The sequence below is a fragment of the Hydra vulgaris genome, chromosome 12, assembly GCF_038396675.1.
Source record: "Hydra vulgaris chromosome 12, alternate assembly HydraT2T_AEP".
Taxonomy (NCBI): Eukaryota; Metazoa; Cnidaria; class Hydrozoa; order Anthoathecata; family Hydridae; genus Hydra; species Hydra vulgaris.
In genome coordinates, this window is record NC_088931.1 from 5,339,225 (window position 1) to 5,483,403 (window position 144,179).

The window sequence follows — 144,179 nt, forward strand, 5'->3', positions numbered from 1 at the left end:
GGCTTACTAAATCAGTAGTTGAGTCTAAACCTACATTCAACATGGTAGTCGTGAAAGCACTTAAGACTTGTCTAATGGAAAAATTCCAGTTTTGCGAAAACCAGCTCTAAGGTTATCATTCACATGTTCATTTAAGTTGGTAATTAAACGGTCTAAAAGTCTAGGAAATTCGTCTTTAGGAAGAGAAGCAACTCTCCTTCCTTTTCCTTTCTCCTTCCATTCACATAATATTTTGCGCCAGTTAATCTTCATAGGTCTAAAGTAGGCAACATCTAATGGCTGCGTGAGATGTGTAGAGTTTGCTAGTAATACCACAAATCCTATGTTATTGCTTTGACATGCATCCAGTACTGCAATGCTCAAATGTGAAGATAAGTTATCACCTATAATGACACTTCTTCCTTGAGCCTTCTTAAGTCTTGGAAAAAGTAAAGAGAAAAACCAGTCCTCAAAACATGTTGAGTCAAACCAACCACTTTTTGATGTTATAACGTGCTTTTGGCGGCCCATGTTCCATCCATGTATTCCATAACGACTTAGCTTTGTAAACAACATAAGGTGGTAGCAATTCACCATTAGCATTGCCACAAAACATTACAGAGAACGAGGTCTTTTTAGAATTAATTATGCGTTCAGGATACTAACATCCACGCTTTGTTAATATTTTTTTTTACCTGGATCATAACTGAGATTGGTTTCATTATAATTTCATATATTATCAGGTGATATATTACTTATTTCGTTTGATAGATTTATAAAGTAGTTATCAATCACAGTCGTTCCTATTTCTGCTCTCTTTTGCTTTAGGTTGCTTGCAAATCTTACCGTGAGTTCTGGATTTCTTTTTAAAAAAGATCGAATCCAATTGCCACCTGGAAAATTATTTTTGAACTGAGGTATAACGACGCCTTTTTTTTCTAAATACCCTTTTACTATGCATCTTAAATCATATTTATCAACAGGAAAACCAAACTCAGATGATTTTATTGCATATGCCTTAAACATGTCTTCTTCTTTTGATGTAAATATTTGCTGACAACCATACTTTTTAGGATGTGTGTTTTATTTTATTTTTTAATGTTGATCTTGGTATATCGTATTTCAAAGCTGCTTGTCGTTGAGTAATTAAACCATTCTTTAAATCTTTTAATGCATTGTCTAACTGTTCTAAAGTATAAGTAACATATTTTCTTTTTCCACGATTTGGCTTGTAATTTTTTGGCATATTTAAACTAAGAACTAAACAAATTTCGCTATTTACTAATACAAACTGTTATACTGATTTTCTATTGCATTACTACTACAAAATTTTTCATTCCAACATAGTAAATACCATAATATCTATAAATGATCACTAAAACAGGTTTACTCTAATACATGGGGTGACTTTAGCCCGGGGCAATGTCACCCCATGTAGTGAGCAAAAGACAACCTATTTTTTTTTTAATCTCAATTGCAAAAAAGTAAAAACTGTTAAGCTTTCAAAACAAGATAGAATCAAACACTAATGGTTTAAAATTAATTCAGTGTATATTCCAATAAAAAACCATCTCCAGGTACTGCTATCGATGTAAAAGTTTACACACCTAAAAAAATTCGGATTTTAGGTGCTTCTTCTAACGTGCAACTTACAATAATATCACAAAGACTCGAGTTTAGTAAACTAAGTTAGGCTAAATAAATAATAAATTTCCTACAATTTGCTACTAAACATTAACCGGCATACCTTGAGTTATCGATTTTAAACCATTTTTAAACAAAAATTTTGCTTGGGCTAAAGTCATCCTGTAGGGCCAAAGCCACCCAATCTTACGGTATGTTGTTTTTGTCTTTTTGTTGACACGACCATTCAAGTTGGCATTTAGTTAGCGACTAGATCTAGTAGGGGTATTTATTATGTTTTTTCTTTATTATAAATTGCAGAATCATCAGAATATGTAAATAATGTAATGGTTTGTGTAAAAATCTTTATTATTCTTTACTTTATTATTTTATTTAAATTACCAAATTATAAGCCGGTAGGTTTGACTGGCGATGTAAATAATGTTGTTCATTATTTATATCATTTATAAAATAGTCAGTTTTTATATGCATTTAGCATTTTTCTAAATAGTTCAAAAGCTATCTAAATAAAATGGTGAACTGAGTTTGAATTAACCAGAGAAGATATAAGCGTAATCTTTGGGATTCAACTTTTAATGCTCCAAGAACAACTTAGTTGGAGAAGGAAAACTACAGTAATGTTTTAAAAATATCAGAAACAGAAGTTAGTTAATGCACAAGATTTTACTTCACAGTTAAATATAAGCATCTAAGAGCAATTTTTTATAAATAATACACTATTATTTATTATAATACAATTATTTTTATCTATTTATATTCAACTAATGTGAAGTGCTCGTCTAAGTAGGTAAAAATAAATTAATTTATGCACACACTAATTATTAATTTTATTACATTTTTACATTACTATACTTAATAAATTACATATTAATTATACTTGTTATGTTTTAAATAGCAAAGAAAAAATATAATAAATTTTTGAATTTAATAGTGTGTGCATAAGTTGACTGGCAATATAAATTTTTAATTCATTCATTTGGCCATACATTTACAAGTCTGTGTTTTATAATATATATAAAGATGGCAAGGACGTGAAGGAAACAGGTTTGTAAATGATGTTGTACATCATGCAGATAGCTCAGACGAAGAAGTAAGTTTTTTTTTTTTTAATTGCAGTTTATAAGTAATTCAATGTTTGTTGCTGCCTTGCTCTATATAAATGTTACTAACATGCAGGTAACATTTATATATGTGCATAAATCTTTTCATTTTAACATTATCATTTTTTTAAATTATTACATTATCAGCAGGCAGGTTTGATTGGCAATGTAAATGATGTTGAACATCATGCAGATAGCTCAGATGAAGAAGTAAGTTTTTTTTTTTTAATTACAATTTATAAGTAGTTCAATATTTGTTGCTGCCTTGCTCTATATAAATGTTACTAACATGCAGGTAACAGTTATATATGTATTAGCTTGCATAAATCTTTTTATTTCAACTTTATCATTTTGTTTAAATTACATTATAGGCAGGTATATTTGACTGGGAATATAAATGATGTTGTACATCATGCAGACAGCTTGGGCAAAAAAGAGGTAGTAATCTTATAACTATTATTTATAATTAATAATATATTCATTGCTACTTTTTTTTAAATAAATGTTACCCAACATTGGGCAACATTTATACAAAACGTTCAAAAAGTTGTGAGTTAATGCGTAATTATAAAGTTATAACAGATATATTTGTAAGTATAAATGAATTAGTAAATAAAGAAAGTTAGTATGCATATATTAATTGTATGATGTATTGTCTAGATTGGTGAAATAGACGATGATACTAACTGTGGTGAAAACAATAATGAATATCAAAATGTGAATGGTACTTTGTTTGACGTTTACCTGATTCTACAAATACAGTTGGCGGTGTAATCACACTTATAAATGGTCTTGATGTTTTTTTGGATTGAATATGTTGCAATGATGATTTTTTTTTAATTTGTTGAAACTTGAAGTTATTAATTATCAAATTTTTATATACTATTTTAATCAAATAGTTAATATAAAATAATAAACATGTAAATTGTTATATTTTCTGTAAAAAAAAATTTCTTAATCTATTTCAATTGTTTATCACTGTATTTATATCACTTATAGTATGATATTGCTTGTAATTTTTTGTTTTATTTATTTTCAGTATGTTTATACATATGCATGCGTTAAGTATTGTGAAGTCAACTTTTAATGTTTAGGCGCATTATAGCTATTATTTTTCAATGATTTGAAGGATTCAACAAAATTTAAATTTTTTTATTGATTTTATTCGACGAAAGCGATCCCATAGATTAAAAGAGCTCAATAGTATTAGCAACTTGTGTGATAAAATATGCTTTTTATGGTTTAATATGACAATTCAAATAACATTAGATGGAATTTCCGTGGGTATTTGTAACACTTTTTCATGGGAAACTCATAAGTTTGGAAATAAGTATGGAAAACCCGTGATTTTTTTTTAAAAAAACCCATGGTTTTTCCATGAAAACGTGTTCCAAATACCCGTGGAAATTCTATGGAAATTTTTCGTAAGGTTCATGCCCAATGAATTATACATCTTTTCATACGTAATGTTGGACAAGCAAATTAATTGGCTAAACCAGGACCAACGTTTTATGCTTAAGAAAATGGCGGATTTGATTGCACTGTTCTGAGCAAAAGCTATTTTGCAAAGTCGAATTTTCATCATTGCACCAAATGCTGATCGGCACTACATCACTCACACGCCGTGTTATCGCGAATTTGACAGTACAGCAGCGGATGCCGCCCTTCAGTCGTGTTACAAGCATCTTTGTTATTTAACTCAAAAGTTATTTGTCTTCATTTTGTTTGATGAATCTATTCCTGCAATCGAACGTTCTGCCGCAGCTATGAAGTTGTTGAACATTAAAAAAACGTACAAATCAAAACTGGAAACCAATATTTATACATTATTATACAACCCTTAAATATTTTTCTTTCCGCCCAGTTTTTTTTACCATTAATAATTTACTTAATAAAAAGTAACATACTAAGTTCTTGAATGAATTTTGAAAAACTGACAGTAAAATCTCAAAAAATGTTGAAAAAAAAGCGCGAAAACTATAATTCACTCAAATTAGGTAACTCTGCTACCCCTAAATAATGTTTGATTGTCCCAAAATTTTACAATAATTATTTTTTAATTATTATGCAACTCACATAAAAAGTTTAACTCGAAATATAAAAAAAAATGCAGAAACAGGACAACCTAATGTCCTTGATGTCATTTTTTACACCATTACTTAAAACATCATAAGGTATTTTGTTGTCTTAGTTCAGTAAAAATTGTAATGGCCCTAAATTAAAACCCTCGAAAATCCCCTCAAGTTATTGAGTAATTAACTATTTTTTTGAACCATATGAATTTTAGGTTTTTTCTAGTTAGATGTGCTACTGACTAGTCAAACTATTGCGTGTATATGCTATGCGGTTATCAGCAAAGCATACATGTCAAACACAAGATTGCTATTATTTATTTATCTTGTTAAAATTTTTATTGAAAAAAAAAATTGAACTCCAAGGCAAATATATTTATATATATATATATATATATATATATATATATATATATATATATATATATATATATATATATATATAAATATATATATTTGGCAAATATATTTATATATATATATATATATATTTATATATATATATATATATATATTTATATATATATATATATATATATATATATATATATATATATATATATATATATATATAGAGATACAGAGAGAGAGAGAGAGAGAGTGAGAGAGAGAGAGAGAGAGAGAGAGAGAGAGAGAGAGAGAGAGAGAGAGAGAGAGAGAGAGAGAGAGAGAGAGAGAGAGGTAAAGAACAAAATTAGTAGTAAGATAGTGTTTAGCAAAATTTAGATTTCATCTAATGTACGACAGAACCTTTTCGTACAAACGGTTAACAAGTCAGCAGTAGAATGATAGGATCAAAATCTGTATGTCAGGATTATTAACAGGAAGTTAGCTATTTCAAAAACCAAAAAATGCTGCATCCGCAGCATTTTTCGGTCTTTGAAGTAGCCAACTTCCAGACATGGAGCAAACTCCAAACATTTATATGTTTCTACTTGAAAATGCCCCTCAATTTAAGAAGGTTACAAATTTTATATAGTCATAATTTTTGAACGCTGAGAGATTTTACTATAAAACCTAAAATTTATTAATGAAATAATTTATGAATAGAAGTCTTGTGAGAATAGTAAAAATAGTATTTTATCAACTTATTGCTCTCACGTTTAGGAAATGGGAATAAAAGCTTTGAGGCTTTTTTATTTCCAAACTCTAATATTGCAGTTTTTTGCAAAGCATGCTTATTTAGATAAGTATAAGCATATAAATGTTTGGAGCTCATAGAGAGCTTTTTCTCTCAAGATTTTAAAAGCTTGTTAGTTAAATATTATAACACTTTGCTAATAAAAATAATAAATTTGGGCAACAGTTTGAGAGTTCAAAGCAATCTAAGTCTTAAAACTATTTTGCAGCAGAAAAAATAGTTGTTAAATAGTTTAGAGAAAAATGGAGGCAATTCTGGAAAACACATTTTTTTTAGTTATTAAAGTGCTCCTTACGTTCTTGTCACAAAGCACTACAAAAAAACATTTAACAAGGAAGTTCACACCTCCTTCCTTACCAATGTCGCTAATTAGGCTAGAGCCGGCGTCAAACCTGGGATTTCTAAGTTTCGAGCCAAAACTCTAACCGCTGTGCCATGGCTGCTAGTATTATTGAAACTATGTTTTTTGGATAACAAGCTGTATAAAAGTTTAAGTAAGAAATAACTTTAGCAACAGAATCAGAATAGTATGATCAAAATCTTTAGGCTAAATACACCTTTCTATTTTTTAAATAACGGGTGACAACTAAAAAACGAGACTGGATTTAAAGACATGTATCTCTTTAAAGAAGTAAGATAAAACAAAAAGGAAAAGTGTTCTAGAAAGTATTTTTATTCTAGTTTTTAAATATTTTATGTGTTTTTATTTTTATAGAAAAATGAATAAAAAAACAAATTCAAAACAAGAAGAGATTAGAAAACGTGTGTATGAATTTTATTTAAATTACAAAAATGCTGGTAAAAAGTTCACTTATGATCACTTTAAAGTTGAGAATATACCTAAAAGTACTATTTACAAGATAATTAAACGTGCTGAAAGTAAATCTGGGTACCAAAGAGTTCAAGGAAGTGGAGTGAAAGCTAAAAAAATGACCAGGACAAACATTGAAAGGCTCAAACTCATGTTTGACCATAAAGACGGAGTTTCTCAACGACAGGCAGCTAAAAAATTCAACTGTACTTAGCAACACATTAGTAAAACATTAAAAAAAAGAACAAATATTAAATCAAAAAAAAAAATGACGATTCGAAAACGCTCTGACCAGCAAAAAGCAGCAGCTAAAACTAAGTGTAGTCGATTGTGTCAGAAAATCAAAAATCGTAAACCAATTATTGACGATGAGTCTTATTTCACGTTAAATCATTCCAGTATCAATGGAAATGATATATTTTATACTAGTGATGTAAAATCTACTCCATCTACAGTTAAATACCAAACAAAACAACAGTTTCAAAAGAAATTACTTCTATGGATTACTTTTTCTGAAAATGGAATTTCTCAACCTTATTTTGTACGAAGTGGACTGGCTGTAAATCAAAAAATCTATTTAAACAAATGTATTAAGAAGAGACTTATTCCATTTATCAATAAGTATCATTCAGATGGTGCATATGTATTCTGGCCAGATTTAGCATCATCTCACTATGCAAAAACAGTAATCATGTACCTAAACAAGGAAAACGTGCATTATGTTGAGAAAGCGGATAACCCTGCAAACTTGCCAGAATGTCGTCCTATCAAAATTTTTTGGAGTATTTTGAAAGGCCTTGTCTACAAGAATAATTGGCATGCAGAAAATCTTTAAAAATTACGTTCTAGAATCAATTATTGCCTTTATAAAATTGATATTGAGCTCATACGGAGCCTAGCTCAGTCTATACCAGGCCTAGTTGATAAAGTCAGAAGAAATGGTTTAATTGAGAACAACTGATTACTTATTTAAAAACTAGAATAAAAATACTTTCTACAACATTTTTTCTTTTTGTTTTATCTTACTTCTTTAAAGAGATACGTGTCTTTAAATCCAGTCTCGTTTTTTAGTTGTCACCCGTTATTAGTAAAAAAGAGCAAAAAAAGATTGGCGAAACTCGCCTAATCAAACTCTTATACCAGAATTAACATTCTGCATATTATTGTTCTGCATTATATTCTGCATATACATTCACATTCTGCATATATTGCCACAAATCAATATCCAATATTAGAATTGTTATTAAATTTTTGAAAAACTTATATAAAGATTACGCTATTAGTTTTTAGGATAAAACTATTAATACAAGACAAACTTAGCTCTCTCTTCTGCTCTTTACAAATAACATTTTAAAATATCAATATCATTAAAAACGTATATCAAATGAGTCACTAATCAAGACCACATCATGAAATTTGCATTATAACATGACATTATAATGCAAATTTACAAAATATTTTACTATCATCGAAGACCCAAAGATTACTTTATAGAGGAGCAATGTTGTGAAGTAAAGCATGTTTAAATAATGTCTATGAAATTTTTTGTTTTATTTGTAAAGTGGTACTAGGGTAAGCAAATCTTTTAATAAAATTTCAAAATAACATTCAATTGATAAAATAGGCCGCTGTCCCCTACAACATGGGTGTGCTGATTAGCTTCTAAAACCTGCTTAATGGGTGAGTTGGTAAAAACTCGTGATCCTTGAACACATCTAGGCCATTGAATACAAGCAGACAAATTTTTTTTTATCTTTAATTACTAGCTTTCAATATAATTCTGCATTTTCTGTCCCTGGACTTATTTTAAGATATGTTTCATCTATTGTTCTAATATATCTAGAAAATCTTCGAAGTTCGTAAAATCTAAAAGATTAAAAGAAATACTGTTTATATATGAAGGATACTTCGATTTCATAGAAAGAAGCAACTGGTAAATGTATGAATCGCTGTTTTATAAAAAGACGGATTGCTCAAAACCCTTTTTTCGGAAAACTAAATATACAGGATTTTTGTAGAATATTTCTAAAGTATTAAAGAAAGATTAACGTCTTAGTGTACTTTGATAATTTATATAACTTTCCGTAAGTTATAATTGTTTGAAGTTTCAAAAAACTTGCTCTTTTGAAAAAAATAGAATTTTTAAGAAAGGAAAATAAATTAAATCTCCTAAAGAACAACAACTTTGAAACTTTAAACAATGTTTAAAACATGAAAGAAATCAGTATAGTACATAAATATAAGTTAATGACTAAAATTTCTATCAGTAAGTATTAAGTCCAAGAATTTTAATCCGATTCTTCTTCGAAGTCATTAATATTATCATTATATTAATATTATTATCATTAGTAAGCTTTTGTTATATGGATTTTGATAATAATTTTTTTTATAATTTATCTTAATTTTTATATTTGAGTTTAACTTTATTTAAAAGAAAGATTTAAAATCAACCATAGTGTAGTCAATAAATAAGAAGAACCGTTTAGATTCGTTTTTAAATAGATCTAGAGAGGTTATCTTTTTATTAGCTATGCCTGAGAATGTTTTCCATAGATAGGGTCCACGATACTTAATTGAGTATGAGCTCAATTTCAAACTACATTTTGGAGCAACGAAGTTGTTTTTCGACAATCTTGCCCAAAAACATGCATGCTTTTGTTTACTGAAAAGCTTTTTCAGTTTTGTATGATTGGTACTTGCTCAAGTGATGCTACGGTACGTTTATTAACTATAAATAAAAGCAAAGTATAAACCTTTTAGTGATTTAAAAATAGTGATTTAATAAATAAATCTTTAATTGCTGAAACACTTAATCAATATTTTGTCAGTGTAGGTTCCACTTTAGCGTCGAAAATAAAAACTACTAAAGTAAACTTTGAGTCAATTTTACTCCTAATAAGACCTCTAAGATGGATAGTTATGAAATTACTGAAAAGGAACTCTTAGATGCAGTATTTCTTTTAAAACTAAACAAAAGTGTGGGGTATGATAATATTATTAGTAATGTAATTAAAAAATCGATAAAATACTTAACAATCCCTCTTTTGCATATTTTTAATCTATCTTTAAAACAAGTTATTTATCCGGAGAAACTTTAAATTGCTAGAGTCATACCTATTTTAAAATCAGGAGACATTTTTAATCCTGAAGATTACAGACCAATTTCAATTCTTCCTTGCTTCTCGAAAATCTTAGAGCGAATTATGCATAACCAAATTTTAACTTTTCTCAATATAAATAATATTCTATATAATAAACAGTTTGGATTTCAGCCAGGGTATTTAACTGACCATGCCAATATTAATATTATTCACGATATATTTAAAGCATTTGACGAAAGTAAGTTTACCCTCGGATTTTTTATAGCTCTTAGCAAAGCTTTTGATACAGTAGACCATAGCATTCTTATTAAAAAACTTGAAAGTCATGGAGTTAAAAGCACATATTTAGAATGGCTCAAAAGTTATCTAAGCAATAGAAAACAATATAAAGCACACGAAGAAAGAAAAACTGATTACTTGACTATAACTTGCGGTGTTCGCCAAGGCTCAATTCTGGGTCCACTTTTATTTCTTATTTATGCAAATGATTTCCATAAGTTTTCAAACATTTAAAATCAGTTTTTTGTGCAGATGACACAAATATTTTATTCTAATGGGGATGTCAACCTTTTATTTAAAATAGTAAACAAGGAATTTTTAAATCTAGTGGAATGATTTAAGGCAAACAAATTGTCCTAAAATTTAAATAAAACTAAGTATACTTTTTTCATCGAATTTACAATAAAGAAAATATTCCATTAAAACTTCCTGATCTTTATATTGGTAACTCTAAAATAATTAGAGAGTCATCATTAAAGTTTTTAGGAGTGATACTTGACGAAAACTTGACATGGAGTGAACACATAAGAACGTTAGAAGATAAAATTTCAAAAAATATTAGCATTCTATACAAAGCTAAGCAATTATTAAACCAAAACTGCTTTAAAATTTTATTTCTCTCTCATACATTATTACATAAACTATGCAAATATTGCACGGTGCAGCTCTAATGTAAGTAAAGTTAAAAAATTGCTTAGTAGACAAAAACACGCTGTCAGAATTATTTCAGGTGCAGGTCTATTCACACATTAAAAAGAAGTATTTAAAAATCATCACATATGTTTTTCAGTTGAACCTTTAACCAGCTGAAAAATTGTTCTTCACTTTCTCTGTTCAAACAAAAACTCAAACAAAAACTTCTTAACGATGTTAATGAATTAAATTCTTTTTAAGATTCTTTTTTTCTTTTTTTTTCTTTTTAATTTTATTTTTAATTTTAAACACTTATCTTATTAACTGGTCTTTAATTTAAATTTTTCTTAAATTCTCCTTTTACCTTTATTCATTTTAATGATTGTACACGCTTGCTGATGAAAGTACGTCGGGGCGTAGTGATAAGGCAAATATTGTCTTCTTTTAGCCCCGGTCATGTAAATTTTATTCATATAAAACGGCATTTTATTCTTTTTTTAATGACGAAATAAAATAAAATAAATAAAATAAGTGTAAAATTAAGAAATGGTTAAAAAAGCTCTATATATCATTTCAATAGTTTTTGAAATTTTTTTTCTAGACTGTTTATATGAAAATTCCATCGTGAATTTTCATCCAACTCCACGCCTAAAAAGTTTACTGGAGATTTCCTTTTAATAATAGCTTTTTTATAATAAGATGTGGTAATTTCAATGGGATATTAACAGTTTTATTTGATATATGGAATAATATAAATTTAGTTTTGTCATCATTCAGAGAAAGTTTTTTATTTAAATTCCACTTATTAACTTTTTTTAATCGTTCATTAACGTGTTCAGTAACGTTTAGAAACGTTTGTAACGTTTTCTAATTGCTCATTAACGTGTGATATTGGAATCGTCAGAAAATAGAATAAAATTTATAAGATATAATAATAAATATAGATCATTTATATACAGTAGAAACAATAATGCCCCTAAAATAAAATCCTGAGGAACCCAAAAAGTTATTAGGTGTTTACCTGTTACTTTTGAATTATAGCATAAGAGTTGTTTTCTGTTTGTTAGGTAGTCTTTGAATCAAAGTAAATTTTTTTTTCTAATACCATAGTTTTCAAGTTTAGTTAACAGAATATTATGATTTACTCTATCAAAAGCTTTGGACAGATCAACAAAAACTCCTAATGTAAAACAAACGTTGTTTAGAACATTAGATATCTTGTTGAATAGCTCGATTACGGCATGTTCATTTGAATACACTTTTTTTTGAAAACAAACCGTTTTCAAAAAAAAGTGCAGTTTTTAAATTATCAGGACCAATCCCCAATTTAAAAAAAAGTTTTAAGATATGAAATAACAATGGATCAATGACATCAAATTCCAGAATTTACAACATTGACGCTAATTTTTTCAAAATCTGCGCTTTTATTTTTTTTAAGGCTGTTAAAAACATCTCGCAATTTGCAACTCTTAAGATCAGTTTTGTCTATTTGAAATCTGATCCTTTTTAAATAAGAATTAAAACTTGATGAGCTCAGCGGAATTGTTTCAGCTAAGTTTCGCCCAATAATAACAAAGAAACTGACAAGTTTCTCAGCAATAGAAGATTTTTCATAGACTAATTTTCCATTTATCAGAAGTTTTTTTAGTAGAATATTTTTTATACTTTTGTTTCTTTCAATTATTTCATTAATAACATGCCATGTTTTTTGAATGTTTTTTTGTTTGTTTTTTTCAATTTTATTTTAGGTGCCCCAAGAAGTCCTCACGGTCTTATCACAGAGCACCGCGGAAGAACATTTAATAGCAAGTTCACGCCTCCTTCCTAACTAATGTCGCAAAACTTGTTGAGAGATTTAAACCACGGATCCTTTGTTTCTGAAGCATCCACTACGCCACGGCTGCTTTAGTTTGTTTTCGTTAGTTTTCTTTGTTCGTTTTAGTTTTAGTTCGTTTTATATATATATATATATATATATATATATATATATATATATATATATATATATATATATATATATATATATATATATATATATATATATATATATATGTATATATAAGTATGTAAAAAATCTGATTTTTTCTCGTGGAAAAATAATTCTGTTCAAGAAAAAATGCGTTAGAAAAATCTAATCTTTTGGTTTGCGGTTGCCCAGCAAAAGTTTGTTCTCGTGGCGACACTTGGATTTTAGTTCGCTTTTTTTGTTTAATAATTCTTTTGGATTTTTATACAATAAAATTATTAGTTTTTTGTATAAGCATATTGGGAATTTTTTAGTTATGTTATTATAGGCGGGGCGCTTTTCGTGATAGACCATGTTAAATTGGGTGTTGTTTCTAACTTATCCTTTGAATACCATAGGTATTTTGAAAGCGTGGTTGAGTTTTCAAGTTTTTTGTTTTTGAACGATTGCTTGTGGTTCTAATTTTCCACTCGCCCTTTGTTGAACCTATATATGTTTTGCCAGATGTGTTTGGGAATGATGCAGTGCACTTATAAATTACATTTGAAACAATATGAAATTATCACAGAACATGAAATTATCACAGAGCATTATTAAACTCATGCCTTTTTCCTTACCAACACCGCTAATCTAGCCAGAGCTGGCATTGAATCTTCAGTTGTGAATCTAGAACTCTGTGCCACAGCTGCTGAAGTATTGTGTTTTTTAAATGTATTACATGCGACTGTTTTTAGCTTGTGGCAACAACCTCAAAAGAAGTACGGATAAAATTCGGTCAGGAGTCAGCATTATATTGTAAAAGGCTATCATAATTAAAAAATAATTAACTCCACAGTTTTATAGGAAATTGGTTACAACAAGCTGGCGTGTTGAGTATCAGTCTTGTTAAAAAAGATAACGGTAACCACAATAATACGTAATAAAATTATTTGTAGTTATAGTTTATTTTTCGTTTCATGTATTTGCTTGTCTTTTGATCCATTTTAAAAAAAATGTAACTCGTTTGTTTAAAATATTTTGGAAATAAAATTTCAGAAATGTAACTGTAGTTTTTTAAAATCAAGCTAAGGATTTTTGATAATTGTTGAAAAATATGTTAATTATTGCAGTACCTGCAGTCCACAGTGGGCCAGATTGTGGACAAAATTAAAAAAAAACATTCACAAAAATGACATTTTTATATACCATTTTGTAGTTTAAACATCCATCTTTTATAAAATGTATATACTATGGTATAATTATCATGTGGTATGCATTTTAAATTTTTAATAAGAAAGTAACTTTTTTTTTAATTTTTATAGTTAATAAATTTTTTGTGTTTCTATAAGCATTAAACAGTTAATATTTTTAAAACCTCTTTTTAATTTTTTGCAAAGGTAAATAAAATCAAGAATTATCTTTCAAATAAACTATTGCAACACTATTTTGCACCTAAGTTATGTCAAATAAAATGATTTCTAATGACTGCGTATTTAAAGAATTTTTTTTCAGTTAAAACTTCACTAACATAGTCGAATACTTTTGCGGTCCGAGGTGGTCCGGTAATTTAAGACATAAAATACGTTGTCCAAGGTATACATATTATCCATATGAATTTGATTTATACTCCGCGGATGTCCGCCTAGTCTCTATTAATGGTTTTTACAAGTTAAATGACGTATCAGAGTTTATGTGGCAAAAACATTATATATATAATGTTTTTGCCACATAAAATCTGATACGTCGTTAAACTTGTAAAAATCATTAATAAAGATTAAGCGGGCAGCTGTGGAGTATAAATCAAATTTATAACAATAATGTACATATTGGACATATTGGACATAAAGGGTACATATTGGACATAAATTGGAATAAAATACCTATGTATTTTTTTATCTAAATGGTTATGTAATAATTGGGTCTCAGCGAGACTGTTACAAACTTGTTTTTTAATTTATGCATCTTAAAATACCTATTTATAATATTTTGTAAAGGAGTACATCTATATTTTTAGATAATGTTTTAAATTTTATGTTTTAATTTAGCTTAAAAATAAAATACATTGAAATTTATTCATATTTAATACAAAATAACTTGAAGCTAGCTGGTCCTAATATTTTGGATGCAGTTGTCCTAATATTTTGGATGCAGTTGTAAATGGCATGAACTTGACTGCAGATAATGACTTGTCAACTTTCATGAACTTGTCAACTTTCATCTTCGACAAAGCTGGCATATGTGCAAAAGCTCAAAAGTTCGATTTAAAGAGAATAACAAAGAATGGCTACAAAATGAACTGAACCTTCCTACTGCCTTCATTAATCAGGAAAACTCTGCTCTTATTCTAACTGTAAAATCTGGCAGACCCAAGGTGAAATTTGATAAATTAAGTACAAAAATAAAGAAAAGAAGATTGGCACCGTTAGTTGCATCTTTTTCATCCTCAGAACTATTGTTCGCATTAGGTTGTAGTTTGCGCGAAGATAGTAAAGAAAAACAAGGTAAAGCTGTTTTACAGTTAGAATATAATGAGCAAATTTAAGCAGAATATGATGAGCCAAATTTTACTATAGTGCCTTATACATCAGAAAAAGCTCTAGCTCTGATACTTGATTGTGGAATATCTGAGGCTTCATATCAGCATTTGAAGCAGGCTGCAAACTGGATCCTCCTTACAATGCTGTTTGAGATGCAAAAGAGCAATGTTTGCCAAATAATAGAGACAGTATAACTGTAACTGATTACTTAGCTTCTGTTGATCTACAAAGTTTGCTAGACCATACTGCTGCTCAACTAATTAATCAGAAAAAGACTGGTTAGTTTTTACACTTCACCATAAATTGGTTTTGATGGATCAACAGGTTAATTAATTTACAAGCAATCATCGAATAATAATAACCCAAAGAATCTTCAACATAAAGGGAGTTTATTTTTTACTTGTACTGTTCCTTTAAAATTGATTGGATTTGATGGGTCACGAAAGAATGTTGTGTGGCTTAATCCAAAACCATCATCCACTATGTACTGTTGGCCTGTACGGTTTGGTTTTAAAAGGAAACAGTCGCAGTTATAAAGGAAGAAGAATGGTACGGCACTCTAGATATTTATAATTTCAATTGTAGCTATATGTCATTTAACCAAGCAACTGTTTATATTAATAGGTACATTAATGAGTGTCAACAAAGTTTGCAGCCAACTATTTTAATGGATAATATTACGATTAATCATGTAAATGAGTTGACGATTGTGGATGGAAAGGTTTCCACTGCTTTGTCTGATGTAACAATTTCAATTCAATGTTGTTCAGTGTGTGGTGCCATGCCTACTCAAATGAATAACATTCAACTTTTTATTAAGATGCATTTACTACCTGGCGATTGTTTAAAGTATAGTCTATCAACATTAAATGCTTGAATACGTAGCATGGAATGTGTCCTACACATATCATACAAACTGTGTATTAGGAAACATCAAGCTAGGTAGGAGAGGACAAGATTAAATTAAAAAAGAACAATCAAAGAGCAAATAAAAGAATAACTTAGACTTATTATTGATGTCCCTAAGTCGGGTGGTTCAGGTACATCGAACGACGGAAATATTGGGAGACTGTTTTTTGAAAATGCTCAAATAGTATGTAGCATTACTGGATTTGAATTATGCTTAATGAAAATGGTTTATGTTGTATTACAAACATTATCCTCAGGATTTCAAATTAATCCAGATGCTTTTTAACTGTATTGTATAAATGTTGCAAACAGATATGTAGAACTGTATTCATGGCATTATATACCACAAAGTTTACATCGTATTTAATTACATGGACATAAAGTTGTACGATAATTTTCATTACCTATTGGAATGCAACAAGGATTTTAAGAAATTTCGAGAGCGTTTTTCACGCAAATGTTCACGAAAAAAAAAACTAGTATATGTTGTAAGAAAACTTCTTTGTTCCTCAGATTCACTTATTAGTAGTTATGGAAAAATAAGTTAAGCAAAAAAAAAAACCCATTCGATCTAGAAGTGATGCAGCTTTCAAAATCGCCTTCGTTTCCTGTTACAGTAGCAACTTAATCAATAAAAATCTTTTAAATACTTAAATTTTTTGTATGTATATTTAAATTTAGTTTTTGTAAAAATTGAAAAAAAACTGTTTTCAACCTGAACTGTTGCTAGACATTTCAGGTGTCCCTATTAACAAAATTAAATAAATGAATAGTGCCACTACATTTGAGTTATAAAAAATGCTCAATCTGGTAATTATGGGGGTAATCAAATAAATAATTTAGTAGTTAGTTTGTCCTGTTAATATTGATTTTGGTTAATAAAATAAATGGTTGTTAAGAAATTTAATATCCATAGCAACTCAAAAATAAAACTAATGTCACCATTGAAAAAGCATTTCTTAAATTGGTTAACTGTGCAAAAATGGTTTTTAAATCTTTATTATATGACGAGTTATTAGTTTTGTCCAGTAAAATTGAATTCTAACCCACTGTGCAGCCACTGAAATTTGGCGTTCAAATAATTATCTATCAATATTACTTAAAAATATCACTGTAAATAGTTACTATATTAGTACTAATAATAAGTATTAAATCGCAACTAAATCCCTAGTGCATTGCTGTTAAACCAGCGGTGTTTATCACAACTTATTCACTGTGATAAATCACCATTTAATCACTGTAATACAAAGTTTACAAAAATTACATAACCACCTATATATAAGTATATACATAAATACATAATTACTTATATATACATATATATAGTACCACTTACAGTTAGTATTGAATCACTACTAAACCAATATCTGCGTTAAATTAGCGGTCACTACTTATTCATTAGTAACAAATCACCACTCAAACCCTAGTGATAAAAATCACCACTCAAACTCTAGTGATAAAAATCACCACTCAAACCCTAGTGATAAAAATCACCACTCAAACCCTAGTGATAAAAATCACCACTCAAACCCTAGTGATAAAAATCACCACTCAAACCCTAGTGATAAAAATCACCACTCAAACCCTAGTGATAAAAATCACCACTCAAACCCTAGTGATAAAAATACACCACTCAAACCCTAGTGAAAAAAAATTTAAAAAATCGCCGTTTTTTAAGTAGGTATACTTAATCTTACTTAATATATACTAAATCCTATACTTAATCCTACTTAATCACCACTTATGATAAGTATTGAATCGCTTCTAAATCACCAGTGATGCGCGCTTCGGGAATATCGTTTGGGCATGCATATACTCTTCAGTACTAAAGAAAATATACGTAAAACAAAAGCAAGCGTGACGAATAGTATGCAATGTTTATAGATATACCCGAGCTAAACCATTATTCAGGGAAATTGGAGCTCCTAATATTTATGAGCTGAACCTCTTTCAAAATTTAGTATTTATGTTTTAATCTCAAAACAACTTGCTATCAAAATACTTTGAAAATCTATTTTTCATCATTGATCATAAATATCCAACAAAGTACTCTTTTCCCAACGTTAAAATCCTAAAAGTGGAATTCAAAAACATGATGTCATTAAATTCCTTTAAAGCAGTGCTGCTTTAAAGGAATTTATTGACTGCTCAGTCAAACAGCTTCTACTTGATTTAAATGACGTCAACATGTTCTTTAATTTTTAAAGATTAAATTGAAAATAATTAACAAAAAATAATTTATCCCTTTTAAATGACTTCAAATGATGATTATATTATAATGCAAATAACTCTCTGCGTATGAGTCAAGAGAAGAAAAATAAAAGCATTGTTAGAAACTAGATGCTCCAAATCAATTTTAAGTCGTGATATTGTAAACAAAAAATGTCAAACCATCAAGAGAAAAAATTGTCATGATGAATGGGAATTCAATTGAAGTAAAACACCAGATTGTTGCTAATCTTTTTATAAATGATACCACCGTTGGTTTGAAATACCACATGCTTCCTGGAATGGACACAATACGACTGCTTAGAGGTGTCCAAGTCGAGAGAAACCATAAACTTCAATGCTGAAAAACTAACTATTGGCGCTACTGCAGTCTCTCAAGAAAAAATGAATGAAGTATCCTTGCCTACGATTCAAAAACTGATCGATAAAGTCTTCGTAGCAGAATTCAAAAATGGCAGTTGGAGCGTGTCTCGGAAATAACTGGTGGAAGCACCAACTTTAATAAAACAAAATTTCTAACTATCATACTTCTGAAGACATTAAAAGTGAGTACGCAATCAAAATTAGAGAATCGATGGCACAGGGATGGCTGAAACCATTTGAATAGAAATGTAGTGGTATCATTCCGTTGATGGTAGTAATTAAACAAAACAAATTAGAAGTACATCCGGTGATGGACTACCGTAAGCTGAATCAATTTGTATTCAGTCATACTGCAGATGGCGATGTTTGCAGTACCAAACTTCGCAGCTGGAAAAAGTTAGGAGAAAGTCTTGAAATAATTAATTTAAAGAAAGCATACCTGCAGATTCGTGTTGACGAAGCATTATAAAATATCAAGTAGTGGAATTTGAAGGGCAGCGTTAGTGTCAAACAAGATTGGGTTTTGGTTTGAACGTAGCGCCCAGAATAATGACTAAAATCTTAAGAAAGGTATTGTCTTTCGACGAAGTTGTCGAGTCTGGGATGGATTCATTTATTGATGACATCATTGTCAAAAATAATATAGTGTCAAGTTGCAGGGTTCCAGAGATCTTGAAAAAATATGGCTTGGATTCAAAGTTGCCGGAAAAACTTGTCGGTGGTTGTGTGCTTCGATTGCGAGTGTACAAACAAGGCAAACAAGTCCGTTGGAAACGTGACAACATATCCAAAGTTTCTGAAGGAAAAATGACTCGTCGGCAATCTTACAATAGCACTTTTTACAATAGCAACTTGGTTGCGCCCCTTGTGCAGCTATCTGTAAAGGGTGTTGAGTAGTTGTGGATGGGACTCTTTGGTGAATGAACATATTGTCAAATTAGTTAGCAGCTTAAAAGAAAGACTTACAAAGGAAGATTCCGTTCATGGGTCATGGAACGTCAAAAACACTGCTAAAGCAACAGTGTGATGCAATGCAAGCAGTTTAGCTGTTAGCATAGTTTTGAAATTGGCTGGGCTAATAGTAGAAGACTGGCTGAGGAAATAAGACAATACGACTTGCATAGTTAGAAGCCGTGGTAAAAGGAATTATTCTAGCAAAGGGATTCGAATGAATTACCATAAAGTGTGGTTTGGCAACTGTTGTCAGCTGGTTGAACTACTTACTAATCGGCGAGTTCACGGTCTTGGAGAATCTCTTATCAGTCGCCGGTTGTCATTAATTGAAGACCTTGTGAAGGAGTGTGGTATACAAATAAAACTTTTACTGGTAAAGTCAGCAGAAAACAAAGCCGACACTTTTACGAGGGTACCACAGAACTGATTGCATTCAAACCATCCAGCAATGACAGCAAATATCGTACCGTCTGATGTGAAATTGTATTATAATCTTCATCACTTTGGAGTCAATCGAACCCTTCATCTGATAAAACAGACATACTCGAAGGAGAAACTTTGTAGAAAAGACTTTGAGTCTGTCGTAAAAAGTTGTGAAAGATGTTTATCGGTGGATCCTGCGCCAATTAGATGGGAAGAAAGAAATCTTGAAGTTGGAAAGAGCTGGTACCGTTCAGTTATTGAAATAACCCACTATAAATCAGAGATATATTTATCTATTCTTGACTGTGGCAAAAGCAGCAAGCATGCAATTTGGAGAAAGCTACTGAACTAGAAAAAAACAACAGTGTGCTTCCATTTAGAAGAAATGTTCCGAGAAAGAGGATCTCCGTAGAAGTTTCTACTTGGCAACAGCAAAAATTTTTTCTCAAAACTTGTTGGCGAACTATGCGCAGAATGGGAAATGTCCATCCTGTTTCGTTGCTGGTACAGGCCAACTGGAAATGGAATTGTTGAAGGTCATCATCGCACAATCAACCCTATGGCAGCCAGAAGTGGCAACGATCCGTTAAAAATGATATATTGGTATAACGTGACTCCCAGAAAAAATAGCAAGAAAACGTCGCTCCTCTACAAAGCTATATACTCCTATGAGTGTAAATCACACACAATTTCTGCTAAAACTCTACAACTATTAACCCTACAACTACTAACCCTAACACAAGAAAAGGAAGGAAGCTCTCTACAACTATACACAAGGACAAGAAGTATTTGTGAACCAATTGACTCAAAACCCACGAGCGATTGGAATAAAGGAAGAATCTCAGATGTAGGACGAGAAGTTTCGGTAGAAATCAATGGATTGCCGTGACACATGTAGACGTCCGTCCTGCTCCCATTGCAGCTGAGTTGTGAACAAGAGAATCGGAAGAACCCATTGCAGATTGAATCTCAGAATATCGACGCGGAAGTTTCCGAATATATATGCAGACTTAGTGATCTAGAGATTAAGGGGTGTTGTAATTAGTGTAAATATTTTATTATATATAAACTATTATTGTGCTGCGTTAGAAGGAACATTGTGAGAGTGTCATATATTATATTGTATATAACGTTTATAATGTTTATAACATCTTTGAGGGTATTTGCAAATGTATATATACTGAGTAAAGATGTTCACGAAGACAGAAAGAAAAAATAAATATAGACTTATTATTACAAACACATTTCAAGTGGGTATTTTTAATACTATTTAGAATATCCGCTTCGAGTACCGAACTAATAATTAATAACCCATACGTCACACTTTGGGGAGGAGAGGGGAATGTGTTAGTGGTTTTGTGACAACTTATACGGACCTTGTTACTAAAGAGTTACAATGTCGTGATGAGGAAGGAGGGGGAGGGAGGGGGGTTGGACTCCCAAAAACGGTCAAAAATTGCGTGACGTAATTTGTCGACGACCTCAACATTATTAATTGTAATAATTGAAAACGTTTTTATATAATTTTGAACTTTTTTGTTCGTTTCTTGTTTCCTTTTGTGTCATTTATTATTAAAAATCAGTTTTAGAGTTTATAGTCTTTTTTTTTCCAATTTGCTTGTAATATGTTTTATGGAATTGATTGTGATGTTTAATGACTTGTGAATTTATATTATTTACAAATATTTAGGGCTTGGGAATGAGAATATTTTGTTTTCTTGCACAGGCGATTTGTAAATTTTACAAATACGAAAGTGGTATTTATTTTTAACGATAAATTAGAAAAAAATTTTTTTTTTTTTAGTATACCCCTATATAGTTTAAGCAACTATATAGGGGCAAGCTGAACAATAAACTAATGGATATGCATGATATGCAATTTAAATAAATTTAATTGAAAATTGATTTAAATTTCATATCATGCATATCCATTAGTTTATTGTTCAGCTTGCCCCTATATAGTTACTTAAACTAAGTTAAGCAGCTTGGTAAATTCAAAATATTACCTTTTGAAACCAATTTGATATAGACTTTTTTTTTAATAATTAATTAGCAAGTTGAATCTTTTTCATATTGAAAAAATAATGTGAAGCCAACGTACCCAAAGTACTAAAAAATGATCAAATTATATTTAGTAAAAATTGTTTACATAAGCCTACCTTAACTTAAAGTTTCTCTCTTAATTTATAGTTTTACAATAAATAAAAGTTTTGATAAACAAGAGATTATGCATCGAGTTTGAGAAAGTGATTGGTCAAGAGCTAAGTAGTAAAACCATATTGAGCTGATTTTTCCGCTAGAAATAAAAACCTAGTGCTGAATTATTTGAGTCCAAAAAGATCTCTTTTCGGTCCAATAGAAAGATCTAAAACTATTTGATTACCGGTGTAACTATTTTGGGAATTTTGTTTAAATATTTAAAAATGTTTTCACAAAAAATATTATAAAAATTGTCAAAAACTGTATCATAGTAACACATATTTTATAACTTCATTCTAATTCAAGATAATAATAATAATAAAAAATTAATAAATGAAATCACGCAATATAAATAAATCACGTCATTTCTTTATTGATTTCGCTGATGTAGTTATCCCATTGTAAATCTATGGGTTGGGTGTGATTTCTAGAAGTAAAAATATATAAAAATTAGATATTTGTTAGACTACTAATTATAGGCCGATATATAGACGTCAGCATTATTTTTACTTTTTTTTAACTTTTTATTTAAACTATTACTTAAAGAGTGAATTTTCAAAAGGTGCTAAGTTTCAAAAAAAAAAAAATTTGAGTTAGTTTAATTTCCAATTTTATATATTGAAATTTATTTAAATATTGAAATCTAATTAAATATCACATCTAACAATATACTCTTAATAGATTGAGAAAGTATCAACTTTTGTAGATGTGCGCCTATATGTTTTTCTTCGTCGATTTCTCAAAATCAATTTCCTCAGACTCTGCAACTTTTGAAAATTTCACATTTACTTTCTAGTTTCACTGTATAAATTTTGTAGAAACGTTATTAGGTCTTTTTTTTCGCAAATAAAGTAAAAAATAAATAATAAAAAAAACCCACCATTATCTTTTAAAATGCAAAATAACAATTACCGGCTCGATTGAATGCTATCAAGTCTGAGTCTTTCTATTTCACGATTTAATGCTTTTTGTGAATCAACTAACTGTTTTTCGCGAACTAAAAACGATGAAACCTGCACACACAAAAAAATTCAATTAATCTTATTGAAATTTTCCTATATTTTAGAACATTCAAGTATTAATATTCGCGCTTCATTTAGGTATTGTGGTTTATTTTCCTCCGGCTAATTGCCATATAGAGGCCATATTACCAAGGACCGCAAAGCCAAGTTCGGCTCCATAAGGAGCATTATAACCCGCTCTACGGACCAAGAGTAAAGTGATTTTAGGAAGAACGACTTTATGTTAGAGTGAAAGATAGAAGTAGTCGATTTAGAAAGATAGCATAAAGATAGCGGACAGGATATCACGCGATGTTAGAAGGTGCAATAGGTGAGAATATTTAAAAAAAATTAAATGTAATTAATTTTTTTTATATTCGCGCTTCATTTAGGGTTCAATACACTCGTTGCATCTTTTTTAAACGGTTATAATGCCTATTAACTTTTAGTTGATCTAATATAGCTTGTGGTATGATTTAAATATTTAAAGATAACTTCCACTTGTTTGTAATCTCAATCTCCTCCTTGTAAAGATTTTTTGCAAACGAACTGTACGATATGGAACTGTGTGATTAAATTTCATAAGCTTGTATCTGTTTGCTTATTTCTGAATTAGATTGTTTAAATATTGTTTAAATATTTAAATGTTTAAATATTGTTTAAATATTGTTAAAATTGTTTAAAAATCTGAATTAGATTGTTTAGATTTTTTGAAATCTAATTATTCTTTAAACCAGTTTAAAACAAAACTTAAGCAATTACTGATGATACATGAAAATGAATTAAAGTTCTTCTAAAAAGCTTTTTAAACTAGCAAACAAAAACAAAAATTAACCTACTAATTACTCTTTAATATTATATTTAATATTCTAAACAATAGTCTGCTATTGTAAATGTATTTCTTATCTTATAAGTTTTGAATTTACAAACGATTTTTTTAAGTTTTATTATTTGAAATACTAATTACTAAAAATATTGTAAAATTTTATAATTTCAATTTTTATTAAAAAGAGTTATTGTAAATTCTTTTTGTAATATTAATACTTATATATCATCTTATTTTACTAATCAGTTCTTAAATATAAATACTCTTTGAATTACTAAATATTTTAAACGTTATATATTTTATTTTTTGCATTTTGTTAAAACATTTTATTTGATGAATATGCATTTTTTTAGGGGGGGCTTAATGATAAGATGAATTTTGTCTTCTTCAAGCCCCAGTCATGTAAATATTTGTTTTTATAAATTACGAGTGTAAATTATTTTCAATCGGCAAATACAATACTAAAAAAAAAAAAAAAAAAAAAAAATAAAGCATTTGCCGTTGAATATAAAAAATAAACTTGTTACGCGCTTAAATGAGAAAGTTACAAAAAAACTTTCTCATTTAAACTTAAGGCTTTTTCTTTTGAATACATTTATCTTCCCATTACCCAGAATGCCAATTTAGTAAGTAGAATACTTGTTTATTTTGTAATACCGTTTATGAAGCAAGCAGTCTACCAGTGCACAACTACTGCGACACCAAAGTATCTATAAGGTATGGTTTCCGAAATATCTTGTAAGCATGGTTACTGTGATAAAATATTTAAATATTATACAATTCATTTTAAACGTTGACATCTTCGATAGAGTTTAATTTATTTTTAAGAAATTAAACTTCTTTTTAAGGATTTTATATATATATATATATATATAAAATAAATAAATATATATATATATATATATATATATATATATATATATATATATATATATATATATATATATATATATATATATATATATATATATATAAATTATGTTAGTGTATTCTGAAAATAGAGTGCTCAATCGTCTTAAAGAATTTAGTAAAAACACTTGTCTGTATAATAAATTAGTAAAAACACTTGCCTATTTTTTTTCTTCTACAAATTGTTTCACCATCAGTAGGTTCATCAGGAGGCATTTTCCTGATGAACCTACTAATGGTGAAGCAGTTTGTAGAAAAAAAAAATTAAATATGTGTTTTTACAAATTTTTTAATTTGTAAAACCATTTTATTAATAAAAAACAATACATGTTTTGACTAACACTAGTCATCTTTAGTTATAATTAAATATTTAAAGTTTGTTAAAATACCTATAAATGTGTTAAAAAAACAAATAATACAAAATATAATTATTCTTGTACAAACTAAAAATAATATAATTACAAAATTATAATAAAATCAATTAAAAAGTTTATCATGTCATACTAAAGAAATAGGAAATAACAAAAGAATAGGTTAAAAAGATAAGCATGAGTGTATGTATAAAAATATGTATAGGAATACATATGTATACAAATAGTAGCTAAGCAGAAAACCCAATTGAATATATATGTATGTATACCCAATTTAATATATATGTATATATATACATATATATATATATATATATATAGATATATATATATATATATATATATATATATATATATATATATATATATATATATATATAGAGAGAGAGAGATCTATAGTTTGTTGGCTTTGGGAAGAGCGGAAGGAAAAAAGTGATTCTTACGCCAACATATACGTCACTTTTAATTACTTTTAACTTTCGTCCAACATTTCCGTGTTGGACGAAAGTAAAAACCATTAATTTAATTACAAATTAATCGTTTTTTAAAAAAACCACAAAAACGCAAATTTAATTGACCAGAATGTTTTAAAAACATTGTGAATGTTTTTAACAATATAAACAATGTTTTTTTTTTATTTTTTTTAATAAAATGTTTTTATTTTTATTTTTTTTAATAAAATGTTTTTATTTTTATTTTTTTTACTGTAAATCATGCGCGGAGTGTTGCTACATCGACTATCTTATAGCCTGACTCGCAAGGGAGTGCTGCTACATCGACTGACAAATAGCCTGACTCGCAAGGGAGTGCTGCTACATCGACTGACAAATAGCCTGACTCGCAAGGGAGTGCTGCTATATCGACTGACAAATAGCCTGACCCGCAAGGGAGTGCTGCTACATCGACTAAGGGTTTGGTTGGGGCAGGCAGTCTATCATTATTAAAAAAAAAAAAATTCCGGTCTTGCATTTTAATTTTTACTTTTTGTCAACAAAATATCGAAAAAACTTTCGGACAACATCTAAGGGTTGTATATATATATATATATATATATATATATATATATATATAGGGTCATTTCGGATAAAGTGAGCCAATAAAACTAAAATTTACTTAGTTATATCAAGTCTTAACTATAATTCGGTAAGGTAACTATTTATGTAATTGAAAATGTACACATGTATCAAACATTAAACTGTGTAGCGTAGTGGATAGCTCGAACCCAGATACTCTGGGTTCGAGCCCTAATGAATAGGGTCAGTGAAAATTCACAAAGTCACTGTTGCCGTTAATCCCGCAACTTTTACTAAATGTCGTGCCTTACCATAATTCCGTGATATTTGTTCGATAATTCATCACGCTACACGGATTTTTCCGCTATTAAGTGCATCAATTCACTAATTAAAAGTCAATAAAGAAATTTTTAGTTATAATAATTGTTAATAAATCAATCACACATTTATATCATATGATATCTATACCACAAATTGCGTGACGTCATAACTTGATAATCATAAATTATTATCAAGTATTATTAAGTTATGATGTTACGCAATGTGTGGCATGATTCAGATTAAATTTGTTGCATGAATATGATTCATAATAAATGTGAAACTAATATGAATTAGTAATAAATGGTGGATGTCATCATCGTATTATTTGGTACTGATTAACTGACGATATAACATACAGATATAGACGATATATTAGTTATTTTCGTCCCTTTGCAATGACATCGCAAATGGTGGACCCTTTTTTCTAACGGCTAGAAATAACTTAGCAAAAAAGAAAATGATAAACAATATGACGAAATAACTGTTAAAGGGTACTGTTTGCTTCGCGTGAAATTAAAGTAATTTCGCCACAAATTTAATAAACATGCCGTGATTCTGCAATTTTTTGCCGTTAATTTCCACTGACCCTACCAATGAATGACGATTTTTACTTAAAAAACATGTTGCTTTTACATCGAAATAACAAGTTGAATTTACGAAATTAAGAAATTGCGAAATGAATCTTTTTCATTTCAAAAAAACGTTATGAATCTTTTTCATTTCAAACGTTAGTCCCACGTTATTATAACCTAAATAACAAGGTTATTTAACGTCGTTCCAACGTTGGTATGCCCATTGGGATATATATATGTATATATATGGATATATATATATATATATATATATATACATACATATATACATATATATATATATATATATATATATATATATATATATATATATATATATATATATATATATATATATATATATATATATATATATATTATATATATTCAGGTAAAAGAATTAGCATATAACAAATGTTTATAATGACATAGATAATAGAGTTTTGCAACTAAGAGTTTCATGTGTTTCCACAATCATCAAGCAAGTTAGATGTCAGGTCGCAATCAACAAGCAAGTTACATGTCACGTCAGGTTATCCTGCTACTGGTAACATGCAACCCAGTACAATCTGCTTCATGTCCTGCTGCCTTGTAGGATACGCCTTTTTAAGCAAAGGCTAGGAGATACCAACTCTGACTTTAAACACCCCTTGCCTTGGGGCTCATGGTTGAGTAAAGGCTAGAGATGGTGTCTAGATAAAAATACTCATCTTAGACAGATGTTAAATGCATACGGCTACCGTCTTGTAGAAGGCCTCCTAGGCAAAGACATAAGGGGTAAACAGATTCTATCTGTTGACCAGCCTCGCACCCCTTCTTCATCTATTAGGCTGGCGCAGATATAATTTTAATACATTGTTTCCAGTTTAGGATATTGAATGCTAGATCTGCTTGACTCAATGCATGGGTTTTGCTTGTGTCTCTGTTTTTATGACTAGGCAACTCATTCTATTTTCTCCTAATGAAAGTACAGCTCTAAAACTCAGATTTATGGTTCTTAGGCCGGCTGGTAGTAAGGTTTCCCAAACTCTATGATAGCTCTCAGAGAGGCTGATTCCATCAACAGCTAAAAAATAATAAAGTACTATTCGTATCACTCCAGCTTCTGTATCTAAAGTGATTTTCTGCTTAGACTCTTCTACAGCTTGTAACCCGGACAACATACTTGTTATTTTCTTGAAGAAGTGTTCTCTGAAGCTATCGTCTATACTTTCAAAATTGTTTAACAAGTGCTTATCAGAGTCTTATTTTCCAGCCTGCTGGAAAGCGACATCTGCTATCCCTATTTTCAAAAATTTTGGAGAGCGATCTGATTCGTCTAACTACTGTCCCATTAGTCTTCTTCCTATCATAAGCAAAGGTTTTTAAATCTTTAATTAACAAATACTTAATCTCTTATCTTGAATCTAATAACTTACTTACTGTCCATCAATATGGATTTCGATCTTCTCGTTCTAAAGCTGATATGCTAACAGTAATAACCAATAGGTTTTATCGTGCATTAGATAAAAGTGGAGAGGTTAAGGCCATCGCTCTTGACATTTCTAAAGCTTTTAATAAAGTTTGGCATGCTGGTCTTCTTCATAAGTTTTTTTTGTTACGGTGTATCTGGTAACATCTTTAAGATTATTGAATCCTTCCTTTTCAATTGTAGTATAAAAGTTGTGCTTGATGGATAGCACTCTTCTTATTCTGTAACTTCAGCGGTTCCTCAAGGTTCAATCCTTGGCCCTATACTCTTTTTAATTTACATTAACGATCTTCCAGATATTCTCACATCTAAGGTGGCATTGTTCGCTGATGATACTACCGTTTATTCTTGTCATAATAAGAAGCCATCACTCTCTGATGGCTTGGAGGGGGCATTTGAGCTTGAAAAGGATCTCACTTCTGGTTAAGGTTGCATCTCTTTATCGAGTTCGACACTTTCTTTCTTCGGATTCTATTCTCTATCTCTATAAATCTCAAATCCGGCCGTGTATGGAATACTGATGCCATATCTGGGGCGGATCTTCCAATGATACTCTTTCTCTTTTAAATAAGGTGTAAAAACGTATTGTAAACATAGTTGGACCTGCTTTAGCAGCCAACCTCCAACCATTATCACATCGTCGTAATATTGTTTCTCTTTCTCTTTTCTACAAATACTATAATGGGCACTGCTCTAAAGAGCTAGCGTCTCTTGTGCTATCTACTAAAATTCGTTCTCGCGTTACTCGTCATTCAATTAAGTCTCATCATTTTTATGTGACTGTACCTAAGTGCTCCAAAAACTCTTATTCGTCTAGTTTTTTTTCCTCAAACATTAGTTCTTTGGAATTCGCTTCCTTCTTATTGCTTTCCTGATTCATATAATTTGCAATCCTTTAAGTCGTCTGTCAATCGTTATCTCGCTCTACAATCTTCATCTTTTCTCTTCTAGTAACTTCCAACTTTAATTAGTGGTTGCTTTCAGCGTTGTTGGAAGCGAGGATGTTTAAATATATATATATATATATATATATATATATATATATATATATATATATATATATATATATATATATATATATATATATATATATATATATATATATACACACGTTGTAATTTTAAATAGTATATAATAGCAATTAATGAGCGAATCTTAAAAAAGCGCAACATAGTCTTTTGTGTTATACTCCACAAGAATATTTTTTGCACGCCACATATGATAACTACACTTGATTTAACCCATAATTGAGAATGGCTTACATATAATGACACACGTGGCCTACATCGAATGTTTTAGTCAGGTAGGTGATAAACAAGTAAATCAACATCAGATATAAAAAGAAAAGGACTGTTTACTGAGCAATAATGCAATTGCTAATGATGAATGACCATATCTTTTAAAGCTAACAGAAAAATAGCTAATTCTCTATATAGTATATTTAGAACAACAATCATCATTTTTATAGAAATTATAAAGGAATGAAATAAAAAATTGTTTAGCTCAAAAGATCTGAGCTCAAGACAACTTTTGTTCAAAAAACTTATTTCAAAAAATTTATTATTAAGTTGAAAATAAAATATGTAAGACATGATATAATATATAAGATATTTTTATAACAAATTACTTATGCAATTAAATTAAATTCATTCAAAGAAAAAAAAATTTAATTTTTTATATATACCTTTGTATATAGGAAGGTGAAAAATATATACGGCATCACAAGCAATGAGCTTGTTTTTTTTAAACCTTGCTGCTAAATTACCCTTTCCTCAAAAAAATTTGCAAGATGATCGTCATATAGGTGCTGGAAAATCTTCCAAATATAAGAGCTTTAAAAAGCTACGAAAATTACATTTGACCTACTATAGACAAGTAAACTTGCAAAAAAAAAAGTTAGTTCTATGATTTGTTTCAATTACTTTTATTGAAATGAAGATCCAAGAAGATTTCGGTTAACTCAAACTTTTGTTATCTTGAACGGTTTCATTCGGTCCCATAAAACCGTCTAATTGATTAATATGAAATTTCTTGGATTAAGTCGAACCTCAGATAACTCGAACTTTATCAAGTCGAACCATTTCTTCGGATAACTCGAACTTTTCGTATGGAAAATAAAGAATAACTTGATTAAATTATTTTTTCAGAAGTCGTTGCACATAAAACATAAATAACAGTAGCCTAATATTTTATATATTTTTCGCTGTATTTAAATCTGAATAGAATAGATCGTTATCAGACGTAAAATAATGCTAAAATAAAACTTTTAAAAAACTTTGAAACTATAGCTTTCTTTTCAGATAGTAAACATTGTGTACAATCCACAGACTTTATAAATTATGAACACCAAAATTTCTTATTAAATATGATAGTTATTTAAAGTTTAAATCATATTTCAATGGTGTGAAAAGAAAAGTGCATACTGTGCCTTATGTAGGGGTGTACCGGAATGGAAATTTTAAATTACGGATGGAACTGGATTTGCCGGAGAGTCAATAAGAATCCGGAAACAAGAATCATATTTATATTATCTTTTACCTTCAAGATTAAGTGAAAGCCTGCACCTTAGCATTGTGACTATATAATATATATTTATAACCTATAATATATATATATATATATATATATATATATATATATATATATATATATATATATATATATATATATATATATATATATATATATATATACTATTTCATAAATATGATTCTTATTTCATTTAAACATAATATGTTGTTTTTATTTGTTTCTATAATTTTATGTATTGAAAGTTTTAAACTGCAAAATATCTATATTTAAAAATTGAAATATTTTCTGTAATAACTCCAATATTTTATAACTATTTAAAATTTAAGTAACATTTAAAATGAGACTGTTCTTAGAGGCAGGTAACATTTTTGATGAAAAAAAGATTGTTTGTTGCGTAAAATTGGAGAGCAACTCTTTTTGCACCACAATATTTCTAAACTTCCTTACATAATTGATTATTGCAAATAGAATTACATTGTTTGTTTAGAGATTTGTATTTTTTACTTAGGTTTACCTATAGTTCTTCATAGCCCTGTAGGACAATGATTTTTTTATTTAAATTACAGTCTTAATGTCGCATATCTTAAAAAAATTCCAGCCAGAACCGGAATGAACTAAAAGTCACAAATTACGGCCGGAACGGAATTCCAGTACATCCCTAGATTGTAACACGTGGTCTAAATTTGAAGAAATCTTGCAATATTTGAATCTTTTGATATGAATGAGCAAATTGATTCCATGAACACAAAAAAATACTATCTTAGTGTAATCATCAAAGCATTTGAATATTTTGCCATCTCTCATACACATCTCTCAAACACTTTATAAAAAATTGCGTGATGATTTTAAACTACCTTCTATTCGAATGCTCAATTCAAGTGATGGTCAAAAAGCTTGTATTATTCTCCACGATAAGGTATATGCTAAAAAAACGTTATTTATCATAGAGGTGCTGTTTTTTTGGAAATTAGATGATTCAGACTTTCTTGTAAAAGCTGTTTAAAAACAAAAAAAAAGACATATGTGCCTCGGGCATCAAAAGACGAAGAAAAATTATTTAAAGGGCTACCATATATTAAAAAAAAAATATTTTGTGGGTAATTTTTTGTGTGTTTATACTCTATACTAGTGTTAAAATTTAATGAGCCTTGTTGCCAGTCAGCAATAAAATATTAAATCCAATCATTCGCTTTGAAAATTTGTTATTTTCCGTGATTTTTACATATTTTATTGTAACTTTAAAAAGCTTGAAACCAATAAACTTTTGGTGTTACCCCTCTAGACATTCACTAACAGGGTTGATGATACAGGCTAGTAGAAGTGGAGATGCACAATCGCCAATTTCTAGAAAAAGTTCTTAATATCTAGAAACTTCTAAAATAAAAAAAAAGGTACACGAGCAGTTTTGTGATATTTGCATTTTTTTATTTTGGTGTCACCCCTCTGTATCAGGTTGTTTTTACTTTTATTTATTCTTAAATATTACAACATTTTAAATAATGCAATATTTTTTTGATAGACAAGTGGTTATTACAATGTTAAAATAAAAGACAAATTTATGGAAGAAATTATCCATCTAAATCATTTCAAGTTTTACTCCTGGAAACTTCTTGATCCTTATTAACTAAATACATTCAAAGGGTCTACAGCTTACTTTCTCATCTGTATGCATTATGCAAATTAAATCATTTTAAAAACGTATGCAATCATACATGTGCATGATAGCATACCCTTTTTAAAATCGTGCATGATTAAAGGGGCGCCCACTAGATGCTCTGCCCCGGGCGCCGTGAAAGCTCTCGGTGGCCCTGTTGAGAGTTATTCATTTACACTTTTGTTGTTATTTTTTATCTAATTTTTTAAGTTTCTGTTTTATGATTTTAAAAGTATTCCTTATTTCTTTAAAGCATTAAATATAAAGGTGTAGTTACACTAATATTTCATTTATTACTTGTTTTTATTTCATTTTTTAGGCAATTTTATGAATGAGACAACAAAATAAAGTTCATTAATAAATTAAAAAAAAAAAGTAAATTGTTATTATAAATTAGTACAAATTTTTACATTGTCTAATGTATTTTATAACGAGAGACGTTAAATAAAACATATTGCGTTTTAAAACAAATAGTATTCATCGTATTGACTTTTGTGATATTGGCCCCCACATTTTTTTCTATATTTTGCATTTCACGGTCTGTTAAAGAGTATACTTATTTTTTATAATTTATACTTTTTTAAATTATTATTTTTCATACTTTATATATTTTAAAATATCATATTTATAAACATTTCACAACATTTAAAAAATATTATCTTTAAATCAAACCGAAACTTAGGGGTTACATTTAGAAATCAATAACAAATATAGAATTTGTCATGACCAATGTTTAAAATAGTTTTTCTATATTGGCAATATAACCAATCTTTTTTTTTTTTTTGAAGTTGGTAAACCCTATTCAAACTACAACAACCCACGTTAAAGTTTCTCAAGTCTTTTCTAAATAGTTAGTTAAAAAAAGTTTTATTTAAGTAACTTAAAACAGAGCGATTAAGAGTTTTTTCTTTTTTTATCATTAACGTACTATTTTTCGGTACTTCTTCCCAAATCCTACGTAACGTTAAATTTTGTTAACTAGGTTTAGATTCGTAAAAATACAAGTCTTTTTTATTGGATGCACAAAATTTTAAATTAACTCTGATGGAATTATATTTCGTGAAATCTGTTTAAAATATTTAATTTTGTATAATTCTTTTTAATTCAAAATATTTAATTTTGTGTTTCTTTTATACACTATTACCTCAAACTAACAAGCAACAACAAAGCGTTTATGCTTACTAAATACTTAGGCAGTTTCAGAACTTTGGAACGAGTCTGTAAAAGGTTTTCAATCAAATAAAGACTTTTTTTTTTAAAAAAAAAAATATTTGTTGATGCTAAAAAATTTATAAATAAAACTATTTTTCTATTATAATATTATAGATATTTTTCTGTAAGTCTACTAAAAAAATTTGTTTCATTTGTCATTTTAGCACACCGCTTAAATGAACAATTGATTTTTTTTTTATTAAATCAAAGAGATGGCACTAGGCGAAATTTTGCCGGGAATTTAAGAAAAGTATTAACAAGTAAATTAAAGTTTTCTCGTCTAATACATCCAAAACTGCGCCTATTAAAGTCAGACAATGTATCTTTTAAGTTCGACTCTATGGTTGCAAATCCATTCAAATTTCTATTACTATTAGTTAGTTTTGAAAACTAATTTTTAATGAGATGCGAAAAATCAGACCTCAAAAGATCTGAGATGCGGAAGATCGGATATTTTCGCTGAAAAAGTCAAAATACTTAGATTTACTGTAGATAAAGATTCTTAGAAAAAAGGTTCTGCTGAACGAATTGTTGTAACGTAATAAAATGTAAATGAAAAAAATCTTTAATTTGTGAAAAAAGTAATTTAAAATGCTTTTGATTTGGATGTTTTGTCCATTGAATGACTCATAAGCAATGTTCGTAAATAAGCTCTCCACATAGTTCATAAAAACTGAGATTTGTTTTTATAGATTTATTGAAATTGGATACCCTTTAAGAATCTAGAATAAGCTTACAGATTTTGGGCGGTTTTTTATGATCGAAGTTTTTATGAATAATTTGAACCTAGTTTTTATGAGGAATCTACTCATGATAAAATCACAAACTTTGTTGCAATAAATTAATGCTACTATAGGATAATAATAATATTGTATATAGGCACCTTGGTTTGGAACGCTCTAAATAAAAAAAACAGTGTCTTGTAAAAAAATAGCTAATTTCAAAATCGTAACGAAATGTTTGAGAAAAAAAATTTTTGGTTACGCTAAATTTGTCATTTAAAAGATTTAATGCTTTTCTTAGTCAACTTTTTGAGTTTTAAATCTCAAGTGTTTACCCAAAAACACATGACGTCTGAAAAATATATTTTAGATGCATTTTCGTTAACAAGACGTCTAAAAGAAACTTCGTTTTTTTTGTTTGATTTCATGTTTTAGTTTTTTTTTGATGCTCAAAAAGCTGAGTATTTTGGTATCGAAATTCGTCAATGTTTTGAAACCAAAAATCAAATGGGGTTACGAGTATTGCAATATATAGCAATACCAAAAAAAAAACCTGACTTGATTGTTTGAAGTTTCAATTCTTTCTTCACACGTAGAGTGTAAACGTTGCATTTTATCTATTGTCAATTGCTGCAAATAAAAAGACTTCTCAAGCTGAAAACAAAAATTTCAAAATATAATTTATAACCTTGTTAATGCAGCAGGTAAAAAAAAAAAAAAAAAAAACAGAAAAAAGTTCAAACCTCGCTTGCTTTTTGCAAACTCTCGTTGTACATGCGTTCGAGATCTTGATTACGGCGTGTCAGATCATCATTTACTTGTCTAACATTATTGTTTTAATAAAATGTTATAACTTTTTATTCAGCTGTTATTAAATATTTTATCAAAATAAAATATTGCCATGATACATTTGAACTTATATAAAATTAAAATAAAAAATAATTAACATTTATATTAACAACTTATATTAAATTTACCTCATAAATTAAAAAACTTTTAAAATGCGAAAAAACAACTCTTCTTTAAATTTTTTTTATGTAAAAAGCTGATTTAAATGATTTTTGCTTAGTATCTACTTACTTGGCCGTTTTAATATAAGGATTTCTAGAAAAAAACAATGAATTCAATTGATATAAAAATTTAATTCTAATTTTGGGCGCCAAAGGCCACGTGTTTCCCCCCCCCCCCTCACTTATTTTGTAAGGGACCTTTTTTTTAAAATAAATTTCTAGATATAGAAGACTTTTTACAGAAATTGATGATTGTGCCCCTCCGCTCTAAAACCCGTGTCGTCGGCCATGCAGATTGCTCTCGACATTATCATGAAACTAAAATAGCTGGTATAAAATCTTATTTTCCAAATTGTAAAAAGTATTTCTAGTTTTTCTTTATTTTTTCAATACGTAGTAGACAAATTCTAACTCAATAGACTAATTTTGCTTTAGTAATCGACTTAGAACAGCAGATATTAAAGGTGACAAAAAGAGTTTCTGCATGCAATGGCAAATGCAGTGACTTTCAACTTAGAAAATTTTAAAAACTTCTAATTGTGAAAAATTTATCCTATCAGCACAAACATTTTCAGCTTTACAAAGGACACTTTTATGCCAAGACCATCATTACTAGACATCAGAAGACCTTTTAAACGATGGCTTTAATTTTATTTAAAGTGCTCGTTTTTAAAGTGACCTTATTTAAAGTCGTTTTTGCCAATATTGCCAAATGAGCGGTGGGATGTTTCTGGTAAGCTTGAAGGATGTTTATATAGTGAGAGAGTAATAAAAATAAAAAATTTGGTAAAAGAAAGCTTTATTATTAAAGAAAATGATATCAAAGTTTATGAGACGAAATGTTCAAAAGAATTTTTAAATAAAATAACAGATACTAATTTTTAAAAAGTTATATTTACTGATAAATCTCGTAAAGTTGCAATGAATATTGCTGGGTATATTTCAAAAAAATTGATAAAAAAGTTTGGAAAATGTTGCGAAAATTTTGAATTTGCAGTAATTCTCCAATAGATTCACAAGATGCATATTATTTAATATTTTGTCAAGGGGTGACCTGACACTACCACCGGCTTATCTTGTCGGTTAAGTTTGTGATGCTTTTGTTTGCGACTTTTAGGTTCAAATCCTATATAGTTTTAGTTAATTTTTTTTTTTAATATTAGCCTAACACTGTCTTAATCTATGTAACCTGGAAACTACGTTATATATAGATATCCAACCAGTCCGATTTTATTTTGCACCACACAAATTTTTAAAAATTCTAATAATTTTTAAACTGGCCCCACAATTTACTTTCGTTTTCAAGCGATTTGTTAATTATATAAATTTATTTAAAAATTTATATAAAAAAAAAAACCCTAAATAGTTTGTACTTATACGAAAAGAAAATTGTAATTTATGACAACATTCAACAAAAAATTTATAAATATTTCATATGAAAATAATGTCTTAAGTAAATCTATAATAGCAAAGATGATAATTTATAATAGCAAAGATGATACTTTAGGCGACACAGATGACATTAGGCAACATAAAAGCAGTCCACATATTTTAAATAATAATAATGAAATTTTATATTGAAAATATGGAACGAAAACAAAATTGTTGATCTATCTATGCAGTTTAAGACCTGTGAAGTAAAATGAGTATTCTTTAGTGTAAACAACTAGAATCCACTTTCTTTTTTTTTTTTTAATACTATTATTTAGGTGTCCCAAGAAGACTTAACGGTCTTGTCACAGAGCACCGCAGATGTGCATTTAACCAGAAAGTTCACGCCTCCTTCCTTCCATGACGCGAAAATATGTCCAAGGCTCGTTTCGAACTTAGATCTCTTGCTTATAAAGCAAGCGCTCTAACCACTGCGCCACGGCCGCACTTTGCTCTTGTGATTAACAGTTGAAAATCTAGTTTTTTTTAATGTGTATTTTTTTGGGGGTTATTTTAATAAAGTTGTTATAAGTTATATATTTATGTGAAATAAAACAATAAGGCGAGAGTAAATATTTCATGCTTCACCGGTTAAACCATCAAAATTCAAAAATTAATAACCTTTTCTGAAACTTTAATTTAGTAATTACTATTATGTATTTCCTTTATATTAAAAATAATTAAAAGAAAATGTACTATGCAGTATAAAAGTCTCACCAGTTGCCAAAATCAACTGTGAAAAATTTGAGAAAAGAAAAATTTACAAAATTAGATTTATAAAAAAAATCTTATTATAAGACCGGGCAAGAAGAAGACAAATTCTGTCTTATTGCCAAGCCCCTTAACTTACAACAAATAGAGTAGATTCAGGTAATATGAGCATATTTTGATAATATGAGCATACCAAAAGATATATAAGATGTAAGTAGTGAAGTTCAAGTTTTTTTTTTTTTTTTAATATATTTTTTGAATTGACTATATGTGGTAATAGCAGAAAGCAAGATAATTAGGGTAAATTTATACGTAATATAATTTACGGTTTTTATCTAATTAAAGCGCTATTAAATATTTTGTTTGTTAAAATACTATCATTTGACAAGAAAGAATTTGTGGCGCAAAATTTTGATGTTAAAATATGGAAAAATATATTTTTACATCAAAATAAATTTATTTTAACTACATTTTAACATCAAAGTAAATATTTACTTTTTCATAAAGAAAAATGTTAGCAGTTTATAAGTTATTCAAGTTTTATTTGGAAAACAATGCATAAGAATATTTATTTTTGACTTCATTTAAAGATACCATTTTCGTGTAATATGAGCAAGCTCAAATTACCCAGTGTTTTTTTTGTGAAATACCTAGTTTAAAGCTCCAAAATTGCAGTGGTTTTAATAGCTTTTTGAATAAAAGCAAAACATTGTAAATATTCTTAATACTATAACAGTATTAAATATCTTTCTGAAGTTGAATTTCAAAAAGTTTGTATTTATATTGTGTCAAAGTTTGAGTTAATAAAGTTGAAAAAATAACGAATTATTTTTTTTTTTATAAGTAAAACAAAGTAGTATTGTTTCAACTAAATTGCTTACTTTTGAACTTTTAATGATAAATTTTGTTAATAACAAATCATTATATTCAGCAAATTAATTTTAAATAAATTTGTGGGATATGTCAGGTTGGTATTTCCTTACTTATTTATCAAATGTTGTTTTTTTGAGTTAATTTAATGTGTTCATCAAGTGATATCAAGTGACAAATTTTGTACCCAGCATAACAATTTTTGAAAATATTCCAATTTTAGCTCATAATACCCTAATCTACCCTATAATAAGCCTAAATAAAATGTAAAACTAAAAAACTTTATGCTTATTTGTAAAATCTTTTTTTTTAATAACTTTTTTTTTTTTTAGTTAATTAAACGCTTCAAGTCTTTACAGTCTTAAAACAGAGTATCGCAGAATAGCATTAAACCAGGAAATTCACGCCTCCTTCCTTACCAAAAATGTATACGGATTCAAAACACGGACCTCTAGTTCTGAAACCAAATCTGTAACCACTACACCACGGTTGCTAATTATAGACTAGTATCACTTTGTGATAATAATCTATTTTTAGATTTATCATAACGATAAGATCATAAACACAAAAAAATGTTCGATTCGTCCACTAGTATAATTTTACATTGTCGTCAGGTATGAGCGTGAAAAACAAGTTTTTTTTTTTAAATCTTGTTAAAAAAACAAGATTGCAAAATCTTAATTTTACAATATTGACTGTTTTTACTAAGCTATTTTTGAGAGGACTTTTGACATTTTTTACAAAGAATTGTTTGTTTTTTTACAATAATAGTAGATTTTTGATATTTTTTTTAAAAAAAGAATTGTTTATTTTTTAAAATAAGAGCAGATTTTTGAATATCCAAAAAAGGTTTTCGGTTTTTAACTGAAAAAAAAAAAGGTTAAAACTTTTTGAAATCAATGAACAATATGGGTCAAAGTTCATTAACTTTGACCATTTAAACATTGATTTCCAAACGTTAATATTTAATTCACAAACGTTATTGATATTAAATTTAAGCACGTCATTGAGTTTAAATAGAATTAAATTTAGACACGTCATCGAGTTTAAATTAAAAAAAAGGATTTTATTGTACGTGAGACTTTACTGTTACGGAGGATATATAATATAAATATAGACGAAACAAATAAACAAACATTACCGTAGGTGGGCGACTTGTAATTCATACTTTTGACATAGAGCACGTGATTCTTCTCTCCATCTTAATAAGACTAATTATTTAAGAGACTAAAAATTTCTTTACAAATGATAAATGATATAAAAACATAAAACAAGCGTAACAAACAAATTTTTAACTAAAACAAAGCAATACACGTCTAAAAGTTTTAACCGTAACAAACTTATGATTTTAAACGATAATTACTGCCTTACTTACTTTGACGCAGATTTCTGCTGCACTCTTAGCATGTCACGTAACTCATTTGCAGCTTCCCTACCGGACTCCTCAGAAGCACAAAGAAGAGATTGAAAGTTTTTTTCTTTCATCTCGATTTTTTGCTCCAACAATGCTACCTAAAAAAAAAATTTCCAAAGAAGCGTTCAAATAGTCAATATGTCTTCAGAAATTTTGATATTAGGAACTTTAAACCCAGCATTTTCAAGTTAAAAAATAGAGCACCTTTGCTGCATTTGACAACTCCTGAGAAACATCGTTTTCTCGAATTACCAAAACCTTTTTTTTCAAAGTGTTTAGCTCTTCTGCAGCAAAAAAATTAATCGTATGCATTTCTCCAAGATAAAGTAAAATAATAAAAAAAAGCTATACAACAAGTTTAAAAATAACAATACCCAGTAATAATAACCTCGAGTTTGCCATTTCATCAATGTCATTTTTCATACAGGCTAACTTCTTATTGGAATCATTGATATTATTTGTAAGAATATTTTTCTCATTTTCCCACCTTAAAAGGTTATGATACAAACTTTTTAAATTTATTCAAGGATTTTATGAGGCATTCAAGAACCTTTATAAAAAGGCAACAAACGGTTCATTGTTATTTTTTCATATTTTTAGAATTTTTAAATATAAAAAGGGAAATTTTTAAATTAATAAAATAAAAATTATTTATACATTTTTACAATCTATCGTAAATCAAAACCTTGTTTGTAATCTTTTAATATTAGTCTGAAGATTTTCGTTTTGCATGTAAGCATCGTCACGTGCCATTTCTGCCCGCGCTAGTCTTACATGAAGCTCGTCCAATGTCTGTCCAGCTTTTGTAATTTCAATTGGGCCTTCGTGATAAATCTATACAAAACAACAATAAAACCTTGCAAAATATGAAAATACTTTGTGTAAATTAACATCTTTTTATTAGGTTATACAACCTAAAGACGAGTTTGATTTCATAATTTGCATATTGCATAAATCAAATTAAATTTTTTTCAAACGCTCGTGTTTAGACTTTGACCGTGGGTTTGGGTGCGACATTAAAAAATTGAATTTTTTTTTTTGTAATAAATAAACTAAACGATACATAATATTTTATAAAATTTTAAATTTTTAAATCACTACTATATACGAAAATAACCTTTTCTATTTCATTTTCTAATGCCAGCTTCTCTCTGTATGATTTTTCAAGCAAAGCTTGCTTCTCAGCACACTCCTAAAATAATAAATTCAACTGTAGAAATAAATTTTTTTTTGAATTATGAAACATATGAAATGATAATATGAAATATGATTTACGATAATGTACACTGTATATTATACAGCATAAGATAAATGCGATAATATACGCTGTATATTATACAGTATAAGATAAATGCGATAAAAAAATGATCAAGTAATTAAAGATTTTTTTATTTAAATTATTATTATTATTGAGCTATTTATTTGAAAACTCGATGATTGTTTCAAATTTTTTTAAATAATGAAAGGTACTGTAATAAATATTCAATAAAGATATTTTTTAACCTTATCATAAATAGTTTGAATTATTCAAATAATAGTAATGATTTATAAATAAACTTTTGTCAAAATCTTATTTTTAGTTGAAAAGTGATTTTAGAGTTGAAAAATGTTTAATAATAAAACCATAGAACTTGAGCGACAAATTGTTTATTTTAAATGTCCGTTATAAATGTTTTACAACAGTTTTTAGATTCATCGTAATACAAAATTGTTTTTAGATTCATTGTAATGCAAAATTATTTTAAAATTCATTGTAATGGGTTTTTTCGGCATACTTTGTAATAGTTAATGCGGAGCATGGGTTTTAATTTTGAATAGTCTGAACGTTGTAGTACCGAATATAAAATGACACACCCTTATTAAAAAAAGAAATTAAAATATTTAAACAAGAGCTTTTTAGATATTAGACACCAACTATCAAAGGATTACCATTTTAAAATAAATAAAAAAAAGAACATTTAATTATTACTTATAACAACTTGCAAAGTATTTTGGAATATTATTGAAAGTGTATAAAATATGGAGTTTTGTGTAACTTCAAAATCAAAAAAAATAATATTCTTCATCAGTTTTATTGCAATACTGACCATAACTTTACTAAGTACACTATATTACCGCTACAAAACTGTAAAACGCAACGAAATAAGAAACTTAAAGTTATGGGAAAATATGAGATTGGTCGATGATATCGTTCCATACAGTTACAATTTATCAATAGACGTAAACATGGATAATGACTTATTCGATGGCGAGGTCAGTATTTATGTAAACGCATTAAAGTCGACAAATTTAATTATTGTACATCAAGTTGATCTCCGAATTATTAATGTTTCATTAAAAACTATTGAAGGCAACCAAGTTCGAATCGAAAATCACTTCAAATATCCGATAAACGAATACTACGTAATTAAAGTTGCTTCAATGCTTACAGCTAATAAGGTGTATGTCATCTCGATTAACTTTAACGGAGCATTGCGTTCAGATCTTAGTGGATTTTATAAAAGTAGTTATCACGAAAATAATACCCCACACTATGTTGCATCAACTTTTTTTTCTCCCATTAGTGCAAGAAAAGCATTTCCTTGTTTCGATGAGCCGAAATTTAAAGCAAAGTTTTTACTGTCTCTTACTCATAATGAAAAATACCATGCTCTCTCAAACATGCCAAAACTAAATAGCACACATAACGGAAGAAAAATAACTACTATTTTCCAAGAAACGCTTAAAATGTCTACATACATTGTTTGCTGGGTAGTTTCAAACTATAGTAACATTGAGTTAGTAACTAATAATGGGTTAGCTATAAAAGCCTGGGCACCGTATAACCAGCTCATTGAAACAGAATTTACCTTAAACGCAACAGTAGCGTTGCTAACATTTTTTGAAGACTATTTTAAAATACCATTTCCACTGAAAAAACTAGATATTGTTGCAATACCAAACTTTGGACCAGGAGCAATGGAAAATTGGGGTTTAATAACATACAGGTCTGCAAAAATGCTAATAAATAACAAAGTATCAACAGAAATAGATAAGCAAGCAGCATTTTTGATTAATGCGCACGAATTAGTACATCAGTGGTTTGGCAACCTAGCAACAATGAAGTTTTGGACTGACGCTTGGTTAAAAGAAGGTAAATATATATATATATATATATATATATATATATATATATATATATATATATATATATATATATATATATATATATATATATATATATATATATATATATATTCAAACATATCATATATATATATATATATATATATATATTCAAACATATCATAAATAGTTTTTAAGAATCTATTTTCTATTTATTATCAATAAAAAAATTTATAATTACTAACTCACTAGGTTTTGCTAATTACATTGGTTACTATGGATCTGATCAAATCGAACCAAGTATGGAATCTATGAAAAAGATTCTTACTGAACTTATGATACCAGCGTTTAAGTTGGATTCTTTTTTGACATCGCACCCTATATCCACAAAAGCTTCAAGCCCAAATGAAATTCGAGAAATTTTTGATACAATAACATACAACAAAGGCTCATGTATGGTTCAAATGCTTCATAATTATTTAGGAAAAGAAAAATTCAAAAAGGGACTCCAACAATATCTCAACACATATGCGTATTCAAATGCCGATCAAGATGATTTGTGGAAACAATTGAGGTAAATTAATTTATAACGTAAATGTTTATGAGATTAATTTTAAGCTTATATGCTCGATAGACTTTATTTTAAGAATTGCCAAAATTTCTAATTAGTTATCTCAATTCCAACGTAAAAAAATATTTACTAAAAAATAATACTTCTTTAGAAAGGCTGTTCTATCAGACCATATCCAATCTTTATATAAGAGAAATTGCTGCTAAATATATCAGTTTATGTAACAGATAAAGTAACTATAACAGACCCAGGTAATAATAAAAAAATAACTTAATTTCAGTTTAGCTAGTGGAGAAGATGTGAAATCTGTAATGGACACCTGGACTTTGCAACTTGGTTTTCCAGTTATTTCAATCGAAAGAATAGACAACAATACTGTAATTATATCTCAAGAAAGATTCAGTTTAGACGTTACAAAAAAAGGTGCGTATAAAAAATATATATAAATAGTAAACAACAGCGCAAATAAATATAATCATTCTTCAACACATAAAAGTAGATTTTGGGCAAGTTAAAAAGTAATGGGGGCGACTACTTTTGAACAAAAATTTTTATTAGATTTAGAATTATTAGAATATAATTTTATTAGATTTAGAATTATTAGATATAGAATAGATTAGAAATTAGATTTATAATAAGATACGATTAAGCTTCTAAGAAGAAAGTGTACATATCTATGACGTCTGTGTTTATAAATTACTTTATATGATTAAAAAAAAAGTAAATATAAGGAGAGTGGTTATGTAGTAAAAAATAAAATTAATGGTGTTTTTTTTTAAAAAAAAGAATTAAGCCCAAAATGAAGTCATAAAATTTGTTACTTTTAAAACGGCTTTAAAATTAAATGTGAGTTTCCGCGGGAAAATGAAAGAATGATCATGTGAGCATGCGTAGAATAAGTTTTAATTTGTTCAAATGAAGACTACGCATGCTCACGTGATTATTTTTCCTGTTCCTATAGAAAATAGAATGAGTAGAAACTCACCTTCATACTGTGTTATTATTTTTTATTATGTAATCCAAACAAACATGAGAAAAAAAAAAGGTAAAAATAGAAATGATGTTACATTTGTAAATAAATAACTTTGTATGAACCAATAAAAAAAATACATAAAAAAAAAGAAGCGATAACGATGTAATGAAAAAATCTTGCTCCGCTTTCGATATATGGTCTTTCCAGTCTCCATTCATGGATTCAATTTTTGAGGTGATTTTGCATACTGCGGTTCATTGTCTGTTTTTCTGACATTAAAGCAATTCACTAACTTCTTTTCAAAATTTTTGACTTAATATAGTTTGCAGATTTCCAATTTTTTTTTATGCAAGTAAACAAATCGTTGAACAGCATGCCTAAAATCACCATCTTTAAATTCATCAACTTTTGGCTGAATAAATTTTACTATATTCTCAGTAATATTTTGTTTTGAAATACTAATATTGTTTTTTTTGGAGAAAACCATATCTAAATAATTCTAATAACAAATATTTTGTATTTAAAAGTTTAATATTATAATATATATGCCGCGTGGACTACTAGATTTTGTTAGTAATTAAGTTACTACAAGTGTTAGTAATTAAAATAAAAGGAATTAAATTACTGTTAGTAATAAAATACTAACAACTACTAAAAATATGTTGTTGCTATGCTATGCAAAGTAAGATACCCATAGCAACCCAAAAATATTAACGTTATAAGATTTGTGAATCTCATTTTAATATATACGCCCGATATTGTTTACTTAGCACAAATAAACTACTGTTAAAACAACTTTAATGTAAAAATAGGTTAAAACATTTTCGTATTCTTACGTACGTATCATGAATATTAAATATCGCGACCCCAAGGTAACTTAATTACCTAACTTACGTAAATAACAAATGTTGCAACCCCATAGTAACCTTGTGCCCCCTAAAACGTTTTTGTATTCTTAAGTACATATCATATACTTGTGTATGTATTGTTTTAGATGAACACTCTCAATTTAATTACATATGGAAAGTTCCAATAATGTACAAAACTAACGGAAGTATGTTCAAGTACTTATTAACTACAAAACAGGCTACTATTGAATTTCCAATAGACGGCATCATAAATCCCGATCATGTTATGTACTACAAAGTAAATTATGATAGATTAACACTAAATACTATTAAAAAAAAACTTGAACTAAACCACTCGCAATTATCTGTGCAGGATCGAACAGGAATTATTTCAGATTTATTCAGTATGGTGGCAGCAGGAAAAATAAAAATCAATGAAGCTCTTGATGCAATACACTACATCAAAGTATTACATTTTTTTTTTGTTTGATAATGATTTTTAAACTTTTTCAACATAGTAACCATAGTAACAAGCTTGGTAGAAAACATATTCAAACTTAATAAAAAAAAAGAAACAATTTTTATTTTTATTTTTTATGCTGACGAATGTTTAAAATCATTATTTTCAACTTGCCGTGTAAATAACGCAAACATTTATTCAGAGTGAAGACGACTATTATCCGTGGCAGGTAACTTTATCTGAGCTGAGTTTTATCAATCATGTAAAAGAGGAAGATACTTTTAAAGAAAAGTTTCGCATTTACGTAAAGAGTTTGATTTCAAAAATTGTAAATGATGTAGGGTGGGGAAAAACCAACTCTATTAACAAAGGTCTGCTACAATCTTTAGTATTAGGAATGGCATGTAAATATAATACACAAAATATTGTTGACGAAGCTAAAGATTATTTCAGGCAATTATTTCATTTATAATAATTTATATATCATTCTTTTAAATAAAACAATGACTTTTAAACAACATCATACATCGCACTTTAAAACATGACTTTTAAAACATTCTTTTAATTAAATCGTGACTTTAACAACATCATAAATCGTAATTTTAAAACATGATTTTTAAAACATTCTTTTAAATTAAAATGTGACTTGAACAATATCATATATTGTACTTTTTAAACGTGACTTTTAGAACATTCTTTCAAATAAAACGTGACTTAAACACATATCGCAATTTTAAAATATGACTTAAATAACATATTTAATTTGTTTAAATAAAACGTGACTTGAACATAATATGATGAAAATACGAAATTAGTCAATTTTTTATTCAATTGGTTTAAAATTAAACTTAAGTCAATTTTTTTTATTGTAGAACTTGGATGAAGGGGGAGAATATAAAGGTAAGATCTGATCTTCATCCATTAATTCGAGGTTGTGCAATATCACATGGCACTACTGAGTTTTGGGAATATGCATTTCAGACTTATTTGAATAGCGGCACTCAAAAATATAGTATTTTAATGTCTTTGGCAGAAACAAAAAATGAAACAATTCTTCAAAGGTAATCATTGTACTCTAATAAAACGAAAAAATTCTGATTTTCTTTTTCAAAATTGTTTTTCTTTATTTAGACTTTTAAATTACACTCTTGATACCGATATAATTGGATCACAAGATACACCCTATTTGTTGGGTAATATAGCAAGCAGCAGTCGCATTGGGCGAGAACTGACATGGCAATTCATAAAAAAAAACATTAACATTTTTTTAAAAAGGTATGGGAATGAGTTGTTTCTCTTGCCAAGAATGTTAAGCAGCGTAGTAAGTAGTTTCACCAAAAACCAAGACTTAAAAGACATAGAGAATTTTTTTGACAATATCGTGGATTTGGGAAGCGGAAAGCAAGCAGTAAAGCAATCCTTAGAAAATATCAGATCTAAGCTAGATTGGAAAAAGAAAAACGAAGAGGACCTTAATCGATGGATAGAGTACAACGGTCACTAGCTGTTCTGTTTAAAGTTAAGAAATACTAAATATAAATATGCCAAAAAATATTTAATCATAACTATAAATATGCCAGCATATTAACATATATTAACATGCTTTAATTATATATATAACTTATATATCTTAGGATATTTTATCAACATGTCGGTAAACTGTCAATTAAATATATTATGTTGTTATATCTTATAACAACATAAGTAATATATTTAGATACTACCAGATTTCCTTTATACTAAATACCATTGTAAATATATATGCAAATATATATCAATAAGCACATAACATACTTTACCATATTTAACATTTTTGTCATGTCAATATGTCAATAAAATATTTGACTTTGTTATTAAAATATATTACGTTATTAAACGTAAAATATGCTGATTACTATATATAAACAAAGGGTGGGTGGAAATTTTTTGTCAAATCTAGGTAGCAGGATAATGTATCGATAAAAGGGGCTGGTATTTTGTCACCCAATGTAATAAGCGGATCGATTTAAAAAAGGGACTTCTCGAGTTCTAATAAACGGAGGAAGGAATGATCGAGTGAAACAATTTTGAAAACAATAATGATATAAATCAATAAAGTCGATATTTTTTACACAATAACAACATGTTAATACGATACCTTCATTTAACCCTTAAAGGACGGGGGAAAAAAAGTTACACTAAGGACGGCTGGGGTATTAAACTACCTTAACTAAAAATATAGGTTTTTATGCAAAATATGTTGAACTTTTTAAATTAAAATAGATTTCAGAAAATAGTTAAAACAAAAAATTAAAAAAAAAGAAAGAAAGATTGTTTTGATGGTTTTTCGAAACTCTATAAGTCAAGGACCGTCTTCAAATTTAGAAATTTTTATTTTAGAATCTCTATAATTTAAAATGTTTATTTACATTGGAACTTTTTAGATCTCATGACTGCACCACGAAGGTTAACTTTAAAACTTTTTTATTTATATTATAACCCGCAGTATAAAATGCTCTTATCTGTTTAGCAGATAGATATGTATACAAAATTAAAGACAAGCAATTTAAAAATATAAAAAAACTAATTTAAACTTTTTATAGTTATTTCAAAACAAAACAAAAAAAACTCTAATAACTTATTTTAAAATATATTGTTATTATTTTTGCAATAGTAATACTATATATAATAATACTATATTATTTTGTTTTTTCATTAATTTTTGCAATATGATAAATTGAACGTTTCATTAAAACAGTGTTTACATTTTTTAATAAACTGAGAATTTGTTGACTAGAAATATTTCCAGATATCGCAATTCAGAAACACTTAATTCAAGCCTTGTAAAGTCAGTTGTTTAGTCAAAGATACAATTAAAGTACTTGGAAAAGCTAATAAAGAGTTTGAAAAATTATGTCCCTCAGATGATCAATAGAAAACATTAATATACAGCATTCCATTTCTTGAAAAAATTCGCAATATTTCAGTAACCTTATCAGCCGATAAAAGACCAACAATAAAATATGTAATGTCTTAACTATATTCCTTGCACCATCTTGCCCATCAACATCACAAACACAAACCAACAGGAATATTTATAAAAATGATGATTGTGAGCTGCAGGAAAAATATCTCTCAATTATTGAGGTGCAAAGGTGCTGATTCATTTATTTGCAAACTTTTAAAAATAAAGGCCCTTGATTGAATGTAAAAAATGCAATGAAATAAAAGAAGTTATATTGATTGGAAAAAAAGAAAACAATATGAAAAACCTCCAATGAGTAGCAGCAAAACAGAAAAAGAAGGCGATCAAAATACTAATATAATCACCACAAATTGCTTAGAAAAAGGCTGAGACAAGATATTTCAGAATGCAGTGCTTCAACAACAACTAATTTGGTTTTAGAACTTTATCATTATTTAGTAGCCAAAACAGCTGAAGAAAAGACAAACATTATTGTGGGGGAAACTAATGAGGTCACAGTACCCAATTCTATCTAACTATACACAGAAATACCTATGCATACTAGGTATTTCAGAAAGAGTTTTTTTTTTCTTCTGGTAATGTCATCACTGCCAAAAGAACAAAGTTAGCCATAAATGTGAAGAAGATTGTTTATATATAAAAAAAAAAAAACATAAAAAAATTTAAATAATTTTTTTGTTTTCTTTGGTGTTTTTTAAAATCTTCCATTCTAAATTTTTGCAATAAATGAACACCCAAATTTATGAAATAAATGATCTTCAAAATTTATGAGATAAATGACCACCCAAAATTTATGAAAGAAATGATCCAACAAAATTTATGAAATAAATCATCTCCAAAATTAATGAAATAAATGAACTATAAAATTTTGTTTTGTTTTTAACCAAGACTGAAGTGAACTAATAAAAAAAAATTTTAAACCGAAAAAAACCAAATTAAAAAAAACTTTGCTTGTATGCTTCAATTTCATATTTATTTTATTTAACACTAAATTACAGCATTTTATGTTTTTTATAAAAAAAAAGCAAACAACACAAATTTTATAAATATAAATGGAGGCAATCCATAAAAATAAATATATGAAAATTTTTGTATGAAAATTAACAGTAAATTTTTGTAGTTAAAAGGAGAACAAAAAGCTTTTTATATGACTACTTTTATTAAATATATTTTTTATTCACTTATCAATACAATTTTTATTCACAATGCACTTCATGCAATATACTTTTCATTAAAATAGAAAAAAAAATCTAAATAAAACCTTAATAACACATCCTTAACACCCTTATCTTATTTGATAACATAACAAATAAAACACCTCTTGTACAAACAATAAAGTTATTTTAATTTCAATTATTCTAAATAAGTTTCACCAACTTTAAAATTAATTTTAAATGGCATTTTAATAAAATTTCAACAAAAGAAACAACAAAAGTTGTTTTAACACAAAATAAATTTCATCTAAAAAATTTCAACACCATAGCACAGTTTTGGTGTTAAAAGTCTTACTTACTTGAAAGATCCTGCATTACTATCTTCTCACAAAATGAACAACAGTTTTATAGTTTCTTTTTCAAAAAGCTCAACAATAATTGTCACAAAACACAAATCACCTTTTGTGAGCAATTGTATACAAGCAGAACAAACTTATTAATATGTTCTGTGTTTATTTAATATAGATACTTTCATGAATTTCTATTAATTTATTGAAGGAAAAAATCTCCCAAATGGTGACCCTTCTGAAACCTTGGGTAAAGTTTACATAGAAAATCAAAAATCAAATAGAAAATACAAAAGTTTACATTCTCTTGGTAATGAAGATCTTCCATTAAATGACGAATTTCTTTGTCACTTTGAGCTTTAATGCGTGATACCTATAAACATTTAATAAAAAAAATAATAAAACTGAGAAACATGAAAGACATTTCATAAACATCTTCAAACAACCTTTAATATATTAGTAAGACTATATTAGACATGAACTGACAATCATGCTGCACATTTCATATATTTATTTGTTTAAGACACCATAAAAGTTACCTCCTTCCTTTTTTCTTCTTCAGCATGACTTATCAAGCTTTTCAAAGCTTCTTGAAGTCTAATTATTTCTTGCACTTTCTGTTGTTCACTGACAACAGCCTAAAATAATAAAAGTTTGAAGTTATAGCAAAATATAACTTAACAATTATGCCAATGTTACCTTATTCTAAAAAGTGTTTAAGCTTTAGGCACTCAAATAATTAACTGTTTAGTTCATTAGCTGACATTACCGGTTCAATACACCTCACACTAAGAAAATGTAGACTAAATTAAATTCAAGTTTATCTCTTAGGTAGTTAGCGTTATTTTCTTATTTAAACATTACAATATGGTAGTGTTGAAGCAATTTTTTACAAACAGATGCTTGTCCATGAGTATTTTTATTGCATTATGTGAGTATTTTTATTGTGATTTGCATATATTTAAAAGTTTTATATTATAATTTTTAAAAGTTATTTATTCACTACCATTCAAAACCAGGGTTAGGGTCAAATAAGTATTTGTATTTTGTAAAATTGGGCTAATTTAGCTTACTTGTATTTGTATTGTATTAAATAAAAAAATTTCTTAAATATTTGTATTTAATATTTTAAGTAATTACTAATATTGGTATTTGATTGAAATGTATTTGCAGTTCCATAAACTAGATTAGCCAGTGCTTTTCTAGGAAATACTATGAGGTTTATGTTTTTTTTTTTCATTTATAACAAGTGATATTTGTTAGAAGACCTGTTTTCATTCTTCTTTATAGTAGACAGTTTTATCAGTCTTGTCTTGAAAAATCTTTATATTTTTTCTTAATCAATTAATCATTTATTTCACTTAATAAAGTAAATACAAAGTTAGGATCAGCTACAAACAGTTATATAACTGACAAAAAGGTGATGACCTACAAATATTCACTGTAAATTTAACAAAATATATAACATATTACTATTACTGGTAATAAATAATAATAATAATGATATAATAATAAAAAGAAAACAAAAAAAAAGAAAAAAAAGCAGGAACATGAAAAATGAAAAAAAAAAAGCAGTTATTTAGAATGATATCAATACATTAACAAAAACATCAACAAAACCAATGCTATTTAAGAAAAAGCAAAAACAACTTAAATTGTACAGATATAAAGGATAAGGTCAAAACAACGAATAATTATAGAGATAAATAACACAGCAGAACCTTACTTATTACTTTTAACTTGGATAGATTCCTTAACTTTGTTGATGAAAGAGCTCTACCATAGGGATTGCAATCCTGGGTTCCCAAAATCTAGAGATTCCATACAAATTGTTTATCTCAAAATTCTGGGATTATGCTCAGAAATTTCCCGGAATTTCAAGGTCATCAAAAAAGTAAAAAGTACATTAAGTTTAAGTTTAATTTGTAATTAAGAATTTGTACATCATAAAATGTAAATATAGGCTTTGATATAGTAGCTGTTTGTTTTTAAATCTGTTTATTCTCTTTGCAATGTTTTCCTTTTATTGTTTCTCTTTCTGTTTTTTATCGAAAAAATCTGTGCATGGTTTAGGAACATTTTTTTAACATCAGTTTAATGAATGAAGTTATCAAAATACAGGTTTATTTAATTACAAAAATTTACTTAATGTCCGTTCAATTAATGTAGCTATCCAAATACATAAGGTTTATTAAATAACTTTAGTTATCAGAAATTGTTTACTCAAGAGGAGGATTAAATTCAAGATTCAAATGATTCATTGTTAATTAATGAAACATCTGAAGTTAAAATTAAGCACCAAATTATTGGACTCGTTATAAAAAGTCAGGAAAATTGTAAAAATGTTTAAAAAGTCCCCAAATAAAAATGAAAGTTTTTTACAAAAGTACGTAAAAATTGAGTTTGGAAATAGAATTGGAATTAAAAAACAATTGGAAAGGTCATCCATTTAATCATGGTTTGCAAAACCTGATGGAGCAGCTTGTTGTTTATGCTAGACTGATTTCCAAAGTTAACTTGATTCCAACATCCATGATTCAATTAGGATGAACAAAAAAGAATGTAGAATGATATATGATTTAGTAGAACTTTTGACTCATGCAAAATCAACTGTGGTAGCACTTTGTCGACGAGATACAACTTTAGTTTCCTCTGACATTTCATTGGAGTTCATGTTGACAAAAATAAAAGAACTACAATATGAAATCGGAAAACAATTGTATGATGCTTTGAGTCACTGAATTAATGAGAGGAGAACACTGTTAAGAAGCTTAGTATACTTTCATGGCCAGGTTACTTCATAATAAATCTTTTTTTTTAATGAAGTAACCTGGTTACTTCATAAAAAAAAAAAATCTAGATTTGAAGTACCAAATACTAATACCCATTGTATTTGGTAATTCAAATCTAGTTTTTGTACCAAATACTAATACCCATAATAAAAAAATTATGATAAACCTGATAAAACTTGACAGATTAAATATCAGCAGCAGACCTAAATAGTGATAGCTGTGTTTAGTTGGGCCAGGCTTTTTCAAGCCACGAATGTGATAGTAATGTTGAACCAATTAGTGAGCAATTAAATGGCATTTAGGGATATTTTATTGGAACTTAACCATTGAACCAAACAGGCCAGGTTGTAATTAGGTGTTAACTTATTTTTTTAGTTGATTTTTAAGTTATTAGGACATTAGTGTCATCATCAAATGGTATGTTTTTGAGAACATAGTGCATTAGTGCATGTGTTTAGGTCATTAACGTAGATAAGAAAAAGGGGAAGGCCAAGAATGGAATCTTGAGGAACAACTACAGATAACGGGTGATGCGGAAGTTATCGGACAAAATAAAAACGTCAATAACTTATTTATAAATAAAAAAACAAACTACTATTATATTTTTTTTAAATAAAGCATTTACCTTTTAATAAAAATATATTATTTTTTATATGAAAAAACATCACCATCTGCAATTGATCTCAATTTTGCTCTGACGCCTTTCATATGCGACTGTAAAAAGTTTAAATTTAAAGTTTAAAAGTTTTAGTTTAATGCAATCAATCAAAACTTGCTCTGTTGAGGCTAGCCAATCTCCCTCGTAAACCTTCTGTGTCAAATGTCCCCAAAAATTTTCCATTGGTCGTGCTTGAGGCACATTTGGGGGATTGGATTCTTTATCAACGTAATAGACATATTGGTCCATCCAATTTAGAGAATCTTTAGAATAATGAGAACTTGCTAAATCTGGCCAAAATAAATAGTTAAAGTCTCCATGTTACTTGTGAATAAATGGAAGAAGTCGTTTTTCTAAACATTCATTAATATTGATTGATGAATTGATCGCTACAGCCTTGGAAGTGCGAAACAATGGCTCGGACATACCACGGTCAGATATGGCTATCCACATTAATAATTTTTTTGGAAATTTCTCTTTTCCTATAAAACGAACACTTTCTGGGCATGTCTTTTTGTTGTTTGTGTAGTATCCAGAATTTTCCAGGCATGTTGTCCCCTGCAAAACAAAAGTATTTTTCGTCATCGATGACTAGAAGCGATTTTGTGTTATAGAGTTGGTTAACTAGTTTCCTGCTTCTTTTCTTTGCCTTTATTTGTTGTTCTATAGTGTATTTTGGAGTCTTTTCACGTTTTCTATATTTAATATTCATTTTTTTAACTGGCGACCAATTGTCGATTGATTTACACCAAATTTAATACCTATTTTTCTCTGACTGACCCCTTTTCGATTGTTGACAAGTCTCGTTAATTCGGCTTTCTTAACTCTAGTCCAGAATGTCGGACGACCAGGGTGCTTTCTATCAGAAAACGATTGAAAAGATTCAAATCTTTTTAGGTTATCATATATTGTACTTTGAGCAAATCCTTCCTTTTCAAAATGATTTACGATTTTTTTTTTTTTTATATTAGGTTTATTTACAAAAAACATTTTTAGTCGCTTTCGAAAAGATTCTCGTTCAGCTGCATTTAACCTCATTTTACCACAAAAACTGATTATTATGCTTAAATAATAATCAGATTTTGTGATAAAATCAAAGATAAGCCACAAAAACTAATTATTATGCTCAAATAATGAAATTAGGATTTGTCTGATAAATTCCGCATCACCCCTTATTGATTTGGTATTAGAAGAGAATCGAAGATCGTAACAAATTGAAAACGGTTTAAGAGATATGACTTAATCTATGATTGAGCAACTTCTCAAAGCATTAAATGTTTTCTGTTATCAATAAGAACCCCGCAAATAAATGTGTTATTGTCTAAAGCCTCGCATATAGTTTCGGTTTCGGTTATGTCTATGAGTGCTTGGTTAGTACAGTGTTTTTTGCAAAATCCAAATTGAAGCTTATATAGACAACTGTGTTGGCTTAGAAAACTTTTTAACTTCTTATACATAAATTTTTCCAGCAATTACTGATATTGTATAGTAGTGATATTGGTCAATAGTTAAGATGATTTGAGTTTGAGCCTTTTTTCAAGATTGGAATAACCCTAATAATTTAAAATAGGTCAGGATATGTTCCGGATTTAAACAATTCATAAATTATGGCAGTTGATGGATGACTTAGTTCTTTTGATGCTAAGATAAGTATATATGTGGAAATGCTGTTGGGACCTGTGTTCTTTTTTGGATTCATTGTGGATAAATAATCTTTTACTTCTTGTTGGATAACTGGGGAAATAAAAAATGAGTTTGGATTACAGATTCTTTCTCAGAATATTATTTCTCTTTGTAAAAAAGTAAGTAGACAGTAATTAGAAAAAAGCAACAGAATGAATATATGAAAAAATTTACGATCTGGTTTATAAAAAAACAAAAAAACGCTTTTTTAAGTAGAAGATCAGCAACAGCTCACTTAGGGAATCTAAATATTAGGTTGTTTTTTTGTTGTTGACATAAATCATACTAGGTTGTTAATTAATAAAAGAAGTATTAATTATTAATTACTTAAATTATTAACTAATGTATGTGCATAGGCTTAATGTTAATTAATCAAACGGAAGTTTAGTTTCTCCGGAAGCCATCTTTACCTCGAATCATCTTAACATAAACTACAATTATTTGCATTTGTATTTAGAAAATGCTGATTGCATATATCTGAATTAGTATTTGGAAATATATTGAATTAGTATTTGTATTTGATCAAACATATTTGACCCCAACTCTGCTAATGACAAACATCTAGTAACTTATTGCAGACAATCTCTGCCAAAACGAGAATTGATACAACTTCATCTAAACTAATCCTAATGTAATAGATATGATACACATATGGACTGTATAGAGCACAAATGTAGTATGTCCACATTTTTATGAAATCAATGTTTTACTATATTCTTATTGGCAGTAACATAAGCTTGTAGAGGACATTTGTAATATGTCCACAAGTGATATCCATCATTAGATATAACACAAAACACAAGTGTAATATCTTGATTTTAGCAAATATTTTGAAAATTGAAATCCATTTTTCTCCGTATTTTGGTTTTTGGACATACTACATTTGTGCTCTATACAGTCGATATGTCAGACATTCTCATTTATTTAATCTTTGAAGAGATTAAAAAAAACTCTAAAAAGCATATTTACATTCAAAATCTTTTTTAATTTATATTTAAAATAAAAATATCGTTGAATTTAAAACAAAACAAATTTACTTTTAAATTTTATGATTTAATATCTAATTATGTATCAACTGATTTTTTGTATGTTTTAACAAATTTTTTTACAAGACAACAAAAATAAACTAATTAAATGGATTTTGTTAAAGATATAATTGAAGTTATCAAAGTCAAAAAAAAATAAAAAGTAAACCATTATTAAAATGGAATAAATTTTAATCAACATTATATCAACAATAAAGGGTTAATCTTAAATTTCAAGAAAAAGGTACAAACCTTACATTATTGATATATTTTGATTTTGAAATAAAAAAAACTCTTCTGAAATTTTTTAATAAAAAGAAAATTTTCAAAAAAAATAAATAAGTAAAGATAACAAAAAAAAAAAAAAAAGAAATTAACATAGCAATCTTTTTCTTGAATTCTTATCTTCCAATTTGCTGCAAAAACTTTTCATTAGAAAAGTATTTACTTTGTTTATAACATTACCTTTTCCTTTTCTATAAGAGCATTTTCAACTAACTGAACGCTATCACGAACTCTCATCACAGCCTCCTGCTCATTTTCTTCATGCATATTACTATAAAAAAAGCAATGATTTTCATTTACTTAATTGAGTTATAAAGGAAAAAAATGCAAATGATTAATTTAGAAACAAAAAAAGTAAATGCTTATTTTCCTATTGTATCAAGTAGTATACAGAGCATAAAATGTGTCCCAAAACATGGTTTGTGGTGTCCCAAAACATGGTTTGTGGTGTCCCAAAACATGATTTGTGGTGTCCCAAAACATGGTTTGTGGTGTATCAAAACATGGTTTGTGGTGTCCCAAAACATGGTTTGTGGTGTATCAAAACATGGTTTGTGGTGTACCAAAACAAGGTTAGTGGTGTACCAAAACATGGTTTGTGGTGTATCAAAACATGGTTTGTGGTGTACCAAAACAAGGTTAGTGGTGTACCAAAACATGGTTTGTGGGTGTACCAAATAGTACAAAATATTGTACTGCTTAGTACGTGGTACTACATGTGATACTTTTGTAAATGTGCAATATAAGAAAAATTTCTTGCATAAATTCAATAAAAATTAACTTTTTTTTTTGTAGAGTTGCTAGCTTCTCTTCCAAATCACTGTTTTCATAATGCAGTTTGTCTAACTCTTTTGAGTACAAAGCCACACTAAAATGTAACAACATATAACAATTTCTATAAATAAAGATGATCATATTATATTTTAATTAAAAAATTAATCATAATTACTTTTCTTCTTTTTAGATTGTTATCATTTTTTCAAATCAAACTTTGTAACTTATTCAAATAAAATGTTGAATAAAAAGGTAAAAATTTAAAACAATTTACTATAAGAACCTATGAATATAAAAAAATGAATATAAAGTAATAATAAATTCATTGACCAGGATAAAAACTCTAACATTTATCACCAGATAATCAACAAGGACCCTTACTCAGAAATTGATCATATTTTAAACTGATTAAGAATGCTGCTAGATTCCTGCTTTTTGATCTATAATCATTATGATTTTGCAATAGAATTATAGAACTATTATAGAATAGTTATTAAGCTGGTCTCTTTAGTTGAAATTTTTATATAAGAATTAAGTAAGTTTTAGTATTTCACCTAAAACTTCACCATTAAAGAAAAAAATTTTTTAGTTTATTTAGTTTTTTGTGCTTAAAAAATAAAAAAAAGTGAAAAAGTTTAATTAAAATTTTAACTAAACTTTTTCAAGGTTGTTTCTTTAAATTTTAAAGCATAAAATTTCTTTGAAATGTAAACATTGTAACTACTTTAAAATGTAATGATGTTGAAGTGTTGAAAAAAAGGGTTAAAAAAATAAATTTTTTCTTTGAAAATGTCTGTATGTGTGCATGGGTGGGTTGATTGTCAGTTTCAAGGTTATAACCATTCTAAAATTGTATTTTTTTTGTTTTTTTATTGTCTTGAAGCTATTTTATAATCAATTTTAGGCTTAATGATTAAAGTATGCTATTGTTTGTCTGACAATAAATAAATAGTAATATTAAAAAACTTATTGTTAAAATTGAATCTTTAATGTATATTTAATTCAGCAATTTAACCTAAAAACAAACTTTATATGTGTTTTTTAATGGTATTATGTATTTTTATTATCATATATTACCAAAAACAATAATTAGATAATATAAAATATTTATTGGTCAAAAAGTAGGACGGGGACCCTTTTTATATTTATATTTGATTATCTTTTCAGACCATTGTTTTCAAAATTATTTAAAAAAGTATTCCTTAAATACTCAAATTGCTTTAAAGCTGTAGAGGCCAGTAAACTAACTTCCAGATGGAGACTTACCAATCAACAGTACATTACTTCTTCATAGAGACTTACTTAGATGTGACCACTTACTTAGGTGTGACCCACCTTACCTAGGAGTGACCTAACTGTGGCAGTGTTGCATCTAAGTAAACCTACGAGCATATATTTTTTTAATACTAGATCACTCGCGGCAAGGCTGCAAGCAACCACTACTAAGTTGGAACTTATTAGAAAACAAAAAAAAAATGTTCAAGAAAAAAGAAATAGTTGACAGAACACTTGAAAAGTTGTAGGTTGTATGAGTCAGGAAAACATAAATATGTGGGAAAAAAAAAGAGTTTTGGATGATAAAATCATCATGATAAAAACGAGATTAGCTTGTTTGAGCGGCAACCATGATAGTATTTGAAAGAAAGAGTTGTAATCTTATGACAAATGAGCTCAAGCTTGACAGATCAAGCAGGTCCAACAACAGTTAAAATGTGCTTTTGGACCTTGAAGAGAATAAGCATTATTAGAAAAACCAAACCAAATATGAAAACAGTATTCTCTACAGAGATAAATAAGAGATTTGTAGAGGTAGAAAATGGAATCAGGAATAAGAAAATGGTGGACACAATAGAGAAAAACATAGTAGTATCAAAAACATAAGATATATACATAGAAGAATTCAAAAATTTATATAACCATTTTTATAACATCTTTAATATTTACCATTTATATAACATCTTTAATATAACCATTTATATAACATCCTTAATATTTAACCATGTTTCTTGCATCTCTGCAATTTTTTTATTAAAAGAATGCAGAAATAAAAAGTGAGGGATAATTATTTATTTATTTAAGGATTATTCAGAAATTAAAAACAAAGTAAACAAACCGACTTTCCAGTCCTAATATTTCATTCTGCAATTTACGAATTGTTCCTTCAGCAGATTTTTCTGATAAATTATATTGCTGCGATTTTACCTATTTTAACAAAATTTTAAAAAAAAGTTATAATAAATTTAAATATATTCAATATGTGATGTTTAACAACATTATGTGACACTTTAATATGACTACAACCAAGTGAAGCTTGATAAACAGTTTTTTTAAATTGTGGTTTAAGTTCAACAATTCTTAATTTAATAATTTGACATTTTTGAGTATAAAGTAATTACTAGTAAAATGTTTAAAAAAAACTTAAATTTAAATGAACAAAAAAGATTATAAATAAAAACAATTTTTATTTTGTTTTTGAGTGATTACTACTAATATGAATAGCACTTTTCATTGTTGTATATTAGTAACCAGTTTTCATTGTTTTATCTTAGTAGCCAGTTTTCATTGCTATATTTGACAACTGACATTATTTTGCATAATCAATATGTAAATTGCACTGAAAATTCAAAATAAAATCATTAAAATTATAAGTAATGGATCAAGAACATTGTGGTACATTGTTAATAACTCTATTCTTAAACCTTCGAAACTATATTTTAATAGCTGATAATTAAAAATGCTATAATACATATTGACAACTTATCAGCCATAAAGACATAATTTTTTATTCTTCTATCCAATGCTTTTATTAAACATTAATTATAGTAATAAAAACAACAACAATAATAGTTATAATGGTGATATACTTAGGTATATGAAAAATATGAAGTTTCATTTTTTAATGAAATGTCACATATTAAAATAAAAATAAAAAACTAACACTATGTTTAAGCTGTTCTTTTTGCTGCTCAGCATGGATTTGGAGTTCACTATTTAAAGCCTTTAATGTTTTGTTTTCACATAACAATTTTCTAAAACATTAAAATAAAGCTATCATTTGACTATTGAAGTTAAAAAAATAAAATTACGAAAAAAACAAAAACAAACTCTAACCGCATAATAAAAAACTTTTATTTGGCAAACTGTAAATATACAGACAAAATTGAAATAAATGCTAAACAGGTACTTGTACCTTAAAATGTATGCTACTTTAAAATGTTGATAACTAAATTTTGATCTCTTTTAATTTTAAACCAATTGCAATAAGGTTTATATTATACTAAGAAGTAATCGAAGCATAAGACAATTTGAAACAGTAAGTCCATTCTATGTCAAGTTTGTACTAACAACTGATAGTATTGCGTATTTGTTTTAAAAATTGGAACACAAATTTTCACTTAAAACATTAAATTTACATTTAAAACAAAAAATTAAGTAATAAAGACTATATATGGTAATGATCAATAAAAGGATGTTTCAACTTAATTCTATTACTGTTCTAGCTATGAACATTTTATTGAGTTACTTAAATGGTTTTTTTTAGTAGTGTCATTTGAAGTTACCTGTATATATGGCAGCAAATCCGTAGCATATTCAATTTGCAATGGAGATTCACTATAGTTGTGGATAATTTGCATTTTCAAGTTTATTTTTGGTAATGATCACAAAAACTTGATCTGACGCCATGAGGGGATGAGGGAATGACACCGTGAGGGGATGAAACAACTGTGAAGGGATGAAACAATTTACTTGAGACAACATTTGTGTTACACTGAATGGCTTGGCTCTAACACCACTGACCTTGCTGACACAAAACTTTTCTCATACTCAGATAGTTAACTTTGTGACTCGTTTTCCAGACAACACCAACCACTTACTTTTATTACTTGATTTGTCTTTTATCTGGCCCTAGTTTGCGTTCAGTTTCTCTTTGTTCTCCATTAAGTTGTTCATACCATGCAATGATCTCTAAAGTCTTTCATTTCATACTTCTTCTTTAGACTCACCACACATCATACTTACCACACACATCATCACACTACTAACTACTACCCTAAAGCTGACTAGGATTCTTTTTTGTGATTTTCTTTGTGACGGCCCTTGGGCTAATGTCTTTTCTCTCTCCGCTGATAAACGTACCTCTTATGTAATGACCTGGATCCATTCAGGTATGGAAACTTTTATTTTTACTCGTCGGCTCCAAGTCAAGCCTCATTCTACTCCATGGTTTCCGACTTCTTGTGCAGCTGCTAGTTCTAATTGTAATCATTTTTTTCAAAAGAAAAAAATACTTGAGGACATACCTCTATTATTGCAAGAAATTAATTTATAAAAGTGCTGTCTGATGCTAAGCTCCAATATTCCAATAAACCTCATATCTTATCTAAAAAGTTAAACTTTTGAAAAATCTTCAACAAAGTCTTTTAAGAACTTTTTTTTAAAGTTTTTAAATACATTAAATTTGGAAAATCTTCAACAGCGTCATTAACAAAGGTAAGTTTAACATTCCATCTCTAATTCATGCAAGTGTTAGACATTCAAAGCACTCCATCTTCCGTAGCCAAAGTCATATCTCAATTAAACTCTTCCATGGCTTGTGGTTCAGACAACATTCCTGCCATAGTCTTAGAAAAGTGTTATTTAGAAATCTCTTCAATTATCTCTAAACTATTTAATAAGTGCTTGACTGAATCTTGCTTTCCTGCCTGCCGGAAATAGGCACTTGTGGTTCCGATTTTTGAACTCTGGAGAACATTTTGAACCCTCCAACTATTTGGTATCCCTTCTGATTTAATATGGAAAACTTATATTGCCTTTTTTTGCATACGGCTTATGTTTAGCCCATGTTTTGCAATATCTTTAGCTCTCATTTACTTTTGACCATAGAGAAATGTGCAGCAATCATATGTAACAAGCGCCCATGTTCAAATCAACCTTCAAAGCATCTTGAAGGCATCTGCCTCAAATAAATTTGCTAAATTATTCTGAGGTAAATGCCTTCAAAACCCACAAAAAATTGGCAAATCAAATGATCACCCTCTGTAAGCATTATTTTTAGTTAGATCTATAGTGAGAAATCTCAGGAATTAGTATAAGCTGCAACCTCTGCACCCAAAATCAACTTGATTAATAAAATCTTTTGCTTTGTAAGTTCTCATAAATAGCTAGATAATGTATTTACTTATAAAGAAAATAATAATATCATCCGATCAGTCTTCTATCTGTTATTAGCAAGATCTTTGAGTTTTTGATAAACAAATTTCTAACATCCCATACCAAGTCAAATTCTCTTCTCGCCTCATAAGCGAGAAGTTCCAAGTTCAATACCCATATATTTTTTCCATAAGCTTGTGTCATATGGTGTATCTGAAAAAAATTATGAGAGTTTTTTATCGTTTCTTTCTAACTACAGTATTAAAGTCATCCTCAACGGACAACACTCTTCTTCATTTCCAGTAACTTCTGGGGTACCTCAAGGTTCTATCCTTGGTCTTTTATTGTTTCTTATATACATAAATGATCTTCCTGAAAACCTTACATTTAAAGTGGCTCTATTTGCTGATGATTCAACTTTATACACCTAGCATGACAGAAAATCTTGAATCTGAACTCACTTCTATAACAGATTGGAGCTTTTTAAACCCAACAAAACTCACTTATTTACTGCAAACAACTATCGCAATACTGTCAACATTCCTATATTGATGAATGGCAACCCATTCACTGAGTCCTATTTTTATGTCTTCTAGGATTGTTGTTCAATACTGACCTCTAATAGAAACCGTTGCGAAGTCCAAGTCCAGGAGTACTGCTCATCATAAAAATTGTTGGATTTGGGATTTTTTAAATTTTATATTAGCATAAGCATGTTTCCTAATTAACCCTTATCAACTTTTATTGATTTAGATATGTTTAGCCAACAGTTATATAACTTTAAACCAGTAAAAGCACAAACGCATTGAATAATGCTGCGTATGACAAGCCATCAGGCATATAAATTATTCAAAAATGTGCAGCGTGTTTATGCCATACATCGCCTATAGCAGACATTGCTTTTAAAGAACATAAGAATATGGTTAGAGTTCTGGCTCAGAACCTTGCGCCTGCAGTTTGACACTTGTGTTGATGCCAAAGTTTAAGCAAGTATTTCTCAAACGTGGTTTTCTAATGATATTCTTTAAACTAACAGATATTGCTTATAATTAATGTTTAATTTAATGCTGTTTTTATTATAGCCTTTTTCTGAAAGTTTCCAAAAACACTGAGAGAAATGTTATGCAACTGTCATCTATGATAAAGATTTAAAGAAGTTTATAAGTATAGAAATGCTCGCTGTTAAATAGACCTACCAAGATCTGTATTTTACAGGTCAGGACAGCTAGTTTTATTTATTAATTTATTCTTTTTATCACCCAAAAAGGCATAGTGTATAAAACTAATAGTTTATTCAATTAGTCTGAAATTTAACTTAAGTTTTTTTTGGAATACCTTCTTCCATCAAGTTTTTAAATATGGTTCTTTGCTATTTAATATTTAAGAATTCAAAGGACTAGTTTAGAATTGCCGCTATTTTATCTTCTACGCTAGTGTTTGGACGCTTGACAATGATTTTTTTGCCCTTTAATCAAATACTGGACTAAGCTTAGCTTCAGTTGGTTGCAAATTTGCATTACTTCATTGATAAAGTGGTTATCCTTATGAATCTTTGATACGTCAAAATCTGGAAAAAACAAGTCGCTCAGTGTCTGATAAACAGATTTAATTTATTTTAAATGAGAATGGTAGACATAACAATAATTTTAAAGAAGGAATGTAGATCATTTTTGTTGTACTTTGATATGTTGAAAAGGAGTTTTAATGCTGATCTAAGCTGTATGATTGATTTGGTACAGCCAGAGATTTGAACAAATACAGTATAGTTAGTGGCTGACAAAAACAAATTCCAGATTCTATAAAAGCTCTGGAGGCTGATTGAAATTGAATAATGCATTCATTTACGATTGCTAATTGGAGAGTAGCTATATTTTGTATATGGTCTTGATTATCCATTCTAAACACCTTAGGAATCCATGTTGTTTTTGTTTATTATTGAGATGTAGGGAAGAACTGTTAATTTTAATTGTGTTATTTGTAACTGAGAAAGCAAAACTTGATTTTTTTGGTGTTTAGTTTGATATATAAGTTTTGCATTAAACTTTATTAACTAATTCTTGTAGTCTAAAAAGAGTAGGACTTTTTAGGATTATATTGTCTGCATAAGCAATAATACCTGTGTATATACCACTTACTGTTGTTCTAACTTTGTAATCTGAAGCAATTTGACTTTATATACTTTCAGTGTAGATATTGTACAAATCTGGCGATAAAATGGATCCTTGTCACATGCTTTGAGACAAACAGAAATGATTTAACTGATTAGCAGTATAATGATTGTAGAGCGCAAACTACTGATAGTGGTAAATTTTTGTTGTAATAAATTTTTCAAACAAGTCCCAGTTACAGCTATCAAAGGCCTTATTTGTATCTAAAATACTGATGAATTATTATTATTAAAGTGTTTTATTGTTTCACTCAAAAGAAATTCTGCATGAAATGTTGAACTATTTTGCATGAAATCAAATTGATGAGAGTGGCTCTGATATTTCTAAATGTCAGATTTATTTCGAGTAAATCTGATATTTCTGGACATACTTGCATGATAATATATCAGAAGAGTTTTGTGAAAATAGGTATGATAATAATTCTGCAATAGTTATTCGGATTTTCAAGAGATTTTTTATAAGATTTGACTATTGGAACAATAATGGAAATCGGTAAGTAATCTGCGATCATTATTAAAGATATTATTGTAAAACTACGAAGGCCATATTAGGATATGGTTGTTAAAAAAATATTTAAGATGTTCTGCAGTAATTCATTTAAGTAAGATGTTCATTACAGTAATCATGAGATCTATAAGACTAAAGCTTAAGAATGCAATTTTCGATGTCGGAAGTTGATAAGACTATTTCTTAAGACTTATGAGTTGTGGAAAATGACGGTGTTCATAATTGTTGTTAGTAATTGCGGTACTGTTCAGAGTTATATAAAAGTTTTGTTGAAATTCCATTACAATTTCTCTTCTTATTTGTACCAAAAATACGAGTGTTTAAAGTTGATTTAATTTTTTGGATATTGTTTCGAAATTTTGGAGGATTAGTTTTCCAAAGGTATTCAATGTTTTTGGTGACTTTATTAATTTTTAAGTTATGAGCTTAAAAAAAGAATAGTGATATAGCAAGTAAACAGTTGACAGAAGACTTGAAAAGTTGTAGATTGTATGACTAAGGAAAAAACTAAGATAGGGAGAGCTCCAAAGGGTTGAAGTGTAAGGACGAATAAAAGATTTTAGAGCATGCACGGACAGTTACAGTAAACAAATGAGACTTTGCTAAATGAGGAGTCAAGCGAAAATCAGTTTTAGTTGATGGAACTAGAGATGATAGCTCCTTTGAGCAGCGACCATGATAGTATTTGTAGAAAAGAGAAAGAGATGCAACTTTACAACAATAGGAAAGAGGCTTAAGCTTAGCAGATAGAGCAAGTCCAAATATGTTTACTATGCGTTTTCAGACCATGTCTAGAAGAGAAAGAGCATCATTAGAAGAGCCAGTCCAAATAAGAAACAGTATTCCATAAAAGGACAAATAAGAGATTTGTATAGGTACAGAATGGAATAAGGAGTAAGAAAATGTCAAGCACCATAGTGGATGTTAATTTTGCATTTAATTATATATATGGTTTCCATAAAAGGTCAGTAGTAAATAAAGCGGATTCCTGCAATCTGTTGTAGTTAGATTTTTTCCATTTCCATAAGTGGAAAGAAAGAATGTCATTGCATAATTTGATTTCTGGCATCCACCATAATTTAAAGTAAATACAGAACTCTCTTTGTTGGAAATATTCTTCCATTGCTAGAAGAAAAGCATTTTAAATCTTTTCACGTGTTGTTTGAGTTTTTTTTTCTATTGCTTCTCTAACTAAAGTGTAATCTCTAAAAAACGCAGAGAGATTCTGATTATATATTTTGATAAAATTGTTATCATTTCAAGCATAATTTGGAATTGTATTGTATTTTTTAAGTATATTATTTAAAACTGGTGCTAGATTTTCATTTTTAAGATTAATATTTATAGCAATAGGTAAATGGTCACTTATGCTTAAATGTGAAGAAGGAATAACTTGACAGCTAGTAAAACATATTGATGATTCTTTTAAGACTGAAATGTGATTGATATAAGATAAATTATTTAGCATTTTATTTTTTATGTGTATAGGTTGGACCGGTACCATTAATTTATTTAAATTATATCCAAAAATATGGTTTACTGATAAAATAGTTTTTAAACACAGTTAGAAAGTATCATTTAACAAGTGTAACTTGAAACATCTATTAAATGTGTTTAATATGTCATCAAATTAAAAATATTTTATTTTATAATTTAAATTTAATAAAAACGCATGAGATCATTTTGGTTTAAATACACGTTTAGCCTACAAGTTATTATAATACAAGTTATTAAAATAATGATTTTAATAACTACTTTTGTGGATTATTTAACTAATTATGTAATTTTGGGAAGGGTTTAAAATAAGAGAAAGTTGAACTTTTCGCATAGCACTCTACCACTCACTACTGCATGTACCTTAAAGATAACAAGTTCATTATATAAATTTTATTACTAGAAATACCTTTAACTTTATAGAAATAGTTAATTTTCTAGCAAAGAATAAAACTAAAAATAAATTATAATTTTTTACAGCATAATTGAAAATTTATTTAGTCTTCTATAGCATTTTAGGGACTTTTTTTCATACCTAAAAGCTCTGGTTAATAGACTCAAAAAAGGTAAAAAAAAATTTGGAGTCTGAAGTCCCAATTTTTTTCCTAGAGTCTCTAAAAATTGATAGCATAAGTTAGCATCTGGTAAGGTTGATATTTTTTATACTGCTGATTCCATTCTTTACCACTATAAATCTCTTACATGTTCCTATATGGAATACAGTTAAACAAACATACAGTTGTCTGAATACTGTTGTCATATTTGGTTGGTTCTAATGATCTTTCTCATCTAGACAAGGTCCAAAAACGAATAAGTGTAGTTGGATCTGCCAAACTTGAGCCCCTCTCCCATTGTCATAAAGTTGCATCTCTTTTTCTTTTCTTTAAATACTACCATTGCTGCTCAAAGGAGCAATCATCGCAAGTTTCATCAACCAAAACTCATTTTTGCTTAATTCGTCATTTAGCAAAGTATTATCTTTTTACTGTATCTGTCCCTGCATGCAAAACTTTTATTGGTGTGGTTTTTTTTGTTGCACTTTAATTTTTTGGAATTTTCTCCTATCTTTCATGTTATCTTGACTCATTTTCAAGTCTTCTGTCTGTTTCTTCTTTGTTTTCTTGTAAATCCCAACTTAATAGTGGTTGCTTACAGCCTTGTTGGGAGTAAATCAGAAATAAATAAAAAAAAAAAAAACATGATAGGTTGCAGTATAAACAATGGTTTTTCAAGTTTTTATTAGTATGTATACAATATACATACTAATTAATATATTTTTAATATAAGATAAAAGATTACTTTAATATACTTAAGATGTGGAAAGTTCTTTTTTCATAATACTTTATAGATTGTTTTTATTTTTTGCAAGCAATAATATTGCATTCTCCTTATCTTTTATCAAAATTGATATATGGCTTTTATTTTCACCAATTTTAGTACAAGTAACATCTAACATGGAATTTATAATTCTAGGATCAACATACATTGTTTAACCAATTTTTAGCTTTGACAGTTGTTTTTTTTAAATAACCCACAGTCTTTGCTAAAATGTTTTCATTCCATTTTATTTTGTTTTTGTAAGAGACAGCTTGAAATTTTGCATTGGGGCTGAACCTGAGATTGAACTTTGATCTCATTTTAATATATTTTCACTGTAAAAGAATAAAAAGCATTTTGAATCATTTAAACTTTTTAGTGAATGAATGAATTTAACATAAAGCAATTAAGAAATTATCACACCAAATTTTAACAGAAATAGAAAAGTTGTTCCAAAAATATTACGATAACCTACATTTTAGGGTTCACATGGTAAAAAAAGCTTTTTTGTAGTGCTGTTATTCAGTATGACATTTAAATTCATTAGAATTTAAATATCTATTAGGGATGTTAAAATTCTGAAGATACGCTTTCAAGTTATTGTAAAAAAACTTATAGCTATTAAAAAAACACCTACACCGAGTACCTGTAAACACCAGTTTAAATTTTACAATTTTTTTCTATTTAGGATAATCAAATCTTTTTTGCTGTGTAAATATTAACATTTTGAAAGATATTAACAGTATATATTGATAGCAGGGGCAATAAGAACACTTAATATGCCTAACAATCAAAAGACTTCTACAATGGAGAAACCACTGCAATCATTAGACTATTACAACCAAAAGAATACTATAATAACATATAAGACAAGGTGTTATTCATTAAAAAAATTTAAAAAATGCATATTCCTATGTAAAACTGAACTTCAATTGAATTCTCAACTTAAAAAATATGTTTAGCGCTTTTAAGCTATTTACAGTAAAATATTTGATGGCCCAATAAATAACAAGGATGGATTTGCGAAAAACGGTGAAAAAAAAAAAGGTGAAAAATATTATCACACTACATGTAAAAACATATGGTCCGCAGTGAGTTTACCCTTATCTCACTGTTTCACAAACTAAGAAGCTAATGAAGGTTGCATTTCATTATTTCCCAAAGCAAATGAAGCTAATAAAGGTTGCTGTTAAACAGTTAACAATTTTAAATTTATTTTTTTAGTCTGAGTTTCTGTAAGGGTTTTTTGTTGCAAAATTTCTTTTTTTTTTCCAACTTTTTCACTTCCAACAAGGCTGCAAGCAACCACTATTAGAGTTGAACTATTAGAGTTGAACTATTGAGTTGGAAGATACTGGAAGAGAAAAGAAGTTTATAAAGCAAGTAAATGATTAACAGACGACTTAAAATATTGCAAATTATATGAATCAGGAAAACAAGATGAAGGGAGAGAATTCTAAAGATTTAATGTTTAAGAAAAAAAACTAGACAAGTAAGAATTTTCGGAGCACTTAGGAACAGCACTTGAATAAGTTTTTTTTCATTTGAATTTATTATAAATAATGTATTTTAAAGGAATCCATTCAGTTTAAGCAGCTTTTGTACAAAGCAAATATTTTTATTGTTTTCCTGTATAGTTTATGATAAAGATAAATATGTTTAGGAAAAAAGGATTATACATTTTATATTAGTTTTTATTTTATTTTGCTTTCTTAAACATGTCCACTTTTTATCATATTCTTTAGATTTACCTCAAAGTGACATGGTTTTGTATTTAAAAAAATATATTTTAAATTAAAAATTGCTTGTGGAATTAGGTTACTTGAAAATAGAGCTGGGCTAATCAATTGCACTTAAATGAAAGTGCAATTGAATAGCCCTTCAAAATAACTACGATGATACAAAGGTTTTGAAAGGTGTTTCTGAGGATAAACAGGTGTTTTTTTTAATGTTATTCCCCTCCCTAAGGCTGAGAGGGCCACTACAATTGAGGAGACTTATTATTAGACTTTTTGTGGTTACAACCCTTTCTCATGAAACATGAACTTTGATGAACAAAGAAATGTGTAGAGTTAGATTTTAATCCTAGCCAGACCAAGAGGTGTTACTAAATTGTGATGTTACTTGACAGCGTTTAGTGCCAAGCAGGATTACTACTTGGTACTAAATGCTGCCATTATTATAGGGTCAGGCAGTGATACTATCTTTTACTATCTTGCAATACAACTATCATTATATAATGTTGTGTTATAAATAATTAACATTGCATTTATATTTTTAAGATATTTTTAACTTTTCTTATGCTTGTTTTAGTTTTGGCTGAATGTAACAATTGGCTGAAGCTTTTCATGGTAATTGCAACAACTGTTTTTAAAAACTTTATAACTGGTGTTTTGAAGTCTTTTTATGTCACTAATTAAAATTTAAAGATAATGCTAGAAAGGAGCACACCTAAATAGATTATATATAACAAGTTTGTATTGCATTATATATTTCTGCATTAAATTGATATTAATGATTGCAAGTTAAATCTAAAGTAACCTTGCTAAACTTATACTTACTAATTCTTCATAAAATCTTTCAACTTACTGTTCCTTACTACAAGTTTAGTATAAATACTCAAGCAACAAAATGTCAAAAGCTTTATATATTTTTATGTTAATTCACTTCCCCAAGGCCAAGAAGGCAACTATAGTCAAGGAGGCTACTTTAATTGTGGTGACAACTCTCTCTAAACTCTTTAACTCCGAAATACAAACCTTGAAGAACAAGGTTGCTGTGTGGAAACACAGTACTACCCATGGTGGAAACACAGTACTACCCATGGTGGAGATCAAACTCTGAACTTTTTGGTTATGAAGCAAGTACGCTACCACTACATCACTACCACATTAACATGCAGTAATGTTGTAGTTATGAAAAACATATATATATATAAAAGTTATGAAAAAAAAAAAAAAAGAACTAAAATAACCTTTAAAAAAGATTAAAATTTAAAAAAAAGATTAATAAAATTTAAAAATTAATATTTCATATTTTGAAACATGTGAGGATCTAAATATTTATTTTAAACTCCAAACATTTGTTTTATACTAGGATGTTCATTAAAAATATATAATTAAAGCCTAGCTTAAGATGAAAAATTATCAATTCAATCCATTAAAGAACATTTAGATATTTAAAAATCTAAACCTGCTTAAAATGGTTTTACATTTTATTTACATGTATCTTTAAAAAAAATAATGGTAGAATATCACTTTAATCTAGTTAGCTTTTATTTATTTTTTGAAGCAAATTTTGGCTAGTTTTATTGTTTTTTTGTTTCTAAGCTCTAATCAAAAAATTTGATAATCAAACAACCATTTGGTGTAAGTATGAGCATACAAAAATCTTGACTTAATTGAATTCTAAAACTGAACTTACCTAATTTGAATCCTAAACAAAAAATTGATTTGCCCTTGTCAATTCAGTATATCAAATTTAAAGTGTCAATTCTTCAACATATCACAGCATAAAAATGATAAAAAAGAGAACCACATTAAAAATCAATTATAAATATAATTTTAATATAAGTACACAAAGCTTTATCTTCAAAATAATGACTTTACATTGTACCTTGATGCTAAAATCAAGTGTAGTTAAAATCATTAAATAATGTCAGAAAAATAAAATTTACCATCATTATTAAAATAATTTAAAACTTATTTTGCATTTTATATGATCTGAACGAAAGTTAAATGTTTTAAAAAATGTTTAACTAAATTGTTAGTTAAAGAATCAAATTTAAATGTTTGTAGAATATCTTTGTAGAATACATTTTGCAATATAAAGCATATATTTTAAAAATTATATAGTAATACAAACCGGTTTTGTGATTTTAAACTTTCAATCTGTGAATCATATATTTCAATTGTATTCAAAACTTTCTCTTGCTCCTAAAAAGGTAAGTATTTTATTTGTATATAAATGTTTGAACAGAACACGATTTTTACAGTTTTTTTTAATTTAAGTAAAAATGTTTTATTTAATAAAAATGCTGTAGTCATTTATTAGAATGAATAATTCAATTTTACAATTACTGCTAACATTAGGAGTACTGTGTAGATTTGCTGTGTACATAATATAGATTAATAAATTCATCAATTAAATATTTTAATTGCATAACAAAAATCTTACTGCTTTAAACCGCAGGTTTGCATTTTGTAAATCAGATGCAAATGCTCTAGCTTGTGCTATGTCATCCTAAAAGTATATAAAAAAATTATATATATATATATATATATATATATATATATATATAGAGAGAGAGAGAGAGAGAGAGAGAGAGAGAGAGAGAGAGAGAGAGAGAGAGAGAGAGAGAGAGAGAGAGAGAGAGAGATGTATATTTATGTATATATATATAATCTTTTTTTTTTAATAATATATTACTCCCAACAAGACTGCAAGCAAAGGTTGCAAGTTGGGAGTAATCACAAAGCAGAGAATGTTGTTAAAGGACAATAACAGGAGACTTTAAGAATCTAAAGAGCATGAAAATGAGAAAACATTGATGTACAAGGAAAAAAATATGTAAATAAAAGTTTATAGAGAATGAAGGGAAAGATACAGTAAATAGATGCAACTTTACTAAATGAAATATTAGACAAAATTGAGTATTGGCTGATGATCATGATATCATGGCTACTATTCATTTGAGCAGTGGCTACAATAGTATTTTTAGAAAAGAGAAATAGATGCAACTTTATGATTATATTTTTAGAAAAGAGAAATAGATGCAACTTTATGATTATAGGACAAGGCACTAGCTTGTCAGTTTGAGTAGGTTAAAATGTAATATTTTCAAGCTTAACAATCTAATAGATTTTTTGATGTCTTTCCAGCTCAGGTTAATATTGTGTTATTAGCTCTTTCCATAGCTTTGTGTATGCAATGATCACATCAGATTGCAGCAGCTGCCACAGTTGATATTTGGGTCATTTTGACTTGAGAATGAACATCTAATGAAACTGTAAATCTCTTTCAAATCATTATTCTCAATTTTAGCAAGCTTATATACATTTTTCCAGAATTCTTCTATTCTCCAAATTTTTGATTTTTGAGAGATATTATTTCATTTGATTTGTCATTTTGGTCTTGGAATGATTAGAATAAATGGTTCAATGTCTTTAGAAAGTACAGTTATTAATGTTATTAAAAATGTCTTCAAAAGAGCAGTTATTATTGTTATTAAAAAAAAGTGTAGTTATTATTGCTATTAAAAAAGTCATTTTTGGTTTGAATTTGATTAATATTATTTTTGGATGTGTTGCTGAAGATGTTATTAAAAAAATGCAACAAGTAATGGAAGCTATTTAGAAATCACCACTTAAAAATAATACTGTTCAAAGCATTTATAAAAAAGATTAAAGGAACTATTTTGACCTTATCTGGATACTAAAATAAGATAAAACTCTCTAATTAGTATGTTAAAACAATTCTTAAAGTTGAAATGTTATTTGAAAAAAAGTTTTGTGGATATTGAAATGTATTTTATTTTTTCTTTTAAAATCAAATAGAAAACAGATTGGATTTTAAAAGAAATAAAGCATAATTCTAATATTGTTCAGGCTTAATACATTGTAGAGTTAAGTTTAAGGTGCTAGGAAAAAGGGACTGCAATTTGATAAAACTATTATTTTTTTACTATAAAATATTGTATAAAGCAAATGCACACATCGGTCAAAAATTTTTTACTGATGACTCAGGGAATATTAGTAAAAAAAGAAATTAAAATGTTGATTTACAAAGATAATTATTATCTAGACGATTATCTGATCAGTTTTAAAAAATTTTTCAAAAAAAAAAAGATCTTTTACAATACCAGAATAAAAATAAAATTGCTAAAACAGCAAGGTAATTGTGTGTACATTATTTCTACATAAGAATAACTTAATGAAAAACAGCAAGGTAATTGTGTGTACATTATTTCTACATAAGAATAACTTAATGAAAAGTCAACTAAAAGTTGAAGCAGCATAATTCATTAAGTTTTAATATACTTGTAATATAGAATCAATAAGAAAAAATAAAAGGTGAAAAGTTTAGGAAAGATTTACATGCCATACTATGTCTATCTTCTACAAAAGCTATACGAAGTTTTTAATGCAGCTGGTTTGTTTATAACTAAATTAGGGAGAAGTATTGACAGGGATGCTATTTTTTGTTCAATTTATTAGATTCAGAGTCTCCAAAAATTATAACGTAGCTTGATTAACCAAGTAACTCAGTAACCAAATATAACTCAATAACCAAATTAAAAAAATAAAAATTAAAGTAATGAAATAAAAGGTAACAGAAATATAAAAAGTAATTACAGAAACAAAAAATACTCTCAAATGATATACTAAAAATATACAGAATTAAGTGTATTGCGAATCGCGATTTTACACTCTCGTAATTAGTTTTAAAAAATATATTTACACTATTTGTTTTTTTTTTTAATTTTTTGTCTTTTCTAATTTAGCATTATTTTTGGCCATTCTTAAAAATAATGTTTTGTCTAAGTTTTTCATCAGGGTTCATCTTTTTCTTTTTTCTTTTGAATAGAAGTATGATCATTTGCTTTTTTGTGCAGACATTTCGATTCGATAAAAAGCATTTTTGAATTTAAAAGCCAATAATATTTTAAAGTTATATTTAGTTTGATTTACTGAATGGGTAAAGTACATCGCAGTAAATTTACCTTTAAACTAATTCAAAACATCCAGTTAGGTTACTACAGTAACTTACAGTTACTCATCTATCAAATTTACTTAATATACTCAAAGACTCGCAAAAGTTAGCCATACATATGTTTCTATTTATATCTTATATATAGTTAACACATAATATAAGCTTCTAACTAAAAATTATTATAACAAGAAATCTTGAATAGAATATAAAAAACATGATAAAATATATATATATATATATATATATATATAGAATATATATATAGAATATAGAAAACATGATTTTTTTATATTTTTATTTTATTTAAAATCAAGGTTAAACATTTTCTAAAAATATGCAAATAGTTTTAAAGAGTTTTTTTTAAAAAAGAAATTTATTTCAACAAAACATTTTTCTTCTAAAATTCTCTTATTCAAATAATTTTGCAATTGAAATTTAAAATTTAAAAAAAAATTGGAAAAATTTAAAAGAACTTTAATGCTCAATAATTTAATTGCAGCAGCTTCTGTAATACACTGTGGCATAGTGAGGATCATTCATGAAAGTTAAACGTATATCTAGCTACAGTAACAATATCAGATTTAGAACAGTGAGGAATAATGTTTTATTTAAAACATTTTGAATGGCTAGTTTTTTTTTGTTTCTTTTTAGTTTTAAAAGTAGAAATGTTCTATTGCAAACATTATACCAGTGATTATTGCAAACTTTAAACCAAAAATTAAATTATAAAAAATTTAAATAAATAAAAAATTATCTTACTTTTGCTTAAAGAAATTTTTTTCAAAAAAAAATAATTTAAGCGTATATTTAAACTTAAGGAAATATAATTCGATTTACTAGACCAAATTTTTTTCTTTCACTTTTATTGCAAAACAATTTGAATGAAAAAAATTAATGAAAACATCAACTTATAAACCATTTAAATGAAAAAATTAACATGAGCATGTTAAAGTGACGATAATGTTTTAATTTAATAATTAATTCTATTTATTTACTTTGTCTTATTTTAAACGCGTTTTATGTTATTGTTATAAAACTGTATAAAACAGCATCATGAAGTTGTTCAATATTAACACAAGCTCTTTATATTGTCAAAACAACTTTGCAGTTTTATTATCAGCATGAACATATTAAATAGTTTTCTATAACTAATTAAAGTGGTTGTAATATTTGCATTTTTACTTTCACTTTTTTAGGTATCATATTAAGTAAAATAATATCATAATAATATTAAATATGTTACTTGCTCATTACATTATAATTTGGGTGGGTAAAAAAAAAAAAATTTTTCACAATTATATTTTTTTGCATTAATTCGAGCCCTGATATATTTAATAAAATGATATACTAAAAATATATTTAAAGTATTACTTGAATGAATTACCTTTAGCATAACATTTTCAGAAAGTAAGTTTGCAACATCATTTCCTTTTATCTAATGATAACAATAAGCAAAGTGTTATAAAAAACTTTCCTCTTTCATTTAATTCTTCATTATTAAAATAATCCCACACATTAATTTAACTAAGCTATATCATCATGTATCTCAGAACTACTTAATTTTTGAATTTTTAGAGAATTTTTCACAGAAAAGTAAAGCAGAAAATTTGAAAGATCAGTTTTAGTGATAACACTTTTTAAAGTTTACTACAACATTGGCCCCCTTTTTCTGTGAAATAACATTCTTGACCTTTGACCCATTCTTGCAAAAAATAATTTTTATGTATGATTAGTTATAAAACATTTTATGTTTTTACAGCGAATTTTAGGTATAAAATCAATTGAAACTGTTTAAATTATCAAAGAAATTATGTTTATTATAACAAAATGTGGGCATACAAATGATTAGCATACAAAAAAACATTTCAAAGTTGTTTTGCCTAAAAAAAACTGTTGACAATCAGTTATAATTAGTGTCCCTTAAAAATAATATTTTTAAAAAAAAGTCTGCTCCCACCCACTAAAAGTATTCTTTATAAAAAAATAACACTAGATTCAAAGCATTAACTGGAACCCAGCAAAGATTTGTGTAACCTTTTATGTAGTTTTCAATAAAATTTATTTCTTATTATTAACAATTCTAATCCAATAAAATGAATCAATATAAATCAGTTAAGTCAATAAGTCAATAGTGATTTATCAAAACAAATTAGTAGCAAAAGCATTTTCAAAACTTAGACAACACTTTATTCTGTTATTACTGTTAACGTTGCATAACAAAAACATCACCTGAAGGCTGACATCAAAAATATTGTTAATTGGGTCAAAGTATGGTTCATAAAAATTAATATCAAGAAATGTATGCCAATGCATGTCATATATTAATATAAAAAATGTATATTGTAAAATCATAGATTTAACAAATTTAAAAAAAAAATTCAAGCGAAAAAAAAGATTAAAATTGGAAACAAAACATTTTTAAAAAAAACACTTTTCTTACTTTAACAGAAACACACAAAAATTTTAGTAGATTATAATAAAAATCAATCAAAAACCAAGAAAAAAAAGAAAAGAAAAAAAAAAGTAAAGAGCACCCTGAAATCCTCCTTTATTTTCGTAAGTTCTTTGTTTGCATTGTCTAGTTGTTTGCTAATAATATTCTTTTCCTACATTAAAAAAAATTTATACTCATTATGGTTATTTTGTTCTATTATTTGTTACCATTTTGAAACAACTGTGAAATTATTATTTGTTAATTTTAAATCATGTCATGTATTTTAAATAACATGTAACATATAAAACATTTTAAATAACAGAGGTAATAATGACACATTTCAAATAACTGTTCTCTTGTAAAAGACATACATTATACCATAAAAAACCCAATTTTAGATGGTTTAGAACTAAAAATCATCCTTACTCACTCATTATAAATGATTTCAAAATAATTTTTTTTAAATAAATAAACATCATAACAAGACAAATTGAATGATATAAAAAAACTTTATTTTGTAATTTAAATTTTTATATTACCTAATTCTTAAAAAGCACTGTTTTCATCCGAAATAAGGGGTCTATGTAAATATATATATATATATATTATATATATATATATATATATATATATATATATATATATATATATATATATATATTTGTAATATAAATTTCAAATGCATATAAAATATAAAAAAACACACACAATAATAAAAGTTAATTAAGTTATTCTATTAACAAAATTTTTTTCTTTTTTAATCATCTTCACTTCCAACAAGGCTGCAACCACTATTGGAATTGAGTTGGAAGTTACTGAAAGAGAAAAGATGAAGTTTATAAAGCCCGATAACAATTAATAGACAACTTAAAAGATTGCAAATTATGTGAATCAAGAAAACAAGATAAAGGGAGCAAATTTCAAAGAATTAATGTCTGAGGAAAAAAACTAAACAAAAAAGAATTTTCAGAGCACTTAGGAACAGTTATAATAAATAGATAAGACTTAATTGTATGACAAGTAACACGTGAATAAATATTAATAGATGGCACAAGAAACGCTTGCTCTTTGGAGCAGTGTCTATTATAATACTTATAAAAAAGAGAAGGAGAAGCAACATTACAACAATGTGAAAATGGTTGAAGGTTGCAAGGGTGAAAATGGTTGAAGGCTGCAAGAACAGATCCAACTATGTTTACAATACATTTTGGCATCTTGTTTAAACAAAAAGGACATTATTTGAAGATCTGCTTTAAATATGGCAACAGTATTCCATACAAGAACGGATTAGAGAATTATAGAGATAAAGAATTTGGAATAAGAAAGTGGTGAGCACAATAAAGAGATGCAACCTTAGCAGATGCTTATTTTGCAATGGTTTTGATATATGGTTTGCAAAAAAGATTGGAAGTAGGAGTTAATCCTAGAAGATGAAGTGTAAATGACTAATTGAGTACATTACCATTCATAAACATAGGAATATCTAGATTCTTGTGATAACAATTGCCTGAAAAAAATTGAGTTTATCTGAGTTAAAGTTCACCAGCCACTGAGACCCCCATGCTGTAGCAGAAGTAAGATCCTTTTCAAGCTCAAATGCCCCCTATAAGCAATCAGAGAGTGTTAGCTTTTTATCAAAACAAGAATAAATGGTTGTATTATTAGTGAACAATGCCACCTTAGATGTAAGAATTTCAGGGAGATCGTTAATGTAAATTTAAAAAAGTATAGGGCCTAGGATAGAACCTTAAGGAACTAAGGTAGTTTCTGGAAATGAAGAAGAGCGATGTCCATCAAGAACAACATTTATACTGCAAGCATGCCAAACTATATCAAAAGCTTTAGAAATGTTGTGAGCAATAGCCCACACCCTAAAAATCTGGGATCCTAATGCTGAAAAAATATCCTACCAAAGTCCTTTTAACCAATGATTGTGTATGTTATAAGATTCTCATAACACCAAAAATTGAAATCATAGTTTGAAATCCAACAAAGATATTTTAATTTTGATATTTTGTGCAGAAAGTTAAATTTGACAGTTATTTAATGATAGATATCATCTCTTAAAAATGAAGCATTTTACAAATTTTTAATTATTAAAGTCATAACTGATCATACTAAATTTTGTATAGGTACTTATAAACAGCCTATCTGGATTTTCAAACAATTTTTTTGAAGAATTACTCAGCTTATCCTTATCATGTACTTATTGTTAAAACCCATGCAAAAAAATATTTCATTTCCGCATGCCAAAAATTCATTTTGGATCATGCCTATGTTTGCCAATAACCATAAAAACTGCAGAAAATCTGTTTGTTTAACCTGTATGAAATAAGCAGAATGGCAATTGACAAAATCTTACCAGAAGAAAATTTTACAAAATTATCTCAAATACTGTGAACTCTAGAAATAATTGTGTGCCTTCTGGAATTTACATAACTTGTTGTCTCATCACAAGGCAAACAGCACAATGCGATTGTTTGATCTGCAAAATTGCCAGAATCAAAGGAAAAGAGAAATACCCTCTATGACTTAATGAAGGCCAAGCTAGTCTACAAACTCCTGCATCTGAAGATTGGTGTACATCTTGTTTTACTGTGCTTGCTTGTGGATATCCTCATAATTGTACACAAAGAAAACATCATGAAAACCTCAGAGAACTTGCATTGGCAGACTTAATAGGTGCAGAGAAGACTGCATACACTGTGATTTCAGGCAAAGATGCATCACCAAGAGGGACAGTTTGTACAGTGAACAAGCTACTAAAGCTTAATATTCTTGTTTCTAAAGTCATTGTGAAAGATGAAAATTAGATGCTTCTCATCCCAACTACTCTCATCAGCTCCTAAACTGTGTAGTTTATTACAGTGGCAAAAAAAGTGTGAACCAACTGAAAGGGACCAAAACCAACTGAAATTAAGATGCAAAAAATTTGAATAAGTAGTATCCAATGTTATGCTGAATTATTTATTGAGAATTATTTTTATGACCAAAATGTTTGTTAATAAGAAAAAAGAATATTAAAATAATTCAGGAATCAATTAGAATTGATACACAGAACTGCGTATTTCTATTTAATATTTAGACTTTTTTGAGTAAAATAACTTTTTTTTGGGAGAAGTCATAAAATGTTTTAACTTGAAATAAATATCAGTTGTAGAAAAATGATAATAACTCTGTTGGATTTCAATGCAAAATTTTGAAATTATAGATAATTTATGGTAAACAGTATCACCACTTCAAAGGATTTTTGATTTTATTCATTATTTCTTAAAATTGCAACTTTGCAAATAATGATTTTTTACTTTTAAAAGGTTATTAACAAACAAAAAATATTGTTGCAAAGAAAAAAAAGTTAATTACTTTAACAGTGCTTTTTTTGTGAAGATTTAAGTTACAAAATAATATTTATTAAAAACGCTTTCACTTGCTTTAAGGCAAAACAGTTAATAAAAGGTTTTTTAAAATCTTGGTGCCTTAATGGCAGATTTCGGGGGACCAGACCATTAGCTACAGCAACGAATAAAGTATTCCATAAATTAGAACCTCTTGTGGCAATTGTACCTCTTGTGATCGGAGGTCCATTTAAGATTTTTATAACTATTAAAAATTATTTCATAATTATGAATATTTTTGATGCAGTGTTATAATTTATACCATGTTTACAAGGAATTAATTTTTTTGTGAAAAATAGAAAAGGAGGAAAAAAAATCAAGAAAAAAAAAACTAACCTTTTTTTTAATTTAAATTTAAGGAAAACTCTGTTTTCACTTTTTAGATATAGCACAATCTGTTAATTATATAAAGCTGATATAACTTTTATAAAATATTATTTTCCTTAACTACTATTTTTCACAAAAGAAAACTTATAAATAGAAATGAAGACATTGCTTTAAGTGTAAATTCAAGCAAAAAAAATAATAATAGAGTTATATAATAGAGTTATATACATGAAAGAAGTTTTTATTAAAAAATATACTTTTTATACACTGCTTGATTCTAAGGGTTTTAGGTTGAATTTCAAAAGACATTAGGTTTTCCTTCAAATTCTGTTAATATGTATACGCATGAGCTGGAATGTATTAAAATAAAATCCTAAGCGTTCTTTTTTAGTACAAAATTGATATTTTCAGAAATCCAGAAAATAGTGTTTAGAAAATAATTTTATTTTTATTATTTTAGCTATCTTTAATTATAAAAAATCATAGAAACCCACACAACCATCCATTCTCTTCTCTTTAAAATGAAACCCACACAATCATCCATTCTCTTCTCTTTAAAATGAAACCCACACAACCATCCATTCTCTTCTCTTTAAAATGAAACCCACACAACCATCTATTCTCTTCTCTTTAAAATGAAACCCACACAATCATCCATTCTCTTCTCTTTAAAATGAAACCCACACAACCATCCATTCTCTTCTCTTTAAAATGAAACCCACACAACCATCCATTCTCTTCTCTTTAAAATGAAACCCACACAATCATCCATTCTCTTCTCTTTAAAATGAAACCCACACAACCATCCATTCTCTTCTCTTTAAAATGAAACCCACACAACCATCCATTCTCTTCTCTTTAAAATGAAACCCACACAACCATCCATTCTCTTCTCTTTAAAATGAAACCCACACAACCATCCATTCTCTTCTCTTTAAAATGAAACCCACACAATCATCCATTCTCTTCTCTTTAAAATGAAACCCACACAACCATCCATTCTCTTCTCTTTAAAATGAAACCCACACAACCATCCATTCTCTTCTCTTTAAAATGAAACCCACACAATCATCCATTCTCTTCTCTTTAAAATGAAACCCACACAACCATCCATTCTCTTCTCTTTAAAATGAAACCCACACAACCATCCATTCTCTTCTCTTTAAAATGAAACCCACACAATCATCCATTCTCTTCTCTTTAAAATGAAACCCACACAACCATCCATTCTCTTCTCTTTAAAATGAAACCCACACAACCATCCATTCTCTTCTCTTTAAAATGAAACCCACACAACCATCCATTCTCTTCTCTTTAAAATGAAACCCACACAACCATCCATTCTCTTCTCTTTAAAATGAAACCCACACAACCATCCATTCTCTTCTCTTTAAAATCATAGAAACCCACACAACCATCCATTCTCTTTTCTTTAAAATCATAGAAACCTACACAACCATCCATTCTCTTCTCTTTAAAATCATAGAAACCCACACAACCATCCATTCTCTTCTCTTTAAAATGTGGTTAATTTAATACATAATAATACCTTTAACGGTTTGATAACTTTATGGCAGACATGCTACTAGAATTATTATTTTGGATCTGTTCTATACATTACAGGTTTCAAGCAAAATAAAATGCATAGGAAATGACTTTTTTCAAATTAAACAATTAGATCATATATATTATATAAGTAAGTTAAAAGATGCATGTATTTAATTAGTCTAAATTCTCTTAGAGCTGTAGGTGAAAGCCAGAGCTTTTTTTTTTAGCTTTAATATGTGGCTTTTGTTAGACTCAGCAATGGCATTCAATGCTTTTGTTAAATTTTTATGTACAGCCTTGGATGTTTGATTTGAGGTTTCTAATTTTTATTAAGAAAATCTACAAGGTGGTATTAAATAATATGGAACTTCCAACCAAGTGATAATATTTTTACAATATCAGATCTTTCCAATAGTATTCTAAATATTCAATAAACTACAAGATATCTTCAATGTATATAGATTTTAGCAGCATGCTAAAACAAATTTTTGCAACCCCTATCTCCCTCCATATTTCCTAAAGACTTAATTTTTTTGGAACACAGGAAAACTATTTCTCTTAAACTAACATTTTAATAACAAGCTCGTATTTAGTTACTTTTTCTTAATAATTTATTTTTTTCAAAGGAATACAGAAAAAATACCGGAAAAAAATGTAAAAAAAACGTAGATGCCAAACTTTTAAACTGATTTTCGTTCTACTTTCTTGTCAACCCAACTATTATTCAAAATTATTTTATTAATTTGTTTGTTAGTTTGACAAATACCCATAATATATTGGACAAAATTACTTATGATGATAGTCACATTTAAAGCCTTTTTAGACAATTTGATAAGACCTAAAAATTAAATATACATCAAAAAGCATTAAGCGAAACAACAAAGTGGCAAATAATAGATATGAAAGATGGCTCAATGATCAGTAATAAAGAAATAGCAAGAATATTAAAAATTTCAGAGAATTGTGTCAGATGTACTCTAAAGACATATAAAACAACAGGTTGCATCCAACGCCATGCAGGATCAGGAAGGTTAAAAAAAAGTTGCAGTGTTGGTACTTGGGGCTGGTTTAATTTTAACGGAGTAGGAGTGTATAACATTTATATAGGTCAAATCAATCAACATCCATTTATAGAGACGCTAGAGAACTGTATGGTTACATCAGTGGACATGTAATTTCAACAAGATTTGGCGTCTGCCCACACAGCTCGTACAGTAAAAGCATGGATGAAAAAAAATAAAGTAGATTTAATGCCCTGGCCGATCACCAGATTTTATTCCAATCAAATCTATTTGGGCTTGGATGGACAAAGAATTAGTCAAGGTGCAAATACGATCCATAAATAGCCTAAAGCAAGAATTAGATACCATTTGAAGAAGAGTTCCAAATGAAATCTGCAACAAGCTTGTAAAATCAAAGCAAAAAAGATGTGCTGCTTGCAAAAAAGTTTGTGGAGGATGTTTTAAATACTAGCTTAGATGTTATTTTTTATGCTTTAATTTTTTAAACATTGCAGTTTTTTATTGATAATTTTTATTATTATGTTTGATAAGGTTTTTATATACAATTTTGTGTTTTAGAATGCCATCCAAGATGCAAGATTTGCTCAAAAAAAAATTTTCTTGCAAATAAAAAGTAATTTGTTCAATATCTTCTTTAGTTTTTATTTTATATTAGTTTAAATATGCTTGAGATTTTTTGAGAGCACTGCATATATATATATATATATTGGGTCCATCCAATCCACCACCATTATACCCATGCCACATTACATTTTTGTTGAAAAAGGATTAACAATAAGAATGTCATCAATTTTTGTTACAACATGCTCATACATATGAAGTTCGAGTGGAGGAATGGTATCAAGAATAAATTTTCTAGGATCTTCCTCAAGAAAACATGGGTTATTAAGATTATTGAATAATTTCATAGTCTTATAAGGATATCTTGCATCTTGGTACCTATAGTAATCTGAACTTAAGAAAGAATTCTCAAGTCACCGGATTAGCATATTGAACGAGTACAGTAACAAAAAGCATGTTTTCCACCATGACTCTATAATGTTTTAATAGATACTTGTAAAAAATTAATGAAATTAGACAAAATCTCTTACTGATATGTTTATGAGCTTAAGGTCAGAAGCCACAAAAAATTTGAGCTGATTTAGATTAATTTAATATGCATTCAAAGATTATGGTTATTCTCCTTGACATAACCTAACAAACCCAGAATCATTACCATGTTCACTCCTGAGTCTTTCTCATTTCTACTTTGCTCCTCTAACTTTTTTTCATCAAAAATAATCATTATTACCTGAAAATTAATCACAATTGGATAGCAATTCTAATTTCATTTCTTTTATTTGCATAGTATAAAGTAGGTTAAAGTACTAAACCTTAAGTGAAACCTGTCCTCCATCATTTCCAACTCTAACAGTGGCTTTCATAGGAAGATAATCCATGTAGAGATATTTCTTGAACAAGTCTGGTGAAATCTTCAATGTATGCAACATCTTTCAACACTGAGTTTTCAAGCTTATCTTCTTTTCCATTTAAAAAAGCAATTTTGTTGTTATTGTAAAACTTTTCTACAGCATGAGAACACTTCATAACCGTAGCAATTGAACTCTATTTGTAAAATCCCATACGTAAACAATGTGAGTTTTATTGACTATTATAAATTTTTTGAAAGTAAATGAACTAATATACTTCTGTTTAAACTGTATTATAAAATACTTAAACACCTAGACAACCATTTCGTATATTTCTAAGAATATCACAAACAACATTTTCAAGCAGATCATGATTTCTCTTGATATTAAATATTGTAACAAAATAGACTACTTTATTTGTTTGGAGCTTAGGTTTCAGTACTACAGGTAGCAGTGATCCGCCTGAATTTAGAATAGAATATTGCAGCGAATCATTATAAATAAATAAACAAATAAATAAAAATCCAACAGAGGATAATTGTAACAAATTTTATCAGAAATTTTTGAACAATTGAAGTTATTTGCTCTAACATCATTTAATCCTTGGAAAGAATAAGACTCTTAGTATTTTGAACAGCAGATGTTCTGCTGCATGGGTGCCTAATGCCCATTCCAACTAGTTGAAAACAATCTGTTCAGAGTTAGTTTAACTTTTCAATGCAGAAATATTCATTTGATTTAATGAGAGAATTGTAAGAAATTATCTCTTAAATTAAAAATCTTGTGGCTGCGCTAGTCTGATACCATACAAAAAATTGGACATAAACAATTATTGGCAGTTGGAGAAACCCTTCCAATCTTTATAAGTAACTCTCTTCCACTTTTTTTTAATAGGCTTTCCTTGCTGTGAACATGATTATTTGTATTTTTAGTGAAATGTTTTTTAAAAAAATACAAATAATTTTGTTCACAGCAAACAAAATAAAACAAACTGAATCTCTGGATTAATTATGATTTTTTTTCTTTGAAAGATGAACTATTTGATATGTAATATTTATCTTGGGTAGATTTTAAAAATAATATCTACTTTTATTAATAAAAAAAAATGTTTATAAAGTAAAAATGTTATATAAAATAGTTATAAAATTTGTTTAAAAATTTTAAAAGTTATACAAATTTTATTGCTTAACATTTCTAAAAAAGTCAGCAACCGCTTTAAGGGCTTTATTAGTGAAACTTGCTACAGTATCTATATTACTATTACTATAAGAAATACATATATAATGTTGTTTCATATCCTGTGTGGTTTAAGAAATACATATCGTCGTTGGCCAGGTAATATCTCACTTGTGTAAAAAGCAAAATTTTACAGGACAAATTATAATATAATTTGTTATTTATTTGTTTTTTACTCTTACTTTTAAAACCTCTTTTCATCGAAATATATAGTTTTTTCAGTCTCCTGTAAAATTTTGCTTTTTACACAAGTGAGATATTACCTGGCCAATGACGATATATTATGTTGTTTAACATCTTGTATGGTTCAAAAAATACATGTAATATGTTATTGCATATCCTTGGCACAAACAAAAGTAAAGCCTAATCAACTATAGACAAACAAGGTTGCAGCGTTGATAAAAATAAGAAATAAATTATAAAAATATATAAACTATAAAAGGTTTATTTATAAGCTTTACAAAAATAATAAATTTTAAATTTATAAAAAATTAATTTTTATAAAAATTAAACTATTATTACTTTAATAACTTTTATTATTATTTTTATGTAAAAAATATGAATCATTAAATAATAATATGAATCATTAAATAATAATATGAATCATTAAATAATAATATGAATCAATAAATAATCATATGAATCGTTAAATAATAATATTAATAAATAAATAATAAAATGAATCATTAAATAATAATATGAATCATTAAATAATAATATGAATCATTAAATAATAATATGAATCATTAAATAATAATATGAATCATTAAATAATAATATGAATCATTAAATAATATGAATCATTAAATAATAATATTAATCATTAAATAATAATATGAATCAATAAATAATAATATGAATCATTAAATAATAATATGAATCATTAAATAATAATATGAATCATTAAATAATAATATGAATCATTAAATAATAATATGAATCATTAAATAATAATATGAATCAATAAATAATAATATGAATCATTAAATAATAATATGAATCATTAAATAATAATATGAATCATTAAATAATAATATGAATTATTAAATAGTAATATGAATTATTAAATAATAATATGAATCATTAAATAATAATATGAATTATTAAACAGTAATATGAATTGTTAAATAATAATATGAATTATTAACAAGTACCTCAAAGGCAGTTTTTAACTTTATCTCCAACTGAAGCAAACTCAAAGAATTATTCTCTAAACTTCCAGCATGCAACTCAATCTTTGAACGAAGTTCAGCATGTAATCTATAATTGCAATTATATCAACAAAAAAATAAGAAGCCATTTAAGTTTTGTCTTACTCTAAGCAGACCCATTAACTTATTGAGATTTGTATCATTTAATACTTTTAAAAAAATGTTGCAATTGTTTTATTTGAAGTAAACTTTTAACAGCAAGGGAAACAGTTGTTGTTGATTGTGAAATGAAGATTTTAATTGATTCTAGTGTTGATAGAAATGACAGGTTCCTTGAATACCTGAATGGTCAGAAGTCTGCTACACTTTATGTGCAGTGCCATAAAATGTATACTTGATAGAACATACAGTTTATGGCACAATCAACAACAACTGTTTCCCTTGTTGTTTACAGCAACATTGGATCAAGCCAGTATATCCAAAATTATTCCACCTTGAACCAGAGCACGCGTTAGTAAATCTGATTTTTGTTTGAAATATATTGTTTATTTTGCAAGGTTGCTATACATGAACTGGAAGAATTGATTATGAAGGTTGTCTAATGGCATAGAAAAAAGTGTTACTTCAGGCATTTAGAATAATATGATTTAGTTGCTACTGCGGCTAAGTACCATAATCAGGGTGTCTACAAATATTTTAAGATGGATTTCTCTGATTTTTTCCTGATATTCTCCTGATCCACTACCTGTTTTCTCTGATTTAATTCAAAGTTACCCAAACTCAACTTCAGAAATAGACTTAAATTCTCTAAGAAAAATGCTCTTCAATTGCAAAAACATAAACATGAATACAACCCAAATTTAAAGTATCAAGAGAAGGTCGTAAAACTATATGCTGAATAAAATATTATATTACATATACAATATTTTCTTTCAACTTTTTAGACTTCTGCTTCTAATGCGAAAAGACATGTTTTTAGGGAGGAGAAAAAAAATATAAATTTTTAATATTATGGTATTAAAAGCTGACTTTGAGGCTTTAGAAAAAAGAGTATCAATATAGAAAAAAGAGTATCAGCTTCAGAAAAAAGAGTATCAGCTTCAGAAAAAAATGTAGAGAGCTTTAAAAAAAGAAAATCAAAGCTAAAGATGACCAGTTAACTGACAAAAACCAAAAAATAAAAGAACTAATAAAAAAGTTAGAAGATAAATATTGTAATGATGAAAAAGGTAACAAGGAGCTTTGGACTGATGTTGTAAAAAGTAAACAGAAAAGAAAATCAATAAATCAACTCAACTTGATTAGTGTAGTAGTCAAAGAATCAAAAGAACAAAAAATGCGAGAAAGAAATATAACTATTTTTGGTTTAACAGCAACTACAAATAAAAATAAAGATAATGCATCAGATATGATTGAGTGTAGCATTTACCAAAAAATTATAAGAGTAACAAAATCAATTATCATAAATTAACCAACAGGAATAAAAAAATCATCAAAGAAATATTTAAATAAATAAATTACGAGTCAATAAACATATTATCTTAAAATACAAAAAACCAACAATTAATAATGAGGGTGTAACAGAAAAAATTTTATCATGTTGGTATACAAGTGCTATCTCATTAAATTGTAAATGCAATAAATTTATTGCTGAAATATTCACATCTTACCCACAGATACTTTTTATTAGTGAAACATGGTTTAATGAAATGTCATTAAGTAATGTTTCCGGTCATAATATATGTGGAGGGAAAGTATGTATATATGTCAAAGAAAATATTAAATCTATGACAGTTTCTGATAAAATGTTAAATGATTACAACTTAAAGCAAATTTGGACATCATTGCATATTGGCAATAAAAAGATACTTTGTGGATGCATTTATAGGCTAGGTACAATTGACTATAAATCTAATCTAAAAATAATAAATTCGATTAAAAGAAGTTACAATCTATTGATAAAAAGTAAGTATTCCAGCCTTTTGATATGTGGAGATTTTAACTACTTTTCTATTAAATAGAATAAAGAAAACATCAGCAAACTAATTAATAGTTCAGATATTTCTGCTCAAGAGTTCTTAAAATGCTTAAATGCCTGTTTTATAACATAAAAATGTAATTAAACCAACTTTTCTAATTAATGAAATTAAATCCACTAATGTTCTTGACCTAATATTAACAGAATCAAACAAAAGAATAATTGATTTGAATCATTTTGATACTTTGGGTGCACTTAGTCACAGTCATCAGATCCTAAAGTTTTTGTATTGTTTTATGAATAATTAAAAAAAAACGAAAACAGTAAAAAAAAACTGTACAAATACAGCAATTATAATGGCTTTTCTGATATGCTAAATAGCTATGACTGGCATCTTCAATTCAAAAATTTAGATGCTAATGTTTCATACAACAAATTTGTTGATATTTACAATTAAGGACTTTTATATTTCAATCCAACAATTACAAAGGGAACCGTTAAAACTAAAGCACCTTGGATTTACTCTAACTTAAAAAAGTTAATTAAAAAGAAAAGAACCCTCTGGAGAAAATGTTCACACAAATCGTTTTTTAAACAAAGGAAATGTATTAGAAAACAAATCAGTTAGAAATAAAGTAAAAAAAGAAATTAAGAACCAAATTAAAATATATGAAACAACCATCGCTTTAAACATTTAAAAAAAAACCAAAAGCAATTTATGCATATATAAACAAAAAATCAAAAGTTAAAGAAGGAATTAATGCATTAAATGTAAATGGAAAACTTGAAACAAACTATTTATCAATAGCAAATACTTTTAATAACTATTTTAGCTCTGTTTTCACGAAAGAAATTTATAACAATATACCATTCTTTAAAAATAGGATAAATATTATATGTGATGACCCTACATTTTCATCACATACTAAATCCAAATAAATTTACAGGAGTAGATAGAGTTCACTCATTTCCTTTAAAGTGTTGCGCAGAAGCGTTTTCACTTTCTTTATCACTTATTTTTAATAAATCGTATGACTGGAATAATACCATCGATGTGATTAAATGCTAATTTAACACTATTATTTAAAAGTGGAAATAAATCGGATCCATCAAGTTATCAACCAGTATCACTCGTTATTAGTAAAGTAATAGAACATATCTTAAAAGCTAGATTTATATCGCATTTAGAAAATAACAACCTTTTGACTGAGGAACAGATTGGATTTCTAAAAAAAAAAACTGCAGTACAAACCTTATAGAATTTATGGATTTAATAACTCAGGCAATGGAAGAGAAATTAATAGTATATATCATTTTCCTAGATATGAAAAAAGCTTTCGATTCTATGCCTCACCAAAGATTGTGTCTTAAACTAAAAAGTTATGGATTTAACTATAAAGCAATTAGATGCAAAAACTGTGTATGTAACAGAGTGTACTCTTGTAGGACTGTATCTAGACTACACAAATTCAGTGTGGTATCCTTACTTATAACAAAACAAAAAAAAAATTGAATCGATACAGCGTAAAGCAATACGAACAAAATGTCTTAAAGGGAAAAAACAAAATTTAAATTCAAAGTTGGAATTATTTTTAACAAAAATTTTTGTAAGTAATCTTTTTAAACTTTTTTTTAAAAAAATTTAAAAAGATTACTTACAACAAAGACTCCATAGATTGTCATTGTACATGTACTCAGTTATTATTAAATAAATAAATATACAATATACTTAAGTTATGTTAGTTTGACAAAGAGCCATTTTCCCTGTTATCTTTTTAATTTTTTTTCAATATTTAACTAAATTTTCCTGATTGTTCCCTGATTTTTTTTTCAGCTATCTGAATTTCCTAATTTTTTCCTGTTTCCCTGACTTCCCTAATCTGGCAGATGCCCTGATAATACAGTCAGAGAAATAAGTAACCAAAAAAAATATTTTATTGCGAAAAATAAACTTTGTCAGGTTATTTCAGAAAAACATGTTTTTGATAAATGCTTTTATAATTATTTTAAAAGCAAATTTAATCATTTTATACAGCAAAAAATTAATCCACGGTAATTAACTTGCGTTGCTAAAATTTAACGATTCCAAAGGAGTGTTAAAACTTCAATTAAAAATAATATCCAAACATATTGTTTTGTAAAAGAAGTTTTGAAAGAGTTAAAATCAACGAATGGTCCCTTGCTAGAACAAGTCAAATGGTTATTGACTTGTTCAAGCAAGGTAAAACATTTAGGTTGATAAATAAAGCAACTGGAATGGCATTAGGAACCATCAGTGATCTGATTAAAAAATATAACATGTTTGGATATGTGCAAAATCAGCCAAGATCCGGAGCTAAGCATAAAACAACATCAAGAATAGATCGACAAATTGTCAAGATGGTGCAAAAAAAACGCTTTTTATCAGCACCAAAAGTGTCAAGCCTCCTTGAGAAAGATTTTGGCTTACAAGTGAGCTCATGTAACATTCGAAATCAATTGAAAGAAAGTGGATTCAAAGCAAGAGTTCCACGCAAGAAACCATTCCTTTCAAAAATCCATCAAAAACGAAGACTTGCATTTGCTAAAAAATATGTAAATATGTATCATTCTGGAGGAAAGTTTTGTGGAAGAACAAGTCAAAATTTAATCTTGTGCAATAGAGTCCAATAGAGCTCAAAAAGTTTAAAGAAAAAAAGGTGAAGCATTCACACTCAGTTGTATTTGAGACACAGTAAAATTTAGTGGAGGCAATGTTATGGTATGGGGATGGATGGCTAGAAATGGAACAAGAAAACTGGAATTTATTGATGGAATTATGGACTCTGAGGTTTATGTTAACATTCTCAATAAAAATCTTCTGGCTTCAACTAAAAAACTGTGGTTAGGAAAAACATTTTACCTTCCAACAAGACAATGACCCTAAATATACGTCAAAGAAAGCAAAAGAGTTTTTTATCCAAAAGCAAATCGAGTTACTTGAATGGCCAGCGCAAAGTTCAGATCTCATTCCAATTGAACATCTCGGGCTATTCTAGATAAAAAATGTTGCACACAATGTCTAAAAAGAAAAGAAGAGCTAAAGATCACGCTCCAAGAAGCATGGGCTGATATCAATTCAGATACGACAAAGAAATTAGTTAAATCAATGCCATGTAGACTTGCAGAAGTCATAAAAGCTAAAGGCGGTCCAACTCGATATTAAAAAGTCATAAAAATAATTACTCGGAGAAGCGTTAATCTTTAAGCCTTAACCTTTAAAATTTTGTTTGGATACTTATTTAATGCTAAAAAACTGCACAATTTAAATGTAATAATTAAATACTATTATTGATACTTTTTTTTTCACATTGAATTCGTATTTAAATTTTCTTTCAGAATAATCATTTTTTTTATTTTTATAGTTATTTTTTTCTGAAATAACCTGACAGTTTATTTTCCATAATAAAATATTTTGTTTGGATACTTATTTCTCTGTTGTTGTTATAATTCCCTCTAGAGACCACTTCTAGAGACCACTGCAATCATTGAAGATAAAATCTATTAAAATAGTTAGATACATTGATAATAGTGATGATTCAGTTTTTAAGACTTTTCTTTTAGTTTTTAGATACGAAGAGTTAAAAAATATTTGCAAAAATCGTGATTTAGATAATAGAACAATTAAGGTGGAATTTAAGTTAAAAAACAAATTAACTTCATCTGTTGTTTTCCTCATCTGTTTTTTTGTCAACCACAATATTCTTAATTAAACTTGGTATGAGAAGAAAGCCTAAAATAAAGTGGAAAAACAATTTTCTGAAGACATTGACTTTTTTGGAGCAACAATGCTGATGTAAGTCAAATCTTTAGACAGTAATAACACGCTTCACATAATGAGTATCATTCGAACTGCTATGTCTGCGTGCTTATATTTTCAGGATATACTACAAATTAGATAAGTTAATGAATTACAGTGTTTATCAAAGATTTATCTAAGAGTTTTACACTGTTATACATTCTGATAAACTCAATTTTGGTACAATTTTGTATATAATTTTATAACCTAAAACTTTTGTTTGCTCTACTTTTAATAGAAAAATATAAAAACCTTATTTACCATTGATCTTGAATAACTTTTTTGCCAGATGTGGGATTAATGGTGAACTTTAATATTTTAACTTTCAGTTTTATGCCAAATTATTGTAAATAAAAATGTCAATTTTGATCAGGCTATAATTTTACAAATTTTTTTTTACTTTTAAACTTTTTCCAGTCAACAGACTATGGTAAAAATTAAAATTTAACAAGCAGAAAAACCAAATTATTAGCTTAAATACCAATATATAAAAACTTTCTAGTCATATTTATTAACAATAATTTTTAATAATAATTTTTTTTTAATTAATGATCCTTTTGTTTTTTTATTGTTTTTAAATAACTATTTTTGTTTTATTCATGGAGTGTACATTCATTAACTTACTTAAATAGGTAGAACATGCAAGGAGTGTAAATACATAAACTGAGATAATTAGGTAAAACATGTAGGAAGTTTATATACATTAATTGAGGGTTTTGGTTTGGCAAGCAATCTATCAAATTAGAAAAAATATTTTTCTAAAATTTAATCTTTTCTGATTTGGTTTTTTTAATTTTTCTATTTAAAATAACAGTTAATAGAAAAAACATCCAAGAGTCTATATAAATATATATACAACCCTCGGAATTAGGGTCGGCATTCAGCAATGCTGACATAACTGCCAACCTAGAAGTGTTTTAGGTCGGCAAAAAATCTCTGATCTCATTTCTCTGACCATGTTTTATGGTAAAAACCTATGTACAAATATTTTTGGCTGACCTGATGCTGACCTCTAACAGAACAAGGTCAGCATTAGGCCTCGGAAATAGGAAAAATGAGGTCAGGTAATTGCTGACCTCATTTTTCCTAATTCCCAGGGCTGTATATATATATATATATATATATATATATATATATATATATATATATATATATATATATATATATATATATATATATATATATATATATATATATATATATATATATATATATATATATATAGGAACGGCGGGTGTAGGCAATCGCCCGCCATTTTAGTCAGTTTACATGGGCAAAATAAAGCTCATGCAAAAATAAAATTACTTTTTTTGGGGGTTATATTTTAGTTACATAAACAAAATTAGTAAAAAATATCATTTAAAATAAAATCTTTTTAATAAGTATTACATAAATAGGCAATAAATAAAAAATGAAAAAAATGTTTATTCATTGTTATGTTGCTTTTGTGACCATTTTTAAAATAAAAAATTTTGTAAAGATTTTTTTTAAACGTTTTGACATAACTATTTTTATATAATCTTGATAATTTCAAATGACCAGTATAAGAATTTTATTAAAAAGCATATTAAAAAACTGTTTAAAAAATATAACAACAACAAAAAAGAAATAAAGAAATTTAGTATTTTTTAAGAAGACTATTCAAATTTTGATATTTTTAATTAAAAACTTTTTAAAAATAAAATATACTTTTTAACACAATGTTTTTATAAATGCGTTTTTAACTTAGTATCTAAAATCGTAATCTAAAGTAATCTTAGTAATCTAAAATCGACTTTATCAAAGTGAAAACTACTTAAAACTTGAATTAAATCTTTTTTAATAAACAGTAATAAAAATTTGTTTAAATTTGAATTACATATATAACATAAAAACAATTATAAAAGTATCGAACTCATTCATTCAAGTTTTAATTATAATTTACTCCTTTTTCTTATAATTACTTGCTTCGAGCTATTTAAGTACAGCTCTTAAATTTTTTAAATTAGAAAAAAATGTTTCACAAAGAAAAAGAGTAACGAAGGAACTTTTTAAATATGAAAATAAGAAGAAACGCAACATAAAATAATACTTATAAAATAATAACTCGCTTCTATAAAAAAGCAATTTAAATATATTATGACAACTACCTGATCCTATATTGAGTCAGGTGAGGCTTTTTAGAGGTGGTAAAGGAAGTTTACCAAGGTATATCAAAATACTGATAAAAAACTACCAATTTAATAGTTGGAATAAGGTGAAGAAGCTTTTCAATCATAGATAATAGTTTTTTTTTGTGGTAATAATACAAAAAAAAAATAAGTCCTGATCTCCAAAACAGGGTATGGAAACGCAAACAAAGGCATTTGATTGCATTTCCATAATGTCATACTTAAAAAAAAAATTAAACTCAAATTTGCTTCCTAGATTATTTCTTCTTGCTGTTCACTAGGAAGATCTTTAAGTTAAAGGAAGCCTTGTTTTCTTGAAAATCCAGTATAGTTGCAATATATGTTAAAAAGTTTTCTGACATCAAATTTTTTCATATTCAATATATTTATAAGAAAACAATATTAGTGATAGTGATAAGATATTAGTGGCTCTTTAGAAACCATTCAAGTGTGATAAACATCAAACATTAAAAAAAAAAAACTCTTAAATTTTTTCCAGGATTTTCAAAACTATTAACAAAAAAATTCTTGTGACCATTAAAAATAGGATCTGCTTGACTCGAAACTACAAAGCTTGTTTCCACAATTTTTTTTTTATGTGTGTCTACCATAATTAATGATTTTATAATTCTACTAAAACTTTTCGCAAAATTCTGAAAAAGTATTCACATTAAAACTATTACGCTATTATTAAAAGAAAAAATATCAAATAATTTTAAAGTTTTTTTTTTACATTAGTGAATTACTTTTGTTGAATCTGTCAGTTTATTTATGAAAGATTACTGGCTTACTAATTTTAAATTCATTTACTATTAAAAGTATAATAAAAAATATATTAACTTCATATTTTCCTGAACCACATCTTGAGCTTGCTTTTTTAGTTTATGTAATTCGGTCTAAAAATAATTCCTTTAATTATAATAAATTTATAAAATGAATTAATTAAATAAAACTCTATAAGAAATAAAAGACTATATAAAGTACCTTATAGTATTCAATATCTTCTTTTAAACTTTTTATAAGCTGGTCATATTCCATTAAAAGAGGAGACAGCATACTAAAAAAGATAAAGCTTCTTAAACTATTCATATCGCAATTAAAAAAAAGGATATTTAACATATCAAACGCTTTAATCATTTAAATTCTGATCTCTCCCATAAGTTATATGGATATATGAATTTATATAATTGTGTGTAAATATATATATATATATATATATATATATATATATATATATATATATATATATATATATATATATATATATATATATATGTATATATATATATATATATATATATATATATATATATATATTTACACACACAACTATATAAATTCATATATCCATATTATAATATTTGAGGGTCTTGAGGGACCCCTTAAAATATTTTTTATTCTAAAAAATTTTAAATCTAGTGTTTCTGTATTAGATAGAACACATTAAGGGGGTCTCTGCATATATTTTTCAAAAATATTGTTTTTTGGGACACCCTAATATATATATATATATATATATATATATATATATATATATATATATATATATAATATATATATATATATATATATATTTATATATATATATATATATATACTTATTTATATATATATATATATATATATATATATATATATATATATATATATATATATATATATATATATATATATATATATATATATATATATATATATATATATATATATATATATATATAAGCAAAATTATATAAAAATTTCAAAAATAATATTTAATTTGGAAAAATTTAACTTATCAAAATTGTCATAAAAATACGTAAAAAATGCATTTTTTTTGTTTTTTGTTAAAAAATGTAACTTTTCATGTAATAATACCAAGAATAACAATTAAATATATTTAAAATCTATATTATTTTTGAAACTTTTGTTATTCTTATAATTTTTATCTAAGCATTGTAATCAAAATACTTTTATTTTATTTTAAATTATTTAATAGTGCAAAAATAAGCATGAAAAATAGTTAAATAAAATATAGTATATTTAAAATGTAATAATAACAACAAATATACTACAAAATAATTTGTTAAACATTATAATGTATTTGTAACTTTTATGTATTTATAACAATTGTGCTCACCATTAACTTACTCCTGATTCCATTTCAAACTCAAATTTCTTATTCATCCCTGTATGGAATCATGTTGTCATATTTAAGCTGGTTCTTCTAATGATGCTCTTTCTCTTAGGAGAAAGAGCATCATTAGAAGAAGGTCCAAAAACACATTGTTAACGTGGTTAGACCTGCTATATCTGCTAAGCTTGAGCCTCTTTCCCATTGTCATAAAGTTGTATTTCTTTCTCTTTTCTACAAATACTATCATGATCACTACTCAAGGGAGCTATTACCTCTAGTTCCATTAACTAAACAACATTCTCCCTTGACTGTTTATTCAGCAAAGTCATATCTTTTTAATGTATCTGTCTCTGCATGCTCTAAAAACTTTTATTCGTCTAGTTTTTTCCCCTAACTTCAATCCTTTGGAACTCTCTCCCATCTTCATGTTTTCCTGACTCATACAACCTGAAACTTTTCAAGTCTTCTGTCAACCATTTTCTTGTTCTTTAACTCTATTCCTTGTTTTCTACTAACTCCCAACTTAATAGTGGTTGCTTGCAGCCTTGTTGGGAGTGAATTAGAATTAAAAAAATTAAAAATTAAACCCAAAAAAAAAATGAAAAACCTGGAATCGTATATCCAAACTTCATCCTAAAAATTGAAACAATGTAATAAACGATAAAAACTAAACACATGTTTACACATAGCAATAACCACAACAAAAAACTTTTAAATTCAATATTTAGATCATACAGCACATTAAAACATCTTAAAATCAATACTAGTTTACGCAAATAATGAGACTGTGTGGAATATAGAAAGAAGAAAAAATATGAAGAGAAAAAAAAAGAGAACACAAAACTTTCCCTCTGCTTAAAAAAAAATAAAAACTTTATAACTAATATAAATGTTTTAGTAAATGTATAGATATACAGATAAAATAAATAAATTTGAGAAAATATATTTTAACTAATAGCATTGCTAGATGTAAAAATTTTTAAATATGCAAAATCTTTTTAATCAATTTATAAGACTTTTGCACGAACAAAAGATAAATTAAAAAAAGGTGAAGAATTTTAACCAACATTGTAGAAAACTAAAGATCTAACAAAAGATAACAAAACAAAAAATTTAGAATTAATTAAGAACAAAATTTATTAAATAAAATTGAATAAAAAAAAAAAATTATTGAATATTGTTAACTACATACATAAAAACAAATATACCTTTACATCAGAAATTGGAGGATACTTTGTTTGGTATGACTTTAAAACAGATGATAGTCGAGTTACTGAAAAAAACACAAACAACATGTTGAGATATCAAACTTTAGCCAAAGTAAATTATCAAGTAAGCATTGCTGCAAAATTGTCTGTTTGTGCAATGCTAAATGTTTATAAGAACATTCAACCCATGCTAAAATAATGTTATGCAAAAAATTTAAATTTAATAGTTTATGAATTCAAAGTTATATAACTGTATTAATGTAATAATTTAAATAGTAAACACTTCTTAATTAACTAAAAAAATAAGTCTATTATAGGGTTAGCAGAAACCTGACCAAGTAGGTTTTTTTGGTTATTTTTGGAGGGTTTTTTTATTTTATATTTGTAAAAATTATTTTTTTGTTTAACATTATTGAAAATATTTATAGTTTTCTTCGTTAAAGTGGCTCAACCCCATAACTACTAAATCCTTTAAAAATTAGAATAGTTTCTCCAAACTAGGTTTCGTGTTGGTAGATTAAATAAAAATATATTTTTTTATTCAAAATTTTTGAAAATAGCTCTAAAAAAAAGTGCCTGTATGTAGTATTTGAACCAAATTTTTACCTCATGTAGATAAAGTAGTAAAGTAGGTTCTGAACTAAAGTCTAACTTCAAGTCATTACCAATCTATAATGGCACACATTTATATTTGACCATTAAAAAATCTGGTTATTAAAAAAAATAAAAACACAATTACTCAAGATTCTGAACTAAAAACAACTATATAGAATTGCTCTATATGGTTGTTTTTAGTTCAGAACTTAGTTCCAATATTAAAGATAATGCTGTGAAAATTTCAAGTTAACAGGTCAAATAAAAGTATAAAAAAATTTAGGGGACTGCAAGAAAATTATATTTCTACGAAAAATTAAAAACAAAATGAAAGATAAAAAATAAAAATTTGAAGATAAGTGAACAGATGTTATTTCTTATCTAACTCTTTTTTTTATCAAAATATCTTTTTTTTTTTATAACACATTAAACTCTTCAATGTTTTCTTCATATTATTACTCATTTTACTTGATTGATATATTTCAACTATCAAGTTTTTTTTTGTAAATAAAAGATAAAATAGCTGTAAATTTAAAACTTTCTTTTTCTATTCTTATTTTATTTTTATTATTACCCATATTTATTAACTCTATAGATATAAATAAAGGCATCAAAAACACATAAGCAATTAATTATATGACTGAGATGGATAGACAATGATGAAAACATAACACAAAATAAACATTATCACTTCTTCTTCTTTAAATGTCAGCATAGTACAAACTCCTTGGCTTGTTGATAGAAGAATGCCATAAAACAAGGTAGAAAAACCAGAGAATGGATCTTGCAGATCAAATTAAGACTTTTGAGGCATAATATAGACAGACAAGGCAAGTCTGACATGGTTGCAAAGGTGTTGCTAAGGATAAAAAAGATTATCGCAGCCTATAAAAAATCAAATTCCTCTTTCATAGAGCATATAATTTACCACAAACTATATATTTTTGGAATATACAAATATTGAATTAAGTAATGAAGCAAAAAAAAAAAAAAAATTTATATTTTTAATAGAGTTATTGACTTTGACTAGATCGACTGAAAGCCTACTAGATGAAAGTCGAAATTAGTAGACTTTGAAAAATCGAATAGCCGATTTAATTAATTATGGACTTCCTACTAGTTGACTATAAGCTAATTTAGTTTAGTAAAAATCTTAAAATCCTTATTATATCTTTTCCTTCAATTTAACTTTTCAATCTTTAGTTTTTGTTTTTTAAATTAATAACAACAGCATGTACTATTATAACTATTATCTAGTTGTTTGTTTACTCTCTTAAAGTTTAATCTAATTCATAGCATGATAGCATTGTTTATACCTAATTAAACATTTGATTATGATTCCATTAATTTTCTTTCTTTTGTTTACTCAATGGATGTGATTTTTATGAATACTTTTATACAGAGCCACTGCAAGCTTGCTCGGGGCCCTGGGGCAAAATTAAGTTGTGTAGCTTCAAAATCTAAATGTCATTAATCTATACAATCACATTGTAAATATGAGTGTAATGGTTTTTTTTGATATAGCAATTATTTAAGGCGTTCCCTAAATCATTGGGGTTTGGGAATAGATTGCCCCGTTGTCAGAGCAGCCATTCTCTCCTCCATTATTATTTAAATGGTTTGATATTAAAAATAGAAAGCAAATATAAATTACTTTATTATTTTTATTACAACTTTAAGAGAATAAATTATTACCATACTTCGACTAAATCGACTTTGAATCAACTTAGTCGATTTCAAAAATGTATTAGTCAATTTTAGTCGACTTTAGAAAATATATTAGTCTATTCAGTTGACACTCAAATTATTTAACAGCCGTAACAACAATTTTTAATGGGGCTGAGCCATCAATGGGGTTAAGCCACCTTGACTTTATTCAAGATATATTTTATACAACCCTCAGAATCAGGGTTGGCATTGCCAAATGCCGACCCTAATTCCTAGCTGCTGACCTGAAAGTGTTTGAGGTCAGCAAAAAATTGCCGACCTTGTTTCTATGTTTTATGGTAAGACCTTTGTATCAAATAATTTTTGCCGACCTGATGCCAACTTCTAAAAGATTGAGGTCAGTAAATTATTGCTGACCTCATTTTTCCTAATTCCGAGAGTTGTTTATATAATGTTATTTAATAATTTATAATAAAAATTTTTGCAAAAATGCTACAGATATTTTCTGTCTTTAAAAATTTTTTTTAATAATTTGAAACTGTAGTATAAAGAAAACTTTACGTTTAACCTATATGTATTAATTTATTCTATGTATTTCCAAATAGCAACTGAAATATAGTACATCTGCTCTACATCTAGCTGGATACTTAGGGTGGTCTTTTTTAAACTTTTTTTTTGAAATTATGACCATTATTTTTACCAATGATAACATTTGATAAATTTAGAAGGCCAAAACATTGCTAAAATAATTAATTTAGAAGCTAGTATTTAATTAGCTGCACCAGCGCAAGCATTTATTACACTAAAAGATCATATAACAAATTTTCATAACAAACTTGTAGGCTATACATTTTTTCAAAAAATGAACTAGGACACATTAGTAAAATTAAATTGGACAAAATATACAACATTATTTGCAGCAGTGGAAAAATACCACTCATGTTATATATTGGTTTTCTAATATTAGTAACAAAAATGAATGCACATATATACAATTTGATATTAATGATTTTTACCCCTCAATTAGTATTAGTATCAGTATTAAGAATTGCTGTAACTGGTGTGAGCCAGTGAGTGTGGTATTAACACACTATGACAGCCAATTTGCTTGATTACTGCTCATCCAGCAATCAAGACTTGCTTTAAAACTGTTAACTGATTGTGCTTTAACCAACTCGCTTGGCAAGCTATTCCACAAATTAGCCGATCTATTAAATAAAAAGTTTTCACGACAGGCTTGCTTAATGATTTCTTTGACATATTTAAAGCTGTGACCTCTCGTTTGAGTTTGTTGAATACTAATTTTTTTGATTGTTTCTAAATCGTTAAAACTGTTGAACTCTTTCTAATAACTCAATTTCTCCCTTTCCAATAGGTGACCAAACTTGTACTGCAAACTCTAACAGTGGCCACACAAAAGAAACATAAAGTATTATCAGCAGTCTATTATCTAAGCAAAAAAAGCATTTTCTAATCCAACCCAACATTTGGTTGGCTTTGCCTACGCATTTTATAACATGATTTTTCCATTTCAGATTGCTTAAGAAGATTACTCCAAGATCACTTTCAAATTCTGTTATGTTTAACTTTTGATCATTGATATAAAGGGATGATTTTTTGTTATTCCGGCCAAAGTGCATGACCATACATTTTGAAATATTAAATTTCACAAGTCAGTCTTGAGTCCACTTAAAAGCTAAATCAAGATCTGATTGCAAAGAAAGAGTTGATGCACTGGAAAGCATTTCATTCAAAATTTTGGTGTCATCTGCATACAGCTTGGTTTGATTTTTTAAGAATTACTGACCCTTGTGGCACACCACTGGTGATTTCTGCCCAAGAGGATATATTTTCGCCTACCACAACTCTTTGTTTTCTTTCTTTTAAAAATGCTTTAATCCATTGTATTGTCAGACCAGATATTCCATAAGCTGTAAGTTTAAGCAACAATCTTTTATGTGGCACTGTGTCAAATGCCCTGGAAAAATCCAAAAAGATAACATCAACAGGTTTACCATTCTCTAAGGCTGGTCTAATTTTGAAAGAGTTAAATGTCTTTTTAATTGGAGTGAAATGATTACATGCCACCTCAGTATAAAAAATCAGTTCATCAAACATTTCTTGGACGTTTTTGTTACTGAAGCATTGTATCCAGTCAACATTTGAAATTAGATCAGATATTAGTTTAAAATTGGAATTAGCAAACTTAAATCTTCGCTTACTTTTATTGTCACGGATTGCTTTATCAGACAAGATGAAACTGAAACATATTATAAGATGGCCTCTGGTTATATTTCCTAGAACAAATTTTGAATCTATTTCATTAACACTTGCTGACTGAGTTGTAAAGATTAAATCTAAGGTGCTCCCAAGTTGTTCATCTGACAGCTGGAAAGTTGGTATGTTAATATGCTGATAAAGAAAATTATCATTTAAAATATCTGTAAAATTATATTCAATTCCATTCTCATTTGAAATTGCATCAACACAGCCATTTAACCAGTTGATTGATGGGAAATTAAAGTCGCCCATGATAAGTAAGTCTTTGAACTTATTTTTGTCTATATATTTGCGTGCCAGGCCAAAAACCACATCAAATTCTGCTATATCCAAAAAATCATTTGGCCTGTAGATACATCCAAGTAAATACTTATCATTATCAAAATAAACAACTGCCCACACTTGTTCTAGTTTACAGGGATTTAGAACAGCATCATTTAGTTCATAGGAGTCTAATGAGTTGTCTATATATAAACAAACACCACCGCCTTTTCGTCCGCCTGATCTGTCTTTTCTGTACAGATGGTAACCTTCAATGTTTACAACTTAATCACTTTTAAACCATGTCTCAGTCACAAAAATTACATTTGGTTTGTTTTGTTCAATTACCACTTTAAACTCATTTAACTTGTTATCGAGAGAGGTAGCATAGGTATAAACATGACAGCTTTTTAATTTCATTGCAATCTGACACTGAATTATGTATACAATTATTGATCTGATTTCTTTTTAAATTTGATGATCTTATTGCCACGGATGCCATACCAAAAGGGGTCATTGTCCGGTCTTGCTTGATTCATTTTATTTCTTTCAGTTCTGAGGTTAAAATCTTGGAGTCTCTGAGCCTCAGTCAAATCTGGACTATAAATAAATATCTTTATGTGCGACATTACTTCTCAATTTTTTAGCTGATGCTAATATTGTGTTGCGAAGAAAATCCTCAGCTAATTCAACAAGAATCGGACCTGGTTTTTTAGTTTTAGATCTCAGTCGTCTAACAAATTTTGGTATTACATTCTCTTGATTTATGAACTTAAAAATTTCATTTACTTTTGACTCGTCTTCTTTTGATTTCATTTCTATGCTTTCTTTAGTTGATTCCATAAATAATGACATTTTTTGCTCTTCTTTTTCTTTCATCTAACCCATTAATAGCTACATTTGTTACCATCAGCTGCTCTGTAGGCTTCTTTTTTTGTATACCCTGTTTGACAATAAGCGACCAGTCACTGATAGACATGCTTGACTCAGCTGCTTTATTTATTTCTGTCTTCAGATTTTTAATGTTTTCGTCATTTTCAGTTTTTGTTGTTTCTAGTTTTATCACGCGTTCAAAGAGTTCCAAAAAAGCGTTAGAAAGCTGGCTACACCAATTATGAACGTCTTTAATTGTTTGAGAGTGTGAACCGGCACCCAATTTTGGCCAATTGTCCTGTTTAAGAAAATCTAAATTCGTTCCTTAACTGATATTGTCTACTCTCTTGATAGAGGGCTACCACCCTGAATAACAGTGGATTACCTCTTGTTGTGAACTTAAAATTAAAATTGATAGCTGAGAGGGCTACCACCCTGAATAACAGTGGATTACCTCTTGTTGTGAGTTTATTAAACTTATTACACAGTGACTTATTAACACAAATACTGTAAAAAGTTTAGATGTGTTTTTTTCCGTACATGTGTACAATTACAGCAAAAATTTTAAATAAAACAATAGAATTTAGAAAAACCCACACTGAAATTACAGACAACATTATTTGCCTAATTAAACATTGCAGAAAAACTTTATTCTAGGGTCATGGCACCACCTACCCCGACTTTAAGAAAACTTTTAACTCCAAAACTTCTTAACTCCAAAACCATAAAAGATTTTTGTTTAGGGTTTTCGAATTTATATTTTATACTCAATTATTAACTAAATTATATAATTCGAATTTGAGTAAAGTTATTTTTTTAATGTCATTTTTATTTTTTTGTAAGATCTAGTATGTTTCTTCACCTACCGTGATAAAGCACTACCTACACAATGCACACCAAAAGTACTAACAGGGACAGAGACTTTTAGTACCAGGGTGTTAGCCAGCCTGATGGCGTCGCGTATAACGCGGTTTCCTAATTGGTTTAAAATTCCCAAAGGTTTTTAAGATCATGGTAAAAAAAAAATGAAATCAGTCTCAGATTTAAATTGTTGCGCTAGACTAGTAAAAATTGCAATTAGTACGCGCGACAAGGAAATGAATTAAGTTAATCATTTAAGAATTAAGATCGATTTTTTAATGTGAAAAAAGGTGTCGACATTAAATAAACAAGATCATTCATTCAAAAGTTGAAAAAAAAATGTTTTTAATTATTAATTGACGTCAGTTATTCTCCAGTTAAAATTGTTCAATACGTTTAATAAATTATTTTATTAGTTTATTTTTGTTATTCAAAAACTCTTTATTTACATTCTTGCTTTTTATCTTAAGTTAGGAAAGTTACAAATAAAATTTGCATATTACTAATTATTATAATATAAAATAAGTTAATAATGTTTTTATATTAAAAGTTTTATTAATAATTTCCGTAAAATAAGTTAGCTGGTAAAGTAAACCGAAAATAACAACAACAAAAAAATAAAAAATAAAACTTGCAATGAAACGTATTGTATATGTTATATTTATGTAAAACATAAAAGAAGATAATTAAATAATATTATAATATTATTAATTATTAACCAATGTTTACAATAATTACAATAATTAATTTTTTTTTAATTTACAAATTCAAAATTTACGTAGATATTTAATGTATATTTGTAAATTGAAAAAAATCGATCTGCCCCTTAAATGTCTTTGTTACTTACTCGATGTAGTTAAGGCAATTTTAAAATACTATAGCGTCTGTATGATATTTTGTTGACTACTACTTATTTCCGTTAAATGATCAGGTATGTGAATCATGAAAAGACGGAAAAAATAAAATGATAAATTTTTCGGTATCATAAAATATAAATATTTGAAGCGAAAAAACCCAGACCGTAGATTTTTTTTTTCTAAATCTTCCTAAAATCCTAATTCGCTTGTCCAAATTTGTATAAGATTTTAAATAAATACGATTTTTAGGTAAAATGAACATCATAGATTAAAAACTTTTAACGTTTATTCGCGCTTTTTCTTGATTGCAAGTTCTTTTTTGGTCGGAACTCTTGTATTCTTTATAAAACTTGATAGAAATATTGTATTTTGACAACTATATAAAGCTAATAGGCCAGAAACGATAAGAACTAGGATCTAAAATAAATTAAGGCACTTTTTCAAAAGATTTTAAATAAATTCATGTTAACGCCGATGAGCGAAAGTGATCTAAAGGCTCCAAAATGGTATTCTTTGTAATCACAATTAGGGGTAGTAAAAAGGATTAGAAAATTATATAAAAAAGAGAAAAACTTTTCATATATTAAAAAAACCTGAAGCGAAAAAATATATAACATCTAAAAATATATAACATCAGCTTTTGTTTGGACATAATACGCCTATAAAATCATGCCAATTTCAAATAAATAAATTCGAATAATTTGTAAATCACATTAACTACACAGAGTATTTAAATAAAAGTAGCATTATATTTGACGGAAATTAGCGAGCCAACCAATTTTTCAATAAATGGTTATTAAAATTTCGGAAACTTTAACTTAACTTTCATTTAAAAGCTATCGATTTAAATAAGTTTTTTACTATTTGAATTTATCTTATGATAAAAATTGTAATATAAAATATGATGAACAATAATACGATTACCTATGTGAGAAAGTTAAAAAAAATTTTTTAACTATTTTAAAATTTTTTGTTCTAAAATACTAAGTATTTTAAATCTGAAATATTCGAAATCTTTCCATATAATTAGGGTTGTCAAACGTCTGGATTTTACAAAAATTACAATTTTACGGATTTCACAAACCTATAATAATTTTTTTTTTAGTGTTTTCCTTCGTAAAAGCTGTAAAATTCTGACATTCCTAAGTATAATGTATAGTTTTTTCTATTGACTGTCGTTAAAAAGTTGTTTTAGCAAGTTGAAAAGTTACAAGAGGATCTTGGAAATCGTCAAAAATGTTTTGTTAAAAATTAAACACTATTTAGCATTTTTTTTACATTTATAATTTAAAAATGAAAATAAAAATAAAAGAAGACAATATATGTAACTAATCGTTTAAACCATTTAAAATAGTATTTAAAAGCGATTTACGCAATTAAAGTAGATCAAAGTTTCAATAAATAAATATATTAATTCATTCATTAAAACTGCAAACAATTGTCTTTTGTTCTAGTTTCTCAACAATATTAAACAAAGGAGAGAAGCAATTTAAAAATGAAAACTGACGAAAATTGCTCAAAATGAAACAAGTTGAATAATTATAATTAAACATTTATAAAATATAAAAATTTTCCTGAAAAATAAAACAGAAGAATATTCCTATGAATAACCCAGCAAAAATAGAAAATTTTTATTGAAACTTAATTGTATCTAAAAAATTGTATCTACTTTTTTAAATGTCAGAATGTAATGACCTTTTTTTTTTTTTTAGCCGCACCTAAATTCCCAATTTCGCTAAAACGCTGTATGAATTTTTTTTCTGGCTAACACCCTGAGTACTTAGATATTTTACAGCTGTTGATGGAATCAGCTTCTCTGAGAGCTATCACAGAGTTCGGAAAACTTGACTACCAGCCAGCCTCAGAGCCATAAAACTAAGTTTTAGTGCTGCACTCTCTTTAGGAGATAATAGAATGAGTTGCCTAGTCATAAAAACAGAGACACAACCAAAAGCTAATGCATTGAGTCAAGAAGATCCAGCATTAAACATAATAAGTTTGAAATAATGTATTATAAAAACATTTCTGCCAGTCAAATAGATGAAGAAGTATGAGGCTGGTCAACAGATAGATATCTGTTTACCTTAACAGATATCCATTTACCCCTTAAGTCTTTGCCTTCTACAAGACAGTAGCTGGATACATTTAACGTCTGCCCAAGATGGGTATTTTTATTGTGACACCATCTCTAGCCTTTACTCAACCAAGAGCCCCAAGACAGTGGGTGTTAGGCTTGTATCGCAATGATGGTTTAATAGTAATGCAAAAAAAAATCAAGGCCTCAACTTGACAAAATCGGAAAAACTGTTTAAAAAATTCTAAAAAATATTGGATTCCAAATTGAAATAAATAGTAGTTAAAAAATTGTGATATTTCTTGATGTCACATTTAAACTCTTGGAAAATTCTTATGAGCCTTATAAAAAATCTGCAAAGCAGTTGCAAAAACAAGCATAAGTGTGCAAACTAGCAAAGAGCAAGCTGGCATAAGTGCTTCAAAAGAATTTGTAAACATTGGCATAAGTGCAAACTGAAAGTTATGCCAATGTTTACAAATTCTTATTGCACACTAATGTTCACACTTATACTGATTCACACCTATGCCAGTTTTTGTGACTGCTTCGTACTTATGCCAGCTCGCACTTATAGCAGTTTGCTTAATGTTTGCAAATACTTTTGGCTTATTTATGCCAGTGGATTACGCCAGTTTGCACTTGTGCCAGTTTTTGCTACTGATTCGCATTTATGAAATTCACACTTATTCATTTGTCCCTTGTAACCGTATGCATGAAGATAATCTTAAAAAAGCAGATTAAAAAATTTTGAGCTAAAATTTGAAATAAAAATTGCAAAAAAGCAAAATAAAAAAAGTAATATAATTCGGTTCAACCCACAGTAAAACAAAAATGTTCCAACAAATATTAGTAAATGGTTTTTAAATTAACAGACAAACATTTCCCTCCCTCTAATAAATTGCACAAAATTTTAAATAAAAATACTATTAAAGTAAGTTACAGCTGTGTAAAAAATATAGAAAAAATTATATAAGGCTAGAATGTTGCATTGATTAATAAAAATGAATTTCTCAAATAAAAAAAATACTGAAAATTGTAATTGCAAACAAAAAATTGAATGCTTATGTATGACAAATCCTTATCAAAAAATATTATTTACAAATGCATTGTTTCCTCACAAAATAATCCTGACAAACAATATATTGGCTTGACCGAAGGCGAACGAAAAAAACATTAATTTTAAATTAAACTGGTCTGTTCTAAAAACTGTGCCGCCCTATAATAATATTTCCAAAAAATGTATGCTACATTTGCAAGAAAAATTTGAAATTATTACCCATATGAATAAAGAAAATATAGTAAACAAAAAAATCTGAATTAATATCTTAATGCTGGAAAATAAATACCTTTTAAAAAAAAAATTTGAAAATTATAAAAACAAATGACTAAACTAAAATGATAAAGAATTAAAGTAGTTAATGCAAATTCCTGGCTGCAAAATAACTACAGTTATTATATACTTAATTATAACAATACATTGATTGAGGAAATTTAAAAAAAGTTATTTTATAAGAGGTCTGGACTCTAATAGGAGGGGTAAAAAGATACTTCCGTTATTCATAATAAACAATATTTACTTGAGAAAATGAAGTATAAACATCTAACTAACACTTCTAAAATAAATATTTACTATAAAATTAATGATACTTCAAAGATGAAAGTTGAAGAGTTAAAAAACTATCTGAAATTAAAGGGATTAAAGTTAAATGGTAAAAAAGAAGAATTAGTGGCTCGTGTCTTTGCTGCAATGGAAAACAATGTTCTACCAATAAAAACAGCAGTAGAAGTAGAAGCGAATTTACAAAAATAATATAATTTAAAACTAAAATTAGACGATATGCAGATACCTGATCCATTTAAAATTCTTGATGGCTGGATGGACGAACAAGAAGGTATGTCATTCTGGCCAATGTTGTTATATCCAGATCTATTTAATTACTTATTGTTTAACCCATCAGAACTCGGAAGTAAAGACTTTAGTGACTATAAAAACTCAAAAGCATACAGTTACTATAAATCTTCCTGGCTTCAGCCTCTTAAGTATCTTAATTTAACAGGTAGTAGTTACTGTAAATTTAAATCAGAATGTCAGAGATCACAATCTATCAATGATACATATCATAAACTGTGGTTGGTATTATAAAAAAGCGCAAAAATAAAAGCCTGCCATTGTAAATGCATGACTGGCATGGGTCAAACTTGTAATCATGTTGCTGCAGCAATGTATTGAGGGAAGGCTGCTGTAAAAAATGGGCTAACAAACCCTGCATGTACAAGCACTTCAAATGAATGGCTGCCATCTCAAAAAGAAGTAGCACCTTCTAAAATCAAAAAAAAAAATGAAAATTGGTAGATACACAAAAAAAGAAATATAATCCTTTATCAAATAATATGGTACAACTATTAAATATCAATGATGTAGCTTCTGCTCTAGAGAAAATTGTTCCAGAGAGTATTTAGTTTACTGCTGTTCCAAAGCCCAAAACAATTTAATTTCTACCTCTTCATCCTGCGCTGAATTTCAGTTCATGTCAGTTGAGAATATAAATCGAATTGAAGTATTAACACAGGGTCAAAACAAAAATGAATTGTTTGGTATCACTGTCGAAAAGGCGTTATAACTGCCTCTAAGGCACATGAAGTAGCAACAATTATGGACAAAATTAAAAAAGCTGTTGATGGGTACCACAACTTTTGATCACTCAACCAAATAATTTCAGGGCTGAACTTTACTGACCCCAATATTCCGGTCGTGAAACATGGCTGTACAATGGAAGTTGAAGCAGTGAATGTGTTTAAAGAAAAAACAAAAGGATAACATAAAAATCTTACTTTAAATAAATGTGGACTTTACCTGGATTATGAACATATTGGAGCAAGCCCAGATTGAATTATGTCATGTGATTGCTATTCTAAAGCTTGTATCAAGGTGAAATGCCCTTACATAATTAACTTTACTACACCAAAAGAATTTAATTTAATTAAAGAGGGTGTTGATGTAAAACTTAAATCCAACCATAGTTATTACACCCAATGTATGTTATAAATGGCTGTTACCAAGTGTTGTGTTATATACTTCGTTGTATGGACCCCACATGGCATAATTATAGATAAAATTAACTTTGATGTTTCTTTGTGGAATTTGTTAGGGCAGAAATTCATTAGCTATTATAAAGATTACTAGTTAAAATCAATTTTTAGCACTTAATCTAAATCTTATCAAAAACACCTTTTCATTTGTGTTTTTAGCATAATATATGTCATTTTCTAAATATATACATAATATTTATTTTTTAAAACTGAGATTTTGTCTCTACTTTTGCTTTTCTCTTAATTATATTGTGTTTGTAAATAAAATATATAATACTGTGATAATTGTTAATGAGATTTTTGTTGCAACATTTTTGGATAAAAGTTATATTTTAATATTGTTGGATGAATTTTAAATAGAAAACTTTACAAGATTTTTTTTCCCACTTATTTAACCTAAATGTACTATTTGTACAACCATACCTATATAAGTTAACTTTCACCACCTTTACATATAATTTATGATTTTACAGACTTCGTTTTAAATGATTGATTAATGTTAAGAAGTTTCTCCTATGATTTACAAACGTAATAGCTAGTCAGGATTTCAAGGGGCTGCAATTTTGAGGACTTTTTTTTCGGTTAAAAAAGCAGTTGGTACTTTTTAAGGATTTGCTCCAGCGGGGTCTCAATATTCTTATACTTTCATAGTTTTATAAGGATAGGCAATATGCAAATCTAAATTATTTATTTTAAATTTATTAAATATAGATTAATAAATTTAGACAGTAAAAAGGTTGAAACTTCTAATAAAATTAAATGTCACAAAATAGCCCTGCGATTGTATTTAATAATTCTGGGATTAAAAGTTTTCTGGGTTTTGGCAAACCCTACTTTACACCCTATGTTATTATATTTTGACCCCTATGTTGTTATATTTATATATAAATACCCTATGTCATCAAAACTTTTTTTAAAAGTTGTTGAAATCTTTAAAAGAAGTTAGCAAAATAAAAAATGACGCTTCAATGGTTTTTATTAGTACAATTTGTTTTAAAAGTTAACAATGCAATTTTGTTATTAGGGCTATTCCATAAATGACGATGGTTCTGACCATGCAATGATCTCTATAAATCTTTAATCTCGTACTTTTTCCTCAGACTCACCCTATCATCACACTACTTACTACTACCCTAAAGCTGTCTGGGATTCTTTTCGTAATTTTTGTGATAGTCCTAGAGCTGATGTCTTTTCTCTCTCTCCGCTTCTCTCTGATGGTGCTGAAAAATGCACCTCCTACATAACCTCCTGGATTCAGGCAAAAATGGAAGCTTTTATTCCTTCTCATCAGTTACAAGTCAAGCCTCATTCTACTCCATTGTTTTCACCTTCTTGTGCAGCTGCTATATCTAATCGTAATCATTTTTTTCAAAAGAACAACTCTCTTGAGAACAAACAGCTACTTGTTATTGCAAGAAATTAATATAAATAGGTGCTTTTACATCAACTTCTTGCAATAATAAACTATTCTTAGTTCACTAAATCTCATATCTTATCTCAAAAGTTATGCTCTAAAGACTTTTAGAAAATCTTCAACAGCATTATTAACAAGGAGAGGTCTAACGTTACATCTCTCATTCATGGGACTAATCTTATTACCTCTTTCAAAGATAAGACAGAACTATTTTTAAAGAAATAAACTTTTTTTAAAATGCTCTCTAAACTATTTAATAACTGCTTGACTGAGTCTTGTTTTGCTGCTTGCTTGAAAATGGCATTTGTTGTTCCAATTTTAAAAACTCTGGAGAACATTCTAACCCCTCTAATTATTAATCAACAAATTTCTCACATCCTATATTGAGTCAAATAACTTAATGTCGGACAGTCAATACAGTTTTTTGATCCTCTGGCTCTAGGGACTTGCTAGCTGCTGTAAATGAAAGATTTTATTGTGCATTAGATAAAAGCAGAGAGACTGACATATCAAAAGCTTTTGACAATGATTGGTATGTTGGTCTTCTCCATAAGCTTGCTTCGTATGGTGTATCTGAGAAAGTTTTTGAGATTATCAAATCATTTCCTTCTAACTGCATCATTAAAATCATCCTTGAAGGTAATACTATTTTTAACTTCCAGTTAAAAATAGTATTATTTCTACAAATACTATAATGCTACCATGGTCATTGTTCAAAGAAGCTATTATCTCTAATTCCATCAACAAAAACTAATTTTCAGTTGAGTTTTAAAAACTTTTATTTATCTAGTTTTTTTCCCTGAACTTCAACCCTTTGGAACTTTCCTCCCTCATTGTATTTTCCTGACTTATATAACCTACAGCTTTTTAAGTCAACCATTTCCTTGCTCAATAACTATTCTTTTTTCTAGTAACTCCCAACTTAATAGTGGTTGCTTGCAGCCTTGGGGGTAAATCAGAATAAAAATAAAAACTTTGTACTGGTCAAATTCAAATTTTTTTTTGTTTATTTTAAGTAACTTTTATTTACTTTTAAATATAAATTTAATAAGTAATTTGTACAGACAAAACTACAAGACATACATACAAGGACTGCATTTTAAAGTAAAACACTTCATAAAAAAGAAACTTATGTTTATTAGCAAGTTTTATTCATTTTACAACTTGAGGCTTTTTATTAGTACTTTAACTTGAAAGCTATTTATATAAACTATAACTAGAAAATATTACTTACCTTGATCTTGCAAAAATAATAACTCTTTATTTCTTTCTGTAGTTTCCATTATACTTCCAAATTAATGAAAAATTTCTAAAAATAAAAAAACTTAAATTAAAATATGCTTATAAAACTAATGACAAAAAATTGATTATAATTCAACATTGTTTTGTGAATAAAGTTGTATGACGCAAATTAGTTAACATTAGATCTTGTAAGTAAAACATTTGGTAATAATATCCAGGTTGATATTATACTTCTAGACTTTGGTAAGGCATTAAAAATTGTACCACACTGAAGACTGTATAAAATTTGTATTATATGGTGGTAATGGTGACAAAATGAAAAAATAATATTAACAAATTCACTTTTTAAAAGGCTGCACATTAAGTTTGCATAAAAACAAAGATGCTAAAGAGCATGAGAGCAGTTAAAAGAAAACTTAAAAAATGGTAAGTATCAGGAAAACATAAAGACAGGAGCATCGATGTTCACAGAAAAAAATTAGTTGAAACTTTTTAAGCACAAGGGAACAGTTTTAATGTAAGTTAAAAGGATATGACTTTGCTGAATGAATAAATGCTGAATGAACATCTCATTAAAAAGAACTGGAAAATAAAATCAAGAGCAAGAATATGATGAGCACAACCATAGCAGATGCTTCTATGAATGGATTCTATATGTAGGATTATAATGTATCAATGGATTCTATATGTAGTTTCCATAAGAAGTCATTAGTGAATGATTATGAAAACATGATAAATACAAAAGGAAATGTTTTGTACTACCGCTGACTTGCTAACTGTTGTAAATGAATTATTTAATCGTGCATTAGATAGAGGTGACGAGGCAAGGGCTATTGCTTTTGACATATCAAAAGCTTTTGATAAAGTTTGGCATGCTGCCTTCTTCATAAGACTGCATCATATGGTGTATCTGAGAAAGTTTTTGTGATTATAAAATCAATTCTTTTTAACCACAGTGTTAATATCATTTTTGAAGGCCAACACTCTTCTTTATTTCCAGTAACTTCTGGGGTACTGCAAGGTTGTATCCTTGATACTGCATTGTTACTTATATACATTAATGATCTTCCGACAATCTTATATATACAGAGGCTCTATTTGCTGATGACTCAACTTTATACTTATGTCTTGACAAAATGTTTTCACTTTTTGATTGCTTAGAACCAGCAACCAATCTTAAATTTGATCTTTCTTCTGAAACAGCTTGTGAGTTTTCTTACGCTTAATTTTTTTTTATTACAGCCTTTAATATATCAAGAGCAATAACTTTGACTCACCACATCTATATAATGCACAATAAAAAAGTCAGCAATAGAATAAAAAGATTGAAATCTATTGTAAGGGATTTATTTGATGAACTAAGGATGAGATATTAGAAGTTTGTTAATTAAGGATTCAAAGATTTTGCTAATAAAAAGTAAGAAAACTGCATGGATGATAGTCAGAGAGGTTTTTTTAAAATAAAAACTTTCAATTTTTAAAAAATTGGAACCGCAAATGCTATTTTCCAGAAGGAACAAAAATTGAAGAGAATTTTAAATAACACTTTTATATAACTGTGACAGAAATGTTATCTGGATCACAAGCTCTAGGTAAGATTAGGCAGGAAATAACTTTAGCAACAGAAGCAGGAGTGAACTGGATGTCTAACATTAACTTAACCTTGTTTCCTTGGGATGAAAAGTAGAGTGTAACCATAATATTTAAGAGATAGGTTAAAGGAAATGTTACATGTAAATAGTTCTACTTTATTCTTAGGAAGAGTAATAAGATCAGATCCATGCATGTGAAGTGAAATGGTAGAATTACCAATATCAAAGATGATGTTAAAGAATTTCTAAAGTCTCATGCATTTATTTCTTAGAATAATAAAACACATCTAAAGAATTGTTCTTGTAAAAAAGATTAGAAAAATAATTATGAATAGAGATAACAGTTTTCTGGAAAACATGTTGCAACGTTAACTATTTGCGGTGATGATTAAGACTGATATTAGTCCTCAACTAAGATGTGATAAAACAGCTAAATTAGCCTTAAAATGTGCAAGTAGATCTGGTAAATTTTACAAAAGGTAAAATAAAAGAAATACTTCAAAGAACACAAAAATTTTGAGTAAAACAATTTTGTAGTAGATATAAATTTTTTTTTTAATTAATATTTTTAGGTAACTAATTGATATTTTTAATAAATAGACAACTTGACTTATGATAATAATTTTCTATTTTGAAAACATGATTACAAGGAGTAGCACAAGAAAAAATAGGTCTGAATGGATGGATGTTTAAAGTAGTGTTCCTCAAGGATCAGTACCTGGATCCTTGCTATTTGCTTTATACATTAACTATATAATGTTAAAAAATAATTACTAATGCAAACAATCCGTGGATGATACAAAATATTATATGTATTAAATCATATGAATAGCAAAAAAATGGTAATAAAAATAAAAAACGATAAGTGCAAAGTTGGAAAAAATAAACCTAAAAATTAGTACTTTTTTAATAATTTTGTTGATAAAATCTTGGTGTGTATGAATCAAATAGCTTAAAATGAAGTTACTACATAAATTATACAGTCAATGAAGCAAACTCAAAATTATATCACTCTTACAACAATTTAAATTTTTGAAATATAATATTGTAACTTACATCCTTAGTTAGACCTTATCTTGAATATGCATCTTGATAAGAAATTTGCTTTTATACTAACTTGTCCTCAAACTAGAATGCTTATCACAGATTAAATAAAATCAATCTCTTTACACTGAAAAATATAAGATTAGAAGGTGCTATTATATAACAATACAGACTTATTATAACTTAGATATAATTATTTGGTACAATCCTCCATATAATATGGAGGATTGAAGTTTTCTTTATATATTCTTTACAGAAAACACTAATTCTTTAGGCCACAAATAAAGAACATTCATACAACAAAGCAAAAAACTTATGGTCAACATAGTTCTTTCATAAATCAAATAGTAGAAAAATAGAATAATTTGCTACAAGAATTTGTAAAAGTAAAAGACATAAACATTTTTTAAACTTTATTTAATAAATATATAAATGTGAAAAACTGTATGATATCTACTAGCATTTTTTTCTCTTTTTTTTTATTCCGTTTATTTAACTATAAAATTAAAAAAATTACAAAGTTATTGATAACTTAGGTTATTGATTACAAAATTAGGTTTGGTGTCACTCGTATAGTTAAAAACTAAGTCATTGGAGTGACACCTTAATAAAATAACATATAAAGCAAAAAAAAGTAACATAGATAGCAACCAAAATAAGATAAAACAAAATAAATAGGAGAACAATGTTATTTAAAAAAGTAAGACAAATAGCACAAAAAAGGGAAAAAGTAAATGAACTGACATGAGAGATAACGAATGAATGAGATAACACAGTGTTTCACGATTAGAAGGATGATAGAAAATAAAAAAGAAAACTAAAGATATTTTTAAATATTATGATGAGACAAAAATAAGAAATAACTTGAATAATAGCAACAAACATAAAAAGCAACAATAATAAAAATAATTAGCAACAAGACCACAAAAAAAAAAACATAAACAATACACAAATGTACACGCCAATATAAATGATGCACTAAACTACACAACAGTTTTAACAAAACATAGAAATACACAATATAAAAAATACACAAAACACACGAAATTACAAACAATACACAGATATACACGATAGTATAAACAAACCAAACAACATAAATTAGCAAAACTTAAAAGATGTTATTTTTGTTTATTTTTAATAACTTATTAAAGTTTTTTATTATCGAATTTATAACGAACATTTTTATTCTTTGCGTTTAGTTATTCTGTTTTTTTAATGTTTTTCTTCAATTTTTATTTTTTAATATTTTCATTGTTTTCACTTTATTTTTTTTTATTTTTTTAATCTTCTAAACAATTTTTATTTGATTTTCTCATTGCTAGATACACAATAATGTTGTGTATCAAAGTTTCTATTTATTATTTTAGATTTATTTATTGTACTTAAAAATTAATAAATCAGCAATACTAAAAAAAGATTAAAATATATCTTAAATGTTTATTAGTATAGACATTTAAGATATATATTAAAGTATATAACAGTAAGTTTGTAAACAAACACAATAATACTTTATCTGTTTACATACTTTACCGCCAACTATTTAGCTAAATTGCAGAATGAAACAGTATAAATTATTTTTCATTCTGCAATTTAGTTAAAATATTGTTTCGCTTTTCATTTGCGAAAACGAAAACTGAAACGAATTTTATTTTAAATACGAGAACCAAATAAAAACAGTAGTTTTAAATTTTCGAACGGAATAAAAACTGAATAATGGGAATGGGAAAACAAAAACATATTTAATGGGAATGGAACTATCTAGATCCGTAATCACCAAATTAATAAAAGTATGTTTTTAAAATGCATATAAAAATGACGGAAATATAAAAAATAAAAAATAAAAAAGTGGCCAATATATCTATACAAAAATTATTTCAAATAGAAAAAGGTTATGTGAGAAACAAAAAATATATTTTTCTTGATATAAAATAAAAATAAAAATTTTTTTAGTAAAAAAAAAAAATACAAAAAAATATATTTAGTATAAAAAAGTATCAAAAGTACTTATAAAAGCAAATTAAATTATAACATTGTTTCATTATTATATATTGTACAATTATAACATTGTTTCATTATTATATATTGTACAATTATAACATTGTTTCATTATTATATATTGTACAATTATAACATTGTTTCATTATTATATATTGTACAATTATAACATTGTTTCATTATTATATATTGTACAATTATAACATTGTTTCATTATTATATATTGTACAATTATAACATTGTTTCATTATTACATAGCTTTTAGTAAATGTAATAAAGATTAACGAAACTTCGTTTTGGCTTTTATAAAACGATCAACATTTATAACAATTCTTGAATTTTGCTACGTAGGAACTTTAAAAAATCAGTCATAAGAAGCGGAATTCGACCTAAAAATGGAACAAAATTATTATTGAAAACACTTATTACACATTAGTTACACGTTGTTGTGTTATATACTTTATTTATTTATTTGAAAACTCAAAATTTTTAATAAGTAGATAACAAATAAGAAGCTTATGATATGATAATTAAGAAGTTTTTCTATTAAGAAAATTTTAAGAATTATTGTTGCAAGTTTGAATTAACTCTATAATTATAAACTTTTATGCTTTATTTGAAGACTGAGTTCTAGGATTTTAGTGAAAGACTATATGTAGTCAGTTTCAGTAATGAAACACACCAATATTCATTTTCAACAATAGACACCAACGTAAAGGTGAGCCAAGTTGTCAATTCTATACTCAAATAATTTAATTAACATTAGCCAACTTCAGCTGCTTGATTTTGAGTCGCTTGAGATAAAGCAATTAAAACATGGTTTATTGACTTGCATCAAAATTCTGCATAGCTTGGTTTTTAATAATAACTCTATGTTCTTTTTTATTTTTTTTGACAACAAAAATAACACGCGAGGACGTAAATATAAAGTTCACAAACAATAATATTGACTAGATATTCGTAAATATAGTTTCATTTAACGAATTGTTAACATTTGGAATCAGTTGTCTACCGATGTTGTTAATGCCGATGATATTACCATCTTTAAGAGTAAAATTAACTCGCTCAATTTTAAAAAATTGAAAAATATTGGTGTTGGCGGCATATCTTATTATTTATTTTAATACAAAATTTTTATTCAATGTTGTACGCTGTCACAAAATTTATTTTAGGAGGTCGGGGGACGCTGTTAGTATCTAAAAATATGGACGTGGGTATTCTTTAGAATAAGTTTTACGTATTCTAATAAATACAATCTAATAAAATCTAATCTATTTTATTTTCAAAAATAAACTTTAAATAATCTTGAGGAAAAAAATGATAGTGTTTTTTCACAGAAATTTATATTATTTTTTTAAACTTTATTTAAAGTTGATTAAAGTAGATTGCATACAGCTGCAGCCGTTTTTCAAAACTCTTCTTCAAATGGTAAAAAAATGAAATTTTACTTTTTTACAAAATAAGTTAATTTAGATGCCTTAAAAACGTTATTGAATAAATATTTTTAAAGAAATATGAAAAAAATAACAAGCTATGCAACTGTATATTTATGTGTGCCAAATACAGTTTTAATCTATTTTTGATTATCTAATAGCTTATTATATATGACTTTAATGCTACACAATGAGACTTTAATGCTACACCATGAGACTTTAATGCTACACCATGAGACTTTGCTTAACTGATTTTTTTTTATAAATTAAGTATACAAAAATATTGCTACTAAAATTGATGACAAAACCATATGGTTTTCTTCAAATTTCCTGCGTTCTTTTAATAGTATTACTTTTTATCTTTTTCTATTTGTGCTAAATTTATCATTTGAACTGAAAAAGTTCTTACTATTTATACGATTTTTTATTTTAACATTGAATACGATATTTATGATCACTTATTTGCAAAGTTTTTATAAAAAAAACACACAAAAAAAAATCTTAAAATTTATTCAATTATCTCAAAAATATTCATAAAAGTTATGTAACTATTTCAAAAAGATTCATATAAATTATAAGTTTTAAAAACGTTTTTTAAAGAGTTTCTCCTAATAATAAGGTGGAACCTTTTTAACAATGCTAACTGGTAGCGTGATGTTGAGATTTTTAAATTGTAACAAATCAAGCAATCCTTTATTGAATCTCCAATAGACGGAAAAATTTTTACGACCAGATAGTTAGACAAGGGATGTAGATTAATTTTACCTAAATCTCTCGTTCAAAGCTTTTAGTGAACGCTCAAAAAACTTTTAGTAAACACTCAAATATGTAATTAGTCTCACTATTTGTTTTTTGTAAGCACAAAAAACGTGCTACAAAAAACGTGCAGGTTTCTACATTCATTGTGACTTAATGCTTTATTAAGTGTTTAAGAAAAATAAAGTGACGAGCATTGAAAGTCTTTACTGCTGTCATTTTTTTACAAAATGTAATGATTTTATTTACTTTAGCTAAATTTTAAAAACACATTTGTATTGGGTACTAACTTGCGATAAACACTTCTTTTTAGTATTAAACAATTGGGTCATTCCACGCCAAGTGGTCCAGAGGTCCCCGCACTACCAACTCCGATTTTAATAAAATTTTGACAGTATGTTGTTAAACATGTTTCATGAATATTGCCAAAATTTCAGATCAAAATAATTATTATTTCGGATTTTGTGGTACTTTTTGTAAAGCTTACCCAAACTTCAATATCTGTCAGTAGCTAAAAATTTAATCTTTGGGTTCCTATATTTTTGCAATGAAAAAATAATATATCTTAAAAACGTGGTTTCTTAGTAAACCGAAGGTGCAGATCACAAATAATTTATTACAAGTTTCATATTATGCCTACATTTTAGTCTATGGTTCGCCAAATATCGTCACAAACGCAACACTATAAATATTTTTTATTTATTTGTAGGGTCATATTTCTAAAGCTAAAGGTTTTAGAATATTGCTATTTTGTCTAAAGTTTCTACATACTATCATAATGATATGGATTAAATATTTGCTATTTTAAAAATTTCTCTGCTGAGTTATTCTGAAAGCAATATGGCGAAAAAAGTGAAAAACCCTAAAATAACGTGTGTTTGAACCCCTAAAACTTGATGTGGGCAAAATTTTTTTTGTTTTTTTAATTGTATTATTGGAAAGACTTTATTTCAAAATTTTAGAAACAATAAAAACTGTCTTGGAGAGATCTTTCTTATGAACGAAAAAAACTTGGTCAATATATAAATTTTTTGAATTTTACAATTTCGTCCTAAACATAAAGATTTATCATACTGCATCAAAATCAAAGCTTATTGTGCCAAAAATCAAAATATTTTAATGTTCAAAAAATATTTTTTAACATTTGCTTGAGTTATTTCTAGGGATTTTCGGGTCTGGGTACCCGGACACGGCGAGTCTGCGGCTGAATTCCCGGTCTAAGACTCGGCGAGTCTCGTGATTTGATTGCCTGGACTTGTTTCGGACGCATCAGGGTGTTTTTTGAATCCCTGACCTCTCTAGTCATCTGTATGTGATGCATAATAGCATGCTTAGATAATGCTGTAGTTATATTATTGCTAGGGCAACCCACGGTAAAAAAACGGTCGGATCAAAACTGTCAATTACAAAATAGTTGGGTAAATCTAATCCAGAAAGAGGCAAAATATAAATTATAATATTTTCTAATGTATTTTTAAAAAATTTTGTATCATTTAAGAAACTCTTCAAGGTATTGGAAGTGTGCACTTTAAGAAAATATTAATATGGAACATGAGTTGACAATACGCTAAAGCTTATTAAATTAAATGTTGAAGCTTTTAGAAGAAACGCTGCTAATCTTGCAACAGCCCGATTAGCAATTGATTTTATGTTAAGAAAATTAAAAGAATCTAATGGTACTTTAAGAAGAGAGCTATTAATGACAATAAAAACTAGAATATATAGCCATTAAATTCAAGATTCTGAAGAGCTATTTTAATCTCTTGAAAATAGTACTACGCCAAGGAAAAGAAAAAAACTTACAACAGATTTATTGAAGAGATTATCTTATTATTTATAAAATACTGCGGAGAAATGCATGTTATTGGCAATTTAAAATACTAGAGAAGTTGAGGCAACTGACTATGGGCACCAACCAAAAAGGGGCGCTTGTTTTTTTGTTATATATGTATTTTTTTAAATTTTATTACGAAATTTTAGGCGACGATTATTCATATGCCTAAGAGCACCATCAATCCAACACGTCACAAATGCGGTCCTGGTTATAGATGCAAAATCTAGTTAAACAATACAGCTTTTACAACACATTTTATGCAGCAAAAAACTAAAAACAAATATTTTTATGTTAATATATTGTTTCTTATCTACAAAAAAAAAATTTTGATAGAAAAAATTCAGTTGTACGAAACTATAATCAACTTGATTCCAAATTACATTTAAAATAGCTTCAATTTCGAAATTAATGTCTGAAACAACAATTCACGGTAAATTGTAATATCGACCTGTTGCAGAACTGATTGGATTTGGAATGACTGCAATAACATGCTGCTCAGGAACCCAACAATTTTCCTTGGTGCTAGGCCAGTAAAATGACTGAGCCATACCATGAGGATGCATAAAATCAATGAAAACATCTTCCTGTTCTTCTGAAATTTCAAAAACATATCCAATCCACCAATGTGCATCGTAAATACATGCAACAAAATTTCCAGGACTAAGATCAGACAGTGAAACTAATTTGGTTGAGTTGTTGTTGTAACTCTCATTAACGTTTGCAATAAAAGATGTATTGTCATTTGAAATACGACTGACACAAACCTGATTTTCATTTACAGGTACAAATTTGTGATTATCGCGAGTACCTGCAACTGTGTTTCCAGTACTAAATCGTTTCTCTTGATTGTTTTTAATATTGTCTACTTCATCACTATCAACATAAATAAATGAAATACCCGTGATACTTTCCTTTCAAAAATCATATAAAATTAAGGGCGTTAAAATTTGATTATCAATTGGCCGTTGAAGACTGGCACGTGCTGCTAAATGCTTCACAATTCCTCCAATTCCACCACAGGGAGATCTTTCATGACTAGTTGCAAAGAAATTCCATTCTGCTCTAATACCATAGTCAGTATAATGGTGACATAAATTCATAAAATTTTGGATGTTTTTGTACTGTGCAGCTGACCCATCACTGAAATAATGAATAAGTTCAAAAGATAAAAATGTTTTAAGTTCAGTTAATAATTTACTAAGAAATACATGAACAGAAATAGTATCGTGATGCATGCAATTACTGATAACACAATAACATTTATTTTTAAGTATGTCATTAAGTTTGTAGTAAACAACAAAAGGATGCAAAGTTGTTTGGCTGTTTTCCCAGTAAAACCTTTGAACAGCATCTTGCACAACAAATGAATAGTTTTCAGAAAAATCTATCAAAATGATCAACTCATTTGATTTCAGTTCATTTTTCAATAATCGCAAATAGTTGTTTTGGTTTTTGGCAATAAATTGATGCTTAGATAAAATAGATACTTTTGAAATTAAATCATCTATGAAGTCGTCTACTGGTAATTGCAAAGATTCTAAAGTTTCACGATCTACTTTTATCCATTGCTTGAATGTTATAGTTTCATCAGATTTGAAGTCTTTAAATTGCTCTTCAAGATAAGCCTTTAACATTTCATTCCCTAGACATGTATCGCAACGATGAAGCATACATTCTTTAGATTCAACATCAAAAACTATTTTTTCAATTAGACATTTATAGTCTACCGTAACTGGGCTACTTGCAAGCATTAATTTCATATTCTGGTGAACAGTACATACACAAATACGATGGGTACCTGAAGATCTAACAGTTATACACCATTTTAGACGTAACTCGCAGAATTTAGAAAATCCAACTTCAGCTCCATTTTCTTTTTTATACTCCAAAAAAAGTTCCTTTAAATTAACTAACAGAAATTTTTTTTGCATATGCACTTTTTTTGCACCAATGCGTACAGATACAAAATCCTTTTTCCCTGGACATGTTCTGCTTAAAGCTTCGTGTTCATAAAATTTCAAAATTTTTTCTTTAACATGTTCTGGCAATTTCTTTGCTGCATTTCTTTCTGGAAGTGATAAGATTCCACTTTTTGCTTTTAACTTTTTTGCTGCTTTACCCATTCTGTCTGATACTTTAAACTCACTTCATATTTTTATTCTTGACCAACTGTTTGGTATAAGAGTTAAAACTTGAACTTTTTAACGGGGATTACTGATTGTAAATATTTTATCTTTCAATTCTAATATCAAAACTGACCAGTGCACTGCTTAGTGGTAGGACACTATTATCTGGTGATAAACCACAAACAAAAGCTATTTTTTCTGCAACTGTTATTTGCACTTTCGAAATTTTGCTTTTTACATGATCTCTCTTACTAACACGTTTTCTTAAAGGTGAAATTCCAAGCTCAGAAAGGCTAGTATTAATAGTGTCAGTTCAACAAAATATATCATCTATGTTATCAATATTGTCAATTTTTTCACTTGAAGAGCTTGTGTTTGAATAAGCTTTGCGGCAATTTGGACTCAATTTTTGACCTGGACAAATAACTTTATTTGTTAAATTCGAAAGACAGTCTGCAGTCTCTTGGTCAATACATCTCAAACCTTTAACTGAGAAATACATCTCAAGCCTTTAACGCCATTGTTTAAACCATACCAAAAGGGTTTAAACAATGGCGCTGTTAATGCGTGTATTTAACCAACAGCAGTGATTTGTGGAGGAAACAAATTAAAGTAATATTTTTAATTAAATTATAAGTTCGCCTCACAATCAAACTTTGTTCCTTGTTCAAAAGTTCTGAGCAAAAGTCAATAAAACCCTTTTTTCGAGAATAAGTACTTAAATGACATAAACTTCCATCAAATTTTCCAATACAACAAGTAGTTAAGTTTTGTTCAACAGACATGTCAGGATAAATTTAAAATAACTCTTATTATTACATCTATTCTAATTTTCGTCTTCGAATATTAGATGTTTGTGATAAACTAAAATACTTGAAATTAATTTAGAGAGATTTGTCCGTAGAATAAAAATTATAATTACTTACTAAAATTACCTCTACATGGCCATAGTCATTATACGGACCTTAATATCGTTTTTAAAATATCAAAGACTTTGTAGACCTAACTTAGCTTATAAAAACTAGATTTTTTTCGTTCATAAGAAAGATCTCTCCAAGACAGTTTTTATTGTTTCTAAAATTTTGAAATAAAGTCTTTCTAATAATACAATTAAAAAAACAAAAAAAATTTGCCCACATCAAGTTTTAGGGGTTCAAACACACGTTATTTTAGGGTTTTTCACTTTTTTCGCCATATTGCTTTCAGAATAACTCAGCAGAGAAATTTTTAAAATAGCAAATATTTAATCCATATCATTATGATAGTATGTAGAAACTTTAGACAAAATAGCAATATTCTAAAACCTTTAGCTTTAGAAATATGACCCTACAAATAAATAAAAAATATTTATAGTGTTGCGTTTGTGACGATATTTGGCGAACCATAGACTAAAATGTAGGCATAATATGAAACTTGTAATAAATTATTTGTGATCTGCACCTTCGGTTTACTAAGAAACCACGTTTTTAAGATATATTATTTTTTCATTGCAAAAATATAGGACCCCAAATATACGAATTTTAGCTACTGACTGAAGTTGAAGTTTGGGTAAACCTTACAAAAAGTGCCACAAAATCCAAAATAATAAACATTTTAATTTGAAATTTTGGTAATCTTCATGAAACGTGTTTAACAACATACTGTCAAACTTTTATCAAAATCTGAGATTTTTTGTCATTACGCCTCAAAGCAAACCAGTTACAACTTTGCACACACATATGGTACAAAATGTTCAAAGCCGCCGACAATAGAGTAAGCAAGTTTTGTCATGGTAGTGAAGTGAATAAAGAAAAACAAACACATGCAACTGCTATTATTGATCATAACGTTATTATTAGAGATGGCCTTATAGAAGCAACAACACCTTTAAGTGTAAGAAAAGGGATCAGTTACAGAGATCAAACAATGTTTATTGGCTGTGTAATGAACTACTTATGAGCAGTAATAAAATTAAATAGGGAGACTGTAAGACAGAAGCGATATGAAACTATAGCATACAAAAGTATTGAAGTACGAGAAAACTATAGGGATGAATTAAGAGGTAAAAAACTTGTTCTCCATTTTGATGGCAAAGTAGTCAGCCATATATAAGAAAAATTGAAGCAGAAAATTAACCGTGAACGAATTGCTGTTTCTGTTACAAGCCCAGAATTGGGGCATAAACATGATCTTCTTTCTAGTAAATGTTCAAAGAAACACTGGAAAAACACTTGATCAGGTTTTAGTTATACAAAATCTGTTGGAGTATTTTGAAGCACTCGACCAAGTTTTTGCAGTTTGTACTGACACTACAGCCAAAAATACAGGTAGATTGGATAGAACAATTATGATTTTAACAAGAACTAAAAAAATCCACTGCTTTGGTTAATGTGTGGACATCATATTTACGAACTGCACATTAAACATGTTTACAAAGCTATAACTGGGATTAAAAGCAAAGAACCAAACAATAAACTTTATTTCAACTTTAGGAAGTGATAGGAAGAATTTTTGCCATTATTTTCTGCTCCTGATATTTTTTTTTTTTTTTTTTTTTTTACAATGTTAGTCGTGTTACATAATTCACAAGCCGTAATACATAAGCATAAGTCGTAATACAATTACGCAAATAATACAATTCAGCGTACTAACAATATAAAGCTAGGTTTCCAAAAGAAGATCATAAGGATCTTATCATCGGAACCTTAAAAAGTAATATTTATAACGTATATATATATAAAATAAAATATATACATAGATATATATACACACATACACATACATATATATATATATATATATGTAAAACATATATATATATATATATATATATATATATATATATATATATATATATATATATATATATATATATATATATATATATATATATACATACATACATACATATACACACACACACATATATATATATATATACATATAAGATTTAACGTATTTACATTATGCAAAGATACAACACATTTTAATATATAATAATCTGAAGATTTAACAAATACATTTTACATTTATTTTTAGTAGAACTTTAGAATGTTGTCCATAGAGAGAATTCATTTTTTTAACTGAATTTTAAAAACAGGAAGAGTAATAGAAGGATCAAAGTTTGGTAATACTATTTTATTCCAAAGACCAAAGAAGGGTGCACGATATGAAATACAAAATTGATTGAACTTAGTTCTACAAAAAGGTTCACTTTAGAAACTAAAATTTTTTAATGTGTATTTATTTATTGGTTTTAAAAAAAAAAGGTCGTTAAAAACAAATAAAGATAAATCGTTTTTCCATTTAAAAGTAAAACATAAGACATTAAATACGTTCAGTTTATAAACATCAAAAACCTTCATATAATCAAAAAAATATTTTGAATGTGAAAAGCGATCCGCATAATTAACTACGCGGATTGCATGTTTCTGACGGCGATAAAGAGTAGTTTACTTTTATCCGTACTTCCCCAGGCGATGATTGCATAATTTATATAATTGTGTATAAATGAATAGTAGAGTTGGGTTAGGTTTTTTTTGTTTAGATAATTTTGGGCTTTGTATAAAATGCCAATGTTTTTAGAAATTTTTGTGCTTATATGATCAATATGTTTTCTCCAAGTAATATTCTCATCAAGATAAACACCTAAGAATTTTATAACGGTATCTCTTTTTATTATCGTTTCATCAATATAAATTTGAGGCATATTACTTGGTAAAAAACGTTTTTTTATAAAAAAAATAGTAGTGGTCCGAGAATAGAACCTTGTGGAACACCACAGGTTATGCTCAGAGGTTCACTTCGCTAACCATCATTACTATACACAAGTTGTTTTCGATTTGTTAAATAGCTTTTAAACCATTTTAAAATTTTATTTTTTAAACCATAATGTTTAATTTTTTTGATTAAAATTCGGTGATTGACCGTATCAAAAGCTTTTGATAGGTCAATAAAAACACCTAGTGTATATTGAGATTTTTCAAAAGATTCAGAGATGTTATGTATAAATTGAATAATGGCATGTTCAGTTGAACTTCCTTTTCTGAAACCATACTGATTGTCATGAAATAAGTTGTTGTAATTAAAATAATTGTATACTCTGTTGAAGATAATTCTTTCTAAAATTTTAGAAAATATAGAAAGAACAGAGATAGGACGATAGTTACTGATATTGGGTCTGTCGCCTTCTTTATGGATAGGGGTAACCCTGGCAAGTTTTAAACGTTCAGGAAAAATACCTTGATGAATTGATGCTCTGAAAAATTTTAAAAGAACATTTTTTAATTGTTCGTAGCAATCTATAACAATATTCCCGTTTATTTCATCTGCACCAGGTGCTTTATTTTTTTTTAAGATTTGAAAGCTTTTTCAAACTCATCAAATGATAGTTCGGCAGATAATTCTTCAGAGCAAATATCTTTATCAATAGGTACCAAAAAATCATAAAATGAGGTTTGGGTATTTGGTATTTTTCTTGACAGAGTTGATCCAATTTCAGTGAAATATTTATTGAATTCATGAGCTATTATTTGTGGTTCATACAAGCTATTGTTATCGACTTTCAGCATTTGTGGCAAAGAGCTTGAGGATTTTTTTGTTTTCCAGTAATTTCTTTTAATACTTTCCAAGTGCTTTTTGAGTCATTTTTAACTTTATTAATTAATTTTGAATAGAGAGTTTCTAAATAAAGATTTAAAAGGTTTTCTGAGAACTCACTTATTTTTGGCTCTGGCATATACAGTTTGTATTTTGAAGCAAAGAGTTTTATAGATTTTTTTTGAATAACATAACTTTTTTAAGTACGATTACAAGCATCTTGTAGAATATCTTGTTTTTTATTTTAACATCAACTCTGATAAGTTAGAAGATTTTAAAATTTATCAGCCTGGCGCCTGTCATGCAGCTCGTTTTATAGCAGATTCCATATGTCACCTAATTCTTGAAGTTACATCACCAGTAATTGATTATCTACATGAACAACAAAAAGAAAGTGTTTTTAAGATGTGTTTTATAATCGGAATTTTCCATGCACCCGTGTTTTTAAAGTCTAGTCTTGCTATGCATTCTGTTTTAAATGACTTTAGAGCTTTCAAATATGCACAAATTATACAAAAAGAATGGAAGTTAAAGGTAGGTAACGCTCTGTTGAAGAGTATGCAAGCTCATTCTTGGTACTTGTCTCCTAAAACAGTTATTATGGTTTTAGCTGATTCACGTCTTGATTTGCAAACTAAATCAGACATTTTAGAAACTTTACTTCAGCATAAAGTGCCTAAAATTGAAATTATAAACTTCGAAAAGCCAATGGTTGTTGTTCTTAATAATAACACTTGGTTGAAAGATTTGAGTACAGAGAAGAGTTGGTTTATTTTCATAAAACTGGATTTAGTTAATGAGATTAAGGTTTGGTTAAACACCATTTATACTAAAGACAACTTAAAGGCCTTTGAATCTTCGAATAACTTTGCTTTTTTTTATCAAAAACTCAAGTGTCACAAATGATTGTGCTGAAAGGAATATTGGAATAATCCAGCAATTTGTTGGCTCATCTTAAAATGAAGAACAACGACAAAGTATCTTATTTGTAATCAGACAAAATCGCAAATGAATATCTACAAATATTTCCCAGAAAAAATTAAGCCATTTTTAAGAAATATAAATTAAAATATTAAGAAATTGTATTTATGCAGTTGTTTTTATTTTACATCCATTGTTTTTGAAATTATAACGCAAAAAACTGGTAAAGATGAGTTATTGGCATAAAACCCAAGTTTTACATAAAGCTCTCCCTCTTAGACTTTTGAGCTAAAATTTTTTTAAGAACTTCTAAGTAAATATAGAATAGCTTTTCACATAATGGTAAATTCCAAAAAATTTTAAAAGTTCAAAAAAAATTGTCACCCTAATATATATATATATATATATATATATATATATATATATATATATATATATATATATATATATATATATATATATATATATATATATATATATATATATATATATTGTTGTTTTGATTATGTAATAATAATCAATTTTTTCGATTTGAGAGTGATCAATATAAAGTGAAATAATCACAAAATAGATCAATAAATAATTAATTAAAAAAGTAAGATGAAAAAAAACAACTTTTTTACGGTACTTGAGAAAAATAACTATATTGTTATTTTTCTCAGGCGATGTAAAGCATATAATCCAACATCTAAATCTTGCAAATTATGTCTCACCGAAAAATATGAAATTCTATATAATAAAAGTACTAATTTATTGAATAAAAGGAGTGAGATTGTTTCTAAGTGTAGACATAGAAACAGATTCCTTCTGTCCCAATATGACACTGGCGATTAAAAAAGATGTTTTTCCATATTATTATTTTTATTTTTTATTTTTATTATTATTATTGTCAATATTATTACTATTATTATTATTTGACGTCAGAACTCATTCCATTGTTTTTTTAATTTTGTAACTGTTTTTTAATTGTATTTTTGAACGGTTTTTTCTTGATTTAAATATATGGCTGATGAGTGCCGCAAACGGCATGAAACTTTAAGTACCGTAAAAAAGTTGTTTTTTTTCATCTTACTTTTATAATTAATTATATATATATATATATATATATATATATATATATATATATATATATATATATATATATATATATATATATATATATATATATATATATATATATAATTATTTATTAAACCCCTTAATGGGAGGTAGGTGTATCCTCCCCCCATTTAAGGGTTTCAGGGGCTAATTGAATTGAAGGAGGCTTATTTTTTAGCAATACCTAACGGTAAAATTTGAAAGATTTATAGACCCTATCGTAGAGTTGTTAATGATCATTTCGCAAATGCTATTTACGAAATGTAGCCTTTCGCAAGTTGAATTACGAAATAAAACTATTTTGCTTTATACGAAAGTAGCGCTTACGGAAGTCACACTTGCGAAATGAGCTCTTTCGCTAAACGACGTTTTGAAGTCTAAAAATAAATTTTGTTGGCCTAACGGATATAATTGTAAAAAATAAAACTTTTTTATACCAAAATGTTTATAATAAAATTTTATTTTCAGTATTGCAGCATATGTAAATTCTAAGGTTTTATTTTTAAAAATAATGATAAAAAACCAAATTTCTTTCGAAACAAAATTTTTTCGCACGGCAACTTGCGAAACAGTTCTTAATGAAAAACTTTCGAAAAGCGGCATAATAAATATATTTAATTACGTTTTATGAATCAAATACGTATAATTAACTAAGTTATTAAAATACTAACTTTTTATATGATAGTGATAAGTTTCAGTTTTAAACTTTTATATAATAATCAAGACTTTCATAAAATATACTATATAGAATGTCATTTAATGAACAATAATTAAATAAAGAAGATAACTTGAACATACGAATGCAATTGCGTCGTGAAACAATGCCTATATTGAAATCAAAAAAAGACCTAATTTAAATGATGAATGCTAAAACTTAATTATATAATAAAATGCTTAAAACTAGCTCTCACTTGTTTTCAAATAGAATAATTTTATGTTTAGTCAGTTTCATTTTTGTTATTTTTGATATGCTTTGTTATATGCACTTTCGATTTTATTACCTCAATAACAACAAGTAAATTTAAAAAAAGTTTAAAGACATTCTTTTCAATGATTTTTTCTAAAATGTTTTCCTTTATAAAATAAAAAAAAGGTGGGAAGGGTATTTGTTGCTCCTTGTGTTGTTGGCCCTGATGATGTTTTAATTTTCAACATCCCAACGTTACTATACAACGACTATACAACTGCTGAAAGTTTTAAAGCTCTAGCTATTTTGGAAAGCAGTAAAAATTTAGTTGTAAGGTTTTTCAGGAAAAAAAACGGGCACGTACAATGCCACCCTTTCCCGGGTCTTTGTCCCTGGAAACAATTTTAACATAGAAGCTCACCAGGACTATACAAGCGCTGAAAGTTTCAGAGCTGTAGTTAGTCTGAAAGGTAGTGATAAATCAATTGCAAGATTCAGTAAGAAATGACAACGGCCAAACAACACTGAAAGTTCAATTAAACTTTGTAATATAACCAAATATTTTACTAAGTTTTAATATATGAGAAGATAAATAGTAAACCTCCATTTCTGTTTAGCCAAAGGCAATAAACAACCAATAGTCGGAAGTAAACCAAAGTCGGTACTTGATAAATATAAGTATATATAAACACTGGCATAGAGACATGTTGCGAAAGAAGCGTTTTCCTTTCCCTCAAAACTAACTCAAGGTGTAAGCTTTTTTTATTTAAATTTTAGCTGCGTTAGGACCCCTTAACTTCTGTTTCAGCCTCCCCTACCCCCGTCCTCACTTTCTTAACCTTTCTAGGTCACTGTATATATCGCGAGGTGAGAATTATTTTGTTCTAACTCCATGTTTTTCCGAACTGAGAAAATCAAATTCAAAGTTTTAAAAGGACCTGTAGACCACTTAAACATAAAAGACGCAAACAAATTAGATTCATATTAATTTCCCATACTTGCTACCACAGTTTAAAAGTAAATACTTCAAAAGATATAATGTGCAGGATTCTGAATTACCACACCCTGATTTGTAGATTTGATTCAGTTTCCGTCATTTTGTTGAGGTCGAAAAATTCCGCTAAGTTCAAAATAGTTCATGAGACCTGAAATTTTGATTTGACTTAATGCAATAAACTTTTCTGTTAAAATTTAAAAAAGCAAAATACTCTTTAAAATTCTCATATACAAAGTTTCTATTGAAACCACGTAGAACATTATAGTTATTTAAAATCTGATAATATATAACTGTAACTGTTTTGTCTCGTAAAGATTCTTTAATCATTAATTACAAATATAGGTCGAATGAAAACAAAATAATGTATTTTTTTTTAATTCTAATAAAAAAGTTGGTTTTGGTAACCCAAAAAGGGGTTCAACCGTTTAAACGATTATTTATCATAGTGTGACTGTTAAACTTTGAAATTCGCAAAGTTATTTTATAACAATGTTAACTACAATCTGTGCCAGTCTCACGTTCAAACTATTAAAACTTGCAAAAATATAGTCATTTTTATAAGAATTGCTGGTTTTTAAAGTTTTACTCGCCTATTCAAAATTTCATAAGTATAAATCTGAATAAGAGAGACTTTTAATGAGGGTCATTTTTTAGCTATATTAGTAACAAACATTTGTAAAAAATTTTAAGAAGTTTCAAAAAGTATTAGTAAAGATAATATGTAAACGATATAACCAAAACAACAAAAAACATGTTCTGTGAAAAAACAGTTTTAAAAATTAGATAATATTTACTAACATAAAACAAAACAAAAATAAATCTAACTCAATGAGATCCAGAATTAATGGGTTGGCATTTTTTAATATCATTTTTTTAAATATAAACTCTTTTCTTAGACGTCTTTCTACTTTTCTCTGTGTTTTTAAAATATTAGATGACCAATGAATTAAAGCTCTATTATGGCCACTTTTTAATGCATTTTTTTCAAAAAAACCTTCACGTGGTATATTTAAACAATCAAAAACATTTCCAATACAATTAATTCCATCATTGAAACTTATGATGGCAGAACACGCGCCAATTGTAAGTACTTTTCTGCTACAATAAATAGATTTGGGAGCCCAAATAATTCCATTTAAACACTCATTCACATTTTGCGTTTTGTCATGGAGGCATTATTCTACCAAGAGTCTTGACTTAATTGCTGAAATTTTTTTATTTTAGTTTTGCTAAGTGTATAAGTAATACTTGAAAATAAATTGCACTTAAAACAAATTGCAATAGAGGTGTTATAATTCCATAATATAGATGCTAAGGGCGTTGCTAAGAGTAAAAATCTATACCAACATTAAGATATATATATATATATATATATATATATATATATATATATATATATATATATATATATATATATATATATATATATATATATATATATATTTATATATATATATAATTTCAAACATTTTAAACTCAAAATCGGATCTGTCAGTTTCGTCAGCCATTTTAAATAAGAGTAATTTTAATAACAAATAAAATAAAATTATTCAAATATTTGATTTTATTAAATCCTTTACAATTAATTTATCATATATAACAATAAAATACTTACCGTTGTTCCTTTTTAACTTTCTTTCTTCGAATAATTTTTTTTGTATTAACGATGTTTCGACAAAGAAATCCTTGTTTATAAATATTCTCGAACCTTTAAGAATTTTTATTTTATCTTTATAATCGAGTAACTTGATCACAATTGTTCTTGGCTTGTTGGTATTAGGCTTACCTGTCCGATGAGCTCGTTCTATTTTCACTCCATTTACATTTAAGTTATTTTCAAGATTATTTATTATTTTTATTTCCGAATCATCCCAACTTTCCGACTCGTTTTCAGTAATTCCCTCGAATCTTAAGTTATTTCTTCTTTGCCGATCTTCGAGTTGTCGTATTTTTGTTTTGTCTTCGCTTCCTAAACTAGATTTTGAATAGATTTTTTTCTCTAGGTCACTAACCTTTTTATCGTGACAATCTTGATGGAGCGATAAACTTTCTTCAATGTCCTTTTGTACTTTTTTGTAATTCTGCAACTGACTGCTTAACTTTACTTGATCAGCTTTTCTCTTTTCATTTTCTTTTTTTAAAGATTCGCAAGTGGCTTTAATTGTATTAATATCCTTTAGTAACCCGTCGATTCGTTCGTTAGTAATTTTCAAGTTACCGCTTATCAATTTCAAAATATCCTTTTGCTGTTTCAGAAACATCTCTTAAAAAATTTGATTTGCTAACTGTATTGAGATTTCAGAATCTTTAAATTTATCCATTTTGTTATTAAAACTAATTGCAATGGAAAAAAAATAAATAATAAAAACTTTTTTAAATCTTTTAAAAGAAATAAATGCTCATCTCATCTGCAAATCACGACATTAGAATTACCTTGCTTTATCTCAACTATTTGAATTTTGAGACAAAACAATTTAAAAAATAAAATCTTTACGTCCCAACATATATCTCCCTAACTTTTTTACTTTTAACTTAGGTTTCAATACAGTAGAAAAACATTTTCCGAGGTACATAAACTATCAATAACTCAATTTTTTTAAAAGTGGAGATGGAACATGATAATTCTAACGTCGCGAAATGTTGAGCTTTTATCTCTGTAAACTCTCTTGTTATTTATACGTTTTTTATTTGACGCTATTTGCTCATTATTGAAAAAAAATTTTATTTGACGCTATTTGCTCATTATTGAAAAAAATTTTATTTGACGCTATTTGCTCATTATTGAAAAAAATTTTCGCGCGAGTTCCTTATAAAGTTCATCGGGAACGGGCTTTAGTTATCTAATAAAAAAATTAGGTTATTTTTTATTAACTTTTTGGAATATAGTTTGTTTAATTAACTTTTTCGGAAACTAGATTGTCAGTAAGTAAAGCATCAATAATAAGAAAATTTTAACAAGTAAATGCAAAATTACTCGTTGATGGATTCTTCTATTTTAAAAATATTTTAGTTTGGATTTATGAAATAAATTCATATTCAAAATATGAAACAAACAAAAATAACTCTAAGTGCACGATTTATCAACGATAAGATAATATATTTTCCTTGCTCTTTTGATTAAAAATAGCGTAATCTGTCTTTTATCCGTTATGCTTCGATTATAAGAAAAAACGCTAACTAATAATTACTAACTTATAATTTTTCGTTTCTGTAAATTACAACCCAATCCATCCACAGAAAATCCGCTTATTATCTTGAAAGACTTCATAGTAATAATAATAACAATAGTAATAGTAATGATAAAAATAATTAAACATAAATAAAGTTATTTTATTATTTTTATCATTACTATTATTTTTGTTATTATTAATATTATAAAACTAAATTATCCGTATTTAAAAGAACCGTTTTTTGAAGAAACTAGTTTTAAAGTGACATGAAAAAACAAAACCCAAAAAAATTCTAAAGACATTATTTATCTTTTTTACTTATTAGTTTATTTCTAAAAAGAAGAAGGTAATAAAAAGTTAACAAAAACTTCAGTTTCCATGGAAATATGTAGATCAATATTAACTTTTTTTTTTTAAAACCAAAAATCATATCAAAAAAAAAAAAACTTTCAAAGATTCGACCGTTTAACTCTATTAGCAATGGTAAGTAAATATAAACAAAACGAAAAAAGTTGTGATACTGATGTTGTAAAAGTTATAATAAATAAAAAAGAAGTAACTAACATTTGTTAAAAACAACATTAGAAGATATGTTTTATGCGAAATTGCAATTGCTATCAATTTGTTTTGTTTCAGGTAAACTCCGTTTAAAAAATCTTTTTTTTTCATCACACACTAATTTGTTACATGCGAACTGCTCTCTAGATAAAGTCAAAGTAAAAGTCAAACTTTAATATGATTACAAATTTTTCTTTTGCATTTTTTTTTAGGTTTTGCGCCTTTTCCTCATCTATGGTGGGACATTGAAATCTATCAAGAAAAAACGGTTTTCCTTAGAGGAGAAATATCTACATACGCACTTTTGTTAAATGGTACAACTGTCGCAACAGATTTGTCCGGTTTAAGACAAGGTCATTTTCTTACTTTTAATGGCTCGAACGCAGGTTTTATTTTTAATACCTCATTATATCGTGATAAAATCACAAGCAAATGTTTCTTAAGAAATAACACTTTATGCAAAGAGTTTACATTTGCTTTTTGGGTAAAATGGTCCAAATGGGGTGATACATTTGTAATAGCGTCGCCCGCACTTAGAATGCAATTTTTTACTGCATACACTTTAGCTGTCGAATTCATAGCAGAAAATCAACACTGGATAATTTTTACCCCACTAATCGTTTCAGAAAAATGGGACTTTTATAGTATAACTTTTAATACAACTTGTCTGCAACTAATTGTCAACGCCGTTGGTAGTCAAACAATTTGTCAAACATACAAAGGCTCTCCGACAAACAATTTTACTGAAGATGTATTAGCAATTGGTTTACCATTGAAAAATGATCATGACAGTGATACTGAAATGTATATAGACGACATAATGATTTGGAATAGAGCGTTAAAGATTTACGAAATAGAAAGCGCTTTTAGTTATGGTATAAACTTTAAAAATCTTTTCTTTTTTTTTAATAATCTTTAATTTTGTTTTATAAGTTTTTAATTTCTGTTTATTTTTTTCATTCTCTTTACTTGGTGAGGAAATTAAAAAAATTTAATATATTAAATAATTTAAATCGAACTAAAATCAATTATTAAAAGTATAATATAAATCAAGTCAGAAGCGATTTTAGGAATAAAATAAGGGAGCAAATCCTTTAAAATTGCCTACTGCTTACTAAAAAAAAAAGATTCTCAAAGCTAAAAATCTGTCACTCAAATGTTTTTAAATGCCGAGTCAGCATTTAAAACATTTAAAAATAAAAATCTACGTAAAAAAAAAAAAATCTCCCGTAAAATCTACCCTGAATCGAGTATAAAAAATCAATTGATTTTCTAAACGTTTTAAATTGAATTTTTCAATTCCAAATTCTTAGACTTTAACATCAAAATGACAATCTTAAAATTCGTTTTTTTCAAAAGCCGTTGAAGGGGCAAACTTAAGAAAATCTACCCTGAATCAAGTATAGAAAGTCAATTGATTTTCTAAACGTTTTAAATTGAATTTTAAAATGTGTCAATAAGCTAGCTTCTTTTCTTTTGTGAATGTTTCTGTAGAATGTATTTTTTGTTGCTATTCTTAAGACTGGATCCAAATTTTTGGAAGACTGCGATTCGCGAGGCTCAAAACACCCGAATTATTTACAAAACATTTTAACTCAATTTTTTACAACACATCTTTAATATAAGTTAATAAAAGGATTTAAACATATTTTGTTATAATTCATTTTTTGCAACAACAAAAAAAAGTTCTTTGAATATTTGTGTTGAATTTTTAAGTTGAGCTTTTGTAATGCGAACTCCGATAATTTGAAACATTAAAATTAAACAAACTCTTTGGTCCCTTTTGTGTTAAATATTTAGCATAATTCGAAAAGTCTTATTTTTAGGTCATATTTTGACCGCTTGAGGATTTAAATAACCCCTTATACCCCACAAATGTATACCACAAATTACCACAAAAAGACCCCTTGAGGATTCAAATTACATGACTTCAACTGTATGTATTAAAATTTATTTTTTTCCTTTTTTTTTTTTACTTTTTGTAAGTGTTAAAATAAGTACAAATACTTAAATTTATAAATTTATAAATATTCATAGTTTCATTTTTTACAATACTTTTTTGACAAAATTTTATTTGGAAAACGCTGATTAATTTATAACGCAGTTCAATCAAGGGAATTTTTTTCTCTGTTACATGGCTTAACTCTTTTTTCCTCTATTACATGGCTCAACTCTTTTTTTCTCTGTTACATGGCTCAACTCTTTTTTTTATACTGTTTTTGTTTCACATTTATATAAATACAGAAAAAAATTTTAAATCTTCAAATATCAAAAATCTACATCGATGTAAAGGATTTAATAAGATGAATAGTTTTACTTGGTAAAAGATTAGTAAGCAGTTTTGGGGTTTTGGGGTTTTGGGGTTTAGTAGATTAATTACAAAAGTTTATTAAATAAAATAAAAACAACATCAAGTACGGCGTTTTATTTTATTTGATAAATCTTTTTTTCTTGTGACTTAATTTGTTGTTTTTTTGAGTTGTTTGAATGCAATATAAGTAAATTTTCTTGAGTAATTGAATAACGAATTAGTACTTAATTAGTAAATGATTGAAGAAGTGAGTTTAAAGCATAATTAGTGAATAAGTAATTAATAAGTTGTATAACAATTAAAAAAGGTTATTTGATTTTTTAATGATTGATTTCATTGTTAAATTTATTTTTCTTTTCTAAGATCTATTTCTATTGTTAGATTTTAAAGATGTTAAGGTACAAGGAGGCTGTTCAACAACATTTCATTATAAAGACCGTTATCTTGATGGATTCGTTATTCAAGAAACAAAGTTGAACTCAGTAGAAGAATGTTTATCGTTTTGTTTAGAAATTGGATACTGCCAATCTTTTAACTTTGAATACAAAGGAACTGGAAAAAAAAAGAAATGCGTTATAAATTCTTCTCAAAAACATGACGCGCCTTGGAATTTAATAAATGTAGACGGTTATTTTTATTATGATGTTGAGTAAACTTTTTTATTGTATAAATGCTTGGTAGTATGCCAACACTCTCATTACTGCGTCACGACTGCTTTTATTTAGTAAACAGTAAACTTTATTTATTAAACTGGTAAACTTAATATTAAAATTTCAACTTGAAGATGGATTTATTGGATGGGTTACTAAATTATATTGGAATGCTTTAAAACAAATTTAATATTTCAAATTAAATCAAATCAAATATACTTTAAAATAAGGTTTAACTGAATTTGTTAGTACAAACATAAAGTATCTGGCTCTAGAATAAACTACGATAAGGTTTCTTTTGCAATTGATATATGTTATTTCACAACAGATGCGCGTGGCTAAGAAGAGTGAGACAGAGATAAGAGAGAGATAAGTCTATGCGCAAGCCGATATATTACAGTTTCGCGATCTTGCGCAAAAAGCAAAACTGGCTAATGCGTCATCAATTTAACGCAACAGTAACATTTCAAAAAAAACTTAAAACTCAAAAAAAAAAACAATAGTGCAATTACTAATATAAAGTAAATACTTGAAGATACAACATATCAATATAAAGTAAATACCTGAAGATACAACATAACAATATAAAGTAAATACCTGAAGATACAACATATCAATATAAAGTAAATACCTGAAGATACAACATATCAATATAAAGTAAATACCTGAAGATACAACATATCAATATAAAGTAAATACCTGAAGATACAACATATCAATATAAAGTAAATACCTGAAGATACAACATATCAATATAAACAATGATGAAAGTAGTAATAAAATAATAAATGATATTAAATTAATTATAAAGAATAATTATAAATTGATTAATTATAATTATAAAGTTAATTGATGTGATAATATTCGCCCAATACCTGCACATTATTAGTTGCGCCAGGGCTGTGCACGGGGTTTGGGGGTTCTAAGCATCCTTCAATTTGGGGCACACCCCTATCCCCCTCCTCTAAGAAAACAAACAAACACTTGCTCAAATTTTTTAATTATATTACAATTGTATAAGTACAATTAAGTAGTTCAACCTTTGTTTCTTTGAATGTTATTTTTTCTTGTCTTTTTTTGTAAACTCTTTAATCACATCATGGAAGTCAAGATTTTGTGCTAATAGACACTCGATGCTCAAAATGGCGAGATAACTTGTTCGTTCTGGTTCCATAGTTGAGCGAAAAAAATTCTTTATGAGCTTCAATTTGCTGAATAAATGCCCACTTGAGGCCACTGTCACTGGGATTGAAGCAAAAATATGCAGTGCAATCACTTCATTTCTGGAGAATTCCCTTATAGGGTGGGTAAAAAATTTTTTTTCTCAAATCCAGGTGTAATAGTGAAAATATGCTGTCTTATTGGTTCAATTACAAATCTGTTAAATATTATTATTTTTTTAGTGTAACAACAGTCCGCGCATCGATCCCGAAGTTTATAAAAAAATGGTTTAAAGCCACTAAAGCGTACACAATTTAACAAATTTACTTTGTGAACTAAGCGCATATTATTGTTTTACTGTTTAGTGATGTAGAATTATTGACCCCTCCTTGTTTACAAATAGTTTTGTTTTTATTACTTTAAGAGGGTACTTAAAAGTGGTTGCATACGTATTGCGTCATCATACAGCGTAATTGTTAATTTTAATTATAGTGCAACAAAAATGTTATAAGAATGCAGTTGTGTGTGCGTTTACATTAGTTACATAATTTTCTCTTCACTGACTAATAAACCATTATGGAAACTAGAAGGCAAAGTTATCAGTGCCCCATATTTGGGAGTGTACAAGATATCAAGAACAATGTATTGCCTATCTACGAAGATGTCATGAAATATTAAGAATGGAATAGATTACAACTTAAAATTAGCAGAAATACTATAAAAGAACCGTCATTTTTAGATATTGCTGAGCTTGTGTCTCAAAAAGTAGAAAATGTTGGGAGAAAATTGACTCTTCTTACAGTTTTTATTAATTACAGTTTTTATTAATTCAGCTATTAAGGGCTTATCATTTAAAGTGCAAAAGCCTTATCAAATCTTTAAAAAGATCTCATGATCAAAAAATTGATTTTATACAACATAGCAGAGTTCTATTCGACATTTATTTGTGTAAATATAAACAAATTCAACTTTGTTGTTGTCAAAGTGAAAAAAAGGTACCAAAAGAAGAGCAGAAGTTTTTGCTTGACCAAAGACAAGAAAGAAAGATGTGAATTTGTGGAATAGATTGTATTCTTTCAACTATATTACAAAAAAAAGTAACAAGAGCCTATAAGAAGAACAAATCTAGTTTACACATTCACAGAATTCAAAGAAATTCAAGAGAAGCATAATTTTGAACAGCAGAAGTTGGTGTCGTCTTCAAGTAAGTCTGAAGGCAATGTTTCTTTGCCTGATAGGCTAAACTTACCTTTCACATCAAAAATAAAGAAAATAACAAAAAATTTAGTTTCTCTATCTTGTCAAAAACCTGAGACCGTTACGGTATTTACGACAGAGCAGACGCTGCGATTGTTTCTTCAGTATTACACGATATATCCTCGGATATTAAAGCGGTCGATAAATCAAAAATACGGCGGTAAAGGAAAAAAAGAACGTAATGAATTATATAAACAACAAACGCAGCTTCATTTACCTGTTTTATACTTTGATGGAAGAAAAAGCAAGACGCTAAATATTGTGAAGAAAGGAGCAAAAAGGTACAGACAAACAGTGATTGAGGGGCATATATCTGTTAATAAAGAACCAGATTCAGTTTATATTGATTACGCTACACCAGTATGAGGTACTGCCAAAAGTATTGAACCATCAATTAATGGGCTTCTCTTGTCACAAAAAATTAATCCAGATGATTTGATGGCTATTGGTTGCGATGGTACGGTCACTATTACAGGAAAATTTAACGGCGTGATTAGAACCTTCGAGAAAAGGCTTCAACGCCCTTTACAGTGGATTATTTGCATGCTACATTTAAACGAGTTACCTATAGCCATTTATTTATCAAATTAGATGGTGTTACCACTGGCATACCCTCATATGCTGGTCCTATTGGCAAATCATTGGAAAATTGTGAAAATTACCCATAATAAACTATGAAAAAATACAAAGCGAACTTCCAGAAGCCAAATTTAAAAATTTGAGTTCAGATCAAAAGTACTTATATGAAATAACAATTGCAGTTGTTAGTTGCAAATGCTCTGATGACTTAAGGAACAGATGCCCGGGTAAGATGTCCCATGCCAGATGATTAACAAAAGCAAAAAAATATTACGATTATATATTTCTACATCAAATCCATTAAATGAATTAAAACTAATAGCTGAATATTATGTTAAAGTATATGCTCCATTATGGTTTCAAATAAAAACAAATCCAACTTGCATTGATGGGTTTAAGAACTTTTAGAAAATTTGCTTTTGTCAATGTTGTGTGATGAACACAAAACATAAAGAGAACTCGCTGCCAGGAGGATACTAAAAGCACGAAATTCATCTCATAAAGGAAAGATATCTCGTGTGTTTTTGAAGTGCCGCAATTAAATTTTGATGCCAATAGTTATTTTGAGCTCATTATTTGGCAACAAAAGTATTTTGATCCACCAATTTTTCGACACATCACTAATCAGGAAATAAACGAGGTTATTGAGTCTCAGGGCGGCCTAAACTTAAATCACTTAAAGCTACTATGTCGTACCCAGGCAGTCGAACGCTCTGTGAAAATGGTGACGGGGGCATCTATGTTTTTGTGCGATAAAAAATTAAGAGATGGTTTAATACGAGCTAAACTTGTATCCAGAAAACTTAAGCTCCGATTTGATAGTAAACAAGATTTTGTGGTCAAAACATAATCAGTTA

At 27.6% G+C, this 144,179-nt stretch overlaps 3 protein-coding genes across 5 annotated transcripts; 2 read left to right on the forward strand and 1 right to left on the reverse strand.

The window, feature by feature from the left end:
- Window positions 1–22,546: 22,546 nt before the first annotated feature.
- LOC100213959 (sodium channel and clathrin linker 1) lies at window positions 22,547–117,128 on the reverse strand. 3 transcript variants are annotated; one of them, XR_010642078.1, is made up of 27 exons: window positions 117,001–117,128; window positions 114,345–114,419; window positions 99,139–99,203; window positions 98,538–98,563; window positions 96,799–96,871; window positions 96,655–96,710; window positions 87,873–87,978; window positions 77,882–77,953; window positions 76,732–76,782; window positions 72,813–72,878; window positions 72,501–72,571; window positions 60,938–61,028; window positions 60,113–60,201; window positions 58,007–58,093; window positions 57,406–57,496; window positions 51,322–51,420; window positions 51,084–51,155; window positions 41,477–41,551; window positions 41,045–41,193; window positions 40,748–40,846; window positions 40,564–40,643; window positions 40,321–40,457; window positions 40,087–40,146; window positions 35,667–35,745; window positions 35,482–35,577; window positions 23,232–23,332; window positions 22,547–22,746 (listed from the first exon to the last, which is right to left on the reverse strand). XR_010642078.1 is itself a non-coding variant. In XM_065811316.1 (27 exons), the coding sequence occupies exons 2-27, from the start codon at window positions 114,391–114,393 to the stop codon at window positions 22,677–22,679; spliced, it is 2,124 nt and encodes a 707-aa protein (XP_065667388.1). In that variant the 5' UTR covers window positions 114,394–114,419; window positions 117,001–117,128; the 3' UTR covers window positions 22,547–22,676. The 3 variants fall into 3 exon arrangements, 2 of the variants coding, with proteins under 2 accessions (XP_065667388.1, XP_065667389.1); XM_065811316.1 differs by having other exon boundaries at window positions 40,734–40,846; XM_065811317.1 differs by lacking the exons at window positions 114,345–114,419; window positions 117,001–117,128 and adding an exon at window positions 99,745–99,807 and having other exon boundaries at window positions 40,734–40,846.
- LOC100206872 (aminopeptidase A) lies at window positions 41,935–48,105 on the forward strand. The gene is made up of 7 exons (XM_065811315.1): window positions 41,935–43,492; window positions 43,717–44,038; window positions 44,316–44,458; window positions 46,003–46,322; window positions 46,519–46,769; window positions 47,189–47,377; window positions 47,448–48,105. Exons 1-7 carry the CDS (start codon window positions 42,379–42,381, stop codon window positions 47,818–47,820), a joined length of 2,712 nt encoding a protein of 903 aa, XP_065667387.1. The 5' UTR covers window positions 41,935–42,378; the 3' UTR covers window positions 47,821–48,105.
- Window positions 117,129–137,236: 20,108 nt separating the features above from the next.
- On the forward strand, window positions 137,237–140,358 carry LOC105843488 (uncharacterized). Its single transcript, XM_065811318.1, has 3 exons — window positions 137,237–137,442; window positions 137,577–138,239; window positions 140,057–140,358. Exons 1-3 carry the CDS (start codon window positions 137,397–137,399, stop codon window positions 140,326–140,328), a joined length of 981 nt encoding a protein of 326 aa, XP_065667390.1. The 5' UTR covers window positions 137,237–137,396; the 3' UTR covers window positions 140,329–140,358.
- Window positions 140,359–144,179: the final 3,821 nt, after the last annotated feature.

What these genes read in the sequence shown, in the direction of transcription:
- LOC105843488 (XM_065811318.1), top strand. Translation starts at nt 137,397, where the DNA reads ATGTTTTATGCGAAATTGCAATTGCTATCAATTTGTTTTGTTTCAG. An exon ending in ATCAATTTGTTTTGTTTCAG is followed by an intron (nt 137,443 to 137,576) that starts GTAAACTCCGTT and finishes ATTTTTTTTTAG; the next exon opens with GTTTTGCGCCTTTTCCTCAT. An exon ending in AGAAAGCGCTTTTAGTTATG is followed by an intron (nt 138,240 to 140,056) that starts GTATAAACTTTA and finishes TTCTATTGTTAG; the next exon opens with ATTTTAAAGATGTTAAGGTA.
- LOC100213959 (XM_065811316.1), bottom strand. Translation starts at nt 114,393, where the DNA reads ATGGAAACTACAGAAAGAAATAAAGAGTTATTATTTTTGCAAGATCAA. An exon ending in AAATAAAGGAGGATTTCAGG is followed by an intron (nt 76,783 to 77,881) that starts GTGCTCTTTACT and finishes TGTTATCATTAG; the next exon opens with ATAAAAGGAAATGATGTTGC. An exon ending in GATAGCATTCAATCGAGCCG is followed by an intron (nt 22,747 to 23,231) that starts GTAATTGTTATT and finishes TTTTACTTCTAG; the next exon opens with AAATCACACCCAACCCATAG.
- LOC100206872 (XM_065811315.1), top strand. Translation starts at nt 42,379, where the DNA reads ATGGAGTTTTGTGTAACTTCAAAATCAAAAAAAATAATATTCTTCATC. An exon ending in GATTTGTGGAAACAATTGAG is followed by an intron (nt 44,039 to 44,315) that starts GTAAATTAATTT and finishes ACTTAATTTCAG; the next exon opens with TTTAGCTAGTGGAGAAGATG. An exon ending in ATGCAATACACTACATCAAA is followed by an intron (nt 46,323 to 46,518) that starts GTATTACATTTT and finishes ACATTTATTCAG; the next exon opens with AGTGAAGACGACTATTATCC.